We start from the raw sequence: 144,179 nt of genomic DNA on the forward strand, positions 1-144,179 counted from the left end.
GTAAGCAGAGTTAGAAACTGAGCCAGTTATCAGTGTTAAATAAACACAATCAGGATTTTCTGAGCCAAACCCTGGTGCTATTTTACATCATTCTTTCTCAATCTTTCAGTAAATAGTCCTCCTCCCCTCCTTTCTCTATAACACTTGTCCCTTTCTTTAAAGCCACTACACATAGTCTTTGTTTGAGCTGTACTTGGCGGTTCCTCCAGAGCTGCTGGATTTGGGTCTGCTGAAGCAGCAGAGCAGACCGCCAGCCAGAAGCAGTATCACACTGGCTCCCCAGCCCACATAGATGCATGCTCCCAGCTCCTTTCTATCGGCATTATTTAGCATGGGGTTGTTGAAGTCTCTCACAATGTTATGTGCAGACCAGCTGACTGGGATGATCGCCAGGAGACCAGCCAGCAGGAGGCCCACTGCGGCCACCAGGCTGATCTTCGGTTTAACATCTTCATTCTCCACACAGGTGGTGAAGTCAGCGCCGCAGAAGAGGATGAGGAGGCTGAGGCCGGAGAGCATGCAGCTGATGATGGTCAGGGCTCTGGCGGCCTGCAGGTCAGAAGTCAAAGCCAGCAGGGAGTCGTAGTTCTTGCACTGCTGCTGCCCAGTGCTCTGCACCACACACGACATCCACAGGCCCTCTTGAGTGGTCTACACACACACACACACAAAGAAACACACATTTCACATATCATTCATATATGGCGATGGAACTTATTATTGACTTGATTATAGTATCTTCATTCAGTGGTTTATTTGACTTTAGTATAAACTAGTGCACACAGTACTGCTTTATGCTAATGAATACAGAGTAGTTCTTCTGATGGCATGTTAATACAATCCGTCTATGTTCCATTGTTTCTTTCATTACCTGTGCTGTCACGATGTTAGCTCCAGTGAAGGACGACACCTTCCAGCGAGGAATAGTGCAGCAAATAATGACGCCAACGAGTCCAAGGACCCCTAAGGCCACACATACAATCTGAACTCCAGAAGATCCCATTCTGGAAAACCAAGCTGGGGAGAAAACCAGGAGAAATAAGAGTCAATTAAAGCATTTTTTATTATTATTATTATTATTATTAATAATAATAATAATAATAATAATAATAATAATAATAATAATAATAATAATACTTTTCTTGGATTTAGTTAAAACTGATTTACTGATTATTTTCTGAAATTTCTCTTTTCATGTCTCAAAGCATGTCTTTTCTTTATTCCTTTGTGTCAGACAAACACCAGTGCCGGCATGCATGTTGTCACAGAAACTGTGGCTTAGAGGCACATTTTTATAACTCCTGCCCAGACAGGCCCAAGCCTCCAGGTCCCCCACCCAGCACTGGATGAGCCTCACCCACATATCCTCCAGTTAGCTTTTCTTATTTTCTTTCCTTTTAGGGTTTGGATGCCAAATCTTTTATCACTATTCACAAACCAAAATTAAAGATACAGTCCACATTGGTTTAAAAAACGTATGTCAACCTGGTTCAGTAAGGTAAATTAAGTAAGAAACAAAAAACTTCTGTAAAAAACAAATAAATAAAAACAAAAAAAAGGTTCAGGCAAAATGTGATTTAAGTACTTAAAACGTGATAGAAACAAACAAACAAACAAAAAACGGAAATCAGTGGATTTTTAAAAAAAAAAAAAAACATTATAAATTAAATAATTATATTTTTATTAGTTTATTCTACTTTAACTCAAAGTTTAAAAGACTTTTTTCGGTGATCTTAAAGCCAGCAAACACAGAAAAAACAAGACTTTTTCAGTCATTAGGCCTTTGCTATTTCCCTTTGTGTTTGCTATATTTGTTAGAGCAGAAGGTAAACATTTAAGTTAAAAAAAACAAAACAAAAAAAAAAACCCACTGAAAATTGTGCCTACCTTTTTGAAAAATTTGTGAATTAATTGAAGAATGGAAGTTTCTCCTTTATTTAACCTTCCTTTAGGTTGTTCAAGGTGCTGTTTTGCGATGTACAAATGTGCAGTGTGTGATCAGATAGGGTATTTATAGAGGAATGTAAGGTTGAGGTGGGGCTCAGAAAAAACACAGCAACAAAGGAGGTAAAATGAACCTCAAACCAGAATGGGCTTGTCATAGACCTGCATTTTCCCACCTCTTCTTGCTCCACACCAACTTTCTGGGACGAAAAAAGGAACAAAATGCGTCATCGTCCGTGACGTGTCACAAGCAGGACTGATTTTAGGTGATGCTTTGGTTTTATCCATCACAAGTTGACCATTAGAAAAAAAAACAAAACAAACACAAACAAAGTGAGTCATGTGGAAAAAGTCTAAACAGATTCCAAAGTTACACATCCCAGCTCATCTCCATCACATCCACACCTACTTCTGTCGAAACTATGATGATGAAGGCAAGAATCCACAAATACCAGCAGAGACTGGGATTTTAGCAGGATCACAGTCACAGTTTCATGGAAAGAAAGGAGACAATTAAAGGGAAAACAGCCTCTGAGACACATTCATCGTTTTTTTTTTTTTTTGTTTGTTTTTTACATCATATCAGAATCTGTCTGAAAGAAGCAGTAGCAGAGTACAACTCAAAGAACAACCTATTAAAAATGCTTTTTCCTGCTCATGCTCACTGCAGATTAATAAATAAGCTTTTAGCAGAGCAGATATTCATGATCTAAGGTTTAAATTTGGAATAAGGCTCTTCTGTCCTAAACCTTTCAGAAGTTTGATTTTATACAGGTGACATGCCACATGTGTGGAAAACAAATTCAAGCCCCATCAGTCCTTTGAGTGAAACGCTGATTCATTTCCACAGAACATTAGAAAAAAAAACTTGTAAACTTAGCATTTAATGTGAGGAATCATTGTCTGACTTCTTGTAGGGATTGCAATTCCAATTATATGGAAAAAGGATAGAAAATAAGTGGCTGAAAATGGTAAAAGTACGTGAAACGTTTTTTTGTCATATGAGTGATGTTTGGAAGAGGCAGCAGTAGTGTGAAAGAGTCCCAGCAGTGCCAACAAAGGAGAAGCACTGTGGTCCCTTGAGCAAGGCCTTCAACACCCACAACTGTTCCAAGCTGCCAGAACATGGCAGCCTGGTTACCTGGTTTCCTTCAAACATTAAAGTCTTAATTCCAATGATTATTCATATGAGAGAAGCAAAGGGAGAATACCTTTCCACATACTCATTTTATTTGTGTAATATCAAGATCTATGTCTGGAGAAGGCAGCAACAGTATGTGTGTGTGTGTGTGTGTGTGTGTGTGTGTGTGTGTGTGTGTGTGTGTGTGTGTGTTTCTAGGATGATGTCAAAATGTGAGGAGGCCACACACACACTACTAAAATTCATTTTGAATTATCTTGAGGACTTTCCACAGAGACTGGGTCAGGCCATGAGCTAAACATTCCACTTTTATTGAGTGTGATTCTGAATCCAGACCAGAACTCTATGGGTGAACTATTTTATTTGATTGATTCTATTTATGCACTGCGATGGACTGGCGAGCTGTCCAGGGTGTACCCTGCCTGTCGCCCAAAGCCGGCTGGGATAGGCTCCAGCTTCCCCGCGACCCTGAATTGGAATAAGCGGTTCGGGAAATGAATGAATGAAGGATTCTATTTATTATTATTGTCTATTAATGCTATCTATTATTTATTATACTAATTTCTTCTCAAGACTTTCCACTATGTAATAAAGATTTATAGTTGACATATTTAATTCAATATCAAAGATGTGTAAATGTTCCTTTTATTATTCTGAGCAGCGCACAAAGGATATTTTGGGTCTTGATGTAATTCCAAATATAAACACTGGGTGGCGCAATGACTCGGTTCTCCATTGAAACCTTTTTAAATGGAGGAGGCTGACTAAGACAGACACGGGATTCATCCAATCATATGTGAACATTTGTTTGCTCATAACGTCACGGGACCAATCATCTCTCTAGAAACTCGTGCCTGCTCAGCTTGATTCCGCCTCCTGCGCTACCGTAGACGCCTGGTTGCAATGCCCCTCTGTTAAAGTTCCAGGAGGAAGAGCAGCGACCTGGACAAACCAGTAAAAAGGGCCAAGACTAAACTGAAAAATTAAACATTTATACATCTCTTCTACCTAGACAATTGGGATCAATTCGAAAAGAAGGTTTGAGAGCATTTAATTTGTTTATACCCTTTTTGTAAATATGCGTTTATTGATCTAACCAGCTGCGGTTCAGCTGTGCCGCTGCTACTTTGAATGTGTAGCTTATGCTACATGGTGGCTAGCTAAAGCTAAAGCTAGCTACCTGGCTAGCCTCATTAGCTCAACCTCGGAAAAGCTCATACATCATATCCTTTTAAACATACCGCCGGTGCTAAACATTCATTAGCTAAACGGTGTTAAATATGATATGCCACATAAATAATGCTTACTAACTAACTAATTTCTTTATTTTAAGGAACAACACGGAATACCAAGGTCTTTACTTCCCGATAACGTCAGAAAATAAAGAAAATGGCGGAGCCGGACAAATTAAACATCGACTCTATAATTCAGCGTCTCTTGGAAGGTGAGGAGAATAAAATCCGGTATGTCTTACAGTGATACAAATGGATGTTTTAAATTGACTGCTTGTGGGGAAATGTCTTTAACAAATGGCAGGTATGTCAGCTGAAGTTAAAGGCGTTTGCAGTGTGATATGATAAAGTAGCCTACTTATGATCACAGCTTCAATGGTTGGATTTCTCTTTTCTGATGGGATCAAGTTGCATGTATTCATTACTTTTTATTTATTATTGTTTTAAACACACATCATTTGGTGAGATTATTTTTTCATTGCCATTTCTCCTCGTGTGTTGTCACAGGGCATCACTGTGTGTAATTAAATCAGTATAATGTGCGATATTACAGAGATGTAATATCAAATGAATATGATCATAATGCTGCTTTTCCTGTGAGCGGGTCAAGAAAAAAATCTTAAATATAACGGAGAAACATTTAGTTTTATTTGCCATTATTATAATAAATTGGAGCATTTGTGGTTGTATTGAAAAGCCCTTCTTGAGCTCTTTGCATGCTGTGATGGGTTGTATTGTGATTTTCCTTATTTATATAAGTGGATTGCAAAGAATTACGATATGGCCCTGCTGATTCAGCAGCTGCACATCCTTGTCATGTGCTTTACATATCAACGAAATGAGTTGAAATAGTTAAAGCCTTAGTATCTTGTGAATGCACTGCAGAAATATTAATTATGCACATGACTAAGTTATTGAGAGAATGTTGAGAAATACTTTAGTCAGATGTGGGGTAATTGTATCCTTTGATTCTAAATCTGTGTAAAAGACAGAATATTTCTGAGTGGAAGAGCTTAAAGCCTAAATTCAAGCTGTATATGTTATGATTGGTTTTTTAGGAAGGATGTGAACATAAATGAGACAGGTTCTACCTGGAATTATAATTTGTACTTTGAGAACCTCAAAGACAACAAATTGTCATAAAAATATGTCTGACTCAGCTGCTGTTAAGCTCTTAAAGTAGTGATGAGGATCTTAAGACTATTCTTCCAAGAATCACTTTAAAGTCATTATGGATACACTGGATTAAAAATATATCTCCAATATAAATGTTTTGAAAAAAAGAAAAAAAAAAAGGTAAACATAGCCAGGGAACCATAATTGATTGACTAAATCGGTTTGGATTTTGCCCTTTTTGAAAACATTGACTGGTTTTCAGCAGAGTAGTGATTGTACAAAAGGCAGTAACATTTGCATAATTATATAATACAATAAGCTAGACTTCAGCCCCATTTGCAGCTACTGTTTTCTATTCTAACTTTAAACAATGACAATAAAAATAAATTATTTAACTCGTCATGACATTACATAGTAATCCGGTTACAGAATAAAATACAACAAACTAAATATTGCTTAAAAAATATATAATCTGCTGACAAATAAGTACAAAAACAAATTAAAAGTTTATCTTCCTTTTTTATGTATTTATTTTGTGTATTTAACAGATAAAACTATTATGTGCCAAATAAATAAATACAATTTGAAATTTAAAACATTTCAATAATTTAAAAGAATGTTTTTGTTCCATAATATTTGTTTGTTTGTTTGTTTGTTTGTTTTTTAAATTCTCTTTTAAACGAGTCTTCACCTCCATAATTTAACTTCTAATAGCCATGCCCCCAAAATATCCGAATTGTGTCTTAGATGCATCAGCATCTGGTTTTAACGGATCAAATTCTGTTTTTTAAAGCTGCCGTAAAAGTAGCGTTAGTCTGAACGTGCAACAGACCACGAAGGGGAAGAAGAAAGAAAAGTACTTGCAGTCATATGGTCTTTAATTACGTAGGTGCCTCTCTGATCTTTTTTTCAGATTTCATTCACCTACCTTAACTTGAGTCCGCTGCTCGTACCGCATTCTTTTTGTCGAGATGCTGCTGCGTGGAAGTTAGCGGGGTCTTAAGGTTGCTTCACTTGGTTTTAGCTTAAATTGATCCAACACTTGCTGCCACTTGATGTTTTTTCTTGCTGTCTTTCCGTTTTCTTCTGTATGTTGCTTTTCCACTTCCTCTGTTATTTCACTTTATGTTGTCAAACAAAGGAGCGCACTTCTCATTTAGCAACAGATGTTGCCGGAAGTAGGGGTCTGCAGAGCAGAAGTGAGTCTTTGAATGGGACATTTTAATTTTTTATATATTTTTCTATCATACAAAGTTTCCATTACCGTACTTTTCAGGCCACAAGGCACACTACTTTATAAGGTTAAATTGGGAAGTCTGTTTCTGTGCTTAAATCATGCGTGAGGCGCACCGCGTTATTGGGCGCATGCTAAAATAAAAGTAAAGCAAAACAGTGAGTTTGGTTGAACTTAAATCAACTACGATACATATTTAAAAATACACACGTTATTTTTTTATCCATCTGTTGTAACAAATCCATCAAAGTCCTCATCTTATGTATCTAAATTGAACAGCTGGACAATTTCTCCATCAAGCATAGCAGGTTGTCTCTTGTCATGGACGGAGTCAGACTCATTGCTGGGCGGCTGTTCAGCAATGATACCGGCTTTTGCGAAAGCTCAACAGTCGAAGAAGAAACCTTAGCCAGGCATCCACAATCCATTCACATACGATGGCGTAATTCGCCCAACGCTGCCAAACAGTCTTGGTAAAAGTGTGTTCACCATCTCTCATCCATCGATCCCATGATGCTCGCAACGTCACTTTTTACACCAATGTCCAGTAGTTCTTTTGTTAATCCTCCCTGAACAATGGCAAGCTCCGAATTAATTTGGTTCACTTGATTTTTCAAAGTAGGTTTAGGAACTCAATCGCATCAGGTTTAAAGGTGCACCGTCAATTTTTGAGACCATGAAAGGCTTTTAAGTGCGCCTTATGGTGCAGAAAATACTGTACTTAAAATGTAATTGATCTTGTTTTTTATCCATTTACTACGATCAATTGATTTAAGTTTTAGCATTTTACATAAAATGAATAAAGAGAAATCAAATCTCTTGTCTGACAGATCAAAAGACTCTCTGACCAGCAAGTTAGTTTAGCCTTAGTTTCTTTTCTTTTCCCCTTTTTGCAGGTGTTCCAACTGCATCTTTCATTTCGTAGCTTTCAGAAATAAACTTTTCATGAAGTTTGGCTCCCACAGGCTGCTTGTTTCTTTTAGAAGCCTTCAGCTGCAGGCGGGCAAATGAAAGCTGGGTGTAGGAACATGGAGCAATTACGAATGAAATAACTCATTTATAATCCCTGGAGAGAGATGATAAACATGCTTTGATTAAAAAAAAAAAAAAAAAAAGGTCAAATTGATTGTGAATCAATAAGACATCTATAGACATATGAATTCATTGAGGATAAAAGTACCATAGTACCAGTACTTTTATAATAAAGTATTGTGTTTGAAATGTAAAACTTAAATAAGTCCATGCAATAAATTGTCAATGGCAGGTACATAAACCTTCCCCTACACCAATCGATTTAATATATTTAACCTTAGTCTTCAGCTTGTTTACCTTCTTGTGTATAGGCCCAGCATGATCAGCCTTGACTGAGCTGGTGGTGGTGATTGGGATTATACACAAATAAGCACGTGCAGTCAAACAGCCTCCAGGGAGTTTGACTTTGACTGTGGGACATGCTGCGGTGTTTGTACATGAGCCTTGATAAGGTTGTCTTCTAAACGCAGGAAAAGACACAAGCCTGATAGTGGCTGTATTTATATCCTGTTATGTAACCCACTCCACTTTTTTTGTGCCACTTGTGGTTTTATTGCTCGGGATAACAGCCCATCAGTTTTTACTTTATTAGCCTTTTTCTCACTTTAAGACGGGACAACAGGAGTCCCAGAAGTAAATGTTCCACTGCCGATTGCTAAACTATCTTGTGCCATTTCAGTCGCAAATATAAACAACAGGGTCACCCTCCCGCTTGCTGACTGTGTTTTGAGACCAAACCAATTGAATGTGTTTGGATAATAGGCAGTTTCAATTGGATTACTTGCGTGTATGCAGAGCTAAGAGAAATCTGGGGGCGCCTTGCTACTGGCATGTCTGGAGAGCAGGACATCACACAAGCCAAACCAGATCACCTAGCATTGAGCCAGGAGTGCTGAAGCATACTGACTGTTGATTCCGCCACTCCTGACACCCCGACAGCTTTGCTGTTGCACTGGTCCAGCTCTTTGTTTTGGACCTCCTGATCAGTGTAATGGAAAGCCTTTTGTCTGTACTCCTCATGACGGGCTCGCTGTTGCCCACTGGCTATGAGGCTAACTTTGGAGTAAGCTCTGTCAGGGCTTAGCCTTCAGTAATCCAGGTTTAAAGCAACAAGCAGCACTGGGGTATTTATATCTACTTTTCCCTGCCTTTTGTCGTCCGCTCACAATAGTCCCATTATTGCATCTCCATTTGGTGATTCTCGTTTTCACCCTTACATTCATTATTCACTCTCAGGCTCTGTAAAAAGAAGTAAAAAGGGCTATTTGTTTCTAAAGTTAAAAGTAAAAATGGATCCTTGCATCTATCCTGTTACATGTTCAAGCAAATATTAATTTTATTGTGATCAACAGCAAGGTACCTGAAGCCCCTCTGAATGTAATTATTGGCTTATAAACTGATTTGCATTTCACTGAATATCCTGTTATTTGTACTTGTTATAAGTGTACACTAAGCTGTTTCTATATGTGTTCTTGATAACTGCTGTTCTACCACTGTAACCAGAAAGGAGTACTTTAAAAAAAAAAAATATATATATATAAACAGACCTAATTGACCCTGTGAGGTTAAAGTTGAGAAATGGAGTATCTTGCGCATTGAATGGACAAACGTTATCAATCGGCGTGACCTCTCCATCGAGCCTGCAACCATTGCATCAGTTGTAGCTGTGTAGTCCGAGGGGTGAGCTGGCGTGTGAACTTACCAGAAAGCGAGCTGTATTTACATTTGGCTTATAAGTTAACATGAACTGTCAACACTACAGGTTGTCTATTTGTTTTTATTAGTCTGAGTAAAAATAGATGGTAATAAGACTTCTGTGTGGAGGCTTGTTCTGTTTGTTGGGCATCAAACAGTACAGAGTGAAGCGTGATTGATTCTGTCACTGATACAAACAAACCCCACTCCCAGCAGCATCAGTAGCAGTTTTGCATGAGGGTGTGCTGCGAACACACACAGTAAAGAGCTGTAGTTTCCTTTCTTTTTATTTTCCCCTTGTTAAAGCCATGACCACACATTTGATTTATGGGTGACAAAGACAAAGAAGTTTCCAGGAAAATGTGTGTTTTCTTTCTCATGTGTGTCGTATTCTGTAAATGTGAAAGTGCAAGCTAAGCAGAAACTTATCAAACCCGATGAGTTCTTGACAAGAAGCGGAGAAGTTAAACCACATTGCATGCATCTTGATTGCATGATAAATGTTTCAATGTTTGGTTTTTTTTTTTTTTTGTTTTTTTTTTAATTTGTTACGGCCTCTTCTATCAGTAGACCTGAGGGTGTGTTATGTCTTGTTGCTTCCTAGCAGTGCATGCTATTTGGAGTATTTGTGTTGCTGCAGTATCATCTCAAAGAGGAAGTGGCTTTTACATAAACCATATTTCAAGAAAGAAAAGAAAACCTGCTTTTGATTCTGACAATGTCAAGCTAGTTTCCACTGATCACGTCTTCTTAGATGTTTCATATCAGTTGCGATATGCAAGCGGACAGTTCAGTATCGCCTCTAAATGATGTGAGTACCTGCTGAAATGGCTGTGACACTGAACTGCTAACAGAATTTGACAGCATTTGGCTGGTGGGAGGTGTTAACTTCCAAGCCTGGTGGTCTGGTGGAAAATCCAAACATTGCATTTCATTATTTTATGACAGTCTTGCTTCGTATTGCTTTGAGCGAAGGTTTGTTTTTCTTTTATGCTTTCATATCTATGTCTAAAATGTCTCCCATCTCTCTGTTTCCAGTCAAGGGGTCTCGGCCAGGGAAGAATGTTCAACTAACAGAGAACGAGATCCGAGGCCTGTGCCTCAAGTCCCGCGAAATCTTCCTGAGCCAGCCAATCCTGCTTGAACTCGAGGCCCCCTTAAAAATCTGTGGTGAGTTTTAGTGAACTGAGGGGTCAGTGAGTTCGGCTACAGGAGTGAAAAAAAGGAGTCCAAGAAGCTGCGCAGTTGAGTTTTCTTACATAAGAATATGCCCTTTTATGTGCGCTGCTTAAATTAGTCACCGCTCAGCTTTAATGTGGGGTTTACTCTGCTGATAGATGGTAATGTTGCATATAAAAGCAGCTGTACAGCTGTGTTGAAACTGTTCTTCTCTGCTGCCCCCTGCAGGTGATGTCCACGGTCAGTACTATGATCTGCTCCGACTCTTTGAATATGGAGGTTTTCCCCCAGAAAGCAACTACCTGTTCCTGGGTGATTATGTCGACAGAGGAAAGCAGTCGCTGGAAACCATCTGCTTGCTTCTTGCTTACAAGATCAAATATCCAGAGAACTTTTTCCTGCTGCGCGGCAACCATGAGTGCGCCTCTATTAATCGAATTTATGGCTTTTATGATGAGTGTAAGTACAAAACAACCCCTTAATGGTGGATGATAATGAAGCTTTATTGAGCAGGGTTCCATTTTTTTCTATCCTCTGTTTGCAGGTAAGCGACGATATAACATAAAGCTGTGGAAGACCTTCACAGACTGCTTCAATTGTTTACCTGTGGCTGCCATTGTAGATGAGAAAATATTCTGCTGTCATGGAGGTGAGTCACGTCCTTGGATGATTTTAAGAAGACCACATATTGAGAAATGGAGTAAAACAAGTGGTTCCTCTCTGCATCTCTGCCTCCAGGCCTCTCTCCTGATCTTCAGTCGATGGAGCAGATCCGCAGAGTAATGCGACCCACAGACGTGCCTGACCAGGGTTTGTTGTGCGACCTGCTGTGGGCTGATCCAGACAAAGATGTACTCGGCTGGGGTGAAAATGACCGTGGCGTCTCCTTCACATTCGGGGCAGATGTGGTGGCCAAATTTTTGCACAAACATGACATGGACCTAATATGCAGAGCGCATCAGGTAATGTTTACTCACTGCTGTGCATGTTGTGTGAGACTGGAGTATAAGTGTGCTTTAGTTGTATATAACAGCAAAAGGAGCTGAAAGACATTAAAAAATGCAGCGTGTTTCAGCTTGTTGAACAGATGGAGCAATGCAAGGGCTTTTTTGGCTTCCTCTTTGTAAAGATTTTGCCATATATAAGGATAGTTTTCCCTTAAGTGCTGCACCTAATAATGATAAAACCATCCATCCATCCATCCATCTTCTGCCGCTTATCCGGGGTCGGGTCGCGGGGGCAGCAGCCTAAGCAGGGAAGCCCAGACTTCCCTCTCCCCAGCCACATTTGCCAACTCTGCGGGGGGGATCCCGAGGCATTCCCAGGCCAGCCGAGAGATGTAATCCCTCCAGCGTGTCCTGGGTCTTCCCCGGGGTCTCCTCCCAGAGGGACGTGCCTGGAACACCTCACCAGGGAGGCGTCCAGGAGGCATCCTGACCAGATGCCCGAGCCACCTCAATTGGTTCCTCTCGATGCAAAGGAGCAGCGGCTCTACTCTGAGCCCCTCCCGGATGACCGAGCTCCTCACCCTATCTCTAAGGGAGAGCCCGGCCACCCTGTGGAGGAAACTCATTTCAGCCGCCTGTATACGAGATCTCGTTCTTTCGGTCACGGCCCACAGCTCATGACCATAGGTGAGGGTAGGAACGTAGATCGACTGGTAAATCGAGAGCTTCACCTTCTGGCTCAGCTCCTTCTTCACCACGACAGACCGGCGCAGAGCCCGCATTACTGCAGACGCCGCACCGATCCGTCTGTCGATCTCGCGCTCCATCCTTCCCTCACTCGTGAACAAGACCCCGAGATATTTAAACTCCTCCACTTGAGGCAGGACCTGACCCCCGACCTGGAGAGGGCAATCCACCCTATTCCGGCTGAGGACCATGGTCTCAGATTTTGAGGTGCTGATTCTCATCCCAGCTGCTTCACACTCGGCCGCGAATCGCTCAAGCGAGAGCTGGAGATCACGACCAGATGAAGCCAACAGGACCACATCATCCGCAAAAAGCAGGGACCCAATCCTGAGGCCACCAAGTCGGATCCCCTCAACCCCTCGGCTGCGCCTAGAAATTCTGTCCATATAAGTTATGAACAGAATCGGTGATAAAGGGCAGCCTTGGCGGAGTCCAATGATAAAACTTTAAGTCCAATTGTTCATATTTTATTTCTAATTCCATCATGATTATTCCTCTGAAAGGCAGATTATGTCAGATTCACCACTGCTCTGAACTGATGCTTTCATTTCTATCCGAAGGTGGTGGAAGACGGTTATGAGTTTTTCGCAAAGAGACAGCTCGTCACTCTGTTCTCAGCTCCCAACTATTGTGGTGAATTTGACAATGCTGGTGCCATGATGAGTGTGGATGAGACACTCATGTGCTCCTTCCAGGTACGTTGAAGCACAACTTTTCACTGCTGCATAAATAAATCTGTTTTAAGCTGTTATGGTACAACATGGCTGATTGTCATAGGTTGGCAGAAACTACAAGTTTTAAAAAAATTTTATTAATCTCTTGCTTTTAAATAAAATAAGAAATATCACATGAAAAGGAAAGTACACCCTCTTATACTCTTTAAGTCTTATGTATCAGGACAAATGGAAAAATAGTCTGGTCCTTACTAAACCTAAAATGTGGTAAATCCGTTCTCTAATGAATCATATTCAGACTGCCAAAGAGGAAAGAAATGAGTGTTATTATGGAGAAGCAACTGGGAAAGAGTTTTGTGTGATTTCTCTAAGCAAAGTCCATCATGCTGCCATGTGAAAGATTACTAACTAGTACAACGTATCCGCCAGGCCTGGTCTGGGCTTTTGCAGCGGCGGCTCCTTGGTTATGAAACGTGTTGCCACTGCATGCTCAACAACTCTCCTCACTGTCCATTTTTAATCTCTGATTAAAACCAGTTTATTCTCGCTGGCCTTTGACCCAGTGTGAGAGCGACTTTATTAATATTGTTTTAATTTTTATTTTATGGTTTTTAATATATTTAATTTTGTTTTTATTATTTCAATTGTCTTCTTTTATTTTATGTTTTTTATGTCTTTTAAAATATGTATGTGTTCCTGTTATTGTTACTGTTCAGCCCTTTGGTCAGTATTTGTTGTTTTAAAGTGTTTTTATAAATAGAGTAGGCTTGGCTTGGTATTTATAGGAATGGGTGTCCAAGGTCAAACAGTGTTGAGAGAAATGATAAAAATGAAATTGCTACATCTATGTCCCTGCAGGCCTCTGCTTGCCTGAGTCTGGCTAAAAGTCCATGACTGTGCAATTAGGAAAATACTGTTTAAAAAGAATATTGGGAAATGTTTTAGTACTAAACAAAACATGGCAGCTTAGGCTGCATCTAAAAAAAAAAAAAAAAGACATTTGGATCAGCCAAAGTGGAGATTTTTGGTTCATGTGCTGTGAAAACCTGGACACCTTGCAGTCATTGAGTTGACCCTAAACTTCTATTTATACCAAAATATTATTGAATGAAATGTGAGGCCATCTGACTGCAGCTAAATCTTGGCTGAAACTGGGTCATACAGCAGGACGGTGACCTCCAAACACAGCAGGAGATCGACAGCAGAATGCCGAAAAAGGAAAAAAATAAATAAAAATGGAGTGTTGCAACGGTGCAGTCAAAGTCCAGACCTGATTGAAATGTTGTGGGACCTTAAGAGAGCTGTGGATAAACAAATCACAGGAACGTCAACAAAGTTAAGCAACATTGGACAGAAGTGGACTGACACTTCAGTGATCCCTCACATCATTGGAAACCATTACATGGATACTTATTTCTGATGATGGTGTTTCTGCAAAATGCTGAATCTTTTAACTTTTTTTTTTTTTTTTTTTTTCACAGTTTGTGATAAGTAAAAAAAATAAAGGGGGTGGAAATATATCCAGGCCAGAGGAAATGATTGTATGTGTTATGTAACATCTTAGAGGGTGTACGTTTCCACCACTGAGCTGAATGAATTGGTACCAAAATAAAATAAAAAAACGTAAATGACTGCTTTCCATTAGAGTTCAGCTTTCAGACTAACGTTGAACTTTTGTGTCTCATAGATTCTGAAGCCAGCGGATAAGAAATTGTATCCTTACGGAGGAGGAGGAGGACTGGGATCCGGCAGGCCGGTCACCCCTCCGCGAAATTCAGCCAAGGCTGCTAAAGCCAAGAAATAACAGCCGCTGAGTCTCCATTCCTACGACTTGCCACCGCCGTTGGCCCAACAGTCTTTTTTTTTTTTCTCTCTACCTCCCAAACTTTTTTCCTCCATTGTCACCAAACGGCAACAAAAAAATAAATGTCCAGGGTTCATTCATGCTTTTTTTCCCCTCCCCTCTAAAAACTACTTTTATCTACTTGTTTGAATATTTGCGTACATTTTTTTTGTGTGTATGGTCTGAGGAAAAAAAAAAAAAGAAAAAAAAGTGAGTGACACAGGATGTTGCTGTATTCTGTATGTATGTTCACCCCCCTTCCCCTTCAGGCTCTCTGTTTTGTTTCTGCTGTCATTTTGTAGAGGTGGGTTCTTCCCGTTCATCATGTAAATTCAAGCCTGGCTGCAGAGAAGGGCGGGGCACAATGAGAGAGGGGAGCTTTGTCTGTTTGTGTTCAGGCCAGGCACTGTTTAATGCTTAACGCAAGCTTTTGTACATCATGTTTCAGAGGAGGTCTATGTATGCCTGTGTGAAAGGGGGGGGCATATGGGGATCAGGTTGCACGGTCAAATGGTAACGGCACGTACCACACACTGGGTGCACAGGATCGGTATATGTGTAAGTGAATTGTTAACTTGGGGGGATTCATGACATTTTTTTCTTTTCATCTTGAAAATCAATGATTTGAGATCACAATCATGAAACTGCATCATAGATGTTTAAACACATCTGCTCTTTTTTTTTTCTCTTTGTTTTTGTAGATACATAAAAACATCATGGTCTTATTTTGTTTTTAAAGTTTTCTTGCTTTTGTTTTTAGTTCAGTTGAAGATGAATAAACATTTATTCCAGGTATGCCATCATCACTTTGTTTGCTGTTTTGTCCTTTTATTTATTTATTTTTTTTACATTGTGGCTGATTTTATTGCATTCATTGATTCAACATCTTGAGATTTATGAATGAGACCTAAAATATATAACTGAATTCTGGCGACGGTTATATGCTGGTAGGAGCTTTTTTTATTTAGACAACTATGAGATATTTTGTCAGGAATAATCTGAATATATATATATATATATATATATATATATATATATACACACAGGTATTTTTTCTAGTCATTTGCATCTGAAGCATAAGAAGTTGATTTGCTCTGTCATTTAGCTTCTTTTGGATCGCAGATGTTTGGCAAATATTTTCAGCAACCCAGCATCATGCAGGTGCACAGATGGAGCTCTGATTCCATGCAGATGGATGTGTGCATATATATAGTCCTGAAGGAGAGTGTGTGTGTGTATATTTAACTAAAATCAAAAAGGAGGAATGTTAAACCACTGCTTCGACTTCCAGATCAAAGTGCTTCAAGATTTATTGTAAAAGCAAAAATTGGGCTAATTTGATTAAGCTTGCACTACAAGGGTTGCTGGCAAAGTATATATATATATTTCATGAGGAAAAAGTGTTGAAACCATTTCTGAACCTCATGGTGTGTATGGGAATGTGTGCAAATTATAGCTTCAAATAAGAAAAAGATATATATACTGAAGATAATCATGTACAGAAATTTTCCATTGAATCTAGCGTAAAGTTTAGAACCAGCTGCTGCTGTTTAGTCAGTAAATAATGTTTTATTCTCAGTAAAACATTTGCATATATATGTGGAAGTACTTGCAATGCTTGTGGCAGCATTTATTCTAAGCTTGTGGCCGCTTGCCATGGAAAAATGAGCCATAAACTAAATTAAATTTATGCTCTCAGATTATTCAAGTGAAAAAACTGTGACCACCCCCCCCCCCCCCCCCCCCCCCCCCCCCGCCCTTCTGATGCAGTTGTCAACTAAAACTGTAATCCCAAAAAAAAAGGTTAATGTTTCTTCTTTCTATACTTCTTTTTTGAATGGAAGCAATCTTTTTAATGCTCCAAATGGTCCACTTTGCATTTGTACCACTGTGCATTACGTTAGGCTGGCATACAGGGTGTTCCCAGTGAAGGCAGGCCACAGTTCAGCTCAGGCTGTTGCAACTGCTGAATAATACTTCACTGCAATGTTTCAGGGTCTCTCACTGCCCATTTCTTATAACCCACACACTCCGCCTGCCCTGTTACATAATTGGTGTGTCTGGTTTTATTTGTCTGCTGTCTGTCCTCGTTCTTTAGCCCTCTGTTTAGACATGAAAACATGCAGCCGTGTGGATTGCAAAGCCTTTTATTTACTGGCCAAAGTGAGAGCAGTTCACAAACACGTACTTAGGCGGAGGGCGTAAAAGCTGGAATTCAGCCATCACACTCCCCAATTTTGTTTTTCTTTTCTCTTTCTCAGCCAGAGCTCATTAACTCGCTATCAGAAGATAAAAATTATTTTATTAGGAGATATTTGTTAATATTTTCTATGTCTTTCTAACAATGAGGACAGCTGGCACAGAGGGTGTTCAGATAAACAAAATCATTGGTTCTCACTATGTGCTCATATTCTATTCACATCCAATAAGATCAACTCAGGAAGTGAAATTTAAATATTTAAAAAATGAAGTGCGATGCTATGATGCGCATTGAAAGAAAAATGTACATGTTTTAATAAAAAATAATTGCAGATTATGTGAGGCTACTTGCAAAGTTGACAATGTGAACGTTAAAATGTAATGGCATACTGAGATCATGACGGAGCAATGTTCAAATTAAGGTTGTTTTTATTTGTAAATGGCCCTTTTTGTGGAAAAACCTTAAATTGTTTAAATTTAATGGTCTGAAAGTTGACTATTATCTGTGTTGACTTTTTTGTTATTAATTAAAGGAAAGGAAACCTGATAAATGTACAGATATCACATTGTGAATAAATGATCCTTTAAAAGCTACTTTCACTCGTTTTCACAACCATACAAAACCTGTGCTTAGGAAATTTTTCCAGCTGCTTCTGAATGGATGTTTCCTCTGAACGTCTGCTCTCAAACCGCTAGTTTCCATTTTATTTCTACTGACAAATTTAACCTTAGATACAGCGAGCTTATTAATACCACTAGGAGTTTTATCAACCAGGGATGTTTTTCAACATGCACTGTCACTGGGTACAGATAAGATTATACAATAATAACAGTTAAGATTAAATAGACAGAAATGAGTGGATTTTTTTTTCTTTTTAATTTGTATTTTATTTGTTTTTGAGTCTGTTGGATGGTCTCTGTTCCAAGGTATAAATAAAAATAGACTTTTTAAAGTTGTGCCTGGTTTTTCTGTTGTGGTAAATGTAATAAAAAGCAAGAGTCTCAGTATATCACAAAACTCTGATCTTATCTCAAGGCTGCCTTTTTTTTCTTTGCTCTGTACACATATATATTCATCCGTTTGATGTCACATACCTCCGACACCACAATGAGACATAAAAAAGAATAAACAGCATGAATCGGTTATTTAGATGGGGTAAAATTACAACTGGTTTTTATATCCATGTCTTCTTTTCTTTTGTTTTAAATGCAAGAAGAGGCTGTACAGTATATTTAAAACCCTTTGGCTTAATTACTCTGCAATAAAAATGCAATATCTCATACCTGTAGTGATAAAGTTTCAATGTATATAAGAATACCTCCATCAAAACATGTAAAATCTTGACTTAAATGAACCTTATTCTACTGCTTTAAACTGTAATTGCAACATCTTGATTCTTCTAATTTTCCATCTGCTGGTGTGAAACATGTAAGTCTTTGTGCCATGAATCTTTCATTCTTTTTTGTTTTTCCAATATTTTGATTAATGACTTTTTTTCCTGGCAAATATTACACCAGCTGGATTATTTATGACCTTAAAAATGAGGTCAGCAGCAGTCAATTTATCCAACACCCAGCTGACTCAAGCATCAGACTTCAGCAGGAACTATGTAGCAGATTAAAGGATAATAATTAAAGGATGCGTAACTACATTTCAGGGCGTAACGGCTCCTCCAGGGAGGTAAATTACTTTTTTTTTTTGTATCAGTGTTTACAAACCGAACCATAATCTATAGAGTATGAATTCATTCAACCACATAAAGCACTTCAGCTGAGGTTTTGAGATTATAGATCCAACTGGGATTTCTGTTGCAGCTCAGAGGAGCTGAAATCCTTCAAGTGCTTTACAATATGTGGAAGCACTACACTGGATTGTTTTCCAGTTGAAACCTGTCCACACACTGGGAACATGCTTGGTGGGGGGAACGCGGTAAATCGAGTAAAGATATTTAATGGCAAACATACAGAAAAAAAGCAAACTGCATTCCCTCCTATAACAGACTAATCATTCGTTCAAGAATTAATTTAAAGTAAATGTTTACATTAATGATTGTAATAATGCGGTTTGAACCACTAAATGCTTGAGATTTCTTGCTGTATACATCATTGGCTTGAAAACACAGCAATAAAACCTGCTTTTTGGTGAAACACCCCGCGGGTGTGGTCCCTTTAAATTGAACATTGGGATTTGAATGGTGAATTCCTAATTACCACAGACTTAAAATAAGCCTCTAATTACAGTCTGTACATACAATACAAGCTGTCCTTTCAAAATTAATGGTGACTCTAAAAACACTCTACTATCGGAGTGAGTTACTCACTAATTACAATTCTAAGCAAATCACCGCAAATAATATCAGACTTAGACATCGTAATTACAGTACACAACTTGCGGAAGGTGTCTTTCGTGCCATTTTAGCCCTGCAGGTTACAGTGTAGCTCCTGATGGATGCAGCCTCTTCGTGTCCTGGTTAGCTGTTCGTGTGAGTAATTCTGTGAAATGATTCTGAAACCTCAATAGAGGCCACTGTATCAGATTAAATACTCGCCTCAGGCCATCATAGTAAATGTAGCGGCATCGATGGCTCCGCCCACTAAAAAAAAAACAAAAAACGACCAATCAAACTACTCAAAACACTGCACTAAGTTCAATTTGTAAAAATTGCCCTTGACCTCAACCAATAGCGCAATGCGTGGGCGTGGCTAATAATAGTTTGGTTGCACTGGATGTCGCTCATCAACTTTTGCTACTAAACGACTCTTGCAAAACAAGTTAGTGGTTACAAAAAACATTTAAAAAATTCAGCTCGTTTATTGTTAATTGCGGTGCATTTCTATCTCTCTTGACTTCAAACCGGGACTTACGACTGCCAGCAAATCGGCGAGTACCTGCAGTGACGAGGAGACTCCATTTTCGTATGCAGCTGATCGAGCTAGCAGGAAAGAGCTAGCTGCATGCTAAGCTAAGCTAGGCTAACTTTCCCTTGTAGGCGACGGAAACCAAAGCAGTTTGCCTTAAAACTCTCCACCTGACGATACTTTCGTTGATTACAAACGACTCCCAGGTACGTATGCTAGTTTAGATATATGTTGAAGTCTATTGCTCCACACATCAGCTCTTAAAACCGTGGCTTTATCTACGATTTATTGTATTTGTGTTGCGCTAGCTGAAGGCCCTTATTGCTAGCCTTCATATTTTAGCCTCCTCTCTCCTCAGCTGATAACAACATATTTCCTCTGTAAGCTTAAATGCTAAGCTAAGTGTGCTACGAATGCTAAATGGAGCACAGTCACATTAAAATAACGTTTATTATCCTCATTAATTTGACTATTCCGTTTGCATGATAGAGAAAATTCTGGAAAACATAATCGGATTGTGTGCTAACTTAAGCGCAGGATCCAGAAACCAGTGTTACATGAATGTGATGCCATTATGCGGAGTGGATGTGCAGAAATGCAAAACTCCTAGCTGTTTGTGGTTTGTTGTTGTGGGCTGTCATAGCGTTACTTTGACCCTTGTGATTGCAGCATGCTGATGGTGGGAGGCAATGGACGGGTACACTAGAATGAGTGTGAAGGAGCTGTGTGAGACCGATGATCTGGCCACCAGTTTGGTGCTGGACCCTCTTTTGGGCTTCAGCACCCACAAGATGAACATCAGGTAAGCTGATAGTCATGGAAATCAAAGCCAAGTCAAACAAAGTCACAGTAATTGAGTGTAATTAGATCCAAGTGATTGTGAGTAATTTCTGTTTGGCTTCCGCGTGAATACATTGTTATTCTGGTGTTTTCCCTGGATATGAGTGAGCATGCTGTGACATTGAAGCCTTTACTTAAGGTGTGGGCGAACATTATTATTAATATAGTTTGTGGGTTTTTTAGAATTATGTAGTACACATGGAATTGAATTGAATTACATCAGCTTATTGTTCTGTATTTGCTCTGTAGAAAATTCCTGCACTTTGTACACTCAGTGTACTGGAAATGATTGCTTTGCTCCACGAACAAAACATTAACTTGAGGAAAATAGTGGAAGTGCTTATGCAAACATTTAAATGATTGTTATTCTTGCATAGTCATTATTATACATATCTATATATATTATTATTGTCATTATAAAAACATGGGCTGGCTTCAAGTAATGCAACCATCTCCTATGGAGAGAAAAATGTATGTTTGATGGTTATTGTACATTATGTAATTTGAGTTAAAATAAATATTTTGTTTTCTCTTTTGTCACATTTTGTGTAGACGTTGGTGTAACTTGTATTTCTTGCTAGATATGGTATAGATAAGAGTTCACTGACAAAAGAGTAACAGGCAATGATAATTTTTTAACTATGTAACAACATATTAATGGATGTTGTTTAGTCCTAGTCTGGTGTCTATTTAACCGATCTCTGATTTACTAAAAATAATTTATTTTACTATGTTTAATAGAGACAAGCAATTTTATTGCACTTCGAGGTGTTATGTCTGAAAAAAGCTTTTAAATCAATCAGTGTGGATGTGTTTGGACTTCATCACGAAGCTTTGGCTCATTAGCTGTAATTTCTGTTTTAGTCCCCCACCAGAGATCCGGCGTTGGGGTAACCTCAAGGAGACTTTGTTGCGGTTTCAGCGCACGCATGATTTTAACGCCACCTTTGAGGCGCTGACCGTGGGAGAACTGGCTGGGGTCTTCTTCAATGCTTTGGGAAGCCATCGACAGGAGCTGCTGAGACAACATGTAGGCAGAAAACTAAAATACTGTTTCACGGTGCTTGAAAGATTCCTACTTTAACATGAGCAATAATCCGTCATTTTGATATTCTGTAGGTTTATCGCTACCTCAGTGCCTTCCTGCTGGATAGTGGTATCAAGATCGAGTCCTGTGACAGATACTCCTCAGAAACTAACGGAGCAAAGATTACATCAACAAGGCATTGGTAATCACACACACTTGTAACACTTTTTATTTTTAGATGAGCACTAAATGTTATCTGTTGCTGTTACAGCACTGCATTCAACTCTGGGAAGTTTAAACTATTCCTCTGTGATGGTTAAATTGTTGCTCTGCAGGTTCGTAGGTGAACGGGTCGAGGTCTTACTGGGTTGCATAGCAGAGCTGAGCCCAGCTGACAGCGCCGTGCTAAGGGCAGGGGTCAATGACTTTAGCGTGATGTATTCTACACGCAAACGCTGCGCCCAGCTCTGGCTCGGGCCGGCAGCTTTCATCAACCACGGTGAGTTTGTTTGCATTCACTTTTAATGTTCTCCCTCATGCATACAAATGTTCACCAATTCAAACCTAGTGTATCTGATTGAAGTGGTTTGTTGGCAAGTTTCATGAGTGGAGCACTTCAAACTGCAGTTACTATGAAAGCGGCCTGGATTGTATTACATGACGTCAAACTGTGCAGAGTTAACCTTATTTCACTTTACTTTGTCATCAGATATAAAGGTGTTGTAAGCAACAGTATCTTTTTTTTTTTTTTTTTGGTCCTTGAACATGTGATTAGAAGCTTGACTGGCATTAACAGCTTCTTGCTGTTCTCACTAATGTACACTGGATGGTTGTTGATCGTATCTGTTAAAATATCGCATAATAGGAACATTGTGTTCATGCTTTTATCAGAGTTCAGACGAAATGAGGATGCACAGTATTTTTGGGTTAGGTTTCACCACATGCACATTTCTACATCTCCGAATGATTTGTGTTTTTAGCAACATGCTGTGAAAGTAGTGCTCTTTGCTTTGGAAATACTTTGGCGTGTATCTCAAACTGTATCTTAGTCACACTCAGTGTTGGAAATCAGTCAGAGTGAGCTTCATGCTTTCTGTCATAACAAAGACAGCACAGCAGCTTCCTGTCAGTCTGAACTGAACTTTACACAAAAGTATGCTTAGATTTAAAGTAATTTAGGAGTCTATTTGTTGTAAAAATTAATTTTGAGTTAATCAGCTTTACCCTTGAGCTTTTGAAGAATTAATTCACCATCAACAAGTCTTTTTGTATGTTGCTGTGATCAAATAATGACTTGAAATATTTTCTCTTTTTTGTCCTCCTGGGCTGAAGACTGCAAACCAAACTGCAAGGTAATCTATACTGATAATTCATGCACTTTTAAAAACTTTCAAAGTTAAATATGATTGATTAATTTCTGTGTTAAATGCTTACCTGTTAATTTAGCATCTTGAAGGTTGTATGTTTCTCTTCTTCTTCTGTTCTGAACTGCTTTGTTGTTGCATCCCACGGGGAAAACCAACCTTTGTCTAACGCTGCTTCTTTTTTTTTTTTTTTTTTTTTTTTTGCACCTGCCCAGTTCGTCCCTGGTGAGAAAAATATAGCTTGCGTGGAAGTGATTCGACCCATATCGCCAGGGGAGGAGATCACATGTTACTATGGTGCCAGCTTTTTTGGCGAAGGAAACGAAATGTGTGAATGCTGCACCTGTGAGAGGTGTGTCCATCATTTTATCAGGCGTTGCCTCAAATAAAGTGATTTTGATGGGAAGGAAATCAACTGATTTTGTACATATCTGAGCCTGCGTTTATCTATTTTTTATTTTTTATTTTTTTTACTTCAGGAATGGAGAAGGTCATTTTAAACATAGAGGAAAACAGCCTGAATGCGAGGAAACAAAGGACCCTGTAGGCCAAAAGTACCGCCTCAGAGAGCGATATCTTCGTCATCACAGAGAGAAAAGTCACTTTGCTACAAGGCCAACAACACCAGGAATACACTCTGGACTCTTTAAAGGTAACAAGTTTAGGCTTTTCTGCTAGAAAATGATCCTGGAAGACTCATAAAAGCTTAAACACAGTTACTGGAATGGAGTCCTATAATTGGTAAATAGTGTTAAAATGAATACGGATTTTAACCAAAGTCAGAGGATGTGCTCTGCTCGCTTTGTTAATAAGTGACACACCTTCTTCATTAAAGTCGATTTAGCTTGTAATGATCAAAGAACTGATTTAAATTCAAGGTTAGAGTCAGTAAAGTGTCTCTAAACTTGGATTGTTCAGATGAGATAGAAGTGCAGAGCACACTTTGTTTTGCTGTAATTGACCAGAAACGGTATTAAATCTAATGCAATCATTTATGTGTCATCACCTACCTGTAATAACCCGAGTATAACTTCCACATAACCAGATTGCCTCAAATGGCATCAGTGTCTGCAAGCATGACAACTGAAACTGGTTTTCTGAGTAATACTGAAACACTTCAGTCATCTTTTTGTTTTACATCCATTTGGTTAGAAGTAGGATGTGTGTTCATGTGATTTTCACAGCAAAACAAAGGATTTACCATGGAGGATTTTACATCATTAGAGCCCATCTTCCTCTGGGACAGGCAGGGATCATTACAAACATCATGCAAGACAACTTACAAAGATAATAAAGCACATAATTAGAAAACGTGTATTAATTAAAAGTTATTGATGAATGCATAAATGATAACTGTCTGTTGGTAGTTTTGATTAGGTTGTGCGAGAGAGCACACCTGCTTTTTATGAGCTAACTTGACGATATGATGATGTGAAAGGAGAGGAGATTTATTGTTTCAAGCGCAAGAGTGGTTCCAGTGGAGCAGCTGTCGGATAATACATTAGCAGATGCATTAAGCAGCTTTGTCAGTGGGTTTTAAGCTTGAGAGGTGTTTAAGGCCATCTTTTAAAAGTACTACCCTTCCCCCGGCCTTTTTCCCCCCACTTAATTATTATTTAAAGTTTGCTAATGCATATTTCCCTCCTATTTATGAAATGACCCAGATGGTAAATGGAAATGGAAGAACAGTACCGTGTTTTTAAAAATATTTTCTGTTCTCTTGATGGATTATGTTTGTTAACTTCCTGGTCGAGAGTGAAAAATTTAAAACCCTGATGGCTTTGTTTGTTGTCTGTCATGTTTCATTCATAGCCATCCCCTCAAGGAACTCCTTCACCCAGCAGATGAGGAGAAACGCCTTGAAGAACAGAAAATTGAACGAAACAAAGAAGTGGAGACGAGAGAAGCAAAGACGGTCTGGCAGCCACCCCCTGAAGTCCTCCACTGTCAAACAGTGTAGGACAGTTCCACATTTATCCCAGGTTATTCTGAAAGACCTTAAGATCAGAGTGCGGCGCCACTCTGTGGATTTTTTACTGAACTGTAAAGATCCCAAAAGCAAAGAGAGGGCCTTGCTGCTCCAGCTGGAGGACAAGTCACAAGATAACGGACTGAGGCCTCTGAAATCAACCGGTGACGAAAATGACAGCAGCGCTGTCAATTTGAAGCCTTTTACTGTCAGTTCCTCCATGTCGGTGAACAATAAAAGCAGAGCTTCGTTAAGAAGTTCAGCTCTGAACAGGAATCCTGTTAAAGTGGTGGACGGGCCAGCGATTAATATGAAGACCTCTTCAGAAACAAAGAGCATGGTTCGCAACGCACAGCAGAAGGCGACAAAGTCCGTTGATGTGGACTCAGCAAACACTACAACTGTTTGTCACCCTGCTCAGGTTGGCAAAACATGCACTGCAATAACAAAAGGAAAGCTAGACAAAGCAATCACAGAAAGTCAAAGCAACAAATGCAGCAGCGTTGAGCCCCGCATCATCACCTCAGCTCCAAACAGGGCTGCAGAGCAAACTGATGTTTCGTCCTCGTCAGAGGTTTGTCAGAGCGTCACAGATGGATCGAAAAAGGCTGCAGACAATCCTGTAATATCTTTGAAGCAATACGTTACGGTTAACCTAATAAGGTTATCGTTGCCACAAAGTTCAAATCCAACCAAGCCCTGCAAAGACAGGAAAGGGAGGTTTGTGGCCAAAAGGACTGGCAAACCATCTCCTAAACCTGCACCCCTGGCAGCAAAACGAGCTTCCAGGTCAGACATCTGCACACTAGAAGGTTCCAGAGGAGTGAGGGAAGTGTTTTTCAAAGCCAAAGATAATGTAAGGACGCAGCTTTCAGCCGAGACAGGGGAGGATTTCTCCCACGACGAGAAGAAACAGGCAGACAAGGTCATCGAAATACAAATGGTTTCAGAGAAGGAGAAACTTTGCATACAGAAAGAGCATCAGGATCTTGTAAATGACAGAAGTAGAGGGCGGAGCGAAAGAAGAAATTCTGCCTTGGCTGCTGCAGAATGTAAAAAGGTTGTGGAAGTGAAAGAGCCTGAATGTGAAGTTGTGTCCAATGAGAAAAGCAACATCCAGTGTATTAAAAATCCAATCGAGGATGCATGTAAACAGGATGGAGTTCAGAAAGCGCCACAGCAAATGAAAAGGAGTTTACGTAAACAGCCAGCAAGCAGACAGGAAGAAGATGTCGTTATAAAACAGGCAAAGGTTTTGCTTTCTGATATTTTAAGGAAAGACGGATCCATCACAGACAAAAGATTGCAGGGAGATATTGTCGGGAAAATGTTTTGTACCGCAGTCTCGAAAGAAATGCAAAACGCCGAGGGGCAAATGGAAATAAATGGAGGCAGGTGCCATCGCTCGGCACAGAGGAGGAATATAGGAGGACGAAAGATGAGTCCTAGAGCAAAAAAAACGAAAGCAGACCATAAACTAAGTACCAAGGGATACTTGAACAAAGAACTTCCAGTTTCACTGAAGGCAGAATTAAGTGAGAACATTTTGCCGCTTCAGACTCAGCAGAGGCACAGTGATCCGCCGGCCACCTGCCTCAACCCACTACCTCACCGGTCACCAGTTTCTGTAAAAGCTTCAACTAATGTGCACGCAGACACTAATCCACAGCTGCACACACAGTCCAACATACCTCTGAAGAAACGTACATTTCGCAGTTCTGTGGAAATGGACTCAGAAAAAAGTCTGAATTCTGTTTCAGAGCAAGTTTCCAGAAAAGCCCCAGAGTTGAATTCCTGTGTAGCGCAAAGGCCGGATCTGACCACGTATTTAGGGGAGAATAACAAAGTGAAAAGGGAGAGTAAAGTCAGGGTTAAAACAGAACCTCAGACGACTCCCAAAAGGATCACCAAACAAACCTCTTTCAACCGGGTGCTCCGCTCCAGAGCGAACAAAGCTCAGCGAAGTCCCCTTTTGAGGAACATTCGAAAATGCAAATCAGAGAAGCAAGATGATGAGCTCATCAAGGAAGAGACACTACAAAGTGATGAGCCTGCAGGGGACAAACAAGCTGAAGATTCTGATAAAATCCAGAAAAGTTGTGCAAAAAGTCCAAATGAATCTCAAACTAAAGATCAGGCGGAAATTTTAACCCCTGAACAGAGCAGCTCAGAGGACACCAAGCCAAGCCTGGATTTTAAGTTTCGTCTAAAGAGGAGAAGAGGGAAGGTATGGGAGATGCACAATGAAAACTTGGCATTAAAAACAGAAAAGGGAGATGATTTGATGTGCGATCCTTTTAAAGCCATCATGGATTCTGTGTCAATTTTGAACATGGAGATGGAGGCAGCTCAGGCTCACGTGCAGGCTAGTAAGAAGTCAAAAAACAGGCTCCATCGTTTAAAACGAAGAGGTGAGAGGATGAATGAGAAGCAGGCCATGATCATCTCTGGTGCAGATAAAGTTATTAAAAAAGCTGAAACTGTATGCGAGGCAGATGAATCTACAAATGGAAAAGTGGAAACGAAAGAACAACTGGTGAAGGAGCATCTGGTCGGAGTCCAAAACCAGTCTGAAAAAAGTGAAGTTCAGAATGGTGCCAGTGAGAAACTGTCGATAATAAGGCCGGAAACAAAGACCGAAGATGGCTTTCGAAGCAACTGCTTGTTTGAAGGTGGATCGCAGCAAAAGCTGGAGCCGGAATTTGATTCAAATGGTTTTCCGCTACCAGTAATAAAGCTCCGGAGGAAGATGGAGGATATTTGGGAGGTGGACAGCAAAGAGGAGCTTGTACATCCTGAGCTAAAAATGGAACCCAGTATTAAAAAAGAGATGAAGGGTCATATTGTAGGGAAACAAAAGATGGCATGTAATGATATTAGCACACTCAAAGAAGAATGCCTTTCTTCTCAGAGACTTAACACCAATGCAGCTCCACTTAAAACAGAACCCCCGCCATTTTCTTTGTCTCTGTCACCACTGTCACTGTCTTCCCCTCTTAGTGAAAATAAAACTGAAGTGATATCCTCTGCTCTAGATAGAATCGCTGAAAGGTCAGAGATTAACAGTGGAGGAAGGAAACAGAGGCACAAAATGGACAGAACACGCAAGTGTGGGCCTGTGGAAACACCCACCACTTGCCTTAGTCACACACTCCAGCAAATTGATAACAGTCTCTCTCGGCTCTCTGAAGGCTTGTGTTCATCTCAGACTTTGGAGAAGCCCACAGCCTGTCCCACTGCTTCTAATTCTGTCATCCAGCCCCCATCCCAGTCTCCTCCGTTCGCAACTGCAGATAACATGCTCACTGGTGAGCCCAATTTCACCAACTGCTGTGACGATATTCTCGACTTTCAGTGTCTAAACTTTGAGGGTTACTATCAGCCACAAAACATACTGCCATCTTCTCCTTCAGATTTGTGTTCGCTTGATCCCCCCACAGATCCCTTCAGCAGCCCCCTCTCTCACAGCCCGTCTGACACCTGGACCACAGAAACACCGTACCTTGGCCCTCCCAGTCCAGGAAATAACTTCACCAGTGAGGATCTGCACTTTTTTCCAGGTTTAATTCCCTCCAAAAGTGACTCTGGTCCTCTAGATTGTGAAGCAAAGGATGCCCCCAAAGACAAAAACCCACCCAACCCTAGTTTTGCGTTTTCAGCTATGGGAAACCCTGACATGATGGCTAAGGACCGGATTACATGCAGAGTTCCAGGAGCAAGGCTATCCAAAGAAGACCTTAAAGCTCAGTCCTTTTCTGTAGCCAACAAGCCTCGATTGGTTGGAACATCGTCACCTGTTCCATCTCAAAACCCTGTTGCTTTAACCCTGCCCTCCATCAATACCAAGCCGAGCACCAGCCAAATGAAAATCCAGCCTAACCTCAAAACCCAGGGCCCCTTCCATCGTTTGACCACTGTAAATAAATCACAGTCGTTTCCAAGTAGTCAGGCAAACGTAGTTAGAGGAGTGCCGTCCCAAATGTCTAACAGATTCCCCTCTCCTCAACTCTTTTCAGCAAAACATCCAAATCCTCCTCCTGACAGTCCAATCAGCTTTCAAGAGAAACCCTCAACAGTTATCCACAGGGTTCTGAAGTTTCAGGGGGGGACCCAGACTCAGAACTTGTATAGTGCACCTTGTAAAGACGCCATGGCTGCTGGCAGCCCCGCCTCTATCACATCCAGGACACTTGGTGTGAAGACAGGTGCTATTGAAAGGACTCAGCAGAGTCAGAAATTTAGTATTAATACAGAAAGTCAAGAAAAAGGTAACATCTCTGTTAGTGGCTTTGGAAAGATTGTCAACCACCACGGTTCTTCCAGCAATCCCATCAGGTCCAACATTCATTTCAACAAACCCAATTCTTGCATTTCACAATCCTTTGCTGAAAGTAAGATGTCTGCCAAGCACGACGCTGATGAAACCAACATGGTGTACAAAAACTTCTCTGCGTTGCCAAGACCCTTCTTTTTCCCCAGCAAGAGCTCAGATGATTACGCATCTCCACTAGACAAGAGTCTGAAACTGGACAAATCTGGCCTGTCCGACAAACCCCAGCCTTGCTACACTCAGCAAGACCCTTTTGATTTCTCCTTTGGCTCATCTCTTTCGCCAATGTCTCAGCACAACAGCCCCCAAGTGGTCCACAGCACACCCCCTGGTACACCAGCACCAATGAACAAGAGTCAGTCCTCAACTTCAGCTTCTTTCCCTTATGGCTACCAAGGTCCTCCCTATGTCCTCAACTTCAGTGGAGACCATTCCTTGACCCTAGGTCTCAGAGACAGTGCTGAGGGCTACCCAGGATTAGGTTCAACAAACTACACCTACCACTGCCTCATGGAGCCTTCGGGCACTCAAGGGCGGCTGGTTCTTGAGCCCTGCGGACCACAGCTCTCTAACCCAACTTCGTTGGGTGGATTTTCAGGGCTCAAAGGTCAGGATGAACATTGCAGGAAGGACATGCAGCAACAGTGCCCACCAGGGGAACATCAGGGCACATCACACTATGGACCTGTTACATCATCACACTCCATGGGTCCCACTAAACCCAAAAGGGTGAGGTTAGTTGTGACAGATGGTACGGTAGACTTAGATCTTCAGTACTCCGATTAATTTTCATCAGTTTCCACTGGATCCGATGTATTGGTTTGTTCAAGCAATTATCCAATATCTGCTACAAAGTGTGTTTTTGTAAACCTTGCAGGTCAAAAAAGCTACCAGTTATTAAGTTCACCGATTTACATTTTTTATAAATATTTTAATGGAGTGTAAAACTGCAAATGAATTGTACAGAATTTTATGTAAAAAAAAAAGACTTTTCTGAGTGTTTTGATTTCTGATTTTAAAAAAAAAAAAAAAGAGGAAAAAAAACTCTACAATTTGCTTGAAATACCAAATTTCTAGTTAATAAAGAACAAAAAGCGTTAAAATTTACTAGCGTGACATGAAGTTTAAATGCTACCCTGAATCCCTCTGGCCGTACTGTAACATAGATGTATGAATTTTTCTATATCCTTGATGGTCGTAGAGACAGAAGCCACCATCCCTGTTTGCTGGTACTCATTTTGGTGGGGTTTAAAAAGGCAGCTTTGTGCCTCAGTCTTTGATATTCTTGTGACTTTTTGAAACACCTATTGAAATAATGTCAACCCTTTTGTTTTGTTTTATACTTTGTAACCCTTTTTCTCACATTTTCGTGTGTGTGCATGCATGGGCAGGTTTTTGGAGATTAAAATAAGTGTGTTGTTATACCTGATCACATGACCGTTGCTTTAACATTACTTATTGATGCATAAATGAAAGGCTCGTGCATGAAATGTGTACAGTAAATTGACTTCTTGACCTGAAACAATATACTCAAGGATGGCTTAACTGGACGAAGATGTGTTTGACGAACCGCAGCTTCGCACAGCTGTGCTCTTTGAGTACATATGTGGACCAGTAGGTTAGAAGAATAGCAATACATTTCTTTTCAAGCCGGTCGCGCTTCATGGAGTATGGAGTAATAGAAATGTTTGTGATGGAAGTTCTTCCTACTGGTAGACAGAGAATATTTTCAGTCAAACATGTTGCATAAAAATGTGACAATCTTCTCGCACAACTCAGTTCTCCCTTTCAGTTTGTTTGTTTTCCCCTCTATGACACAACAGAAGGATAAATTGTGCAGGTTTTGCAGTAGTTTTTAGACGTTTTCTTGCGCAACACCTTTACAGATGTTTATAGTGTAAGCGTTTATTTACTGTTGATTGTGGAGGTCACAGGAGCATTCCCCTCTTCTCATGATGTGCTGTATGTTGAACCCGTTTTGACATGACGTGGCCCGAGTGTCCAGTGATGCTGCACAGCCTTATATTACTACCATAAAGATGTACTGTCTTGATATGTAAAGGCCAATTATTTATTTTAATATCCTCACTCTTGAAAAGGTGCTTTGATGTAATTTATATTTCACATTGATTGTTCAGACTATAAAATGTTTTTGTTTTCATTATTTAATGGGACAAGATGATATTTACATTGAGTATTTAATTTTAGAGTCTTTGACATCTTATCCAGTTTTCTGATTGTTTCAGATAAAACTTACTCATTTTTTCTAATCGGGTGTTAGTCTTACTGGACGTCTGCTGTACAAATGTAGCCTATATCATTAAAGACACTTAATTCTTTTTTAATATCTTCGTCTCTGGGTATTTTCTTCAAGTAAGCAGCTTGAGCAGCCGTTTGGTACATTTTTCTGTGATAATAATCCATTTTAAGAATTAGAGGAAAATAAACCTTTCTGATCCATGTGTGTTTTATCTCTTTCCTATTTCAGGTTCTGAGCATTTAACTTGTTTCTATATGATCAACATTAATTATTATTCCTTTGCAAAGGCAAAAAAATTAAAGAAATATTTAGTTTAGTTTTTAGTTTTTTTTTTTTAAATATAAACATCTGTATCTGTGGATCTGGGATGAAGGGAGTAAAACAGCACAAATGTTTAATAAATTGTCATGTTATTTTTGTGTATATAAATAACATGACAATTTGTTTATTTGTGTATTGTTTATTAGACAAATATTTTCTGTTCTGTAGTGTGTCGGCTATTTTTTAATTCGGGGTCTTGTCATGTCTGTTTTATGGAGTTCAGATAAAAGCTTCACTTGGTTTTTTGCATTAAACAGCTTATCATTGTATCACGTATCCCATGATCTGATATTATTCTCCAAGGGGGTTTTAATAATCATTTTCAATCAAAAATATGGGAAACAGAAGCTTAAAACACACAAAAGAGAAGTTCCAACAGGACTAATTTATGTGTGCTTGTAAGAAGCAGAAAAGAAGGATACGTTGCTCTAAAACCAGCACGTACCTTTCAGCATCGATGGTGCAAGTTGCAAGTTGTTCGGTATTAACTCAGACGTTGTATTGGTTTCTATTCATCTGAATCACAGAACAGTTTTCAGGGTTTTTTTCAGTTTTTTTTTTTTTTTCAGAAAACGGCGCTGTGTCTGGATCGTCTCCACGCAGACTTCCCTAGCAACAATACTGTCTATAACACATCATATTACGTCAATGTCTCAACAACTTGTCGTGTGTTGGGTGTCATCTTGGTTTGATGATGTCAAAATATAAGCAGGATGATGAAGAAGGCTGTTTAAATACAAGCCGTCATTGATCTGGAACATTTAATCGGCGATTCATGGTTCAGACACTTCAGATTAAAGCGTTTGTGGTTGGCACAGCGTATTCTCTTCACAGTCATTGATTTCTGGAATCGTTCCTTCGCCCATGCAGGGATTTCCATGACATAATCGTCTCTATTTTCATTGTAGCACTGCCCAACAACCTGGAAATGATGGACAACCATGCAGTTGAATCTCTTGTGCAGATACCTCCAGATTCTCTGGATCTTCTGACATGATGCTCCATGCATGACGAAGTATTCACAGTGTAACGTTTATGGGAAATCTTCTACACTTGCTGCACAATTTTTTGATATACTATTTTGCAGATTGTTCCTCTTCTTTACTTTGCAGAGACTCTGCCTCTTTAGGGTGCTCTTTTTCGTCCCCAGCCATGCAGTAATTTAATGATTTCCAACTCGTTCCTCCAGCTGTTTCTTTTCCGTACATTTCTGTTTTCAGCTCTTTTGTTGCTCCATCCTGATTTAAAAAATGTTAGTGTCATTATATTCAAGAAGCTCTCATATTTCCCATGAAACAGTAAAATGTTTCATTTGATATTTGATGCATTTTCTTTGTTATATTGTAAATAAAATAATTATTTCCACTGAAGCTAAAAAGACATCACGTTGAATTGTTAACAGCTGGTTTACAATCAGGGGAAGATTAAATTACAATATGAAGTTGATATTTCTTGTTCTTTTTCCTTCATTTGCATGTTCACCCCCCTCCCTCTCTAAAATATTCATTTGGTTAATTTCAGCGCCCGGGGCTAGTGTTGATCCTCTTCGTTTGAGTGCTCCGTCTCTTTTTCCTCCACCTGTTCTTTCATCTTACAACCAGCGTTGTTCTTCTCAATCCTCTCTTCTCTTACAGCATATGACCCACTTCTGCCTTTCTTTTTAGCTCTCACTAGCAGCCAAGAAGCTATTTCTGTTGCCAAGTATAACATATTTCTCATAATGAGGACAGAAAGAGAGAGAAAGCGGGATTATATGTTACAGCAGTGAGGGAAATGGGGTTTTGGAGATGGTACAGTAGAAGGGATGGGGGGTGGGAGGAATGATGACAAATAGTAAAATGAAAATGTTTCTCAGCTGTCATAACAGGGAACACAGGCAGGCTTGTTCTGTGAATATTTAAACACCCATTAATTCAGCCAGGACTCCAGTTTGGTTGCAGCAAATGTTGAAAACATGAAGACAGGTTCTTAAGTGAGTCAATTGCTCAATTTTAGACATTTTATAACCCAGCACAGGATTATTAGGAGCAGATGTAATGACTCTGTTAATGTTTCCTGACTGATATTATAATGAAACAGTTCATGTTCATTCAACAACACGTATAAGGTCAACATTAAACTGCTTTATGGTTGTCATTTAGGTAAAAAGTTCAGTTATTAATGAGGTAAAAGTAAAAATAGGATCCACACAATTAGATGTTTGTCAAGGAAAACTAGTTATATTTGACAATTTTTTAAAATTTTGTGTATCATATGAGCAATCACAGCCTTAAAGGGGTCCTATTATGGTAATTTAAGTTTTCTGAGCTTTCTACAGTGTTACAGTGATGAGAATCCTCATCAGACATGTGAACGACACTGTTTTTTATCACCTAAACACATGTTTGAGTTTGAGTTCCAGCACTCTCTCCCTTCGGTTTCCATGGTGACGAAAAACGTTTTAGAGAGTTTTTTCTACTTGGAAATCCTTGTGACGTCCCGGGGGATAAGGTTCGGTGATTGGTTACCTTCTACTGGTTAACAAGGGCATGTACAAATACATCAGGCGGGTGGAAAACGTGGGATAAAGTTATTTCCAACGATGGCTGGTGAGTTTACCAAAGAGAGACATCCTGCTGCATTCGTTGCTGTGGGTTGCTGTTTTCCACTTCGTTTTCAGGGTCTGATTCAGGTTCCAACATGTAGGGCTGTATGCTATGTGTTGACATTGTATTTTGTTTTTTTCATTGAGTTCATATTAGCCTAATCCTTCTGTTTATGAGATGTTACAATGACAGCAAAAGCAGGAGCGGTGTGCGCTTCCGATGTAGCGCAGTGGCGGGAGGCGGGGCTTAATGTGGAAGAGTCTCAATCCTCTCGTTTTGCCCGCAGGCTGATTGGTCTGAAGTAAATAAAGCGATTTGTGACAATAACTCAATCAATCACAGCCCTTCTGGTCTCAGAAATAACAATAAATTAGCCTGAAATGCACATAATAGTTCCACTGTGTGTATAGTGTGTATAGTGGAGTAAAAACCGGCACCTGCCCTTCTGGAATATGCAAAGGGAAACGTAACCATAACCAGTTTGTAAAAGCCTTACCATTCAAGCAGATGCACTTTGTCACTTTTTTTTTTAGCTTAATATAAAACACATCCACTTCCAGTCTGTGGTTTAACAGAAATTTTTTCAACCATTTTTAAGCCTGACAGGTTTCCACATTTTCATTTATTCATTGCACCTTTCTGCTCTTGCTTGTGTACATCACAACTCCATCAATCCATACCGGCGGTGCACATGCAGCCACGTGACACCGTGCTCCTTCTGTTCAGGGGTCTGGGGATTATAATCTGTCATGGGATATGAGCTCTGCCAAAGCAGTTGTAGCCCTGCAAAATGGCTGACTGGGCTGAGTTGCTGCAGGATCTTTGGATGAGTGTAGAATACTGGCGGCAACATCATCATCATCATCATCATCACCATCATCAACAGCAGAACAGCAAGGAGACACAAATGGTTTCTGACCCTCAGAAACCATACAGAGGTGCACTAACGCTGCACATTATTTCCCAGGTGACGTGTGGCACAGGCCTGGAATGACTGGCTACTGGCTGGAGTGTCAGTGCATTAGTGTAAATTATGACTGTGGAAAAAACCAGAGGAGGCTGAATAAAAATGTCAGCCACACAAGATGGGATATTGCTCTTATCATTATTATGACCATCTTTCTTTATTAGGTCTGACTGCAAGCTATTAAGTCTACTCTGCTGCCTCCTTTTCGAGCTGTGAGCTGTTTTGATGAAACATTGAAGCCATTTTTAACTTACTGTAACCATTGTCCTACTCTAAGACAATGAATGCTTTTGGTCCAGTTTGATCCTGATCAACAGAGCCTCTTAAATGCTCCGTTTCATACAGATAGACAGAAGAAACCGAGCTCACAGGTCAGTACAAAGAATAGATGGGATTTGTTCTAGTGTGAAATACTGTGTGTTAGAGTTACCTCCATGTGTCACTAGGTGAGTGAAGAGGTGGACAGCACCCAGTTTGTGAGGATTCATTTATTTCACATCAAGTTCTAAATACATAGAGCTCACAGATGTAACGATAACGAGACGAAACACAGTGGAGACTTACATTTTAAAGACACGTTATGGTTTTTATTGTCAATGCAAGCTATGAGCAGACGGCCCCACCATGCCTGAGATATAATGCATTTATATTTGCATCCCTCATGTGAGCGTACAGCACGCATTTCTGTTCTATACTTAGGAGCAGGCTGCCAGATTCAATCAGAAATATAGCAGCAGACATGGAAATCAGCTGAATGCACTAAAGCTTGTGGAGCTTTACCAAAATTGAGAAATAAAAAGGCAGTTTTGCTTTAGTGGGATAAAACAACATCGTAGTGGAGTGGGTGTGGGGGTATTTCCTGACAAATGAAAGCCTATTGGAAATGTGATCCAAAATGTCAAACCGTTCAAGCTAACCAGTGAAAGAGATGTGTGTGTAATAAGGCTTTGCCATCGCTGGATTCTGAACCAGGCGTTTTATTTCACATTTAGAAGAGCGCTTGTCAGAGCAGACCCAGCGAGGATATTTCTGCAGTACATTTTCATTTCTCTTTTACTTTTTACCTGCAACTCTGGGGCTCTGATTCTGACGAGAATAACTGCGAGAGTTCCTCCACACATCAGGAGGAGACCTGACTACTGAGCAGCATTCGTTTGTCTCTGTGATCGCTCACCACTTCCAAACACAACCACTGTGACTCCCCTCCTCTCCCCCACTTCCAAACTATTAAAAGGGTGTTAGCTCATCAAAGTGAGTTTGACATGCCTCACTTGCTGCTGATTGGCATAATGGAGTTGATTTCTACTTGCTATTCAATTCAGCTCATCAGTAGAAAGCTCCTTCTCCACCCACAGTCTTTCTCCTTCATCCTCCTCTCTGTATGATAATAAGCGTTGCAGCAGTGGCTCCCCTCATCCTCTTATACACATCTCTCTCATTCCTTATTCATATTTCTGTGGGTGTGAGAATACACATGTTGGCTGCACCGCTGCAGAATGCAATGGATTTGAGGTACTCATTGCATTGCAGAAGCGTTCAGTAAAAGTGAGAATTCTTGCTGAAATTCATGTGTGTGTGTGTGTGTGTGTGTGTGTGTGTGTTGATACTGAATGCTAATCACTGGATTATCTTTTATGTATTTGTTCTGTGTGAACGTTTGGTGTGTGAATCCCTGCACTGTTGGGTGGATCCCTGTGTGTGCTTTGGTGAGAGGAGGGGAAATAAAGAAAAAAAAAACCCAACAGATTCTTTTCACAGCTAAGAGTCTAACTCCAAAACATCAAAGACAGAGAGAGAGGAGGAGAGAGAGAGAGAGAGAGAGAGAGAGATGGAGGGAGGGGTATGCCCTGTATCCGGGTAATGACAGAGGAGGAAGAGATGGAGGGAGACAGAAAGAAAAGCAACCAACCAGTATAAGGAGAAAGAGAGAGAGGGGCACTCTGAACAAGCTGAAGGGAGGGAGGGAGGGAGGAGGGGAGGACATCGAGCGAAGGATGGAGAGATTGCCGGACCGAAGAGATAGAAGTGTTACTACAGAGCTGCTGCTGCTGGAGGACAGTCTGGGAGCCGAGGATAATGCTCCATCCCTCAGCGCCCAGCAGCAAACTGGACTCCTTGTAATTTCTTGTGGTGGTCTCTGTAAAGGAGGAAGGTCTTTATTTTTGCAGCTGTAATTGTCTTTTTCTTCTTTTTCTTTTTTTTTTTTTTTTACCCCTTTCCATTACATCTTCCTGGTCGTCCCTACTCACTCCTTATTCCTCTGCAACTGGCAATCCCCCCTCCTCTCTTTTCTACTTCTGTCCCCTTTTCCAGTGGAGGGATTTCTGTATTTCATCAGGGATTGTAGAAGACAGTAAGAATGCTTTCTGTCATTTCTTTTTCCTTCCTGACATGCATGCAAACGGGGGAAGGGGGCATAGCAAAGGAGCAGAGAGTGGGATTTTATGCTCGTAGGGGGATAGCGCTGGAGTCAGTAGGGAGGTATATGTGCATGCAGCGGGAGGTGGGAGGAGGCTTTGCATGTTGAAGTTCACTGCATTGATGTGAAACATTAATTCCCCTGTCACATGGCTGACAGTGCATGCAAAAATCCCAGCTTTAAATGAAAATGCAGCTGCTGCAGAAAAAAACTAGGAAAGAAAAAAAGCCGCCTTACGAGGAGGGATTCACAGGAATGAGGAAGGAAAATAATCAATATCTAGCAGTGGATTACTCCTTGATTCAAGCACATGATTGCTCTTCCCAAGCTTTATGGAGATGCAGATGAGAGAAAAAGGATAAATAAAACAGAAAATGTTGGCAGCAGCAGATATTATAACTCAAGTACGGATGTAGGAGAAATGCTACTTGCTCTTTATCGTTGTGTTAAACTGATAATCCCACCCACATACATTTGCATGCTTGTCAAGAATTGCTGATGATGTGGTTCACTGCTCAGTGTTCACATTAAAAGGCTAAGCAGTGCATAAAACAAGCCAGTAAATCACACTTTGGCTCCCCTGACACGATGACTGTGGTGTACAAAAGCAGGGAATGCTTGAACGAACACGGACACATATCGCATTAAAAATGTGTGGACTTTATCACTCAAAGTGGTTTTTGTTTTTTTTTTATAATGCATTCAACTGAAGATGAATTTGATGATGGATGTTTAAAGTGCTGTCCTCTCACTTGAGTGGCTGCCTCTACAAGAGAAGGGTCACCCTCCTAGCATGGAACATGTGTTGGCTCCTCTCCTGTCATCATCTCTACCTCTGTTCTGTCTATCCATAGAAAGTCTTTGTCTCGCTGATGCTGAAAGGTCACTTTTACAGGGTGCACATAATTACACACGAGCTGTTTCTGCATGGCAAAGTGTTGCATGGGGCAGCGAGTGGGATTTCAGAAAACCAGAACAAGTCGGAGTTCAGTGTTTTGTTTTTTGCAAATAAAGCAGGGAAAATCAGCCACACAGTCGTTGTGATTCACACATGCTTTTCTCTTTTAATGTGATGCGTCTCAGAGCAGGAGAGTAACGATGGAGGAGCAGCTCATCAAGCAGGAGCTCAACTTTGAGTTCAGTTTGCAGCAGTGAGACTTTGAACCAAGCACCAGTCCACTGCTGGTGGGTTTAGTGTAAAAGCAGGGCTGTTGTCAGCGTGCTGTGCTGATCAGAGGACTCGTTGAACAAAGACGTTCAGACACTCTCCTCTAACTCATGCTGCCATAAATCCGTATCCATGGTGCCTCACTTGCTCATACAAAAGCAATAACTCTGAATCTGTCAAACTTATCACACTGAACATGTCAGATGAAAGCAATTAGTGTCAAATTTAATTGATTGGTCCGCAGCTTCTAAGGCAGGAATATGGATCATGTCTCTATATGGAGATCTGAAGTCACGACGTCATGTCTGGGTTGGATTCTTCTCCACTGGTCTTAAACTTGTTCACACTGTTTGGATCTAATATTTTGCAGCTTGGGAACTTCAATTTGGCCTGTGGAGATCAAGTTGATGTGTTTCAACTGGCTGAACCGTGCTGATAAACTGGCTGTCGAGCTGTTGTTGCTTTATACGTTGTTTGGCATAAATAGAGTCCATGTCCAGCAAACAGAGCCGACTTGCTGCCCGCTGAGTTGAATTAACATCCAGCTGAAGTTGGCGAGGTGGAAACACGGTTAATTCTGTCCTGTTATGTTTAGCTCCACTGTATGCAGGGGGTTCAGCACACAGTTGACATTTCCACCTGTGCAGATCTCTCTTTGGGGATCAAGGGACCACAAGCTCTCCTCAACACACATTCGGTTCATGTTGGATTTTTCTGTCCGCTGGAGCAAAGCTTACCTGACACACGATGAAGAACAGGCCTCAAATTTCCATTCATTGGAATTAATTTGGTTATTTCAAGCCAGATTTATTCAGAATCCTCTTTCATAGCAGTGTGGGAAGGAGGAAAAAGTTTCAGTTGCTTCAGCTCCGCATGATTGGTTTATTTGTTTAAGTGCACAGGAGTGGAGCGTAACTTTCTTTTCAATATTTGCTGCGCTGCTCAGGGGGTGATGTGGTTCATATCTCCAGATTTAGCCATCTCGTTTATTCTCTCTCTCCTCCTCCCTCTCTCACTCATTCCTTCTTCATTTCTTGCCGGCGGTAAATGGCTGAACTGGGACAGACAGGTCTCCCATGCGCTTTGTCCTACTTTGACATTGTCCTCTCTCTTCTAATTATTTCTTTTTTTTTTTTTAAACTTGTTTACCTTTATCCACCTGTCTTTCCGTGATTCACTCGCTCTCTTAGTGTTTTATCATGCTGGAGGGATGTTTCCGTCTGGCGTCGGGGTGCTTGGGAGGCAGAGATGTTGTCATTACTTTCCAGAACATTTTTCTCCACTTGGAATGATGTAGAAAATTGATGGTTGCCAATCATGAAACACCCCCCCAGTTTGATTTGAAGAGAGCTGATGGATAGAAGTGTAGCGCCAGAGAAAGAGAAAAAATCCCCCTTCAGTCTGGTGTGAATATCATATCTCTCAAAGTGTGCATAGTTTGGCCAACTGGTGATGAATTAATACTGTTTTATGACAAAAAGATGGCTATTTGTTTACACAATGACGTGGATGGAAAGTCTGATGGTTGAAGCCACCCATCTTCCCTGTCACACACATAAACCATGCAGTTACAGTGTTCGGTTATTGTGTCGTCATTATTCTGCATTATTTTGACATCATTTTGTCAGTCTGTGTCTCTCAGTGACTGTTTTATGTCTCTTTTTGTCATCTTGGCCATTTGTAGTCTATTTCTATGCACTTTCAGTTCACTTTGCATCCCTTTATAATCATTTTATGCCCCAGTTTGTGTCTTATTTTGATGGTTTTTCATATCTTTTTGTGAATTTACATCACAATTTTTGCATCCTTCAGTCTCTTTTCTTTGCAACTTTGGGCTTCTTTCCACTTGCGAGTGTGTTATTTTTCATTTCTGTGTTGCCATTTTGTCTTTTTGTGGCCATTTTACATCACATCTTCCAATTTTACTTTCTCATTCTGGGATTTGTATGATATTTTTCATGAAAAAAATGGGGGGAAAGTAAAAGAATAGCTAGGCAGCTACAGTTGTTTTCTATATTTAAAAGTGAAAGTAATTTAACAATGTTTGTGTTTTAATTGCTTTTGTTCAGCATTTAGGTCCTTGAAAACAGGCCATATTTATTTGTCGTTGTAACTGAACCTTAATAATGCCGTCATCTGGCGTGACAATGACTAAAATAGGTGAGGCGTTGTTGTGCTGCATTATTAATGTGTCAAACTGGCAGGAAACAAGTGCGTTAGTATTTAGTGAGTGTTATATGTCTAACTTACACTTTCACGAAGCAGAAGTGAACATTTAAAAAACACACATTTGTGGTAGATTAGCATGTTAGCATGCCCATATTAACAAAGCTGTAAATCAGCAGGTTTCCTTCTTACTTTTGGACTTTTCATGGAAACTTTTGATCTGCATTAAATGCCAAGTTAGATTAAAGAACTTTATAAAGTATTTTACAGACATTTTGCAATTCTTGGTCTCTTTGTATAGAAACCCCGTCTGTTCCATTGCAAAATGTTTGGGGGGGGGGGGGGGGGGGGGGGGGGGGGGGAGTTAAAAGGTGGAGGGCATTGGCAGGACTCCTCCATGTGCAATGAAATCCCTCTCAGTTTATTAGGGCTAATTGCGCCATCGAGAGGTCCAAGGGAGCTTTTCATTCCTCCCAACAATCACCGCTGCATCATCATCATCAAAGAGGGGTTGCTATTTTTAGCAGCAGCAGATGCATGGCAGCAGTGGAGCTGTGCCTGCCCAGGATGATGATCAGAGTGTCGGCTGGGGTGTAATTTGTGTGTGTGTGTTTGAGCACAACTGAAGGCAACAGCAGGATCTCATACTGCATTAAAGTCATGTGGGAAAGATGGGCCTCCTGCTTGCACTGTGTCAGCATGCAGGCTTTCCCAGCTGCACCAGTAAATAAACAGATACAACCATTTATTTAAAAACAGTCAGTTTTTTATTTCTACTTTTTACCAAAATGTCTTAGTGGATTTTCCATAAAGAAGCTTTTTAAGATTGCTCAAAGTATCCAACTGCAACAAGTGATTTAAGTTAATTTATCAGTGAGAAACTGATTTAAATTCAGAAGATTATTACAATTTTAGATATATTTATGAAGCTTATGTTTATATATTAGATTTAGTACAATTTTTAGCCCAGTTAGACCTTTTAGATTCTTACTAAGGATGCTGAGTGATGCTTTGTGGAAAATATTCCTGGTTTGCACCTTGTGATTGAAGGGTGTTGAGCTGCATCACCTTGTTTTATCACAGCATAACTCATGCCACACATGGGAAAGAAAGTGTATGTTTGCTCTGTTTTTTGACTCCTTATTCTTTGATGTAATGCAATGATTACCTTCCATATTACAAAAAGAAGGTTATTATTTCCTCTTTGTGTCCCTGCTACCAATTTAAACTGCAATTTGGTTCTGCCTCCCAGCAAAAAAAAAAAAAAAAAAAAGAGATAAGAATCTGATTCAATTAACCTCCAGTTCAGCAGCCTTCATCTTCCTCACTGCATTATAAGGCTGTAATGTTCTGTCATCAATATGCATTGTGTTATTTTTGGTTTTTATGCAGATTTTTTTCTTTGCTTTTTTTCTTCTTCCAACAAACTTGTCACAGAAAGAAATGTGTGTGTGTGTGTGTGTGTGTGTGTGTGTGTGTGTTTGTGTGTGTGAGTGTGTGCATGTTCCCTTTTCTGAGTGTTCATGTGTCTCAGTTTGCACCAGCAGCAGGCAGTAGTGGGTGTTTCTCAGCTAGTGGGAGATGATGAATCGGGGATGTTTCGGGCCAGGGGAGTTTGGGCATTTTGCTGCATTAATAATGGAAACACAGCTGGCAGTATTTATAGCAACAGTGGAAGGGAGCTGTGCAGCATGAATGGGACTTGATATATGAGATGCAGTGCATCCTGCCAGCTAGCCTGGACATCAGACAGTGTGTGTTGTCACATGGGCAGTGCTGAGCTTGCAGATGGGAGGGGACTGACACTTAAACCCACAAAAACAAGCCCTGGCTATCTGAGGTCACACACGCGTTGGCAAAAATCAAAACAAACCCTTATAAGACTTCAGCATTTGAGGTTTTTCATCAGCTGGTGCGAAGAAAGATGCAGAGTTTTTCAGTCCATTGGATTTATTTTAAAAGGATTAAATGTATTGGGATGTATAGATAGATATGATCTCTAAGAGTTAAGGAGCTGTTTGATGTGGAGTCATATTGATTGGCCTACATAGCAGACATATGATTCCTGTTTCCTCATGTGTTGGAGGTTCTGAGGTCTGTAAAGTCAAAGCAGGACTGATATACCTAACCGAGCATAATGTGTGATTATTGTCACTGATGCAGAGCAACCTACTGTTTTGGCCTAACCTCCTCACTGAACACATTCTCCGTCCTTACGTCCCAAAGCATCACTCCTTCTGCTCCTTACGTAGCAGTGATGTCACCAGCATGTTGCCAAGTAACAGTTATTTGTCAGACGCTGTCCTGTTTTTTTAATTAAAAAAAGAAAAGTGTGTTTTTGCTTGTTTAGGCTTTTTTTTTTTTTTAATTTAGCATTGCATTATTAACAAATCATAACTCAATTTATGTATGAATAAATAAATAAATAAATAAATAAAATTCAGCTACTTCCAGATGAGAATCAGTTGTAAAATTTTAAATGAAATTAATATTGTAATAAAATATAAGATAAAAATCTGAGCTATCAAGCTGACTTTATGGATTTTGTTTAGGTGTGTAGAATAATTTTATACACAGGGAAGCACTTACAGGTGATGTGGCCAATTTTTGCCCTTTTTTAAGGATGTATTCAGGTACAGTTTCTATTCAAAAGCCTTAAAATGTGACACCACAGACCCCTCCCCAGAGTAAACCTGACTCTGCCACTGCTAGACCACAAGGAGCCACAAACTCCCATTAAATCTGTGAACATTTTTTCAAACTGCAACAGATTTTTGACCCTCCGCTCGTCCTACTTCATTTGGAGTGTGCACAAGCGAATATGAATCACTCTTGTCCTGTCTCCTGATAAAATGTGTTGAAATCCACCCACTTTATAAAACCTGCCTTTAGATCCTTTCAGAGCTGCACGCTCATCACAACCCGGGCTTTGGTCAAGTCCCAGCGGGTCAGATCAAAACCTCCGCTCCTGCACAGGCCCTGCTGACGGTTGGCACATTCTGACAAGGCTTCAAAGGCCGCTGCTCTGAAAGGAGAAGCGAAGCAGAAATCCAGAAGGCTTTTCTCAATGTCATAGTGAGACATGTGAAGTTAGATGGGTCATTTGTGTTTTCTTGGCCTGTGAAAGAGCGAAAGCAGCAACCTGGAGGTCGCCACGTGGTCAGCTTCCACCGTTTTGGCGCCTGCAGCAGTGGAGCAGCATCCACCTTTAATATTTCACAGCTCGTCATATGTTCAGCCAGTCTCCTCTCCTGCAGCTACTCCCATTGTAGTTTACTTATTCATGACGTACGCGTGTGCTGCTGCCAGCTAGTCGCCCTAACTCGGCCTGCAGGGAAACTTTTGGTAGCCGCCATAGGGTCCTGCCGCCTTCAGCTCCTCCGCCAAGCAACAGAGATGAGTGTGTGTGATTTATATTACTCAGCTCTCTGAAACAGACAGCATACATCGCTGCAAGCAGAACACAGGAAGAGATTGTGTTCAGTCCCACAGCGGTTTAGTGGCAATGATGAATAAAGCTAATTAATTAGTAGGCTATTTGAATGTGATCTCAGCTCTCTGGCTCCCCAGCTGATTGACTTTCCTCTTCTCCTCTGTAGAGGGAAGCTTTAACAAACACATTGGCCTTATTCTAATGCATCAGATACTGTTCACACACAAGGCTTTATCATCCACCGATAATTAGTGCACTATCAAGAAAAATATTCATCAACTATTGTAGGAAACAATTCTTCCTATTTAAAGTAATGATGCTCAACATCCTGTTTGTATAAATAAATAAACATAACATGACGTAGACCTTCAGTTTTTCTTTACTTTGTGGCATTTTATAGGCAAGACGGCAAACTGGAGAAAAGGCAGGAACTTAATTTATTATCATGCAAATGTTTGTATTTGGTGTCCAAAGCGTTGAAGGATCAAAACCAAGCGGCAACCTCCGGCAGTTAAAAGTGAAGGCGATGCTGAAGTGCATAAAACTGCAGTTCCCCCTTCATCCACTAGGGGCTGCAAAACAGAGAAAATCCCCATAGACTCCCATGTTAAAAAGACCACCTTCACGGCAGAGATAAACATGTTTACAGCCTGGTTCAAAAATCCATTTGTAGGTTTATAGGTCAGGTTTACCTTCATGACAACTGTGGAGGGAGTGAATTTTTTTCTAACTCGCCCGTTTTAAAGTAATTTAATCTTGAAGTTTGGCATATTTAGGGGCGTGTCCTTTTGATTGACAGGGACCCGATCTCTGGCTTCAAGTAAGAAAAACGTAGAAAAACCACGGTTTTTAGCCGGTTAACAATGTGACTTAGCTTTAGCCCGCTTACCTCCGTTAGGTGGTTAGCTCCTGTTATCTCGGGGTTAGCTCGGTTAGCATTTATCTCGGAGTTCGCTCGACGTCAATCATCCGCCATGATGCTCGTGGCTCCCCTGTCAGCTCCACCTCTTTGTCCATATTTGTATTTTCCGGACGAGACGACGCGCATGACGCTGCCAACATGGCGACGGTAGGAACCGCCCACCGAGCTTCAATTCAGCTCTTCAGAAACCTACGGGTGACGTCACAGAGACTTCGTCCATCTCTTTGTATACAGTCTATGATGAAAACACACAAAAATAGCCATTAAAGTTGGTTTCAGCATCTCTGCATAAGAGCTGCAGCTGCAGTGGAAGCAGCTCCCAGTCTGACATTCATCAGCCGTCAGGACCTGACAAGTAAACAAACCGGTGTCAGTGTGATCAATAGGAGGCCAAATCGAGGAACTTGTAGCACACGAGACACTGACGATGTTGTTTTCATTTCTGTGCATGGATCATTATCACAGTTGACCTTTTAGATCTCCAACAGGAGGAGTGACAACCATCCATAAACCAGAGCAGACAGAAATAACTAGCTCTTGTCATTAGATTTCATCCTGACTTGGCTGCCCTTTACTTCCATTCAATATTCATGAGATTTATCTTAATAATCTTGAAGACACATTAAGCTTTGGCTGTAAAATAGCTTAAAAGTATTGCTAGAAGTAGAAACCCTTTGAAATCCCAGGGAAATAAGCTAACTCTAGTGGAGCCCACTCACACATCCACTATAAACAACTGCTGTCTTCATGATGACGCCCTCGAGGGGACGTTTTATTGCTTTTCTCCAACATGTCTCTAAATTTTCATCATCTGGTGCTTTTGATGTTGAAAAAGATGTGGAGATGGAGGGATGTCTTTGGGCTTCTTGTTGTTTTTCAAGTTTTTCTTTTTGTTTATTTCTTCTTAGCATGGATGTCGTGGCTATCGTTTGGTCTGATGTTAAAAGAAGGGTTGATGTTCGAGTATCATTTTATAAGACAGAATGTGAAAAGAGAAAGCTTTATGACGGTGGTTCCCAAACATACGCTGGTGTGGCTGACTTGCCTGTTAGAGCCCAGTCAAATTTATGGTATCTGATTAGCTCAATATGTTGGACATGTGTTTCAAAATGTCTAAAGCTTATTTTTATTTATGTTCTAATAAAGATTATTGATAACATGCATTTTGAAGCTGGACTTTTTACAAACATTACAATGCTTACAGTCATATCATCCAGGCCATGAAACACATCTTAATGCTCATATATAGTTATATATATGCTCATATGTATATATATATATATATATATATATATATATATATATATATATATGTATATATGAATGTTTATATATATATATATATATATATATATATATATATATATATATATATATATATATATATATATATATATATGTATTTGCATTGCACTTAAATGTGTTAAGTTTTCATCAGAATCTACGTGGCTGAAAAGTTGCAGTACTTCGCAGCTTTTTCAGTATTAACATTCTGATATAACATTATAGTCATGATAACTTTTAGAAAAAATGTGTATTTTGGGGAGTGCTGTAGGCTCTGCTGCTACAGTTTAAGCTTTGCTTTTAAACGGTATTTTTCACACTTGGATTACTTTTATTTTCATACTTTAGGTTTTTTTTTTTTTTTAAAATCCGTACTTTTACACTTTTACTGAAGTAAAAATTTGAGCTGGTACTTTTACTTCTAGAGAAGTCTTTTTAAACACGAGAATCTGTACTTCTACCTGAGTAAAGAATGTGAATACTTTTGATTCCACTGTTTATTACCAAGTGATATGTTGACATTTTTGTAGTGTAAGCTCTGCTTTCTGGTGTCCATTAAGGGGCAAAAGACAAAAAAAATGTTCTACATAAACAAAGCTTGTACCATAAAGTGATGTCAAATGTCTCAGAAGTGGTCACACTGGGTTCTTATGGGTTGATGTAAAGTATCCTTTTGCAGGCATGTTAAACTATGAAGGCCATCATGAAAACATTAGTCTTAATCTCTACTGTACCATGTAGACCAGGCCTCTTCAAATGGAGGCCCGCGGGCCACATGCGGCCCAGAACCAACTTTTATGTGGCCCAGCTTATGTAAAAGAATAAAGATATCAATCAAAAACATTCAGTCATTCCTACGCTGATTAGGTTGCCTACAATCCTACAGTTGTGCAGACCGTGAATGCAACACTTGGTTGCCAAGCAACATTAACCCCAGCGTGTGTTGTTATGTTTTGAAGTTGTAAGAGGAGCGCGCTAGCTAGCATGTCGCTCTCTGTGCCAAACAAAAACCGCAGATTTAACCCCGCCTGGACGGATAAGTATTTGTTTATTTTTCCGTCACATTCGAGCGCCAAACCGATGTGTTTAATATGCAGTGAGTGTGTGGCGGTGTTTAAAGATTATAATGTGAGAAGGCACCACATCGACAAGTTTGGTTTAATATGACCTTTTTATGTTAAAAGTTAGGAGAAAAATAGGCTCTGACTGGAATTTTCATTATTTTATTTTGTACATTTTCCCTTGCCATTTGGGACTGAATTTAAAATAGAAAAAAAATAATTAACTACTTATTTTTCAAAATGTAGATGTGTCTTTTTATTTTTATTTATTTATTTTTACTGATTTATATTCCCTATACTTTATTTACTGGCTCTGATCCTGTTTTTTTTTTTTTTTTTTTTTAAATCTGGCCCCACTGAACATATAATTGAGTAGCCCTGATGTAGACCCTCACAGTGTGGCAGTCACCTGAGAAAAATGTTGCCATAGGACATTTCTTGAAACCATGGATACAAGTCATATGAGTGTTTCTGAGTAAAACGTGTCTAATATTTTCATTCAGTTGTGTAGAGCACTTTGAAGAGTTATAATTTACACCAAGCCATCATTAAATTACAGATATGGTCGAGTTGTCTAGTTAAAATAAAGTCTGTTTGGTCTGAGAAGCTCTTTTCATGAAGCCTCTATCTTCACAGACACTTTCTAACCAAAGCAGAGTTACAGGAAAGTTTTTTTTAAGATGGAATAAAACGTTTAACCATAAATCAGCAAACATTTTGACTTTTATCTTTGCTATTTTTGGCTGCTAGCTTGCAGAGTTTATGCTCATCTTTGTAATCAACAGACTTTTTTTATGTGACACCTTGTTTGTGTGGTTTGCTTGAAGTGGAGAAAAAAGGCAGAGGCTCTAAAGAAGATGGTGCTGTGCTCATGTTTTTGTTTGCTTGCATTTAACTGCTTTGTATTTGAATGATTTTACTTTATTTAACCCTTATTTTACTAGGTAAAATCAGTTGAGAACAACTTCTCATTCACAATGATAACCTGGCAATGATAATTCAATGCCAGTGCTTTTTTTGCGGAGTTTTGCCTTGTAGTTTTTGCACGTTATATGTTAAGACAGGGGTCGGATTAATGGTAGTCCACATTTACAATGTGCCTTAGTTTTACAAATACCTTGACAAAGTGCTTTTTATCTACACAAATGCTCATACACTGCTTCTTATTGGACTAAAACCTGGGGATTGTACATTTGAGTAGAGCAGAAGAGTCACTTACACTCCTGTCCACTGGAAATATGCTGACGACGCGGCACAAAAAAACTTGATAATTATTTAATTTCTTTGGAACAACTGTATGTGGGATGGACTTCTTACCTGTTACTGTAAACCCTAAACTGGTGCATTATTATGGTGGGGGTCTGGTAACATGAGGCGTGCTGTCTGATTGTTGCTCCTTTCATACAGGTGATGGCTAATTACTGAACTCAAGGCATGAAGGCAAATGTCCACACACCTAAAGGGTGATGTGACTGTGGATTCAGCCATCCATCCATTCATACATTCATTGTCTTAACCTGCTTATTCCTGTACAGGGTCTGAGTTATATACAGTAGTAAGTATGATGACTGCCATTTTCTCCTTTGTATTAAAGCTGGGGTAGGTAATCCTACTCAGAGACATTCGATTTTTACTCTGAGTGAAGTGGTTCCTCGTCCTGATAGTAATCTGTACATTTTGTAATCATGACCAAGAAGAAAGCCCTGTGATGGACTGTCGAGCTGTCCAGGGTGTAACCCACCTTTTGCCCTAGGACTGCTTGGATAGGCTCCAGCTTCCCCGCGACCCTTAATCCGACTAAGCGGTTATGATGAATGAATGAATGATGAACAAGAAGAAATATAGTTAGACCCCTCAGTTTACTGGAAATCTGTAAAAACTGACCAATCAAAATGTTCAAGTTGTTCATTTCTAATATTTCGTAAGCTTCTTCATGGCTGAGAAAATGCAGGAAGGATTTCCCGACCCGGCTCAGTTTATTTGTCTCCTCCTGCTAAACAGCAGAGAAAGAGAAAAATGTTGGTGGAAAAATCTGCGAACTAGAAAAGCACTCAGAGAGCGCAAACCTCCGCCACGGCCTTTAAAAAATTCCTGGATTCAAACGGTGATCCGGATCACCACCAAAATTAAACCTGTTCTTCTTTTTCACATTTCCAACAACTCGCAAAATTTTAATTAAAATGCGTCCATAACTTTTCGAGTTATATTTAACACAAACAGATAAACGGCAGTAAAAACATAACCTTCTTGGCAGAGGTGAGAAATAAGCCTTGGATCAGGTAGGGAGCGAAACCAGAGGGGGAGGAGCCAAGACTGGGCGCCACTTTCACATCTTGCCAGCTCTTCAACATTACCTACCCCAGCTTTAACTATTTCTCTGCCTTCCATCCTTAAAACATGGCTTCTGCGCTGTGGGAATATTGTTTCTTTCCACCTCACAACCTCCTTCTCACTGATTTCCACACACGATTTGTCCTTAATTCATGTGATCAGTTATAGTTTATATAAAAACATTCATCGACTGCTGAAAGTTTCTCCACTCTCGTCACTGCCTTACAGGTCAAGAGGAGGGCGATGTATTCATGGATCTCCTGACAGCTCAAATGCAGCCTGTTCTGCTGATTATTTTTTTACTGCTCACACTTGTGTTTGTTGCCAGGGTGTTTGCTGGGAAAAGTTGGGATTAAATGTAGTCATGGTTTTCAGTTTTTTTTTACTGTAGCAACTGTGATGCACAGAGCCAGCAGCGTGGCAGTGAGTGGTGTAGATATGATGGACTGGATTAGTGTACTACACACTCCAGGGACATTCTGCACCAAATCTACGGATATTTCTTTTTCTATTTCATGACGGCTGAGCCTATTTTCAGTTAAATCTCTGTGATGACAACACCGGTGACGCTGTTGTACTTGCTTCCACCTCATTTCTCAAACCAGGTTCCTCCACCGGCACTTATTCTAGTTTAACAGCCAGGGGGATGGTTACATCACAATGTGCTCACTGATGCACATCACTTAGGCTCATCTGGGACCTTAACGGTTAATACAGGTACTTTATGAGATGTGCAGACCACCACATGAGTGCTTTAAGATGAATACATGTGTGTGCAGTTCATATATATCAGCTGTAATCTATGTGTATTCAGACTCCTGAGGGATCGCTGTTGTGTGTATGCGAGTCCTTGTTGCAAATGCATAACCAGACAGACTATTTGTGTCCATTTGTGTGAGTTTGGTGTGTCGATGTCAAACAAGGAGGGGAGGCAAATTGGCCGTTCCAGTTTAGTGGCAGGAAAGTGGGGCGATCTGTTCTTTGGAAGTTTCCCAGTGAAATTTCCTGGGGACCGAGACACTGAAAATATCTATCTATATACACACTATGTCCTACATAAAGGAGAGGGTGAACCAAAGAGACAGAGAGGGGGAGAGAGAAAGAGCATGCGAAGACAAGTGTGTGTTTGGGAGAGATAAAAAGACAGGGAGGGAGGAAGGTTGAATGTCACTGTGCTGGTGGGATATCAGGCTTTTTTTTTTTTTTGATGGCATCACACAGACTGCAGACTGATTGAAGCTTATTGGAAGCAGGTCGAGATTCTGGCAAGGCAGCAGCAAAGTTACCTCTCGCTTCGCCCATCACACAAATACCTCCCAAGTAGAACTCCAATAGCCGCCTGATAACCCCGATTTTGATTCTCATCAGCCGCAGCAGAGTTCAGCTACAGCGGAAGTGCATGATCATGCAGGATTAGCATGGATTACATTTACACCTGCTAGCTTCTTGCCAGCAAACAAAGCTCATATTTCTTTTTGCCAAAACACAGATTTTACACACGTTGGCTTCTCTTGCAAGCTTTGCATCACGTAAAAAGCAGAAGTTTGTGGCTCATCTTACTTCTGGGAATACCTTTGTAAATAAGCTTCCAAAAGTGTGCTTAATATGAGCATTTCAACTAAAATTACCATCTGGATTGAATATTACACAGGCCTAAAGCTTAATACTGAAGATGTTTAACAGATAAGCTCAGGATGGTTTTCAATGACACATATTTATCTTCCACAAGCTTAAAAACTGAACAAAATCTTTGTTCTATTTGCTGCAAAAGGCAGCAAGTAAAAGCATGACTCTAAGCGCAGCATAGTTATAAATCAGCTCATCATAAAACCAAGACTGACATCGACAGAGTGCGGTAATAACCACTGGTTCCCTGATATGAGACTTGACAGGAAACGCTTCTGAAAGTGACGCTGCTAACAGGATGGATAAACGTGGATCTGTCAGATCCAGAGAACAAATGAATCGGCAGGAAGAAGCAACAAAGCGGGGGCTCGTAAACACAACACAACACCACAAGCGGAAAAACAAATACTGTTTTCTACATGTTAATCTCAGGAGGTTCTATTGGTCTGAGCACCTTTAAGAATGAATCGACTGCATTTAAAGGAGCAGTTTTGACATTTTAGGTTTCTTGGCAAGACTTGGAGAAGAAGTTGATTCTACTCTCATGGTTTTGCAGTAAATATGAAGTTACTGCCTGATGTTGGCTAATTCAGCAGCGCACGGACAAAAAAAGTGGGTCAAAAATGGTAAAAGTCAAACGACTGGTGCCTCTGGAGCTCATGAAGTTTGCTGTCAGAGTTCCACAGGCTGACGGCAAAATGAAGAGGCCAGATTTAGGAAAACAGGTGAATAACAAGTGGTCACAAATCGAACATGCTACATGAACTAATTTTAATAATAATCAAAGTGTTCTACTGGGAGTCCAAACAAGCAAAACATGTTTCTTGTTGTTGAAACACATGAAGCTGATAATGGAATCAGTTCAATATTTCACATCCCATCTTCGGTTCAGATCAGGTCAGCTTTTATAAAGGCACCTCTGTGAGGGTCAGGAGTTAAGAATTTAAGAATAATGTGATTAAGAAATGGATATTTTCTGGTTAGTTCTTCTTCTGGTTTTCCAAACAAATTCATATGAATGTGGAATCCAGATAAATCTATGTGAATGGATAATCTCCTGGCGCTGAAGCAAACAGTTTAGACATGCTTTTTTTTTTCTTTTTTTTCTGCATTTTATAGCACCATAATTAATGAATCGCCAAAAGGGGCCAAAGCTTATTAAACCTCTGCATGAATCATTTACTTTCCTTACTAATTTTTTACATTATTCAGGGAAACTTGCATTAATACTGTACATGTGCAACATGGTAAACACTAAAGTGTAAACGTGCACAGGACTTTAATTTGTTCACTTCCTCTGTAATTCTTTATAAATCAGCCTTTAAAATGATTTTTTACCTTCAAAACATTACGCAAGCTGCAATTCATTACATAATGCTGTGAATTCAGGCAAAGCTGGGCATTTAAAATGCTGGTGAACATATTAGTCTGACTGATTTCAGACCAAGTTGGAGCTCTGCAACAGAACATATGTATGTGTACTTTCAAATCAACTCAAATGGGTTTGCAAACATCATAGGAGGTTAAAAGTTACATTTTGTTGCATGCAAGAATTAAAGCTTAATTTTTTTTCCTAACTGGGGAAGCTGGAGCCTATCCCAGCTATCACCAGGCGAAAGGCAGGGTACACCCTGGACAGGTCGCCAGTCCATCACAGGGACAAACAACCATTTACGCTCACACTCACTCAGTAAGCAACCTAACCTCAGTAACCTGAAGCATGATTGTATATGGACAAAGCTGACTTTCAAGCTGATTATTCATGTATTTTTCTGTCTAAATGAATAATGACTGAAAAGCAGCTTCATTATAATGACTTGCAGTCTCTTTTCACTGTCTGTGGACTCAAATAAAAGACAGACTTTATAATTTAGGTCATCTAAAAAAATCATCAGAAAGACGATGTCTGGGCAGGGAATTTGACTCCTAAATGCAGAGAAAGTTAGAAATGGGAAAAAGATTTTTCCACTTTTCCGCCCGGCACATGTAGACCCGGACAAGGACAGTGGTCCATTTAAATGCCCAGGCTGAGCTTTAAGTTCACCTTGAGTCCACTGAGTCCCCGTGTAGACAGTGGCCATGATGTTTATACTTGGGATTAAATCATGAGATCCCCACTAGGAGCACAAACCAATTCCTCTCTATTAAACCAACACGTTCTCACCTCTGCTGTCAGCCACATGACATCTTACTAAGTTAACTTTGGGGTTCACAAACCTTTTTATTTATAAGGTTTTGGCACCAAAACTACTTTGTTCAATACATTTAGCTGAGCCTGAAATGTGAAGACACACTTCTCCCTTCTGCCTTCAGCACTTTGCTAAGGTGAATTTAAAGTGTGGAAGAATAGTAAATCATAAAAATGACACCAAAGAGGTTGTAATAATGATTTAACAGTTTGGGATTGGCTCATCTTATTGTTCAAAAGATAACAATCTTGCAGGCTTCGGTTTTCTTTCCAGCTGAAGGAAAGTCATGCTCATCCAGCTGAGCTAAGTTCACATGCAGACCACATGCAGTCATCTTTTACATCTGTAGCTGCCTCAGCGCTGCTCAGATGGAGTCAGATAAGCTTGTTTTCAGGTCAGAAGCATCTGGCTGGAATTTTATGATGTTAAAGTTTTGCTAGATTTCAAACCAGTAGCTAAATGTAACCTAGTTCCCAGTTTCTTCAACACTCAGAACGGTAAATTTCCAGCAATGTTAAGTTGAACACAAAATAATGATCACTGCGGGGGGAGGGGGAGGGGGGGGGGTACTCCAGTGTCTTTGTGCTTGTATGTCGGATTTATTTAGTTTTCTATATTAATACATGTGCAAAAAAACGCCTTAAAACATATTTTGAGCTTTTCACAATGCAAACAAGATACAACACAAACAATACAAATAATAGAAAGCCAAAAGTTAACAAAGTAAAAACATTCTTGAGTGGTTTATTTTGCAGCTTGATGATTAGCACACCAACAGTTAATGGTAAACATGTGGATCCCGCTATCTTCAACAACATCTGGTTGTTTAGAAAGTAACGGGAAGTTGCGTTATGTTATTACGTATGTATGTCGTCTGAAAGAAATCTAATAATGTCTGGGAAAACAGATTCTTTTAAAATATATATCACATCTTAGAAATACACGTAGACACCTCAGATCAGAGAATCATAATGATGTTATTACTCCCAGATGAACACATCTGGATTTCTCCCCAGTACTGTGAAACCTGTGCATGTAGACCTTATAGATTTTATTTTATATTTCCTCCTAACTAACATAAAATGGAAGCAACACAACATTGTGCAAAACGTGTTGCTTCCATCTGCATAAAAGAAAATAGATGTTGCGTCATCCTAACGTGATTTAAACACAAAAGAAAAACAAGATGGCGTGCAAAAGCAGAGATGAAAGAAATCCAATGCAAAGCATTAAAGCAGCTTGTTAGCTCCCACATTAGCAGCTAATGCTAAGACTGTTATGTAATCACTATAAAAGTCACAATCACTATGAAAGAAGTGCGATAAATGATGCAGAAATGTGGACAAAGTTTGTCTGAAGTGCATGTAGATGTATCAAACCAGGTTATCAGAATTATCTGATCAGTCGATAGTCGTGTAAATGGCTGAATACTGCTTTCTTTATGATCTCTTACATCTCTGAGGCATTCGTCAGGAGGAAACCTGACTACATATCCGTTGCCAGTACTGGCTGAAGAACATCATACATGATTTGGAGTTTTGTATAAAAAGAAAACCCATGGTACATTCCAGCCTCAGCTAACCCCTGTGACGCCAACCTCTGACTGCTCAATGAGGCGAGGGTGAGCAGGGTTAACGTCATTTCAAGCTGGTGAACCCACTAAAAGAGTGACTGATCTGACCTGAAACTGAAGCAGCGGTGAGAGATAAAGATTTTTAACAGCTAGGTGTGAAGACGAGCAGATTATTATCACTCGTTGGCATCAAGCAACATCTGATCACTCCATCGTCCTCTTCATCATTACTCTGATAGACACACATAAGCTCTCAAACACATTCATTATGTGGGTCTTTAATGTGTGAGTCATGACTTTCCTCTCGGGACCTGATTATCACTTTCTCTCTCGTAATTTCCCATCCCTCCTGACCTGTTCCAGCTAAACTGACGATGAGTGATTCTCTCAAAAGTTGGTGCTTTTTAGTTTCACCTTCATTTTCTCTGCTCCCTCTCTTGGTGTCAGACTAATATCCATCATGAAAATAAGAATAAACAGCCAAGAATGACTGGCAGGCAGGTCTTTTTGTGCTATTTCCTTTCAGTTTGTCATTTGAGACGGCTGCGGTCGCCGTCTGGTGTGGGTGGCTTTATCAGGTTGTTAAAATCTGCAGTGAAATGTCTCCTTTAAGGAGGTCTTCTTGGTTAAATAAATATTATCACATCATGGAGCCGTTTAGCATTTCTGACATCGATGAAGTTCCACTGAAAGGCTGACTCTTTTCAATCATTTGACTTGGAAATGTGGGGAAAGTTCAGATCTAAAAACAGTGGATGTCAGGATTGACTCATGGTTTGGCAGCGTTGACCAAACACTCTTGGCAAAGGTTTGGTGATTCAAGTCCTCCCTCATGCTCTCAGCCTGCTACTGTTCTCTGCTCGCAGCCATCCAGTCCTGAGACTTTGTACCTCTGTTCCCGCCTTCGACTTCTTTCTTCCTTCAACATTTTTCTGCTAAAACACAAGCTCCCTTCCCTCTTTCCACCCTGTTTTTTTTCCTGATTTTCCCACTTTAAGTCAGCCACGTGTGTCATCTGATCTTTCCCTTTAACTAAAACTCATGGCTGTTTCGCTTGCAGCATCGTTTCAGGATTAGTTGCTTCTGATTTGTCTCTCAGATGTGTTGATAAAAATAAGATGGAATTAGTGAATTTTCATGCTGGCATTCATGGTTCCCAGAACATGAATCCTACAGTAATCTGAAGTCTGCAACAACATCAGTCCAGAGTTTTCTTCAGACTTGAATGAATACCTGCATCTTCTGCTCAGTGATTGCTTTTATCATCCACTGACTTCTTCTGGCTTCTCTAATTCTCACTTCCTGGCCTAACTCATAAGAACTCACCATGACACATATGATACATACAGTTTCTGAGACATTTGGCATCACTTTATGATACAAACGACGCACTAATGAACACCAGAGAGCCGAAGATTTTACCGTAAAGCGTTTGACATATCACATGGTAATAAATGGTAAATATCCCTAAAAATGTACATTTAGTTAAAGCGACAAATAAAGACCTCATTTTCAAATAATTGGACTTATCTGCTCATTTTTACACGAGTTGGGTCTTTATAGGTTGTTGATGTCTAACAAACATCCGAAATGTGTTAAACACAGTCTTTTAGAGACAAGACACGCTGGAGACACCAGTTTATGTGGAGAATTATTTCTTCTATCTGACTGATATCAGTCTGAGCTGACATGTGTAGATGGACTCTACATAGGGAGATCTGTGTTTACCTGCTGGTAAATTTAATGCAATGGGATTACAAGGAATAATGCAGAGCAGGGGTGTCCGATGTCAGTCCACAAGGGCTGCTGTCTTGCAGGTTTTCCATGTACCCCTGTTCCTACACAGTTTCCGACAATAATCCCCACCTCCATGCGGTCCAGAAGATGCACCGCAGAAACCATCAGAAAAAGGAACGAAACAAATGTCACAGAGGAGGTGCAGCTACAGAGATGCAGTTTGCTTCTACATGCAGACAAAGTGCTCGTAACAACTGTCCCAGTTTGTTCCCAGTTTGTTCAGATGGTCGTTTATTTTTAAGCTAAATCCTAATTCCTCTTCATTTTCACAGGAGATCAGACGTCTTTTCTTCAGGGGATCAAGGAGTAGTGGCCAGTTAGACCTCGCAAGCTGGGGGCACTGGGAGCCATTTGGTTGGCGAGATCCCTGATACCCCTTGACTCAAACCAAAAGAGAAGGACCACCTTATCTTTTCAGAAAGGAGGGGTCAAGTCGAGTACGGCCAAGGGGAGGAATTGGGATTGAGCCTTCTTTTCATTTTTCATTAACTCTGCCTTTTTTTTCCTGCTTTCATTCTGTCTCTCCTAACTCGCTGCTTCCCCGTCTAGCCCCTCTTATCTCTGATTACTCAGCGCTATGCAAAAAAATTCTGATTGTTCGCTTTCATTTGTTATCTTCTGCGTGCACCTTTCTCTGGTTGGTCAGTTTCTGACAAGTCTGCAGAAACCTCACTGCTCTCTTGTCTTCACTTTCTCTCTCCGCTGTTGTCTTTTTCATTCATTTAAATCCTCAAACAGTTTGGTTTCCAGCCGCCTTCTCCCTCTCCCGCCCCATCATCACCCCTTCTTTCTCTCCTTCCTGCTTTCTGCTTTATCTCTCCAGCTCCCTTTGAATTTATTTCGTCTTCTGCTGCGTCTTTGGAACAGCTTGATACGAGAGACCTCATTAATTTTAATCTACATTAAAGGGAGGCCTTTTTAACCTTTCCTGGAGATTTTAAATATGCAGAAGGCTTTAAAAACTAGAACAAGGTTATGTTTACATCTGCTTACATGTTGCCAGTTTGTGCATAATGTACACAGTATTTGCTTACTTCAGCTTCAGAAGCATGAGGTCTTCATCCTTTGCATTGCTTCTGCAGAGGATTTGGACTTTAGGTGCACTCCTGACTTTCTTTAAGCTGTTTAGCTTCAAATTCAGGCTAAAATCTGAGGTTTTTTTTCTTTTGTTCATATATCAGAGAAAATAATGTGGCAAAACTTCCAGCTTCTTTTAAAGTTTTCTTCTACTAGGCAGATACCTCTCCACCGGCACTGCAAAAAGAAATCATACCTGACTTGAGAAAACGTTCTGGCAGGTTATAATACTGAGAGGTGCAAAATTCTCCCTTCACTCGAACATTTTTAGTACTTGATAGCGTTGCAAATAACATCTTTAAAAGCATATTTTTTATACGTACGACCCTGTCATTCACTCCTCGACCTCAGTTCCCTCCGCCACCTCATATTTGGTGCTTCTGTTATGTTCCTTGTCTAGCTGGACAGCTGCTGTTATGAAGTCTCAGTCTCATGAGAAAAGCCTTGACATTATATGTCTAACACTTTTCTCCATCACAACGCGGCTTTGCATCCTCTCATGTCTCTTAGCTGCCTCGTGACTCATGCATACACACACACAGACACACAACAGAAGTCCATTTATAATTTAAAGTCTCCTGATTGTTCGTTTCTTCTTTTTTTTTTTCCCCCTGCAGTTAAATTTTCTGATGAGAAAACATTGTTTGCATTTTAGTTTTGCCAGGATTTGTCTTTGCTTGGTTTCCAGATCAACGATGAGAGATTTGCTCATCTGTATGTAAAATCTGATTCTGCTTAGTGACTCGTAATTTCAGTTGCTTGCATACATTTGTGTAATTATATCAGATTTGAGGTACTTTGGCCTTTTGTTGATGTAAATCTGCCAGCAGCGTCTTTCTCTGCTGATTGATCGCTACATAAACGAGTCCGCCTGCTGCTGGTTATTCAGCTGCTGGGAGCGGAGCTGTCCGGTGCTGAAAATCCGGCAACAGCACGCAGAGCCAAACAGATGCCTTCAGGGACAGATCTGTAATCGTAATCTGAAGTGGCTTTCTGACTCTATTATAGGGATGGCTAGAGCAAGAGTTCGTGTTTTTCGGATGAATTGCTGATGAGTATCTGAATGAAACACGCACAGATGTAAACAGAAGATGATGTTTGCATTTATTTTGCATTTCCTTGTATAATACATCTATTTCACTGTATCTTTTTTATACCTCTCTTTTCAAACAAGGCAGATGTTAAATTATTTAAAGATCCACACTGACTCACAGTTTCTAAAACTTGCAGTTCATCCAAAATGAAAAGAATTACAGTTTTGTTTTTGGTAAAACATGATTTTGCTCAAATTTTCCACAAATGCATTTTAACATTTCTTGTGAAAAAGGTGCCATTTTTTCCCCTGAAAGATGCACTAATTAGAGGTATTATTATTGAAATGCTTGGATCAAAGCTCCTTCGTGGCAAATACACTGTTTAATGTCTTTTATATCCACCAATGAGTGGTTTTTCTATCAGACTATCTTCTGTGTGTCGTGGTTTAAAGGTTCAGTCTCAGCACTGATTGCAAAACCAGCAGTTTTATGTTTTTGTTGTTGTTTACCATCTAGCTTCAAAAACAGATAAATAATAAATATGAGGATATCGTGCAGGGTTCACATGTCTAAATCTCAGGCTCAGATTGCTGCAGCACAGGAAGGGATTCTGCATGTTCTGCATGACGCTTCAAGGTGAAAATGAACAGGCCAAGTGGGTTCGTGTGTGCATGACTTGTGAATAAAATGCCATCATGATGTGAGACATCCTGCATGTCTGTTCCCATAGAGATCAGGCTTGATCAAACAATGATGTAGCTGCACCTTGAAGTGATAAAAGAAATTTAGCTTCTGATTATTGTCTTGTTTTAATCTTGTCATGCAGTGTCTCTCTGGGAATGATGGTGTTGCCAGCAGTACCGCCCTCCCTGTCGCAATGACGATGCCATTTAGCCCCCTGTCCAGCGACGAGGAACAACAGAGGATGCTGGGTAACAATAGACATCTCTATCCTGGGGCGGAGGACGAAGAAGAGGAGGAGGAAGAAGAGGAAGAAGAAATGGAAGACGATGAGCGTGATGAGGACAGGGAGGAAGAGGAAAATGGCGAGCTGGAGGGGGAGGAAGAGGATGATGAGGAGGAGTTGGTTGAAGAGGTCAGACGAGGGGGTCTGTCTCGGATGGGCAGAGGGGAGGCCCACAGGCAGTCTGGCAAAATGGCTGGTCGACCCGCCGGGGAACGCCAGAACCGGCCAGGGAACCCAGGACACACATCTAACCCCTATTCGTCCAATCCTGGACCCACACACCAAACGGCCAATCAGATACAGCAGCAGCAGAGGAGGCTGAAGGACCGCAGCGCCAGCACAGTGCCATCTGAGGACGCCCACATTGCCATGATGGTGTTTCGCATTGGGATCCCAGACATAAAGCAAACGGTCAGTTTGGCTACTTCTCAAGGGGGGTGGGGGGGTCTCAGTCCCTGGTTTGTTCTCAACTGTTCAAGTACATCAGTGTTGTTTTATTCTTCTCATGCTAACAAACCTCTGCTGCAAACTGGAGGTGAGGCTTTGGGAAGAGAGGTGGGGTACATATGTGGTGACCCCGACAGCTCCCTGCATTAACACTCCGAACACGTGCAAACTGTCCTTTCCAGCAGCGTTACAGCACACTCACTTCATGAAACAGCAAAACCACGAAATGCGCCTGACCTTGCTCTGGGACCCCATAAAGATGACAAGAGTGAATCGATAAATTGGGTGGATGAGTTTCCTGTTTACAAGCTAAAGTTGCAGAGCAGCAAAGAAAAGGGCTTTTATTGTTAATGGAAAGAAATATCGAAACCATTCAGTTGCATTTGTCTCAAATCTTCTGTAGATTATTCATGGCTCTGAACTGACTATATGCACGTAGAACATGGTTCCCAGGACTTTGCACAGGAGTTTAGGGTATAAGGGAGCCGTATGCTGCCTCTGTGCATTGAAACTAATTTTCTCACAACCCATCCATATGCGCATTACGATAAATGTGCTCAGTTCAGTCGCAAAGTGCAAAGTTCAGTGCAGTAAAAACACTGCGGATCCCAGAGGATCATTCGTTTGATTCTCTTACTGCATCATCAGTAAAAAATGAAATAAATAACTGAGAGAAACACGAACAGTCATCAGCACAGTTACTAATCAGAGAGAGAGACTTTCAAGGTGACCCAGCTTCCTTCAGGAAGAGCTGTGGAGTTTGAGATGCACAACGAAAATGCATGAAAGAGCCATGCACATGAAAGAATTTGATTCTTAAGCATTATGAGCAGGATAAGGCTTCAGAGAGAAACTCAAAAAGAGAGGAGCTGAAGTGCGGAGAGGAGGCAAACAGAAAGAGAAGCATAGCCACTTAGTTTATGTTGCCAGAAGAGCTTTTTATATGGTGCAATAAAGCAAGCAGTGAAAAGCCCTTTTCAGTGTGTCGGGTTTTTTGGAGGGCTTTCCTGAGTCATGATAGATCAATCTGCAATCTCTCTCTTTCCCAGATGTGGTCTTACATCATGGCAGTGTAAAAAGCCTCATTCAGAACTGCGTCTAAATGGGCTTCATGAATTGGAGCTGCAGCTGTCTCCATGTGTGTTGCACTCATAGAGATGAAGCAGCCACGTTCCACACAGCTTCTGGGATGAGTTATCTCAGAAAAGCTGATCATTAAATCACGATGAGCAGAAAATCATGGATGTTAAGCGCCGACAATGCACATAAGTGACATAAAAAAAAGACCAGCTTTTCCACATATTGCTCCTTTTTTTCTCACCATTCTGCAAAGCAATCAGATCACATCATGAGCAACACATAAAAAGTTCCAAATGAAATAAATATATTTCTTATTTCCCACGTTTATACGTCTTGATATGTTATATTTACCACCTAAGTGCACCATAAACGCCTCACTCGATATTTCTTCCTCCCTCTCGCTGCGGTGTGATTTATTATTGATCTATGCATGGGTGTTTTCAGCAGTATGTGGTTGTTGTGCATGCTCGTGTGCGCTCGATTTAATGTTTTTCTTTTCTAAAGGCATCCATAAATAATTCACCAGTATCTATTTATTCTAACAAATCGCCATCAAAGTTTAAGTGTTAAGAGATGGATGAACGAGAACAACTGGGAGGAGAACGCTTACTCATGCTTCAGGTCAAAATCTCAGCAACGAGATAAACCCTTCACACACTAACAGCGATACATGGAGGCAGACTGTGGTACCTAGAGGGGACACAGAAAGAGGTAAGCAAAACGTAAATGAAAGACCGAGATGAAGGTTGATGAAAGCAGACAAAGAGAGAGGAAGATCAGAGAAGATGGAGGGAAGCAGATGAGGGAGTAACTGGATGAATTCAGATGGATAAAGTGAAGCAGACAGATAGAAATAAAGCTGAATGAATAAAGTACAGAGACGTAAAACGGACACCACAGATGGGTTTTCTACCATCCTCAGTTTAACCAGTCTGCTCTAGTAGAGGTCTGTCTCCCACACGCTTCAAGAGACCAGCTAGTTTAGTCGTTTTCTCAGATGATTCTAAGTTATTGAGGCATAACTCACAATGACAAAAACCACATCTTCCAGCTCATCCAAGCGAGAACAGTGGCCACAACATGAAGCATGACTTTATGCTTCCGTTGTCGCCAGGATTTATCAAATATTTCACTTAATGGCCTCAGAGGCTTTAACCTTTTAAAATGTGTGAGAACAGATGGTGCCAAGCTGTGCCAAAATGGCCATCGTGGAGACTTCGCTTTAACTGTCTGGAATAAATTTCTTATCCTGCTTTGCTTTACTTTATTAAAGTTGGCTTTTGCAGAAATGATGTTCACACGTTCACACTGTGTGATGTAATGGCGGTTTAAAGCTGCAGCAGCGTCCTTCCACGGGAATATTCATCCTGAAAGGGTTTTGTTAAGGCAAGTTTTTAACTTTTTTCATTCATGCTACGTGCCATGTTGATTTGTTCTTTATGTTTTAACAAATCTCAGAAGTGTTCCCTGTATTCTGACCAAGCGGCAACCTCTGGCAGTTAAAAGTGTAGCCTATGTGGAAGTGCATAAAACTGCAGTTCCCCCTTCATCCACTAGGGGCTCCAAAACAGAGCAAATCCCCAGAGTCCCATGTTAAAAGACCAACTTCACAGCTGAAATAAACAGCCTGGTTCAAAAATCCATTTTAGGTTTAATAGGTCAGGTTTACCTTCATGACAACTGTGGGGGGGAGTGAATTTTTTTTCTAACTTGCCCGTTTTAAAGTAATTTAATCTCAAAGTTCGGCATATTTAGCGGCGTGTCCTTTTGATTGACAGGTACCCGATCTCCCGCTTCAAGTAAGAAGAACGTAGAACAACTGCGGTTTTTAGCCGGTTAACAATGTAACTTAGCTTTAGCCCGCTTACCTCCGTTAGCTGGTTAGCTCCTGTTATCTCCGGGTTAGCTCCGTTAGCTTTTAGCTACAGAAAGCTCAGAGTCATCCACCATGACGCTCACGGCTCCCCTCTCAGCTCCACCTCTTTGCCCATATTTGTATTTTCCGGGCGAGACGACATGCATGACGCTGCCAACATGGCGATGGTAGGAACCGCCCACCGAGCTTCAACGCAGGTCTTCAGAAACCTATGGGTGACATCACAGAGACTCCGTCCATCTCTTTGTATACAGTCTATGATTCTGACTCAGGAAGAATCCAATCAGACCCTGTGCTTGCAGAGATGGACTCATTTCATTATGGTATGGAATTTTCAAGCAGAGGCATAAAAAATAGGCACAGTGCTCAAAGGGTTAAATGCATTTGCCAAATTTCTCATTTACTCAAAAAAATCAAGGTCACCCTAGATTACCCCTGCACGCTTTTATTTACTTATTTTTTTAAAGCTATTTATCAGTCATTTTCTGCCTGTGAACCGATGCTCTCAGATGTTCAGACCGACATACAAATGAAAAAGCTAATCGGTGAGCGTACAGACTGGCTGCCAACATGTACAGACTCAGGACATATCGTCCTACTCCCTGCCATGATGGGAGTTCTAACTGTCCCATCACCGACATTTACTCTGTATCTGGCTGTTTTTCTCATCCTGTCTCGCTTCAACCTTTTCATGCCATTTTTTCCCCTCTTACGGCGTCTTTCTGTTCCTTCACAGTGAAAATCTGAGCTTCTCTTCTCTTTTGTTCAACTCGTGCTTCCTCCATCCTCCTCTTCCTCTCCCACATGTCTCTCTTCATACTCTCATTATATCAAGTCTGTTCTACATGTCAGCTAATTCACCCTCAATAAATTCTAATTGCTGTTTAATTGTGCTGTAATGAGACAAGGGATTGACTGTACTGCACATGTGCAGATGTTATGAATTGAGAGGGGAAGATGTGGAATGAGTACTGTACGTTTGTAGATACACAAATGAGTAATAATTCTATTTATTTTTGCCTAAATATACCTATAATATCTGATATTTACCAACCATTTGTGTTGTGTACATCTGAAACGATGCGTTTGATGACAGATTAACCTCAGCAAATCGACTGATATGAAAATGTATGTAAAGATTTAAGTGGTGCACATCACACTGCATTTAATCTTAAAACCGAGGGAATATTGTAAAGTATAGCCTGCCTTTGAGGGACCATTTCAGCTACTTTCTCATATTTTCAGAATCCGGAGAGGCTGTCAAATGTTTTTTTCTCGTTCTCAGGCGACAGCAAACCTGAAACTCAAACATCCGTTGGTGTTCTTACTGATAGTTTTGTCTGAAATGCAGGGTGTTTAATGGCACATGAAAACAGTCTCTTTTCTCGTTGGAAACATTTCCACAAAGTGTTCAGATAAAGCATCTGGGAACACAATCTCTTTCCCTACGAAGGCATTTACCTTTACTGCTTCAAAACGCCACTAATAAAGCTGAACAACCTGCTGTGGTGTCTCTCTCAGTAAAGACTCCACTGCTGGTGCACGAACACTCCCGGAGAGCGCTCTGCCAGTCTGCTGTTCAGGCTGTTTGGAGGGAATTTGAAGCATTACTAAATGTAGATTAAATCCTGGCTGTTTTGGGTGAAAGTGAAATGCAGAATTGTCTCATCTGTCATCTAATGGCAGAAAGAAGCAGGCATGTCCGGGTGTTATGACAGATTTTTTGTTGCACTGTGACACACAACTCTGTGTGATGGACACTTTCGTAGAGACAGGTGTGTGTAAGGGTCAAATCCCTACTAGCACATCAGACATGAAGTAAAGTATATATCCAGCCTTAAAAATAACCCACTTTCTTTCTTTCTTTATTTTTTTTATTTAGAATATTTCATATAGAGAATTGCACTGCATGAAATCTTGTCTTTTAAAGATACTTTTGAAGTCACTTCTGTCAAACGCATGAAGCACAGAGATGATGTTTTGCTCTGCCAACAACTGATGCAAGTTACAGTTTTGTCTTGCCAAAAGGAAGCAATCCTGTGAACATGGTGCGGAAATGTTGCCATCTTTACAGGCTAATCGAAGGTAAAATGGACTAATGGGTGAAGTAAGATCTAAACAGACAAATAAAAGCTTGATTCATTTATTTTAAACGCGGGCACAATATTTTTTGGACTAAAGAGAAAAGAGTCATTCTGGCTTGTTGTCACCATCCAGATGAAAAACTTGCATCTCTAATGGTATGGGGATGTATTAGTACCGTGAAACTGGAGAGTCTCCAGCGATATTTAAAGCCTCAAAAGGTACAATCCTGCAGGTTTTCCATGTATCCCTGCTGCAACACAGGTGACTCAAATGACTCAGTCATTGTGCAGAACTTAATCTCTGTTGGATCCATTTAATGTGAGCCAGATGTGTTGAAGCAGGGATACATGGAAACCTGCAGGACAGCGGCCCCCGAGGCCGGACTTTGGACACCCCTGGCAGAAAGGTACAGCTACAGAAGAGTCTTGCACATTAAAACAGAGCCATGCTAAGCTGCACACAGCATCTGTTACGTCTGCATGGCTTTATAGGAGAAGGTGTCATGTGACCTGCATGCAGTTCAGACTTTTCAACACTGAAAAGATTTGAGGCATCATGACAGTAAAAACATGACTCGAGCCTTTTGAGCAGTTATTATTGATTGTGCATGTTAATTTATGGATAAGATATTAGTTTATGAGACATACAACTATTTATTCAGTTTCAGAGACCTGATGCATCACTTTACGGTAAAAAAAAAAACCCCAAAATCTTAACCCTGTTGTACATAATCTAAAACTTATCTTCTGCCCCCTGGTGGAAACCAAATAAACTGCAGTGCACAAACACGCAAATCACTTCAGTTCATTTCTTTACTTTAATTTTTATTTTATTAAATAAGCTCTTCAGATATTGTTTTTTGGGTCAAACATTAAAGGATTTTAGGATTATTAAAGAGTATTCAATCTTTTTTTTTTTTTTGCCTATTTGCATGTTTTTTGTTTTTGTTTATTTTTGTTGTTGTCTTTATATTCTACACATTGTCTCTCTGATTTCCTCCAAGAAATGCTATTTGGCTAATTACCTAAAATAAATGTAGTACTGGTTCCCATTATCAGCCCCACTAAAATATCTTATTCAACTGTTTTTTCTTTATATTTTGATGCCATTGACAGCAGAATTATTACTTAGCATGGTATAATTAGCATAGCATAATCAACTATCGCATACTACTTCATGATTATCGAGGCTGCAGAAAACGTGTTTTTCATGGCTTATGTTGCACTAGATAAAGTCGTATTTCTGAAAGATTAATTTACAAACAAAAAAAATGATCTGTCCATCCACTATCTTTGCCTACTTATCCCAATACAGTGTTGAATATGTTTGATTTCATGAAAACTTGAAATTAAAACTTGCAATTTAACAACCAAATAAAATAGTTGGGATTGTAGTTAAAGGAGCCTTCACATCGCAGCTTGCAGGATCTTTTCATATTATTTTAATCTACTTTGTGAAACGGCCTGTATTTATATGGTGCTTTCATATTCACGTTGATCACTTCAAGTAGTTTGTCACAATGTCCAACAACAGACTCATACGGCGCTTCTGTTCACCTGATCACAGCCTGATAGACACATCCACAGGTAATGTTGGGGTCAGTGTCTGGGTCGAGCACACTTCAGCATGTGGTCAGGGGAAATGTGGAATAAATATACCGACTTTCTGGTTGGTAGACGGCTGCTTTTCCTCCTGAGCTACAGCTGCCCCAGTTTCTTTATAAAGCTTTCTACAACCCGGTTCATGCTCAGCAGTGTGAGAAAGACTCTAGGTCTGCATTCACGCTGCAGACAGATGTGATGTTACCCCCATATGTGACCCATATTTGGCTTTTTTATGATGGTCTGAATATCACAAATCAGACACTTTCAAACCAGACGCGGCCCTTTTTCATATCTGGATCTAAATTAGATCCACATCCAACGTCTTTCAGAGCAACCTGAACATTCATGTCACATTTCATCCGACTTCACGATGGATGCAAAGGCTAGCATGTGACGTCACTTCTTCTTCATACATGTGAGTTGCTTCAGGGCCGTAGACATGTCAAACTCAGGCCCGCGGGCCAATTTTGGCCCGCATTACAATTATATTCGGCCCGCGAGAGGATTTCAAATATGTATTAAGTCTTGCCCGCTGATCCATTATACAGCGCACGTACCACTAATACTACAAATCCCACAATGCTGTCTTGGTGCTAGACTCCGGACCGGAAAACGCCCTACTAAACTGGATAAATATGATTTTATTGACCGAAGGAATGGTCTGTTCAAAGTTGAAAGGGATAATGTTTTTTTTTTTTGTTTTTTGTTAGGTGTTGGCTTTGATGGTCTGTGATGAAAAGATTTAAGTTACAATTAAAAAGAATATAAAGTTCCAGATATAGAGGCCTTACATTTCAGGGTTTTTTTTCACAAAAAACAAAACAAAACAATGTTCTAGGTTCAGCGTTTAAGCATAAACAGGCCTAACTATTAGGGCTGTGACGATATGCTTCTGTCTCGATTTGATTCCAATTTGTTGGGTGCTGATTCGATTTAAATTGCGATTCTCACAATTCTTCGATATTGCTGATTTTTGTAGATTAAAAACAAAATAAATGGATGTTTTTGCTCGTCATTTTTCTTGATTTCAATTAGGAAAAACAACTCAGTCGCCAGACCATCATTCTGCTGCTATAATGCCCAAGAAAACGAGTAAAAAGATCAATAAAAACAATAAAAATGGCAAAAAATTTTATAATGGATCATTTTTATATATTTTTAAAAAATCGATTTTAAAATTGTGAAGCAAAAAAAATCCCGACTTTGGATTCGATTTTCCCACCCCTACTATTATTTAACATTTAAAAATGTTTAGAAAAATACTGTATCTCAAAGATAATAAAAACATGAATAATAGCTGTCCCTTTCTGAATAAAAAATGAGTTTGGCCCTCTACTTTGTTCCTCTTTTTAACTCTGGCCCTCTGTGAACTTGAGTTTGCCACCCCTGCTGTAGACGGTTCACACTGGAGTCTGAAATTTTAATATCAACAAGTGTGCAAAAACTCTGGAACTGGCATTAAGGCTTGCTGTATGAGCATTGTCTATAAGAGCTTGTCTTTCAACCCCGCCATCACTGCTCCCACCACTTAAGCCCAATAAAACACTGAAGCTCATGCACCACCCACATCTACTGGCTGTCACTTCAAGATCAGCGGGGATGTAGAGAGACTTCATGCCACTCTTTCAACTCATTTGCAGCAGGAAAGGCAGACAAGAAGCAACATTTTATTTGATGCATTTGTGGACTCAGATACCCTCTTAGCAACTGGTTACTGATTTAAAAAGCTCCACTTCCAGTAACCCACTTCTGTGCACAGTGACAGTCAGGTCGGAGCTTTTCGTAGCGTTCCCTCGCAGTGGGAGGTCAAGGCAATATTGTTTGCAGGTTTATTAGATTGTCAAATTCAGGTACATGAAGCGAAGCTGGCATTTGTCTGCTGAGCGCATTAAACAGTGTGAAACAAATGGGTTTTTCGATGCAGTTTGACTTGAGCTGATGTCTTGCAAACTGATGTGAAAGCAGCAGCCCTCAGGTGGGATTTAGCTTCAAAACACACTTCTAAACTAAAATGCTCAATGACAAACCTTAAAATATACTCTTGTACCTGCCAAGCACTCACACTGCAGGACACACACACACTCAACCTGGCCTCTAGACAACACTGCAGAGGTTGTATGTTAATATAATGAGTTGTCCCACAGGTCAATACGGGAACTGGGATAATAAAGAAGTGAGTATAGAGGAAGGGAGGAGGGAGAGAGCAGCATGTGAATATGAGGGTAAAGATGATGAAGATATAGGAGAAAAAAAAGACAGGAATACCTAAAATATCTATTTGTTCTTTATCCTAAGTGCTAGAGAGAAAATTGGTGGTTTGAGTAATTAATTAAGAGAAATATAGTTAGAAATTAGGAGAAACAAAGTTTAATGGTAAGATGTGTGTGTGTGTGTGTGTGTGTGTGTTCGGTGGGAGTTTATTTCCCCAAAGACCTCATTAAAGGCTCCATGTCCCCCTGCACTTGGCCTGCAGAAAAAGGCCAGAGGGGCCGAGATAGTCGGCGCTGAAGTGTGTGTGAGACAGCAGTTGCTCTTATTTCTGCATAGAGAACTGACAGAGCTGCTCCAGAAAGATGGAGGGAGAGGGAAGGAGGACGGAGGATAAGACAGAGATAGGTAGGGGAAGATAAAGAGCAGCATGGACAGAGTGAGTGGGTGTATGTGAGTGGGAAAGTGTGATCACAGCTTTAGGAGACAAGACAGACTATTTCATCTGAATAATAAAAGGGAAAAAAAGAGGCTTTAATGCATTTTACTGTAAAACTAGACATCATATGCAAGTTATGTACAAGCTGTCATGAGAAGTGACAACATTTCTAGTTCCGATTCAGTTTTTCAAGGACTTTTTTTTAAAAAATTTTATGGAAACTTTGTGTTATTTACATGCAAATGATAAGATTAAAACAGGCCAGCTGAAACAAGTACAACATGAAGATCCTGGAGAAAGTAAACACCTGATCAGATTTCATGATGGTTGCAAATGATGCCAGATGAAAGAGACGTATCCAGAAAACATGCAAGTGGAAAAAAAAGGCTCTTGTAATCAGAGACATGTAATCAGAGAAAAGTGAGAGTTTGTCCGTGTTTGTTTTGTATATTTACTTGTACTTTACTTTACCCTCTGCTGTGTGTATCTCTGGTGATGGATCATACTCTGTGCATGTGTGCTCATCTTACACATCCCTGCAAACAATCTGGATGATGTGCAAAGGACAGCAGGGCTTCATCGAGCAAGGTCACATCTGATGAACACTGTGTGCATTCACTGAAATCAACCACACACACGCAAATGAAGGCACATCTTGTCTTTGTTGGACTTTGCATTGTTACTCATCCCTGTATGTCTGCGCTGTAACAGGCACATAAATCATGAAATGCAAAACATCCACTCTCGCATGAACAGTGCAGCGGTTTCATGACCTGATGTGTGCAAAATTCACAACCACAACAGCCTCATCTGTTATACAAAAACACCACGAATGACAATTATATTTCAGCTGGAGTAATTTAATTGTTTTTAGATCAGCACTTTGAGCCTTGTGCCTGTTTTTAAGGCCTTTTGAGGGAAATTTTAAATGAGTATATTTCTGCAACACAACATATATGTTTGGAGTCAAAGTAAAGGGAACAGTTAAAATTAATTTAATTGTAATATCAGTCTGGCTGGTCCGAAAGCTGCAGCTGTAGCTCCAAGCGTCTATCAGATCATAAAACAATGCGAGAACATTATCTCTGCAAAGACACACTTTGATAATGTGGAGCAGAACAAGAGAGGTTTTAGTACAGACAGTTCAGACAAGGACTCCAAAATGGCCATTTTGGCACAGTTTGGCCATCTGTTCTCAAAATCCTACAATTTAAAACCCCTCAGGTTCCTAAAAAAATCAACAATATGATGATAAATGTTTATATTCTGTACTGATAAAGAATAATTCGTACTTTCATCAGTTTTGATAGTGCAACCTCCTCTAAAAGAAGTGTGTTCCTGGGTCTACTTTCTATCAGATATGGAGGTTGTGCATTGCCATTGACACAAAAGGGCTCCCAACTGTCATTGTTGCACAAATTTTAACTTGAGTGGGGGAACAATATCACACAGTGTGCATACAGGTTTTTTTTCCTCCCAGCAGAGGGCGCTCCACACACTCAGCTGCTGCATGAGTGGTGGGATTGTGCTGCAAGGCTGTCTATGTTCTCAGTAACACTACAGAAATGTCTGCAATGTGAGGAGAATCAGTGTGTGGAGGAAAAAAAATCCCATTTTCAGAATCCATTTGGAAGATTTGATAATGATGTTAAACACAACTTTGTCTAAACGTCCGAGACTCTGAAGCATCCAAGGCCAGAGACAGAATTCATGTGGTTTCAGTCTCACAGGGCGAAATCATCATCTTGTTGTGGTTGACTGTGGGAATTATTATCTGTATGACTGCTGAATCCTTTCCCTTTACTGTCTCCTGCTGAGACTGTGATTCATTTTCGAGTGCTTCCTTTGATGGTATTGTAAGTGCAGTGTGTAAGTGTGTGTGTGTGTGTATCTGTCGGTGTGTGTGACTTTGAGATTTCTAATCTAATACAAACAGACACACCTCTTTATATATGTGCTCTCCAGTACACAAAATTTCAAAGATTGCCCTCCCTTTTACTCTATTTTGCTACACTACTTATACTCACACACACACACAGACATGCACACACACGCACACACGCACACACACACACACACACACACACACACACAAACACACACACACTAAGGCTCATGCACACAGATGCACATGCTCACACACCAGCACAATCACAAGCAGAAGCACATTTTCCCAGTACCACATCTCCAAGGGAACACAGGGATGTCTCTATGGCAACAAGCAGCTTGCTCCACTAATGAACTGGTTTCCATGGTGACCGTGTTGGCTGTGGACAAACGGAGTCACTGAATAAAAGAGACAGAGAAAATGTGCTGTTACTCCTCTGCACAAAACCCTCAGTGCAGATCTCTCTGTATGACACACACACACACACACACACACACACACACACACACAGAGGCACACACAGAAATGTGTGTCAGAGTGTGTGAGTGAAGAGATTAAGATGAGTGACAATGAATGAATGAATGCTCCGAGAGAAAAGGAGTGCTGGCGAGAGAAGAGAGCTCGTGCAGTAATGCAGTGAGAGGCAGAGATCCCTGCAGCTGGCTGCTCTCTGCATGGGCCAATCATCCTGCTGCCGCCTCAAGGTCAGAAAGCAGCTCCACTCCACTCTGAGCGAGTGGAGCGAGCGAGGCAAAGAGAAGAGGAGATGGAGTGGAGTACAGCGCTGCCAAAAGCCGTCTATCAGCCATCTGTGTTGTGAGTTACGTTCCACTTTGCTGACTGGGCCTCTGGGCTGCTCTGCGTTTTGGCCATTCATGACCCTGCTGGAGACACTGAAAGCTGCACAAAACTGACATTCAAGCACTTTCTGCTGGCTGAGGCCACCAGGGTTCCTCACCCACTTTGCTCCGGTACTGTCTCCCCCGTCTGGCTCGAGCGGGGAACAGCTTCAGTGTACTGCAGTCAGACAGCAACCTCACTCATCAGCTTAATAAAAGTACTGGCTGAGTACACACACACTGACCTCTTTGGTAAAAACACATTTTAGATTTGTTTAATTGCATCAGCTGTATTTGGTTTAATAGAACTATAAGCTAAAATGTGATATATGTTATTTTATACCAAGTCAAAAACTGACATCTGGATTTTAAGACTTTGCAGAAGTGTAATTACAAAAGCATTTCTCGGATCTATCCGCAGATTCTTGCAGGGTTTGGAGGTCCATATGTGCTGAAGAGCTCAAACACTCCAAACACCCTGAACTCTGCTTTGCTCTCCTCACTGTTTGGTTTGTGTCGTTGTCATTCTCCAAGGTGAATTGCAGCTCTGATCTCAGGTCTCTGAGGTCTGCTGACGGTTTGCTTTGGTCTTCCTGTCTCTGCTGCTGAGAAGCAGCCCGCAGCATGATGTTACCAACGCCATGCAGATGACGATGAGTGCCTGGTGTTCAACACACCATTCAGTCTAAGTAAAGTCTGGCAAACTGAAAGCATGATGTCTCTTTGTAGCTGCCATATGGACCTGCTGACGTCGAGCTGTTCAGACGGCTCGTCTTCCAGGTCCTCTCATCTCTGTACCAGAGGTCTGAAGCTCCTTCACAGAGAGGAGTTTTGATCCTTGACCAAGTATCTACTTGCACAGCGACTGAGTATAGTTGGATGGGAAACTGTTAACCCAAATTCATAACAACTGAGCCCACATCCAAACTTTTGGGTCAGCTGCACCAAAGCTTTTGATGCAATCTCTCTTTGAAACTGCCATGCTGGTCTTCTTCTTCTGCTGCTGCTGGGTCTGTGCTGCCTGGTCTAGATTTTCTCATGGCAGATCCAGGTGCACACATTGTTGGTGCCCTGGGTTTCAGAGCTAGCTTTTAAGAAAAATTGGACAAAGATGCATGGTGCAGATGACAGAATGTAGGTCACAGGTATTGCTCATCTGTGGATGGGATAAACATCTGCTCAGCTGTCTGAGAAACCAGGTGGTTCCAGACATCTTTTCTCTTTTTTTGTTATTTAGGCCGAAGTATTGCAGGGACTAATCGAAGGCTTTGTAATAGTTTTATCTCCTTCACCTGTCTGTGGTTCACAAATATATTATTATAACCCTGATGAGTTCATGGAGCAAATTTATTTTTGACAACTAGATAAAATAATGACAATTTAATGAGTTTATGAGGGGGAAATCGTTCCAATTTATGCTAAAAATCACAGTTTTATTTGGGATTTTAAAGACAAGAATGCAGAAAGCTCCTGGTCTACTGGTCAGTGGATTGTTTCTTTTGTCGCCATCTACTGTTGTTCAGTGACGTTCAAAAGATCCAAGTTTTAGCTTCATTGCATGAGTTGCTGCTCATTTCAAAGCACAGATGGTCACAGAAAATATTCCAGATCGTTTCACCCCATATGAGGCAGGCTGCCGTTTCAGGTCCTCAGGCAAGATTCTCGTTTGGGAATATTTGTTGCTTTTTCACAGTTTTTGTATTCATAAAAAAGACATTACTCCTTTTGGAGTTTTCTTTTTAATGATAATTAAAAATAATCTTTTTTATTTATTTTTTTATTTTATATAAGTCCCTGATTAATCTGAATAATAAACACAGAGAAGCTGCATCTTTAGCATTCTAAAATCTTACTATTGTTGACATGCATACGACACCACATTTACTGTATTTTGTGCTACGCTGTGTCTGTGTGTTGGTGAGTCTCATTTACGTCTGTCTGTCCTGCAGAAATGTTTGCGGTTCAACCCAGATGCCACCGTGTGGAAGGCCAAACAGCAGGTGCTGTGCTCCCTGACCGAATCTCTGCGCGATGTCCTGAACTATGGTCTGTTCCAGCCTGCCACAGACGGTCATGACGCCAAGTTCCTGGAGGAGGAGCGGCTGCTCAAAGAGTACCCACAGTCCTTTGAAAAAGGGGTACCATACCTAGAGGTACTGCTCCAGTCTCATATTCACACAGTTGCATTCAATTCTGCACACAGTGTGTAATACCCTAAGTGTCCTCAAGATGTCGCTGTTTTTCTTCTGTACAACCAAGAAAAATCCCACGAGTATCCGTAAGAATCCTAAAATAATTGACTTAAACTCCAGTTTTATGAATGAGATGTTTGTTTATACACACTTCTTAGAGGTAAGACACCAAAATATCTTGTTTTCCCTGATCTGTTAAATGCCACACCAGCTGATCTCTCACCAGTCTGTACAGGCACTTTCTTTTCATGCCGCATTGTACCCAGCAGAGGCTCTAAACTGGTTTTAAACCGCTGTAATGCCAGAGTATTCCTTTCACATTTCTCGCCTTCTGTGATGTAGAAGACGAAGCTTGCGTAGCAAACCAGATAAAGCTTGTCTCTACAATAAATCTGCAGGCCCCATTTCATGGATCTAGGCCAAAAGCTGTGAGAATTGAGGACAAAAGCCCTCTGTGTTGGGATTAACTCCTTGTTTCCTTTCTCTGTTTCTGTCCCCGGTTTAGTTCCGTTATAAAACCAGGGTTTACAAGCAGACCAATTTGGATGAGAAGCAACTGGCCAAGCTGCACACAAAGGTATACAACCCATGCTCATGACCTGGAAGATGTATAATACATTCATGCAAATGTGGTGCAGTCTGAGGGGATTAAACAAGTACTGCAGGCTTTTTGCACTGGAATACATGTACTTATACGCCACCCATTGTCTTTTGTAATACCTTCTATCCATATGCAGGCCAGCCTCAAGAAATTCATGGATTACATCCAAACCAGCTCCGTAGACAAGATGGCCAAGTTCTTAGACAAAGGCTTGGATCCTAACTACCAGGATGCTGATACTGGTGGTAAGGAGAGCAAAACTGACACCATCAATCTTTTTTTCTCATAGTTTAGTTTCTGTATTGATTCAGTGATTATGGACTAATGAAGCTGTAAACACAGCTTACAAATGAACATATATAACAGATGAAGATGAAATCACTCCTTGCGTGATGAAGCTTCATAAAGGTCACTACAATGTGCCAAACACCATTTTCAATTAGACAGCCTCAAGTGATATAATCAGCAGTGGTTCCCAGCAGTTCGGTGATCTGTCGCCCTGCTGTTTAAATTTACCATGTAAACTCTCTGCGAACCCCACCCCTCCTCTGTTTTCTGCCCTCAGCTCTCCAACATCTCGGCCTCACACTTTGTGGAGAGTCTGAGCCAGTATTGTTCACGACTTGGTGGCTGTTTCCAGATCCTGTTAGTGATTAGCATGTGCAACAGACGGTTCATTTACAGTTTGGGGTGTTGCTCTGTGTCACTCCAGCCGTTCTGAGAGCAAGTGTCAAAACACCAAACACAGCCTGTGATCAGGGGTGTTAAACACTCTGCCTCTGCAGAACGCAGGGGGGCAACAGAGAGCTCGATGAGCCCCGTTACATAGCATGCAGTACTAACATACAGTATGACAGTGAAGGTGTTTAATGCTTTGTGTTTTTAACCCCAAACATTGTCGTGAAGGGCTGATAGCTGAAAGGAATTTGAAATGTTGAAACTGATTTTTGGACATTTATGCCTCTTTATGCCTCTTTTATTCATATAACTAAAAATGTTATTTTACAATGTTTTGCCAAGGTGTTCATGAACAAGTGAAGCATGTATCTATACTGAAGTGTGTGTTGTGTACCTCCACGTACATTTTAAATTTCAGCCCCCTGCTGCAAAACTTTCTAGGTTTTAAGAGAAAATTGTCTGCCAGGAAGTTCAGACCTTTTTAGATGAGAACTAATTTTTAATGAAGACATTTGAGTCTGACTTTAGACCTCATCCCAGAAATGGCTTTAAAAAGATTTTAAAGGCATGTTTTATACTACTTCTGGTCATGCTGCTATTTTCGTGCTTTTAGGTCTGAGGGCTTCCTTTGACACCGTGGACTGAGTTTATTTTCATATCTCATTTCAGTTTCATAACTGCGGTACTTGGAGGCTCAGTGACGGACTGGTTTAAGCCTTATTTGACTGGTAGAAGTATCTCAGTCAGCATCAGACATGGTGTTTCTGCCACAGCTTCTACATCATGTGGGGTTCCTCAAGGATCCATTCTTGTTCCTTGGCTGTTTTCATTGTATCTGCTTCACATGGAAGCTATTCTTTTAAAAAATATAACGTTTTATACCTTCCTTATACCTCATGCTAACAAAACAGTCAAATAATTCACTGAACTGAACACTGTCATACCTTGAGGATGTTAAAATCTGGATATCATTTTAGTTTTTAAAATTCAATCCTGAGAAGCTTGAGGTATTCGTTATTTGATGTTGTGACCATTTCCATGCCAATTCTCTCCATTTCTGGCTTTCAAGCACACAATGTGAACATGTTTTAGGAATCTGGAAGTGGTCTTTTATGAGATTCAAGCTTTAAAACACAGATTACCACCAGTGCTAAAACTATCTTTTTTACCATTGGAACTTTATCAGGGATAAAGTTTAAAAAAGAATAAAAAATTTAAGATGTCTCATGTGTCATTCATGCTTTTATTTTTTCCACTTGGACTTATGCAAAGACTGCATCCTCGATTGCCTCCATTTGATCCAGAATGGAGCCGCTCAGCTTTAGTTTAACTCCAATCCTTGCTTCCCGGCATTGGCTCCTTGTCAGGCTGTGGAGTCACTTTTAGACTTCATTATTAACCTCTAAATATTTTTCGCCTTTCATATTTGACCGGCTTTTTATGTCCCTATGTGTGTCAATGATCACTGAGGTTTTCTGACCAGGGACACTTTGTGGTAGGCTATATCCTAGGTGCCACGTCTTCCGCATATTTTTTGTGTTTTTATATGTTTAATTTTACTGTTGTTAAGGTTTATTGTGTTTTGGCAAACCTCTGGTGTGTAGATGTGCTTTATAAATAAACCTAATTTGAGTTGGCTATCTATGCACGCTTCCCACTGACTGTTTCTGATAGTGTTACATAATTCTGGTAGTTTCTGCTTGTTCCTGTCAGGAAGGTCTGTTTTGCATCAATGCCATCATAACATTGGACCTTCAGACCAGCAGTAGTTCAAACTGTGGTTTACAGAAGCTGATCAAAATCGCTCCCAGTTATTTTATTCTTTGCAAAAAAGAAAAGAAAAACTGGAAATATTCTAAATTATATAATTAATCATGGTACATTTGTTATTAAAATGGGTAAAATTTACTTTATTGTTGCTGGATTTGACGTCAGCTTAATGGCGAGGTGTAAGCGCGTTGGCAGGAAAATAATACCGCTTTTCGCAGGGTGGAACCGGTATCGAAAAATCTCCAAGGAAACTTTTTCCCCTCAAACATTTGGAAGAAATAAATATGAAAATAAGTCACATGACCTGCTTCACTACTGACCAGGCATCAGTCTGTGAAGCTTTTCATGCATCAATACACTTCACTGATATTTCTGATCAATTATCAGGTTCATTGATTCTAATCTGAACATACTGCAGTCAGAAAAAAATCAATAAGTTGAGCAGAGGGGAATCATTTTCAACTTACTGTCTGTTCCTGCACCATGTCTCAAATTGCCTGCTGAAAATAGTGGTCTAAAAGCAGCGGTCCATCAGCCGAATCCAGACCTTAACTGCTTGTTACTTTGGTCACATAACGCTGATTAGATATAACATTTAAACTGGACAAAACTCTCAATATTTGAAAAAGAAAACAAATTTCCTTCTTAACTTGATTTGTTTAACCTTTTAATGCTTATTTGTGTTATATTCTAGTAATAATAATAATAATAATAATAATAATAATAATAATAATAATAATGATGAGGAAATGAGATTACATGAAAATGAAAAATACTTTATTAATCCCCAAAGGGAAATTCAATAAATGATGACAATAATAATAATGATAATAATAATAATAATAATAATAATAATAATAATAATAATAACAATAAGAAGAATAAGAAGAGTTATTATTTGAAGAAATAGGTTAACTAAAAATAAGAAAAAAAAAATCATAAAGTAAGTGACCTTTTCTTTTTTTTTTTAAATTTAATGTTAAATAAGAAATCAGATCTTCTCCAAAAGCAAATCCAAACTAAGCGTGTTGGCTCCTGATGAGAATTACCTGCTCCACAGCAGTCCCTCTAATCATCAGAATGTGTGTTTGTCTGTGTGTGTGCTGTCTTCAGAGACTCCTTTGTCCCTGGCAGTGCAGTGTGAGCCAGGTGGAGGTGAGGCCATCCGGGTCCTGGTGGACGGAGGGGCACATATCGACTTCCGTGCCAAAGATGGACTCACACCGCTACACAAGGCTGTTCGAGGCCACCACCACACAGCCCTGCTGGTGAACACTCAGACATGTTTCTGTCCTTTTTATAGAAATGTTGTGATCTAACTTTGAAAAATAATGAGTTTTCATTTCTCATGCTGCAAAACGGAGAAAACTCCCAGCTACACAACTGTGTATACGTGCAAGATGGCTGTTTTCCTCGTGATTGACACACTGTTATACCGATTTGTGTTACCGCATAAGCAAACTGGCTGAAGACAGAATAAACAGACCCTCCAGTTTAGCGATCCACACGCACACACCCACCCACGCAGAAAATGCACACAAAGAACAAATTGCCTGCTTTTAAAGGCCTATGGCACATTTGCATTTTAGGCGTTTGTCCATATTTTAGGCTTCCGTGTCAATGAGAATACAGGTGACTCGTGGAGGGAAACTAATTCAGTAGAAGATAATTGTGGAAGCTGCATACTGCCAGGGTCCCGGTATTCCACAGAGCGAAGGAACTCAGCTGAACTGGAAGACAGATTACATCAGTCTCTGGATGAATACATGCATTTTTCCAGCCTGATGGGTTGACCGATCATGTTTTTGTCATTCTTTCTGCTCAGTTAAATCACCATTATGTTCAACTCACTAAATACTCCTCTTTGGTTTGAGGTCATGTTTAACGCTTGTCTCCTCCTGCAGGTCCTGCTGTCTTTGGGTGCATCTCCAGACTACAAGGATCGACGGGGGCTGACGCCACTCTACCACACTGTGCTGACAGGGGGCGACACCTCCTGCTGTGAAACTCTGCTGTACCACCGCGCCAAGCTGGGCATCAGGGACGAGAACGGCTGGGATGAGACACACCAGGTGAGTGTGTGTTTGCAACTGCATGATTAAGACCTTAAATGAGCACTGTGAGAGTCTTTCAGGGGATTGTTTAAGCTTTTGTGCCCAAATTAAGACTCTCTTAAAGAAAACCAATGAGAAGTTTGCACAAATCACTTCTGGGTATACTTTGTGTTCCAGTGTGTGTCTACGTCAAAAAACCCCATTCATGTCACGAAACACTACATCCCTCATCCTCCATCTTTCACATCTCGCTTCTGTGGCCTCATATAACAGATGTGAAGAGGACAGGCAAGGTTAAGAAGAAAAACCAAGGTACAGCTCAGTGTGATCACAAAACGTCATCCTTGTCTGCTTCTTCAACTATATTCGCCAGCCACCGTCCATCTCATAGTCTGTGTGTCTGTCTGTGTTGAGCTGAAACTGACTTGTAAGTTCAATAATGAGCAATTAATGCTTATAAGGGGACTTGGAGTCCAATATCAGACTCATAATGATTTATTATGACTTCTGAAGTATAATTTTTAAGCAGAACCTGAACAGGGACTTCACATTAATGATGAAACTCATGGGACTGAAAAAGAAAGCAAAAACATCCTCTGTGTTTAGTTTTGATGTCTAATCACAATGTGGCTGTATTTGTGTCCATATAATGAAGGTTCCAGTTGTTCTAACGCTCATTATTATTGCATCTCACTTGTGTTATCTCGCTGTTTCCTCGCCCTTTGAGTTTGGAGGTGGTGTTAATTAAAGCCAGTGTCATTTTATAACTCTCACCTTGTGTATCTCTCGGTGTCACTGTCTCTTCTTTATTCTTGTTTGCTTATCTCTTCTCTTTATTAAACATCCACATAAATCTTTCTACTTTCACATTTTGGTACGCCTTGTCTTTTCACTCATATTTCTTTTTCTTTCGGTGCATCCCCATGCCCTTTTTTTTCTCTCTTTCCACTTCTCCTCCACGTGGATGAACAGGCCTGCCAAAATGGAAATTCGCAGCATCTGGAGCATCTCCTTTTCTACGGGGCCGATTCCTCCTCCCAGAATGCCTCTGGAAACACTGCCTTGCATATCTGTGCTTTATACAACAAGGTATTTCATTCCAAGCAGTTCAGATGCTGTAACACATTTAATTTTCTGATATTTGGGTTTTATAAAAGCTTTATTAGCTTAAAACTTTAAGCCAAAAAAGTGTGCTTCAATATATTCAGTATCAATGCATAAATGCTTTATGAGCAAAAGAAAAAGATCTAGTTTAACAAGCGAGATAATTCTTCCATATTAACATTGTTTTTGCATGAACGTATGACATGAAATTGCATGTGATTTGTTAATACAATAGAGTTTATAAATATCTTTTTAACATCAAATATGTGTAATCAACATTGTTTGCTGCAGGAAAGCTGTGCACGAATTTTGCTTTACCGTGGAGCAAATAAAGACACAAAGAATAACAGTGGACAGACTCCTTTTCAGGTAAGGCTTAAATACCTGACTGGGTAATTAAACATGGTGATTCGCTCTTCTATTAAGTTAACCTACCAGAAAGTACGGCAATGCACACAGAGGCCCCAGGTGGCATGCAACCTCTAAATCTAGATGCATTCATTGTGTCTATTAGCCAACTGAGACAATTTGGTCTTTTTTTTTGTTTGTTTTTTTTTAATAAACATACATGCAAACAGACATACAAAGACAACACGGACACAGCATCAGGTTAACCAAATGGTGTATTGACCTGTATAAGGAGAAAGAAAACATGGTGAACATGTGGTAGAAATGTGTATTCACATGAGATACTGTGATATTTGCTTCTTTATTCTTTGTAAGAACAAATAAACATAGTTAATGTTTGACTTTATAGTCAAAGAAGTCATCTAAGTTAGAAAACATTGACAAAAAAGCAAAAGTATTAATTAGCATCGTTGTAATTGTGCCAGCATTAGCCAAATGGCTAATTGTGCATCTCTTGGCCAGCTGCCCACAATCCAATAGCCAATAAAATGAATAAAAAAAAAAACTAAACAAAGAGAAATTCAGCACAGGAAACACGTGAGAGAAGCTTTGAAGGCTGAACAGATAGAGAAGGCAGTTACGGCATCACATAAAATTATCATGATGACAGAGGAACACCAGATGGGACACAATCTGAGAAATTAAGACAAAAGAAAATTAGAGCTGACAGGGTAAGTGTGTAGCAGCAGACTGTGATGTCTGGTCTGGCTCCTTTTAAACCAGCATTATATATGGAAAAGGGTGGTGAAAGTCATTGCCTCGTGTGTTTAAAACAAGTTGTGAAGGGTACTGACACAGTGATTTCCTCTGTAGGAAAACAATTTCCCTCTTACATGCAGTTTTTAAATACTGTAGACCTACAAGACTTTTTTTTTTTTTTAATTAATAGGTTAAATCCTTTTTAAGCCAAAAATATGTAAACTCTCCAATGTGACCTCACAGATCAAACTTGATTTTGATTTGTTCTCCTGTGTCTGTTCTGCTTTTTTGTCAGGTGGCTGTAATGTCTGGCCATTTTGAACTGGGAGAAATAATTAAAAACCATCGGGATACAGATGTGGGTAAGCTCTGAACTCAGAAATATGTGAGGTTCTGTAAAGCGTGCTCATGATAAAGAAAACAATATATATATGAGGAATATTTACAACAAAGGCATGCGTTTCCAAGCTGGTATGCAAAAAAAGCTACTATGTAAATTTTTCAAAAAAGGGAATTCACAGTTTTTCTGTTTCTACTCACTCCCCAGTTCCCTTTGTGGAGTCTCCGAAGTACGCTCCCCAGAGGCGGGAGAGCACCCGGACTCTGACAGTACCTCACCCTCACCCCTTCCTTCGGGCCAACAGCGACAGCAGCATGAACCTTCCAGACTGGATGGCAGTGCCCAACGCACCAACCACCAACATTGTCTCTGTGCAGGTATGTGATCCGTTTCAGTTCTGATACTGACGAAGCTACACAGGTCATCATAGAAACAGTTGATGCTTTAACCAAATCACACAATGCTCATGATTCTCAGGTTAAAATGAACGAATTAAAATGAATCAAAGTGTTAAAGTTAAAATGAATTTACATTTATTTGCACAAAGAGACATTATAGATGGATTTCACCATTTGCTTTTCCACAAACAATCTGGTGATGGTTTCTCTCTAGCCTGCAGAGGTTTGCTGAGAGTGCTCTGCTTTTCTCCCAGAGCCCCCAAAGCTCTGCACTTTAGGCTAATTGGCAATTCAGAAGTGAACATAGGTATGGATCTGAGTGTGTTGGTTGTGTGTCCCTATGTGTAATCCTTGAGATGGGCTGGTAACCTGTTCAGGGTGTGCTGGCACCTTTCACCCAATGTCAGCTGGAATAGACTCAAATCGCCCATTACCTTAAACAGGATGAAGAAGATGGATTGGATGGATGGATGGATGGATGGATGGATTGGATGGATGGATGGATGGATGAATGGGCGTGCATATTTTATTAATAACTTGGAATGTAACAGGAAATAATTAAGAAGCAGTGGTAATTTGAACTTAAAAATAATAATAATAATAATAGTCTGTTGGTATTTTAGAGAAACTTAAGCTGTGCAAAGGCCCTTAATAGCACTGAAGTTATATCCAGTAATCAGAGTGGATATTAATAAAATACTAGGACTATTGCAAACATAAGTAGACTTGTACTGTACATTAAGTATATTTTCTCACCTTTCTTTTTCTTTTATTGACTGTCATAGGGTTATAAACACACAGGAGCCCTGAGGAGCTCTAGCAGTCCCAGAGGAGCAAGGACACGCTCCCCGTCCCGAGGGAGGATCGGAGACAAGGAGGACCGAAGCAGGCAGAGTCGGAGACAGGGGTAAGAGGAGAGCATGAGGACTCTCTTCCTCTTTAAAGAATATAGTTGGTTCATATGAGCAAGTTAAAGTTCTTATGAGACTGTCATCCTGGCGTATGCTCATCTTTAAACAGTGCTTAAAATGTTTCAAGGTGGATTATTGGAGTTAAAGTCTTATAGCTTTGATCAATTAGCAGAAATCTGAAGTCACATTATAAAGCTTCTTACAGTGGAAGTCTGCACGAACCAAATATTAAATGCATTCAGTTTCTACAATTTACAAATTCATAATATTTTATTTATTCATATGCGACCACCATCAGATAGTTTAGCAAAATAGGCTCTGTGCCCATCCACATGGCGAATTTACGTTTTTTTGCCAGGTAGTGACAAAGAAGCTTTACTCGCTCTATGAAATGAAACCAATGAAAGTCAGACTTTGCTTTTCAACCAGGCTTCAAGAGAATTATGTAAAAAAAAACAAAAAAAAAACAAAACTCATGAAACAGGCCTGGACAAATATAACGACCCCTATAAAAGGCTGAAAATAATGTTCACAAAGGGACACATTAATCCAAGATGTGTCGACTAATTAGCAGCACGCAGACATCTACAATCTTGTAATGAGTCATTGGGCCTACATGTCAGGCTACAAGTTGTCACTGTGCTGTTTGGTGACATGGTGTATACCACACTCAACATGGACCAGAGGAAGCAAAGGAAAGAGTTGTCTCATTAGATTAGAAAGAAAAATTGTAGACAAGCATGTTGAAGGAAAAGGCTATCAGACTATCTCCAAGCAGCCTGATGTTCCTGTGACTACAGCTGCACATATTACTCAGAAATCTAAGATCCTTGGGACTGTAGCTAACCTCCCTGGATGTGGCTGCAGGAGGAACATTGATGACAAATCAAAGAGACCGTCAATAGGAATGGTAACAAAAGTGCCCATAAAGACTTGTAAAGATATTAAAGGTGCACTTCAAGCTCAAGGAACATTAGTGTAGGATTGGACCATCCGTCGTTTTTTGAGCCAAAGTGGACTTAATGGGAGACAACCAAGGAGGACACCATTGTTTAAAACAAACCATAAAAAAAGCCAGATGGGAATTTGCTAAACTACGTGTTGACAAGCCACAAAGCTTGTGGGAGAACGTCCTGTGGACAGATGAGACCAAATTTGAACTTTTTGCCACATCAGCCAATGGAAAAATGAGCATATGAAGAAAAGAACACTGTCCCTACTGTACATGGAGTAGCCTCTGTCATGTTCTGGGGCTGCTTTGCTGCATCTGGCACAGAATGTCTTGTATCAGTGCAGGTGCAATGAAATCTCAAGACTATCATGGGACTCTAGAGAGAAATGTGTTGGCCAGTGTCAGAAAGCTTGGTCTCAGTTGAAAGGTCATGGGTCTTGCAACAGGAAAATGAGCCAAATCACACAGCTAAAAACACCCAAGAATGGCTAAGAGGAAATCATTGGACTATTCTAAAGGGGCCTCTATGAGCCCTGACCTAAATCCTACTGTGCATCTTTGGAAGGAGCTGAAACATGGCACCTGGAATAGGCTCCCTTCAAACTTGAGACAACTGGGGAAGTTTGCTCATAAGGAATGGGCCAAAATACCTGCTGAGAGGGGCAGAACTCTTACTGACAATTACAGAAAATGTTTGATAGCAGTGATTGCCTCAAAAGGTTGTGCAACAAAATATTAAGTTTAAGGGTACCAGAATTTTGTCTAGACCTGTTTCATGAGTTTATTTTTTATATAATTCTGTTGAAGCATGGTTGAAAAGCAATGTCTGATTGTCATTGGTTAAATATCATAGAATTTTTATTTATTAGTACTTTTGTCAGATTCAACTTCTTTCTGAGACCATTGTGAGTTTTTCTTTTATTGACTGAAGGGTACCAACAATTTTGTCCACATCTGTATGTAAGTTCTGAACAATTTTCTTTCATAGTGGGGCTTAAAGAGCAAAAGCTGACAATATCTATTTGTAATGCAGGCTGCAGAAAGTGTTGTTTTGTGCATTAAATTTCGTAGTAGGACTGATGATCAATCACATATAGGGAATTAAGAATCATAGTTTTACATCATCTAACCCCTCTATTTCTTCTTTCTTCCAGCCCTGCCACTGTCACCACCACTGTACAAACTGCAGGCCAGCGGAGACGCCTGTACAGCGCCGTCCCAGGACGAGTCTTTGTAGCTACTCGATCACACTCAGCACAGGGGGAGCGAGAAATTAGCTTCAATAAGGGAGACAGGGTCAAAGGTGACTATGAGTGTTTTCATGTCAAAGTCCCCAGCTTGCATTTGTGTGTGCTGAACATACACCGCATTTAGTCTTCCTGGCTAGGAGGTTGTAATTTTGTCTCTTTACATGGTATCAACATGGCTGTTAGTGAGGCTCTGCTCTCTTAACCAGAGGTGTGCAGAAAGATACTTGCAAAAAATGAAACAAGTTGTCTATAAATAGAGCATCTGACAAATTCATTCTCGTAAACGGACCGAATTCACACAGATATAAGATAACATATAACGCAAGGTTACATGTGCTGCAGCCAGTGTCTTGAGAGGGGTTTGGCATCACCCCAAAAAGTTCCTTATACAAGCTGCTGACTGCTGAGATTTAACAATTTCAGAGGTTTGATTAAATGAACAGCTTTTAAGCTAACACCATTTAGCTAACTGATAAGGTATTTTGGAAACAAAGCCAGATGCTGCAGCCTAATGGCATTTAGTTATCTACCTAGCATTAGCTAATACCTTGGCAAATATCCCACGACCACATATTAGCATTCGGCTTTGAACAATCGAGGTTTTGTATGTCAAACAAATGCTTGCTAATAAATAAAGAACACTGAGCATTCCACTTAAGTTTTACTCCTCACCATAAGATTGATTTAAGAGAAAAATTTCCTTTCTTTTAGCTCTGGAACACCTTCCAGTTTATTTTTAGTAATGAAAGTAGAATCAGTTCTGTTTGTGCAAGCCAACACCCCTCTTCCTATTCCACCACCCACCCCACAACCACAGATGGATGGACTGCTAGAGGCTAACATTTTAGCTATTCATCATCCAATGAGGACATAGTGACTTTATCAGGACTAATGGGAAGTCTGAACTGAAATGGTGAAGTATGTGTCACTCAGACACCAACCAGATCCAAGAGTCTTCACATGAGTTTGTAAAATGGCCATGCCCTAACACGAGTGTAAGGTCTCCACATATGTTTGTATTTGATGTCTGCAGGTATGAATATGTGTGTGTTTGTGAGTGAGTCTAAGGTGTCGCCAGGTATGTATGTCTTGGTGAGTATGTAGGAGGTTTGCATGTCTGTATGTGTGTGAGTGTGTGTATTTTTTTTCTGTCTTTAAATGTTGTCTTTTTGTGTGTGCGTGTGTTCATTTCTCATTGTTGTCTGTTTATGAGTGTGTTTGCGCATGTTGCGTTGCCTTTTCTTGATGCACTGCTGTTTCTTGCTTCCAACCTCTAGTGTTGAGTATTGGCGAGGGCGGGTACTGGGAGGGGACGGTCAGAGGTCGCACAGGTTGGTTCCCCTCTGACTGTGTGGAGGAAGTGGTGCTTCGAAGCCAAGACAACCGATCAGGTGATCACCACCAACCTCACACATAAGCATATGCACACACACTATGGTTTCATTCCATAAAACATCCTTATTGTAGAGTTTTGAATTACTGCTTTATTACATGTCTATTGTCCTCATTCTAGCCCTGGCAGTGAGATTTGATGCTGATGGTTTTATTTTGTGACCATGAATTTTGAAAAACCTTTTTATCTCAGCTAGGGGGGCAGTGATGGCTGGCTAGCTACCATCATTACACTAGTATTGTCAAAAATTAATATAAGTCATATGGTTTTCAGTACAGTAACCAGTGCTGAAGGAACATACATATTTTTATGACATAAGTTTTAATTCTGCTCTACAGATTTTCACAAACTGGTGCCTCCTAATAAAGGTTCATTCAACTTCTGATTTGTATTCTGCCTCTGAACTCCAGCTTCTAAAAGTCAGTCAGATTTTGACTTTTGTCTCATATTTTGCTCTTTTTCTTCCTAATTTAATTCAGCTATACAAATAAAGCTGAATTGAATTGAATCTTACTTTTCTTTGCTTGCTTGGATATTGTCTCAACAATGTTGCATATTAAATGACAATCGCTATGTTTACATGGGAGTTTTAATTTCTGTTTAATTCTGAAAAAAAAGGTTATTCCGCTTAAAACTGATGAAAAATGACCATGAAAACACTATTTCATTCATTCGTTCATTTTCCTAACTGCTTAGTCCAATGAAGGGTCGTGGGGAAGCTGGAGCCTAGCCCAGCAGTCTGTGGGCGTAAGGCAGGGTACACCCTGGACAGCTTAAACACTTAAATCCTAATTCAAATTTCTATTTGGAATTAAATTTAATTCCAATGTAAGTGGCTGGTTTATCGACATTTTAATTCTGAACCATTTAATTCCTCTGTCATGTAAACCTTAATTCCACTTTAAGTTAATTCCGGTTGTTCTACGCATGCTCGTTACCTTGTCCTGTCCCAATGACGTGCGTTGTTTTGCCTCCAGCGTTCGGTGGTCTATCTTTCTTCTTCTTCTTCTCAGTTGCTGCAAAAAGTGAAGTAGTATGCTCGTGTTGAGCAGGTACTTCTAAATTAAAATGAAAACAGCAGCGAAACTGGTAGGTGTTTTTTACAAGTTATGACAGAAAAGACGAGAAGCAGGGAGCCAACTTTTTTTATTTCCAGTATACGTCATACGTCACGTGCGCGTTCTGTCCAATCCAAACCCTTCCCAAGCCACTGCTCTAAAGAGGAATTAAGTGAGGACGTGTTTCATGTAAACCTCCATTTGTAATTATTATTTTCATGTAAACTCGTCAGAGAATACGTTAATTCCGGATTAAAAAAATGTCATGTAACCGTACCCAATGTGTTGATATCCAGTTGCTACCATGTGACACACTCCTTCAATGTAGCACTGTGAAACTTTCTGAGCTTAGAAGTGTGGTATTCTGACTTGTGTTGCTGGCACAGTGACATTTACAATGTATCTTCCAGATACTAAGAAACCACATTTCATGACCTTTGCTTCGTGGACGCTATATCACGTTACCACTGACTTTAGCTTCACACATTGTGTCACGTGCTCGCAAATAAATATAAACACACTGGTTGTTTTGAAAGCACATCATGACCAAGGATCAAAGAAATGCAAAAGGAAATTCACGGAGAAAAAGAAAGAGAGAAAGGGACAGAGCAAGAAACGCCACGAGTCTCATACTAACTTTTACTGGCTGGAGAGAGCTCAGAGTAAAGGTAGGATGTAAGACAGAGGGCATGTCACTCAGAAAATGTGCCAATAGTTCAGTAGAGATTCTTTAAAGCAAAATGCAACAGTTAAGTGATGTGCTGGACAGAAAAAGAAGTTATATACAGTTTCTTACACATGGGATGAAATAGGGGTACAACAGTCCCAGGAATGTGCATGAAGAATGTCAGCATACCATCCAAAGGACTCAGAAACAGAGCTTCAGGGAAGTCAAGGCAAGTTAATTTGTTGAGCACAATTCAACAACAGGATGATCCAAAGTGCTTTACAGAGACATTAAAATGTTAGAAACTAAGAAGCATAATTTAAAATTAAAAAGTAGAAAGGAAAAGGAAATAACATTGGGTAACATTCATTCAATTCAGCTTTATTTATATAGCGCCACTTCACAACAATGTTGTCACAGGGCACTTTACAAATGCATCATTTCAAGCCAATTCATACATACCCTATAATAGAAACCAACTGATTGCATCCAATCTTGACTTTGATCTAATCCCCCATCCTGAGCATGCATGAGGCGACAGTGGGAAGGAAAAAACCTCCAGCAGAACCTGGCTCTGGGAGGGCAGCCATCTGCCTCGACTGGTTGGGGTGGAGAGGACAGGAATTAAAAACATGATCATGTTTAAAAACTCCAGTTTAAAAGAAAAAGAGCAGATTTGGATTTTTAAATTAAACTTATTGAAATGAAGCTGAGAACATGTGGGTCTTGAAGCCAGTGAGTGTTTCAGCTGATCTGAGGCTTTATGGGAGTTAGTTCCAGACATGTGGAGCATAGAAACTTGAACTCAGTGGTCTCTGTGAGGACTTGAGCACTAGAGTTCTGAATGAGCTGCAGTCTAATAGATCTTTTAGGTTGACCTTTGAAGACCCTGTTACAGTAATCAAGCTAACTAAAGATGAAAGTATGGACTTGTTTTTCCGGGTCCGGCTGCACCATCAGATCTATTACCCTTCATATATTCTTAAAGTGATAGTAGTGTTTGTTTTTTAAAGTTGGAAATGTATGTAGAGCAGCTTTAAGTTACTGATGACCAGGAAAAAAGTCACTTGTTGAGCAAAGATGCTCGTGTCATAATAACTGCAGTGATGACATTAATGATACTGAACAGTACTAAACAGTCTGACCAAATTAACGTCTCTGTGTGTTTGTGTTTCAGAGAGTCGTGGAGAACGAGCCAAAAGGTTGTTTCGCCATTACACTGTGGGATCCTACGACAGCTTTGATGCTCCCAGGTAAAAGCGTCACTTAGCTGTGACCTAACTAATCAGACGTCACTCAACAGTCAGCTACGCAGGTTTCAGATACAGCTGCAGAGCTGTGTGTGAAAACTACCCATGGTACCCAATGACCCAATTCACAATGACTTCTCAGAGGACGAGTAGCAGAGGTTATTACAAAGTGGCACTTTACATGCCAGAGGTGCATTAAAGCTGAACACAAAAACACTTCTGGGCACTTGCACCGACTAAAGTAGCATCAGATAGCTACTTAGTGTAAGATGAGAGCCAGACTGATCTAACCTATCCTTGTTACAGTACTTGACGGTTTTACCGTGACCACTCCTGGTTTACATTATTCGTGTCTGAGCAGGTCTTGTCATGAGATCAGAGGTTAAGTACTTTATTGAAGTGGATGATGTGACTGGTGCGTCGTAGCAGCAGGAACTGGAACTCAAGCTGACAGCTTTTTCATTTTGACCCTGCTGCTTCACTGTTGGTACAGCAGCACATGCTGGCAGAGGATTTGTTTACACGATTACATACAGTATACTTCTCCCCAGATAAGATGATTCATAGGTTCCAGTGATACTTTGATTTGTGTGATGCTATGTGCTGCGAGTGATTCATCCAGAAGAACGACGATGTGTGAGGGTTCGCCGCCTGATATGCCTGCTTTTTATCGTGGAGTCATCCTCAAGGCAGAGGTTTAACAGCTTTGTTTTGACTAGTTGTTACTGTGAAGTTAAACTAAGCAGACAGGAGCCTTTTTGCCATATTGGATTTTGCATTGAGCTTCTTAGTTGTCTGTGTGCTTTTGGTCTCCAATGCTGCTTCGTTAAGTTATATTTAAGGGTGGAAGAAGCTGTTTTGGTCCTTTCAAACCACTTTGATGATTAAATCTGAAATGCCTCTGTGTTAACAGTGTTATAAAATCACCAGATGATCATAACTGACCTCAGTGACCAGGCAATCTTAGGTAATGCATATGTATTACTGTGCCGTGGGATCGGCCATAAATAATGCCTGAACAGCAGCTGAAATTATTGGTTCATTTTTAGTTATTACAGTTAGTCATCCACCCACTGCAACTTTATCAACATGCAGTCTTACACAGATATTCCTTCTTAAAGGGCAACTGGTTTTAACAAGCTTTCTGTCAGTATAAAATGGGGATATATAAAGTTTACTTGCTTTCCAGATATTGTACCTGTACAGACTACATACAGTATAAAAACAAAACCCTGATTGCTGTAGGATTCCCCTCCTTTAAGCTGTGGTCACTAACCCACTTTCTGCACACAAGAGTATTTTTAAAACCATATTTTAGATGTTTGTTGATCTATTATTTACATTTTAATGTCCTCTTTTATGTTATTTATTTTATGTAGTTTTAACTCCGCACATTGTGACACTTTTGTCAAATTTGTTGTTTGTAAAGTACAAGTTGTATATTATCCATATGCTGTCAGGGAAAGTCCTTTCAGAGGTTTGGTTCCTACTGATTTTTTGCAGTAGCGTTGTGTTGTGTACATAAAGCAAGACTTTTGGCTTTGGATTGTAGCATGATTTCTTTACTTTATTTTTTTTTTCCCAGTACGGTAGCCTAGCTGGTATGAATAGTTTATGTTTAGGCCTAAGGCCAGAAATGTGCTTGCTTTTTAACCTCATTTTCCAGTAAGCAACCGGCTCTGTTGTGAGCTTAATTGTTTACACACTTGCTTGTCTACTTTGCTTGTAACTGAAGAGAGCAGCCAAATGTTAGGGTGTAAACAACACGGTTGATATCGCCCGATATGGAGGTTAGCGTTTGATTACATTTTGTTGAGCCAGCTCCTGTGTCTAACAGCTGGTGGACAAAAACAACCTATCAACATAGTCTCAGGTCCATTCCTCCATCATCTTCCTATGTACAATGTAGTAACAGTCTCTGTTCACTTTTTATTTGCATCAGCTCTTATCATCAACTTCTCAAAGAGTTTTGCTCTCTTACCTGCTGTTGTGATAAGAATATGCATCACTGTGAAATGGCAATAATGCAACAATGTGGGCAACTATTTAAACTTTTAGTGAAAAGATCAATTCTTCTATAGTATTTTACAAAAAACAGACTAATTTAACAGATAGTAAGAAGAAAATTACCTTAAAGACAGTGTTTATGTGAAGACTAATATGCTGTTTAAAAGTACATCCTGGTTTAGATGTAAGAATCCAGATTTCTGACCATACACGTGCAGTTTTATCTCATTTGGAGTCATATTAGCTACACGGATCTTCATCAGATGAAAATACTCAGAAACTAGATTTGTTGTTTACATTTTACAGAATCATGGTTTCTGTAGGAGTTATTTATCTACCAAACAGCTAAGTTAAAACCAAGAAAAACAAGCCTGATCTACATGTTTGATACGAGGATACAAGGTGTATATGGGCAATAAATTCAACTCAACTCAACTAGACTCAACTCAACTCAACTCAACTCAACTCTACTCAGCTTTATTTATGAAGCCCTTTAAAACAACTAGAGTTGAAACAAAGTGCTGTACACAATCAGCCAAAATAACAACAGAATAAAACAGATAAAAGAGAAATAAATAACTTAATAAAACAACAGGTCAGACAAGGAATAAGAAATTAAATGAGCAGGAGATGATAAAATCTCAGATAATGTCTGGAGACACTTGTTTGCATAAGAGCGTTCATATATTCAGCTTTTTACAAGCTTTCATTGATTTTTCTTTATTAGTTTAAACTAATTTAGGTTCATTTTCTTCTAATGTGTTATTTTGCCTACGATGGACTGGCGACCTGTCTGGGGTGTACTCCACCTCTCGCCCAGTGATTGCTGGGATAGGCTCCAGTGTCCCTGCAACCTTTTAATTGGACCAAGCAGCGATGAAAATGGATGTTTTTTTGCTGAAGCAAAATAGACTGTTTTCACAGAAATAAAATAATTTCCAGTATCTTTTATTATTTCACCAAACTGCAGCTTTCTATCCATCTCTTTCCAGATTTTATCATTCTTGTAACCCTTCAGTTTAGACATTTTTTCTGTGTATACATATATATATATATATATATATATATATATATATATATATATATATATATATATATATATATATATATATATATATATATATATATATATGTATATATATATATATATATATATATATATATATATATATATATATATATGTTTTTTTTACTAATCACTGCCTCTGACTCTGCTCCTCTCACACTTATCCCCTCCGTATCATATATTATTAACATGCTTTTCATCAACAGTGACATTTCATGCAAGCAACACACTCAACCAGCTCACACACATATGCTTTTCCACACGCGGCAGCACATATCATCGATAATTAAAGCTGTGTTGCAGCGTAAATCGAGCTTGAGACTGTTTGTTTGGCCAGGCAGGCGGGCATGGCTGACTCAGAGCCGCCCTCACATGGGCCCACTTTCACAGCCTTTATCACTACATGTAATATCTCACCTATTCCTCCTTTCATCTCACTGTAATTGGCCAGATCTCTCAACCATCTCTGCATCCCTCCCTCGCTTTCTATTCATCACGGTATTGCGAACCCCCCTGTACTTTTTAATTTTCTTTCTATCACCCTCACTTCCCTGTGGTGTCTCCATCTGGAGGTCAGACAGTGAAGGGCACTCAAAAGGGTGAGGAGGATGGGAAAGAAGGATGAAGAGCATGAATGAAAGAAGGCATCCAGGGTTTAAAAACGGATGAAGATAGATGTATTCTTTTCTGCACTCAGCAGGAGGTGTCATCAGCTTAGAAAGTTGTTTACTTAGATAAACCCTGATGTCTGTATCCATATGAACCATTTACAGTAAAAACAACCATCAACTAGTTTTTTTTTTAATTAATTTAATCAAGAATAAGCCAGACTTCCCATGTGTTACTCATAATATAAGAAGCTTCTGAAACTGTAATGAGATCATAGCAAAAAGAAGTTACCAATTAGCTTAAAAAAAAAAAAAAAGAAAAAATCTCTGCACATGTGTGATGATTTCATAACATAAAGCAGACTAATAGTTTTTTATGCTTGATAAGATTAGGTTAAACTCAGAGAATAATTAACACTCCCTGAACATGTGGATTTTAAAGCTGTAACACAGTTTAAATGAGTTTTATGGAAACATAACCGTGTTGGGTTGTAAATGTTGTTTTTCCTGCTGTAGTTTACAGTAAGAAACAACCAACTATTGTTTAAATTGATTTAATCAACAAGAAGTCTGATTTGTTGACACTATTAAAACACAATAAGTCAGACTTCCCATGTGTTACTTATAATATGAGAAGTTTCAGAAACAGTAATGAGATCACAGCAAAAAGAAGTTATTAATCAGTAAAAAAAAAAAAAAAAAAAGTCTGCACATGCGTGATGATTTCATAGCATAAAGCAGACTTATAGATTTTTATGCTTAATGATGAAAGATTTGACAGATTAGGTTGAACTCCGAGAATAATTAACACAACCTGAACATGTGGATCTTAAAGCTATAACTCAGTTTAAATGAGTTTTATGGAAATACAACCGTGTTGGAGTGTAAACGTTGTTTTTCTTGCTGTAGTTTGATATTTTAACATGCTAGTTCGTAGATATTGACTGTTTTAGAGTCATCTTCAGACAGTTGGTAGAAAAAACAGCGATACTGACGATAAAACAGATAACTGATAATGTTCAATGTTCAGATATTCTTTCAAGCACCACTACTTACGTTTGACAGGTGTTCTTACTTTAGGACCCCTTAACAGGCTAATTCAACCTCCATTTTGCATCCTGTCTCATCTCTGGACTCTCTCTAGTCAGTAAAAGTTAGTCAGATATTGACTTTTGTCTCATCTATTGCTCTGTCTCTTTTATCAATTTATTGTCCTCTCTTGACCTGAATCAGCCATGCTGTGCTTTCAAAAGAGCCGATGCAATAATGTTCTACTGCCGGCCTGCGATGTGTGCCATAAGGTGAAATGCAGCTGTCATGTGACGCTCCAAGCAGGAAGAAAACCTCGTGAAGTATGCAGTATGCAATGATGGCTCCAAGAATTAGCATAAGGAATATTAGTTTGCCAGCAAAATGAGTATGAAATATTAAGTTTAAAAGTCAGAAACTTGTATAGTGTTGCTTTAAAGTAAATGTGATGGACAGGATCAGCACCCTCTTAAATTACTTCTCTTAAAAAGACAGCAAATAGGTGAATAAAATCCAAATCTCTTCACACATTTTAATAAAACTAACACAGGAGTTTTGTTGGATATGAATTAAAGAATTAATTTAGAAGACTAAATAATTATTTTGAAAAACTTTAAGCTTTGTTTCATCCCACCAACCTGATTTCTGAAGCTCAGAACAATAACAGCTAACTAATGTGTTTATATACATTTATTTCTTGAAAAACTGACTTGAATTATGAATGTAATGGCTCATTTCTTAAGATCAGAATGATTTTTTTCTGCCCTTCAAAGATCCCACCTCCTGTCCTACCTACCTAAAGAACGCCTTCTACTCATATTTTGAGTGACAGCTGTGTATTTATTCCGTACTCGTGTAGATCTTTGTAGATTGTTCATATTTGCTTGAGAGTTGTCATTTGCAGCCTGTGATGATGTATATACATCCATGTGCGTGTGTGTGTTGCAGTTTTATCAGATCTGTAAACGTGTTTGCAACAGTTTTTTATGCAACTATGCAAATATTAGTTTTATTTTTTTATTTTTTACTCATCAAGCTCTTTGTCTGTCCCTCATCCATTAAACATAAATTCACCAGAGTGAGACTTTGATGCACATCTTCCAGCTCATCTCCTGGTGACAACATCCAACCAAACACAGGATGTTGTTGTTTTCCCCCTGAAGGGGTCGCAACAGTAAATCATCAGCATCCAACCACCGAGCCGGTACGGAAATGTTTGGCACATGTTTTATGTGGATGCCCTTCCTGACACAACCCTCTGCATCTGTCTGGACTGGGGACCGGCCAACAGAGGACAGTTGTGTCCCCCTCTGGGCTGCAGTGTCCCTGGACAACCAACTTTACCACCTGGGCCACTGCAACCCCCCCAAACAGCCAAACAAGGATAATATTGGTAATTATATAAAGCAGTGTTTGAGAGAGGCAAGTTTAAAATAACTCTCATCCTAAGAGAGATGAAAAGCTTAAACTAACCTGGAACATAACCAGCTCGGTCTGTACGTGCTGCTCTTCTGCCAGCCCAGCTGTGGGTCAAACCCAGATGGATGAGCACAAAGTTCAGAAGAGAGCTGAGGCATTAATCTCTCACATTAGCAGCATTAGAATGATTAATTTGTTCATGTTTCCTCCATGTTTTCCTTATTGTTTAAATTTCCAACGAGAAAGGTGAGCGTGCACGTCCAGATCAGTCTGCAGTGATGCATACAGAACGGCGCACATTTGGCGAACATGCAGATAAACATAAACACATGATCATGTGGACCTTCTGTCAACATTTGCTCCACCCAGCCCAGCTCTCTCTCAGTCACAGCACGAGTGTATGCACACACACACACACACACACACACACACACACACACACACACACACACAATCAGGGTGGTGTAGCCTGACATGCGGGGAGGAAAACAAAAAGGCAAAGACATGAGAAGAGCGAGGACGAGAGCTGTGATCGTTCTCGAAGACAGGAGGGATTTAAGAGGATGACAGAAAGCGAGAGGGAGGGGGGGCAAGTCGACGGAGGACAATTTCAACATACGTGGATCGAGGCTCTGACTGGGAGATGATGTGAGTGCCTTTTCAGGAGAATCTGTTCCCCTCCCTCTCTCTCTCTCCTTCTGTGTCCACCTCCTCTCTCTCTTTCCACCACTCATCTGCCAGCTGTTTCTCAGTCAACTCTCCTCTTCCTGTCTGCATCCATGCGCCCCCCACCCCCGCCCTCCTCCTTTCCATTGCTCTAGCCTCTCATTCATGCTTTGTTTACAGCAAATGAGAGAGTGAAGCATGCATGATGTGTCTGTGTGTCACATGTTAGAGGCTGGAGGGAACAGAAGAACAAAAATGGGGTGGATGGGATTAGTTAAGCTGTGCTTTAAAGGCACATGGGGTCAGTTACAGCAGAGTCTCCACGGGGATCTTCGCTGTCAGGTTTATTCATCACTCCCAAATTACAACCCGTTCTTGTTTTCAGGATGCCAGTACAGCTGTTTTACTGAAGCTGGCTCTAAAACAACACAGTGCTGTAACACAACTGATGCGACGGCGAGCGCTAACACCGACGTTTTAACAAGCAGCAAAGTCTGTATTATGAGTTAGGAGAGGTGCAGTGTCATTGGACTAGTTTTTGTCGACTCAAGTCTTTTTTAGATTAATTTTTCTCTACACACACACATTTAGGCTAAAACCTTTTATTTGTGTTTGGTTTAAGTAATGATGACTGCCAACAACAAGTCAACACAACGGCTTAACAGACCTGTTCAGCACTTCTAACTTGCCCATAGTGTCTCTGCCTGCTTCCAGTTGCTGGGGGAGATGGGGGGCTACGGACAAGCATGCATGCATACGGACATCATGGATGGCAGGGTGGGATGATTAGATGGAACTGGGTCTCTTTAAGGTCCGCTGTGCTCTTGTTTGTAAGCTGATTGGTCAAAAAATGGCAGGGAAAGAGGAAGCTGCTTATTCCTTTTTTTTTAAGCATGCCAACTAGCCAATAGGCAGGCATTATGCAAATGTTACATGGTGTTGTCATTATGTGAAGGGTAGAAAGGCTACAGTGCCCGTGAGGTGTTTGAGCTTTGTCTTCTGTAACAGAAAATAACTCTTTTTGAAGTGGACATTGGGTTTTGCTACTTTTTATGCACCCATGAAGCATATATGTCCATTAATGCCACTTTTTGCAACATAATTAGTACATGTTTAATTCTTTTTTTTGTTTAATTAAGATTAATTCACTAACAAAAGATGAGTGTGTAAACTGATGCCATATTTCAATCAAGTCCTCCAATCAGCCACACTGGTTGGTTGTTCATTCCCTTCAATACAATGTTGAGGCCATTTCTGAACCTCTGCAGGGGTCATCTGTGCATCAGAGAAAATGTCCTTCTAGTGTTTCTTCTCCAAAAAGTCTTTTTAAGCAAGAATCTTTACAAACACAGATTTCCTGTTATGTTCACTCAGTAACATCATGCTTTACATAAAACTATGCTAAAATACTTTTTTAACTTCCTGATTGTTTAGGATATACCATCATATGATTAGAGTAGGAAAGCAAAACTACTTGGTTAGACTTGTGGTGGACCAACAATATTACTGGACTACTTTTACCTGAGACTTTCCTGATGTAACAGAAGTGTTTTTATTGTAGAATTCTCTGCTACTGCTGTATTACATTCACATCTGGTCTGAGATAAGTGTTTACTGAAGCTATAGTTATGATTATAGCCTGGAATGGTATACATCATTCAGATCTCAAGAAACCTGGCTTTCTAGTTATAGCTAGAAATAGTTATAGCTTTCTATAAGATGTGTAGGTACTTGGAATGAAGACAGAGTGAAATTCATATTTATTTGTCATGTCCGCCCACAGGATGTCTACCGAAGAGTTTAAAACATTGTGATTTGCAAATATGCACTAAAGTCCATTGCTTTTACTCTGCTACCATCACTTTAAAGGGATAGTCTATGCAAAATTATATTTTTGGGATATAACTTTGTTTTTCATGCTCAAACTAGATCCAGAAACAACCATCTGGGACTCTCTTACATCACTAATGTATGCTGACATCAAACATGGATTCAGTATGAGCAAAGTGTTGTAATGTTTCTCCCATTCTCACCCTCGCGCATTCATGACCTGCCTAGAATTCCAGACCCGCTCGAGTCCACACAAGCAGTCCCAGCACCAACAAACCCCTTAGACCACATCCACACAGAGAGTTTTTGTAAAGTTGTCCTGGGAAAATTCTAGAATAAAATGCTGTGGGATCAATATGAGGCCTTTTAAAGCCACTGCAATGCTGACACAGAAAGGTACCGAAAACCTGAGAACAAGACATGGAGCATGCGCAGATTCAGACCACTGGTATTAAAGAAGGGGCTTTCGGGTGAACCAGCCTGCTTTCACACAAGTTCAACCAGAACCAAAGCGGGAGGTAAACATCAGCAGCCTGTAGATTTTGTCCTGAACGTTGATGGTTAAGTTGCCCGGCTCCGTTGTGATCGACAGTTTCCTAAAAATCTTCAACAAGCTTTATTCAGACAACTGAGTGAATTTCATAAGATGTTATGCCTGCCTTTCATCTGCTAATGGCTGGGATGGCTCCAGCTTCCCTCCAACCCTGAGCTGGACTAAGCAATGTGGAAAATGAACATACGATCATGAAGTTGGTACTTGGTGAACTACTTCAGCTACAGCGACTGTAGGGGTTGTAGTTGGAAAGAAGGACATGTAACACCATGTCCAGCTCCGCTTTTGTCTTTTTTCAGTCTCAGTGTTTCTTTACTTTCTGAAGCGTACTGATTATTCATTCTTTTTTAAACTTTACTGAAACATGAAAAGCAAAATAGCACTTGTGTAAACATCTAAAGCCAGTCTTGTAAAAGGACTCTGATGCGATTTAGTCGTATGATTGTAGAGAAAAAATAAATGTTTAGTTTGTTCACATGTAACGTAGAAAGACGACGCTGGCAGAGTTTGGAACCGTTTTGGAGGAGGAACGGCGGTTCTGGACTCCCGCAACATGACTTCTGTGTGCATTAAATACTCAAATGATGAACATATGAAGCAGAATCACTTAAACTAGTCCCTGTGTGGAAAGAGCCTCATCCTCTTGTGTTTCTTAAAGTCACCCAGTGGGTGGACTTGCACAAAAAGCAAGGGGTGTATTTTCATTTTGATGGATTTTTTCTTTGGCCACCAGATGTCGAAGGGAATTATTTATTTGCTGAAATCCTCACAGAGAAAGTTGGTCAGTCAAGGTGTGGTTTTAATACTTATAAGAGGCTCCATTTACAGTTGTAGCTCTACATGTTTGGGCAACATTTGATGTCCCTCGGGGTTGACATTTACACCTCTGCATGAACTGATATATACTAATACTGATGTATACTCCTTAAACACAAGTCTGAAAGATAGCTACCTACTGCTAATGAAAACAAAACATATATTAATGGTTGTATCAGTCTTTTTCATCAGTAGTAAAAGCACTTTGATGTTCTTCCATATCCCTGAGAACCCAAACACAACTGAACAAGCAGATCTATCTTGGTTACCGCCATCATGTTTGATGGGAGATCATGACAGCATGGAAAAGGCAGAGTGAAAACACACCAATCAGTCGTCACAGTTTAGGCTCCAGCTAATATTAGGTAGCTCCCTCCCTCATGCTGATCAGTCAGCACATAAACATCCAGAAGTGTCCCGAAGTGTCCACTGGGACGTTTGCAATACTTCCTTTTGGTCCTGTAGCTTTGTGAGTTGGGCTTGCTTCCCAGTGATGCAATCAGATCCCATCATACAGGTGTCTGGGGAGGCTGGATGAACATCTCAGGTTTAACTTTGCTCTTTGAGCTCATCTCGTAGTTTTCTGGGGAAGGCTGCTACCATAGGGGGGTGACTGCTCTCCATGTGCATGCCAGGAAGCAGGTTTTCCAGGTGTTAGAACGCAATGAGCAGAATTACTCACTAACCTGTCGGTGGTTTTAATGTTACGGCTGACTGGTGTGTATATATATATATATATATATATATATATATATATAGATATATAGATATATATCTATATAGATATATATAAGCTTTGGGAAGTGAAGTTACACTAAAAGCGTGAGGAAGAGGAGGAGGTTAAAGAAAGATTCAGATAAAGCGCACATGCATTGATTGCATGACTGCTGCATGTCTGGACTGCACGAGTGTGTTTGTGCATAAAAACCTCCTGTGAACAAACTCAATCACCTCTCACTCTCGTTCTTCTTTAAGCCACCCTTTCCCCCTTGCTCTTCCTCTCTTCCTCCTCCTCTTCTCTCTCTCTCTCTTTCTCTCTGTGTCGCAGTCACAGCTAACCATCTCAATCCCTCACTCTCTCCCATTCCTCCTCCTCGCTGTCTTAAGTATGAAGGGGCTGGGAGAGCTCGGCCCTCTCCCTTTCCCTTCTTCCATCTCTCTCTCCTCGTCTTCCTCCTCTCCTCCTCCTCCTCCTCTCTCGCGGCTCACGCTCACTACTATCTCGCTGGAAAAGGAGAAGGAGCAGGAGAAGGAGGAGGAGGAGAGGGAGGGGAGGAAATGGCGATGGGAGCATGCGGCGAGGAGGATCTCTCCCTCTCCCTCTCCCTCTCTTCTTCTTGGCCGTCGCTGGGCCCTGTGAATAGGAGCGTCTGGTTCATTTACAGGTACCTGCCATGGCTTTTTATACCCCACACAACCTTCCTCTTCCTCTCTCTGTCACCCCCTCTTCCTCCAGCTGAGGTGGGGGGAGAAACGAGGGGCAGACGGAGGGATGCATGCATGTGGACATCATGGATGGCAGGGCAGAATTGATTAGATAGATTGACAGATGTTGCAAAGCATGCTTGCAGACAGATGTGTATGGTTCAGTGTGTGTGCGCGTGTGTGTGTGTGCGATGCATGTGAAGGCAATCGAGAGTCGCTGCTGCTGCACAGCCCCGGCGTATGAGCAGTGCAGTCGTTCCGTGTTTCGCTGTACGAACATGTGTGAGTGTGTGTCGTTTTCCCTTTCCCCCATGCTTTGAGTCACTCTCTGAACAAACGTCCTCTAGCAATGCTGCACTGGCAGAAAATGATGCTTGCTGGTTTTACTGATGTGCAGTCTGATTGCGTGTTTGTTTGTCTGCATAAACATGCCAAAGTGTGTGTGTGTGTGAGTGTATGCATGTGTGTGTTTTCTGTGGATTGATGGTGTGTTTGCTGTTGTCCATCAAAAACACGGTAAGCACATTTCTCCACCTCTGTTGGCTGGATGATGTATGTGCCTCCAGTTTGATGTGTGGCATGTTTCAGTGTGTTTACCAGCGTGTGTGAGAGTAATAGAGAGAGAGAGAGAAGGGGAGGCTGCCGACACAGAAAGGAAACAGCGCATGGTGAGGGAGTTTTAACGATGCAGCGTGCATGACAAGTTCCAGCTTCTTGTTTGACACCTCTATTGAAGTCTGCTACGCCAAACTGGTTTGATGCCTTGGCGTTTTTAAGATATGCAGGATGAGGTGCACCATCCAACTCTGTCCAGCGCAACTGCTTTTTGGCCACGCTGTAGCAGAGGCTAGGGAATGATGTAGACCAGAGAGCTGGACCTGAAGACCTGAACATGACGTGAAAACATTGGCAAAAATGCAGAAAAGTTGCTTAACATGTAAGCTCTGGTATAATTAAGAATATTACTGATTTGCATGATTTGCACCCTTGTTTTTTCTCTAGTTTATCCCTGCTCATTAGTTTTAAAAGACAAGCACAGCTAAAACAAGCACGGCATCCAGACTTCACATGTCTAGGATTTCCTGTGAAACAGCTGAACCACCTTTACAGATATGAAAACAAAGCGTGCTTCAAACGATTGTGACTAAAAGCCAGCTGTATCTCTTCCTCGTTGGCATGTGCAGGGTCACTCCTCGTGATTCACTGCTGATGTGTTTAGTTTAGAAAGGTGGACTTCAGAGGAGACAACCAGCAAACTGAGACACAGTTAAAGCTGACGACATCCTGCGAGGCTGCAGAGCCTGACTCACAGTTACGCTGTTTGGATGCATTGCAACAACTAAACACAGATGCACACAGACGCCCTGAGTGAGTTTAGGATGCATATGACAACTATGGTCTGACACAGCGTCCTGAACTCCTAACTCCTCTTTCAAAGCTGTTCCCTTGGTGATTTCTCTTTCTCTTGACTCAGTTGGTGTCACTTTGTTGTCACTGATAGCTGGCAATGCAAACAGCTACGAATATATTTATACAGTGGTCCTCAAACGCTGCATTTTTCATCTGTTTTCCATTTTGCATAATTCTACATGGTCCTGATGCATTACTTTAGAGCTTATCAGTTATAGTAATAATGGATGCAATTGTTTTACAAGAACGGCTTTTAGATCATTTTAAATGTACTCCCTTAACTTATAATTAAAAATAAGAAACACCTTTTTTAAGGAAATAAGAAGTGCAAAACATTTAACATTTTGGTATTTAGTTGTGATGAAGTTCCTCAAACCTTGTCAGCTGAATGGTCAGCTCAGGAAATGAAAGTCCAGTGACTTGTTGCATGTTTTGCCTGCAGAGATACAGCAGGCTAACACCTCCAGGGAAAACATGAGTGTCTACATTTATCAGTGTGTATACTAAACATCCTGCTATTTCACCTTCTAGTAAAGTAAATGTGTTACCATGCAGTGCACCGTGTGTTAATTAGTTCACTGTGCCTCTCAGAGTCGAAGATCTGAGCTGTGCAGCATAAATGGACAAAAAGACTAGCAGAATAACAAAGCGACAGTCTTGGCAGAGACAGAATCACACACTTAATAGACTGAATGAAAAAAGATCACAAGGGGGAAATGGGATTAGAAAAAAAACTTACTGTATGATCAGGAAGAAAATCAGGGCAGAAAGAAGAGAGCAGTCAGGAAAAGTCTTCAAAATGGGAAAATGTAAAAAAAAGAAAAAAAAAAAAAAAAAGCCATTGAAGAGAGAACGAGAGGGGATGAACAGATGGAGTGGGCTGGGACTATTTTGGTGCACGATGGGATTATCAGCATGTGGTTACAGTATGTTACAGCTGATACCATATATATACGTCTCTGACTCACTGCCTGACTGAATGGCTTTTTGTTCAGGCATTTTCATTCATAACAGGACAAGCATACTTAATGTGTTATAGAGATGGTGACATTCTCATCCCCATGGTCCACAGCGGTTTAAACCCACCGTGTAATGTGGATAAAATGTCTGAGCTCTAAGAAAAGCCTGTCATTGTGGACTGATGTTGAACAACTATTTGTTTTAGATGAGCTCCATCTCAAGCCCACTTGACGGACTGTGGCAAAATGCATTTTGATATGAATTGTGCACTGTAATGTGGCGGATGTATTATTCATATTGTCTGCATTAAATAACAACTTTGACAAACACTGACTTAAAAGAAGGGTTCATATTCAAAATCCATTAAGTATCAGCAGAAAAACAAAGTGTTTTCTGTTCTCTTTCACATTTTTATACAGTTTGTATCAAGTTAAACAGAATTTGGGATCTCTTTAAACAGATGCATGACTAATCTGGGGATTGTGAGATAATTAATGAGGGAATAAGATGGAAAAGAAAAGATCTTGAATTATTCTAACATTTACTTATTTGTGAGTCGTTGGACGATATTACTCCTACAGGTTTTGAACAGTTACTTAAATAAAAGAATTTCAGAAGTTCAGAGGGGAAATGCTCACACTCTTTTGCAACCCAACCCAGCCAGGTGAAGCTTTTACAGCTGCTCACAACGCAAAATGGCCTGGACTGCTGTTTTAACTGGAACATTTTCAGACATAAGAAATATGTAGAGAACCTTAATATTCCTTTCTGACAGTAGGATGATTTGGATAAAGCTCCTTTTAATGACTTTAGCATGGTACTAGTATATATATATATATATATATATATATATATATATATATATATATGCACATTTTACTAACAGGCACTTATTTCCCACCTGTTTGTGTCACAGAAAGAGAAAATGTGCTGCGAGCTCCACCTGTGAGCATGCAGCGCCTGTTCTCTGCTGTCAGTGACTAATGGTTCACCATTACATAGCTTGGCTCTGCTTGTGGACCTACCCAAGTTTCCTTGTGTCCAGTCTGAGCTGTTGCTGAGGCAACAAGCAGCCCCATCGTACTGTATATAGCATCTCTTACCAAGGTTCTGGTAAAAAACTGGCTCTGGGCTCGCTGTCAAACACGTAAAGGAATGTGAGCGCAGTAAAACTTTTTTTTTAAATTTCATTATTGGTAGTTATGTTGAAATGAAATGTTAATGATCAGTGGTAGTTTTCAGATGAATCATCAGTAGTTTAGTTAAAGTATATAATGCAACTGCAACAATAAACCTTTAAAAATATATTCTTCAAATAAAACAACAATGAAACTTTGTTATTTCATAAAAAAACATTTTTTATATTGCTTTTTTTTTGTCAGATTTGTAAAAATTGCAATAAAAAGAATGATAGAAATAATAGATGATAAAAATTAATGTTGTAATTAATCATTCTTTGGTTTTATTTTCCACTGAAGTAAAGGAAAATTGATTGAAAAAGCTGTAGGAGGTCATTTTTTTGTAATATTTGACACCTACCCATCAATCCAAACCAGAACAGAAAGTTTCTGCCTGCTATTGGTGTCTTATTGGTGATGTAATCAGACGAGGACACAGGAAGCTGGAGGCAGACAGCAGAGGAGTTGGAGTCTTGTAAACGGGTACGAGTTTGTGTGATTTATTGATTTTCCCACCGTCATCTCCATTGATTATTGCAGAGGGTGATTGTGCAGGGATGTAAGCACATGTCCTCCTTGTCTACTTTTCAAAAAATCTGTCTTAGATTTTTTAGCCTCTGGTAGTCTCGACCTATCAGTGGAGACAAAACAAAAAGTGTTCCAAGAGAGGAGAATGACCGACAGTAAAAGACCACAGCTCAGGACTTTCAGCCTTTGTCCTCTTCATTTGTGTTTGTGTCCTTTGTAACTCTCTGTCTCACCTTTGTCTGCTTTCTGCCAGTGACTATATCATCAAGGAGAAGACGGTGCTTTTACAGAAAAAAGACAGTGAGGGATTTGGCTTCGTGCTAAGAGGGGCCAAAGGTAAGCACAAAAATATCACCTGAAACTTGTTCATTCAGATATGATCATCAGGCAGTTCCAGCATGTTCTGTTTCACACGCAGTGCTGATATAATCTCCTACTTTCATGCTTTCTCCAGCTCAGACTCCCATTGAAGAGTTTACTCCTACTCCAGCCTTCCCAGCCCTGCAGTATTTGGAGTCGGTGGATGAGGGAGGCGTAGCCTGGAGAGCCGGTCTCAGGATGGGGGATTTTCTCATAGAGGTATTACCTTAAACTTAAACTGGGGTTGAGGTGGTTCGGGCATCTGGTTAGGATGTTCTCCCAGGAGAATTCAGTTTTTTCTGGAAAGGTCCCACTGGGAGGAGGCTTGAAGGGACAGACCTGGGGTGACTGCCTGGGAACCCCTCAGTGTCCCTGCTGAAGAGCTTAAGGAGGTGGCTGGGGTGTGAAAAAGGTTTGGGGATTCCTGTACAGACTGCTGCTTCTGTCAGCAAACCACAAATAAGCAGCAGACTTTCTCACTGACAATCAAAATGCAGTTGGGAAGAAGTTGCCAAGATCTTCTTATTGAATGCAGGAATATCCCGTTTGTGTCTCTGTCCAAGGTCAACGGTCAGAATGTTGTGAAGGTTGGTCACCGGCAGGTCGTCAACATGATCCGACAGGGTGGCAACAGCCTCATGGTCAAGGTTGTCATGGTGACCCGCAACCCTGACATGGAAGACGGTGCTAGGAAGAAAAGTGAGCGTTTGATTGCTGGTGGGAGCTGAGTCTTACTCTTGAACCCGTTGACTAACAACTGCTTTTGTTTTTTCCTTATATTTCAGTCCCGCAGCAGAGCAAGAGGCTGAGTACTCCTGCCATCGCCCTTCGCTCCAAGTCAATGACTTCAGAGCTGGAGGAGATGGGTAAGACACAGGCTTGAATGAACTTTTTGGAGGATGAAACAAGAAGGATTACAAAGAGAGAAGAAACATCCTTCTAGGGAGATTCAGACACCGAAGGAGGGTGCGTTGCTGGTTAGGAACTGACAGAGGTGATGAGGAATGATAGAGGCAGTGTTGGGGGTTGTTAAAGATTCTCAGAGTGTGACGAGAACTTGAGCTAGAGCTAAATTTAGACAGCAAGAAAGCAGAGAAGAGATATTGTAGTTATTTAGTGACAGAAACAAGAATAAAAATTAAAAAAAAAAAAAGAAAAGAAAAAGAATTGGCTGCAGCTGTGGATGACAGTCTCAATGCATTTCACTGTTTTTTCAGAGGTTCCACACTGTCACTTCCAGCACCCCCACTACAGGTAACCCCACCCAGAAAGAGTGTTGCCTTCCTCCTGTGATTCCTCTCTCACTGCCCGCTTCTCTTACCTTACACCCCCCTGCACCTCCTTCTCCTCCCTGGCCCACCCACAGCTTTACAGCTCAGCCTACCAACCCCTCTGCTCAACACACAAATACTGACATTTGGCACGTGTATGTTGCAAAGAAAACACTTCAGGGGACTTGGGTGTCACCTACAGAAGAGCATCCACGTGTCACAGACATCATAAAGTGTCTGGATATGTACTCAGACTGGAAAAAAGAAAAAGGTTTGATTCCTTTGGAACAAATCGCACCAAGGATAAAACTGTTGAGATGAGTAATTTTTAAGAAAAAACACACACACACACACACACACACACACACACACACACACACACACACACACACACACACACACACAAAAACAACTTTATTCCAGGTCTGTTGCTACGGTAACAGCATTATGTGTGGCTGTGCGCATGCCATCTCTATTTGAGGCAAAATAGTGGGAGGAGAGTGCATGGCGAGGGTCAACGCCCCCATTTGCAGATCAGAAAGTTGCACAGTATTTTATTGGTGATTGGCTAATACCTTCTGAACATTTCTGGCGCTCGTTGCTACGGCCGTCTGGTTCTGAACAAACCCAGCGAGCAGCTTGATGATATATGAAAGATGATGACACATAGAGCTGCTGCTCTCTGTTTTGGTTTGAATGATCAACATTTCTGTAAGGAAAAAAAACATTTACAGTGAGTCATGTTTGCTGCCACAAGTCAGGATATTGTTAACATTTATCATGAGTATTGATATCGACCTTTTGCCTCATGCCCCCCCTCTCTCTTTCTTTACCTGCTGTATCTCTGTGGTGTGACCTCACCTAGTCACGTAAAGCATGAACACCTAGTCTGACACACAGTTTCTGGTTTTCTAAATCCATAAAACCTGCCCTCCAACGGCCACAGTCCCCACTATCCACTCACTAAACTTACCAGCAGCAGATATGGATGAGACTGTATAAATGATCTGATGCATACAGTTTCAGTCCAAACCAACAAAGCTGATACATGGTGCATACATTCATCAATAACCACATAAATGTAGACATGCATCCTTTTTTTGCGAGAGCATTGACTTTTGGGGAGAAAGTGGTCATTAATTTGAGCGGGAAACATCAGTATCCATGTTGATGATTTGAAATTCTGTGGCCTAATTACTTCATCATCTTTATGCCAAGAAATCAAAATGAATTGAATTGTGATGTAAAAGCCTGAAAGTGCCACGGTCCTGCTGCTAAATCTTGTCATAGCTTTTTGCAGATTTATTTATATGAATGTACAGCAGTCAGTAAGACTTAGGACATTTTTGCATTGAACTGTCAAGCTAGTAAGAGCTAGGCATTTAGGCTATACGTAGCATTTGATATGGAGTAAAAGGTGCATTTATCAGTAAATATCCTGGATTGTTTTAGCTTCATTTGCAGTGATGGAGCTATTAACTACAGTTTCCTTTTGCTTGCAGCTTTCTGATCAAGGTGAGAGGAGTACAATGTGTGATAAAGTCATGTCAGCTGCAGCCATATGCTTATTCTAATGCATTTGAATTTACTTAGCTGTGACGGCTGTTAAACTTTCTCACCTCTGTGATTGGTGCAGTATCTCAGTTCACCTAGAAGTCATGCTGCAAGTAACAAGGACATTAACATGGAAATGATCCTGCAGGACATTTAAGGCCACAAACTGTTATTTTCCTGGTTGTAAGTTCTTTAGTCATGAGTGTCAGTAAAACAATGTTTGAAAGGTTTTCCATATATATGCAGAAAGAAAGACTCTAAGTACCACATTACGTTAAAATGTATACATCATGCTCGATAAATCACCCATAAAAACATCATAGCTTAAGTGTGAGTATTGCAGATAAGCCCACACACAAACTCACGTACACCAGTGGATGCAAAAGGTCACCTTTATTTCCTCCTCTTCACTCCTTTTCGGACTTGTCCGTTCTCTGGGTTAACCACTAACTCTGCCTTTCCTTTGTCTTCTTTTGTCCTCACTACACTGCTGACGGGATGTTAACCATTTAACAGTGGAGCGAGGTGGGAGTCAGCTTTAGACTAATTCCACATTTGTATGTGTTCAGATGAGAGTAACAGGAATCAGTGCATGTGTGTGCAGTGTATTTACTGTAACATGAGTGTGCATGCCTCAGCTGTGCGATGCGTTGGTGTGAAAGTGCGTTCTTTCATATCGGAGATCGAAAAGCCTGACGAGGTGACTCAGTTTGTCAGACTCTGGGGAATATGATTAGTATTCACTGTAACAACGCTATCGCACTTTCACTCCTGCCAAAACTTAAGTCTCCTTTTGTCCTCCTTCCAGCTGCTACCCCTTGGAAAAAAAAATCAGGTATGCTCTGGTGCACTCCTGCTTAAGGCTTTGTATTTATGTCTATCCAAAATGACTTGGCACCCACCCTTCACTCTTTTACTGGCCTTATGTCTTGTCTTTTAGAATTCGAATCCTCACAAGTTGCAGAGAAGAAGAGGACAGTCTATCAGATGGCTTTGAGTAAGGAAGCTAATGTTTGTCGTAATTTTTTTTCTGAATGTCTCCCCTTCTTTCCCTCCCCTCCTATCCAGGCTCATCAAGTGTGTCCCTTTCCACACAGTTTTCCTTGTTTTGTAGCTGTCTATTTTTCTGTTTCATTGTCAAATGTCTCTCTCTCTCTTTCTCTTTCTCCCTGTCTTCTTCTTTATTCCCTTTTTCTCTCAGATAAACTAGATGAAATTCTTGCAGCAGCTCAGCAGACAATCAGCACCAATGAGGCGCCAGGGACACGGGGACAGGGGCCAAAGAGAGACAGGGGGAGAAGTTTCTATGGCAATGAGGTGTGTATCATGAAGCAGATTTATGTGTGTCCTGAGATATGTGTGTGCTCCTATAATGACTACTTTTATGGTCAGACTGTGTCTGTCTGCTATAACAATAGTTGCAGAAGAGCAGCAGATATAAATTTTAAGGATTTGAAAACAGTACAAGATGCCACTACTGTAGTTGTTTAAATCCAAATATTTTCATATGCAGACTTTTGTCACTTGACTTGTGCCCACGACATCTGTCCTCTTAAGTGCAACAAATTTCCCATTTCATTTCAGCCGAACTACGGAGATCAATCTGGAATGGGGATGATTTCATCAGGGTTAGGCCTCGGCTATGACCGTGGGCAATACACCTCAGGTCACGCCCCACAGCACGGTATGCTGCGGCAGAAATCCATCGGTGAGGCTGTCTGTTTTTTCCGTCTGCCCCCTCGTCTGCCTGTATGTCTGTCCTCTGGACCAGTAGAGGTCTACTCTGTGCTGACCTGTTTGTCTGTAGCCAAAAATGTTTTGTCTGTGGCCACACATGTTTATCTGTATCTGATTGTATGCTGTATTAATCCTCACTAAGTCTCCATAAGATTTGCTTGTCTTGTATTTACTCCTGTCGCCACTAATCTTCTTGGGTTTGTCTGCGTTGTTGGTTACAAGGGCTTTGCTAACTTTCCCCTGGAAATAGTTGTAGACTCTCCTGTGAGCAATAAAACAAATGCTGCTATGTAATGCTGTCTAGTTGCCACTTGTTTGTGAAATATAAAGCACTAACTGACTCACATACTAACAAACATAAGAACTGAGGACAGACTTGCCGGCAGGTTCTTGGGCAGGCAGATTTAGACAGACACTCTCTTCAATCACCTTCTTTGCCCCAAAGTGTGTCTTTTTTCTTGTTCTCAGTTTTTAACCACTGCATTTGCTATTTTTCTGCTTGTGAACGCTGTATTGCAGGTGTACCTGAGGAAGAGAAGCAGTTACTGCATCCTCCCACCATGAAGTTTGCCCGAAGTCTGTCAGTGCCCGGCCCTGATGACATCCCTCCTCCTCCCACTACAGCGCCACCAGATCCTCCGTTCTCCTCTGCTCCGCCACTTGGTTGGAGAGCAAAGTCATCCCAGCAGCCTTCTGTTTCTGTGTCCCAGTCCACATCCACCTCTGCGCACTACCAACCCTACTCCCAGTCAGTGCACTTTGCCCACAGTGGCAGGGAGAGGGCAGGTGGTCCCAGTGGTGGACCCAGTGTGGGAGCAGCAGATCACACCTCATACGTACATGCAGCTGCACACACTGCTCAAAGCAGGACTGCTTCGAGAAAGGTTGCCCATACTGGGGAGCCTGTTGGAGCTGGAATGGGGGCGGCTACAGGAGCTAAGGCAGCAGGTCTGAGGAGAGGCTACAGCGCGGCTGTACCCCCGTCAAGCATTGCAACTGTAATGCCCCAGCAACAACAGACTGCCCAGAGTCAACCGCAGCGTGCAGACCGCAGTGCAACTGCAGCAGCTGGTCCTAAAGGAGGGGCCAGGAGAGGTAAAGGCCCCCTGGTAAAGCAATCTAAGGTAGAGGACCTGCGCATAGGCCAGGGCACATTGGGGAGCAAAGACTCTGTGGAGAAAAGCTCCATCCCCATCCCCACCATTATCGTCAAAGCCCCTTCAACCAGCAGCAGTGGACGAAGCAGCCAGGGTAGCAGCGTGGAGGCTGATGTTCCTGCATCAGGGGAGGCAGATGAAACAAAAACACCCCATGGTCCTCCACCCTCCACTCCTGCTCCTCAGCCCCCAGCTCCACCATCTATCCCAGCACCACCGCCTCCTTCCTTGCCTTCTATTCGAGCCCAGGATAATCTGGACTTTACCAGCCAGTTTGGGGCTGCAATCGTTGGTGCAGCTCGCAGAGACAGGGAGAGATTTCATGAAGCACGCCGAAAGAGTGCCTCCTTGTTCATGTCTGCTGAGGAAGACGTGAGTCTTGGGGGAGTAGGTGATGGACTGGGAGGGGTAACAAGGACTCAGGTGTCACAGCAACAGCTTAATACACAGGCTGAAAGTTCATCTACACGACTACGGCCCTCCAAGTCCATTGATGAGGGCATGTTCTCTGGGGACACCTTCATCCATCACACCCGGAGTATGCCTCCAGCCTTTGGACTACCTGAGTACTCCTCATCTGCTCTGGACTATCAGCCCAAGTCTGTTCCTGCTGATTTGTACACTGCAGCAGGCAGACAGCCAGCCCCTTCCTCCAACACCACCTTCATTCACCCTCTAACAGGGAAGGCACTTGATCCCACATCTCCACTTGGCCTCGCCCTGGCTGCTAGAGAACGTGCTCTGCGGGATGACACTAGGTTGAGGAGGGGAACAGAGCACCACTTTGCCCGACAGATGTCAAGCGTGGTGTTTCCGTCATCTACTGTCACCTCTCAGCCAGTGTCATCTGCTGTGCAGTCCTCAAGCTCTTATCTGGTCACATCATCTTCTTTGGCAGCAACAACGTCTACTATTGGTCGTCCACCCTCACCCAGAATCCTCAGAGGAGTTGGTAGTGTGTGGGGTGAGGAAAGTGGTGGAGGGGAGAGGGAGCGGGAAGGTGGAGGGGCTCGTGAGGGGCTGAGAGTTCGATTCTCGGAGGACAAAACTATCCACACGCACCACTATCAGTCTCAGCCATATCAGCCATCTTACAAGGAGAGGGAGCGGGAGAGGTCAAGGGAACGGGAAAGAGAGCTGTCAAGAGAAAGGGAGAGGGACAAAGAGAGAGAAGGTTACATTAGGAGGGCAGAGCAGGCTGCCGCTCATGCGGCAGCTGCTGATAGTGCCGCTCAGCAGGTGTCTCAACAGCCCCGGAGGCCTTCTTTTCTCAGGATGGAAAGTCAAGCTGATTCATATATATTGTCCCTCACGCCTCCCTCTCCTCCTCCGACCGGTACTCAGCACCCAGCAAGCGCTACTGGAACCACTGGAACAGGCTTGATGGTTCTTCCTCCCCCCGCCCCTTCAGTTGATGCAGATGATGAGTTTGTCTACGCAGACCCCCTCCCACCACCGTTAGAGTTTGCTAACAGCTTTGACAGGGGGTACTCAAAACATGTGATGCTCTCAAACAGTCGGACCCCTCGCCAGCAGCAGGTACCACCCCCTCCACCACCTCCTCCCCCTCCTCCCCCACCACCACCCCCTCCACCTCCTCAAAAAGAACAGTTTGTAAGCGGGTTTCCTGCTCATACACCTCTGCCCTCCCCTCAGGCAGGAGACTCCACTGCTTCCAGCCTCACATCTTACGACAGTGAGGTGGCAAACCTGACTCAGTCTGCTCCCTCCCCTTCACAGACGTCACCCAATCCACAACCCCCTCCCTCACCATCAACCTTGCAGCCAACCATGGGCCCTCCACCTCCTCCCGCTGTCTCACCACCACCTGGATCCTATCACAGACCTTTCTCTATGTCTCATCAGCTTTACAACAGCACTCACATTCCTGGGCGTTCTTCCCCCACACCTCCTCCACACACAATTGCGCCTCCGCCAGCCTACCGTGGTCCTTCAGCTCCTTCTTCCACCTCTGTCCCCCACAGGGGCACTGCCTCCCATGCCACGACCGCTAGCTGTGCTGCTACAACCACCGCTGCTGCCACCTCGACCAGCACCTCCACTAAGCTCTATCAGGAACGAACGCACACTGCGCATACTACATCCTCCACTATCATCACAGGCAGTCGCAGGACAAGCGAACACCAACGTCCTGCCCCCGTCACCAAAAAAGGAGAGTCCCAGGAGACCGTGGTTGACTCTGGGATTGAAGAACTGGATAGCCGAAGCAGCAGTGACCATCATCTGGATAGCATCCTGGCTCTAAGCAGTGCTGGTGTCCGGGGAGACAGCAGCTCTGCTGGACTCCGGGGATTAGGAGTTGGTGCTGGAGGACGAATAGGAGGAGGGGGAGCAGGTGAAACAGAAAGAGCGGGAGATTTTCTTGAATCTTACATGAGCTACCTTGATGGACAAACTTTTGAGATGCAGAATGCTACAGCAGCCGCCTCCACCTATCCAAAAACCAGCAGGTTCAGAGAAGGTGGCCGCGCTGGAGATCTACACAGACAAACCAGCACTGCTCCCGCATCCTTTCACTCACATAGGCGACGAGATGAGCAAGATGAGGACGAGATCGAGGAGGGAGTGGCAGAGGATGAAAGCGGCCAGGATGGATATGGTCTAAGAGACATGCAGAATTTGGGACGTCCGACTTCACCATATTTTGACCGCCCACGCACTCCGGAGATGAAGCCTCTCTGGGGAGAAGGCCAGATGAGTGGTGATGGTGGCGGCCAGTCAGGGGGACTTTTAGAGGGGAAGAAGATTTACCCTCCTGCATCGAGTATGAAGCCAAGCATCATTAATGAGCTGAGCAGCAAACTGCAGCAGAGAACCAAGGACAGCTGGAGCAGCCAGAGACCACTGAGCAGACACAGGTACAAATTAGTGAAAACTTGAGTCCAATAATTTACTTCTGTCACAGCATGAACTACTTTTTGTTGTTGTTGTCATAGTGTCAATGAGAAAACATCGGTGTGAAAACTTTCCAAACTGATATTCAAGCCCGCTGTGAAAAACCATGTATTGTCTTTGTCTTTTGTAAGTGTTGTGTCGGCACTCTGTAAATGTGTGTTTTATTTCTCTGGCTCTTTCCATGTGTTTCTCCCAGAAGCAGAAACAGGTAACAGAGTCACCGCCGCACTATTTTTCCTTCTGTCCGGAACATAATGAAATCTTAACTTTACCTGCTTCAGTTTACAGCTTGTTGTGAGACTACGGAAGAAGATACCACATAAAACTTAAAAAAACTCATTTTGTTCATCAAAATATTGGAAATGTAAAGTAACTTAATTCCAAAGATATCTAGATATGTTTTTGTAAGTGTGTGCACGGTTTTCCTTTAACTATGTTTATTTTATTTCTGTCATGGCTGTTTGTTGTTTTCATCTCCGTTCTTTTTGCAGATTTTCAGAAGATTCAGCCTCAGCTCTGAGCCCTCCTTCAGCTCGATCCCAGTCACCATCTCCAATCTCACTATCACAACCATCGCTATCGCCATCCCCAACACCTGCCTCCCAGTACCCGAACTGGGGCCGATCCCCATCTCCACAGCCTCCAGCAGCCTCTCAGCCTCCACGTTCACATTCTCCTCTGTCCCCGACATCTTATTCCCCTTACCCCACGTCCCCTAAGCACAGACCTGTCTACCGGACCAAAGCCCTGGAATTCCAGTTCATCCCTAGCCGTGAGTCCCGTAAAGCAGAATCGCATATACTCCAGCGCAGGCGAGCTCCCAGCCCTCTCATCTCCCCATCAGAGAGACCCAAGATGGACCCACCACGTCCATCATCCCTCCCGCTTCTGCCTACCACACCCCTGTACAGTGCCATCTACGATCTCCGCGGTTCAATCACTCCACCGTCACCTGGGAACCCTCTGGGAGATCCGTACTTCTCACCCTCGCCTCCTTTATTTGCTCCCTCTGGTGCACCCCCACCTCCAAACTCCACCCTAGTTGTCTCTCGTTCTCTTTCTCCAACTCATTTCCTGTCTGGAACATCTTCTCCACCTCTACACCCTCTCCCTCCGCCTACTTGCCTGAGTTACCCCCATTTACCACCGCCCTCTCCGACAAAGCCTTTTGCTTCCAAGCCGCTGCCCTACTGGACCAAGTATGATGTTGCAGACTGGCTGGGTTACCTAAATCTGGGAGAGCACAGAGAACGCTTCCTGGACAATGAGATTGATGGCACTCACTTACCCTCTTTGACCAAGGAAGACTATCTGGATTTGGGTGTGACACGAGTAGGCCATCGTATGAATATAGAACGAGCCCTAAGGACTGTAATGGACAGGTAAGACCGCTGTCAGACATGTTTATACTTTATCGATTAAAAAGTCACAACAGAAATCACTCTTGTACATTTAAGCCTGATGATTTGCAAGCCATTTAATCCCCAAAGACATCTGAAAATGGTTAAAAGACAACTCATCAGCGGCTTCCTCATCAACTTTATTCTGTATTTGGGAATTGCGGAGTCCAGTAGTTAAAGTTTTAAAAGCAAAATTTGTTTTATCCTCCTTAAGCTGCTCATAGTTCAGGTCAACCTTCCCAATTAAATCACTTCATAACCTCTTTAATCTTTTCAGTTATAATCTGAAAAAAATTATAATCTGAAAAAAGGATACATTTTATGTTTTATATAAAGATATTGTATTTGTGAAATATTTTGTCCATACAATCACACAGAAATACTCTACTTTTATAGGATTACTTTTTAATACCTGAACATTCTGTTGACCTGAAAACAATGATCAAACCAAACCCATTTTCAGAAATCTGAGTTTTATCAAATTCATACTAAACCAAAAATTGAATATGTTTGAACACATAATTTTACAGACACAATTACAAATCAATTATTTCCAGCATATTTACAGTTTTACTTTGTCTTAGAAACTATAAAATGTATAAGACACGGCCAGAAGCATGTTTGAACTCATAAAAGTATTTCTGTTATCACTCAGATCAGCTTTTAGTTTTTACTTTTGAGAATTTTGCATTTTAATTTCTTGATGTATCTTTGCTGTGTAATAGTCTTAGGTTGTCATTTGATTCTATTCTTTACGGTGCCCCAGCTTTTTCCAATAATACACAAATCTGCAATGTGGGCAAGGTCAGATACACACACACTGTGTGTATGCTGCAATGCGTCTAAAGTTGTACAACGCTACACAACACAAATTCCTTACATATGTTAAGCTTACTCTGGACATACACACCTCCATACCTCTTATGGAGGGCTGCTTAAGGGCTCAAATGCCACAGTCAGCTGTGGTCTTTGGTAATTTCATGCTGAAATTTCTGCTGACTGGATGTTTTCTCAGTATTCTACACTGTTGATGATTAAATCAATTTGCAGTTTTGCATTGAGAAAGATTCTTTTACAGGTGATTGTTGGTTGTTAAAGTGGTGAGTTATGACCCATCATTGCTTGGAAAGACTAACTGTTTGGTGATGCTGTTTTATACCTAATCTTGACACCCTCACCTGTCACCAATACATTTTTGAACCCATTTATTGCCTCTTTCCTAGTTACTTCTGGGGGTGTTGCAGCATCAAAGTTTAGATTCCATAAGACACTCACATCATTTGCTTTGTTCATTTCTCTGTTAAAATATTTAACTTAAAAAAAACGATATCTCTAAATGAGTTTTTGTTGCATTTTAGAAACGAACATTAAGTCTCAAGTTTGTGGTGAGAAATGTTCCACTAAATGTTTTTTCAAACCTAACACAACTTCAAAAGTTTTGGTTGCTCTAATTTTGCTGACATCGCTCCTCAAAGTTAGCATGTGGTTTTTATGCAAAGAAGAAAATCCTTTTTAATCAAACATCACTACTTTTTAAGACATGTGGTTGTGCATTGCTTTCATGTGTGCATTACAGCCTGCATTTATGTGTCACATTGTTCTTTTAGATTCAGTTTCACAGATAAACAGCTCCCTCTTCCTGTTGAGTACTTTAATGTGTCCCAGCAGTTTTCATCACATATAGTTAAAATTGTCAGTGATAACTTAATAAAATAATACTAGTGCAGTATTGTGTGTTTTGACCAAAGTTTTTCTGCTTTTTTAGTTATATATTGTGACACAAGTACAAGAATCATTGTAGATTATTTTGACAAATGATCCCCTATCATTGGAAAAAACAGAAGAGAAATAGTGCTAGTTATTCGAGCAACTCACAGCTAGGTCACAAAGCACCCAACAACTTGTGTCCTGTGTTTGTTGTTTTGTCTTCAGGCTGTCCAGCAGCCCATTTCCCATTTCGGTTCTCTCACCTCGGGATGGACAGACTGAGAGGAGGAGGGATGATGGGAGTCGAAGCTGAGGCTGCAAATGCGGACAGTAAGCGAGGCACAGAAGAGTAAGAAGGAGGGGTTGAAGTCAATGAGGGAGGAAGGCTGCAACTGCTGCAATCCACGGTGGATTCACACAACAAATGAGAGGCAAACACATTTCACACAGAGCGCAACACAAAGAGGGAGTCAAGCCACACGGACAAAGATGGAAACACAGGGATGGAAGAACGGCTGACGATCCATGAAGGCACCGGCTGGCTGGTCCCCCAGTTGCAGCAGGCTGGCTTACACAAATACACTCCCCACGTGCATGCTCACAACATTCAACACAAATCACACAATTCCCCTCTTATCCCAAACAATGTTTGAAGACTCCATGACTGCAGCAGAGGTTGAGAGTGAAGAAAAGCGATGAAGCTGAAGCAAAGAACAATTGCAAGCCAATTAGTTTTGATAAAATAAAAAAATATCTGAGCATAAGAATATCACATTTTTAGGTCATTTTCTCAAAGGTTCCACTATTCTTCAAGTTTATGAATGGAAAATTGATAACTAGATCACCGACCACTTCTTGTGAGAAAGCAGGCTTGAAAACATGTCTGAGCATCGTCGGGGAGGAGAATCTGAGGGTGAATGGTGATGAATGTGTCCGGCGGCGAGGCTTTATTTGTTTGCATGGTTGAACGTAGGACAAAGCCGTATATCTCTGACAGATTCCGCGTCTTCCGTGAGGTGACGAGGGAGCTGACGGATGACTTGTGTCCTTGGTTCCAGCCAAGGAGGCTCGCAGTGTGATTGGCTTTGATTGGTCACGTCTTGTTTTTACCTCATCACCGGTAGGGCTTCGTCCGTCCTCACTTGCAGATCCTGTGATCAGGATCACGTATGTTTCTCTGTGACTCTTTATCATCTCAATTTTTATAGCGACTTATATACAGACTGGTCACTGTATCACAAATTTGTAGCAAAAGTAAGTGCCCAGACCAACAACATAAATAACAACATATATACATATATATATCTATATATCTATATATCTATATATATATATATATATATATATATATATATATATATATATATATATATATATATCTATATATCTATATATCTATATATATATATATATATAGATATATATATATATAGATATATAGATATATATCTATATAGATATATATATATATATAGATATATATATATATATATATATATATATATATATATATATATATATATATAGATATATATATATAGATATATATATATAGATATATATCTATATATATATATATATAGATATATATATATATATGTAGATATACCTATATACATATATATATATATATATATATATATATATATATATATATATATATATATATATATATCGATATCGATATATATGTACACATAATGATAAAGATTTATCTATATATATATATATATATATATATATATATATATATATATATATATATATATATATATGTAGATATATCTATATACATATATATATATATATATATATATATATATATATATATATATATGTATATATATCGATATCGATATATATGTACACATAATGATAAAGATTTATCTATATATATATATATATATATATATATATATATATATATATGTATATATATATATTTATATATATATATGTATATATATATATGTATATATATATATATATATTAGAGTTATATGCACACAGGCACACAAGTCACTACTATTCATGCCTGCATGCATTAACATACACCAACATGTAGACACATGAACACAAGCACTTTCCAGTGTTTATGGCAGAATTTATGAGTGTATGTATGTATATGTAAAATATATATATATACATATATATGAAGAAAGAGAGAGAGAAACACTCCGTGTGTGGATCATTGAAGTAAGAGACAGACTGTGCTTTCAACTGTTAGATGGATTTATGACAATGTGAAGAGAAATCTTCCAAAGGATTTTATTTACAGCGAAAGACTCCTTCGGCATCGTGGAAGATGCTGCACACTCATTCAGACCTTCTGCATATGAGGGAGACTGACAAGGAGAGGGGAGGGGGAAGAGTAAAAAACAAAAACTGCCATTTTCTTGTTCTTTCCCACCCAATCCCCCCTGCTCCTTCCAGGAGTGGCCTTTCTCCATATGAAGAAAGTCCCGGAGGGAACAAGCAGCCGCCTGGCTGAGGGATCCGAGAAGAAATGCTTATATCGAGTTTTAATACTATGATTATTCTTACAGTTTTTAAATTTAAATGGGAACACTGGAGTACTGATATTGACATGAAGAGATTTATTGTTGCTACTCATCATTTCTACCATCGTCCTTACTGCTATTTTAGCCTTGGAAAAGCCACGGTTTCTGCCTTGGAGGGTTCAGATGAAGCTCCTGTGCAGCTGGTTAGTGCTCTGACTGCATACAAGAGATAATCATGTTAGTATTACATATGAACAGAGATGTATATGGGGGTATTTTTGGAACTGACAGAAGCATATTGTATTATTTGGTGCACTGCAATGAAATGTGAAGCGCTTTTTAAGATGTTTTCCTTCCTCTTTATATTTTTGTCAGAATTAAGCTTTAAACGTTACACATTCACTTTAAAAGCCTCAAAATACAATTTTCTCTCATAAAAAAAAAAAAGGTTTTTTGCCACTTTATGTTATGCAGATGCTGTAAAAATGTAGCAGCTGTTCTAACATTTGATATTTTAATTCCGCACGACAGCTGGCCCCTCTTCACACATCACATACACCAGTTTAACTCCTTTGTAATCTTCTGATTTTTTTTTCCCATAAGGCTTACCATAACCCAAGTCCTGACTGTCTTACCTTTGCAGAGATTGAATATAAGGGCTCTCTCATGACTTCTCTACCTTGAACAACGCTTCACCTCTCTTGCTGCTTTTTTTTTTTCTTTAAGTCTGTGAACGCAACATGCATTAAATGTGCATACATACATCTTGTCGCAACAAGTGCACATCCACGCTGGTTGTTAATGTGAATTTAGAGACATCTGCTGTGTCCTGATGGTTAACAAGAGATTATATTGGACTAGCAGGGAAATAGCAATAAGGACGATGAGATTAATTGTCATCTAATTACAGTTTAAGATGTAAAAAAAAGACGTCTCAAAAGTTCTAAAGAATCTCTGTCTTCCAAATAATGTTTAACATGAAAAGATGAAAAATGTATTTATTTAACTGTTCTGCTTTCTATCCAGTTTGACCAGTTCTCTGCATCTGTTATTGATCTGAGCCCAACTCGTTCGTCTTGCCAACATCTGCTAACAGCTCAGCGTTTGTAACCAGCATAATATGCAAAGACCCTCTTATCATTACCAAGTGTGACTTTTCACATTTCCCTCGAGGTTTTAAAGTCATTTTCAGCCCAGAAAAATCATAGGATGAACAAGCAGATTGTGGCTCCGGGTCCAAACTTATTCCAGAGCCAGATTCTGCGTTTCTATCAGGTGTGTAAAAACTGGTACTGCTGGTGTAAATATGGCCACATAGGAACCATGTAAAGTCATGTTGCTGATACAATGAGCCTCATTTAGTGACTGGGAAACAACTTTTATTCTTTTGCATTCAGTAAGTGGTTAATAATTCACAGATGCTGTCAGGATAAAACTGCTGAGGGAATTGGTCGGACTCAATAGAAAGCATTTATTTTCCTTTAAAGGATCTTTAAAAGAAAAAAAAAAAAAGAGCTGATGAAAGGTAACTTACAGAATATATATGTATATGTGATCTGCATATACACACGTTCATATAAATATATATGAATTTCAAATGTTTTAAGAGATAATAAATTGTTAGAATTATAATAAAGAAACAGAAACAAAGTTGTAATTTATGGTTAAATGTTTTTATTTTCCACCCGAATGCTGATTTTTGCCACGAGACGATCCTGCTCCTCTGCAGGTCAGAGTCCGGCTTTGCAGCTCAAGGTATGTCTGGAAATAACTGCCAGGATGAAGAATAAAAATGTCCAAACGAGCAAATTACCACCTTTAACTTCAGGTTATGTAAATCCAAACTGGATTTCTCAGTTGTAACTACAGTCTTGCATTTCCAGCATCAGGAAGGCCGTGCTGAGTCAGCAAATAGCAACGTCTACATCCAAGGAGTCTGGAAAAGGTTGCCAGGCTTAAACGTTCAACAATGAAAAATGAAAACAGACATTTAAAATTTAAAGTTTTATTTGAACAATCTGAGTTATGACAAGGTAGGATTGCAGAAAAACTAAAACAGGAAACCGTGAATACAGAGGAAGAGATATCTGCAGGCAGATCAGCACCTGGAAGAGGAAAAACACATCCATCAGGCATCTGAACAGCATCTTCATGATCTTACAGATAAAACATCTTTTTGGCTGTTGTCTCATCAGACTCTACCATGTCAAGAGCAGAGCTGCACTTTTGTCACCACTGATTTTCTGAGCCCAGTGCAACACATCACAAGAGACCAGTGTTCCCAGTGCTGTTAAAGACAACTGTTGCTTTTACACACCTGGTTTTAGGCCCAGCTTGTGTCATTACTTTATTATCGACCTGAAAAGACGAACAGATTAGTTTGTTGTCATGCTCATTTTCTCTACTATTATTCAAGTCATTTTCTCCTCAGAGACTCTGGCTTGTCAGGGCCAAAGATGCACGGCTGTCTCCATACTGGTTCAGAGCCCAGTGCAAGTCATCAGGGGGAGAAGCACTCAAACAACTCGATTATATTAGGTAAAATCACAAACAAATATAATTTAAGTGATCTAAAATGTGGATTATTTAAATATCTGTCATTTTCTGTCTCATCGCTGTATGTTTTAGCTAACATGCTAGCTGTCTTTCCACGTGGTGGTGAAACACGAGGCCCTTTGCTTCATAAATAAAATCATAAGTGATGTTGTAACTACATCTTAACATGTTCAATCCTAAAATGACACCAATTAAAACATATTAAAACCTACAAACAAAAACATACTTTCACAAACAGTTCATGTTGATTTGAAGAAAATGATCTTTTATCACAGTTTATAACCTCAGTGAGAAATGGCTTATCAATAACAAACTGGAGTGTTGGACTATGATACTTCAGATTTAATCGCTTAAATTAATTCATATTTAATAACTAAATTAACGTGTAAATGTGATGAAGATCTCTCACCAGCTCGTCAGCTCCGATCTGCAAAAAATTATGTGGTCTTCTCCCGCTGCCTCGTCTTTTATTGTTGCTTGCAGTGTTGGAAGTGTGTTAGCGCCCCCTTGTGGACCGGAGGGGAATGCAACCAGGTAAAGTAGCATTAGCATAGCATCGTTATCGCCTTCTTACCGAATACCTTAGCTGCCTTCAGTAATATCATTGTTTTCCAAATAAAATAATATATTGATTATCATGATGGCTAAATGTTTTCAATATTACACTAAATAAAAATGAATTTACAACCTTCGTGTCTTACGTGTAAAACACCGGAAATATAAATGTTCTTTACTTTAAAAAAAAAAAAAAAAAAAAAAAATCAAAATACATTTATGTATACAATGCCGACATTTAAATGTCAGCATTGTATGATCTTACCTTAAAATAAATCATTTAAAGTGCGGAAAAACTGACTAATATGATGTGTTGTGTATGTTCAAATTGTAACATTAGGTCATTTTATGTTTTATTTTGATTCAAACAGGAAGTTTGTATTGTCACATTACTGCTAGCTTTACTGATCCTGTTCAGTTGCAGCTTCCAGCTTTCACCACTAGAGGGCAGAAAAGAGACGCTGCAGATCTTTTTTTTTTTTTTTTTTTTTAAAGTAAATTTTATTTCTGGATAAAGAGAATGAAAGCATTGATTTGTGAACATGGACTTTTATCCTTCTCTTAAAAAGAAGATTTGACAGAAAAATAGCCAGAATGGACAAAAAAAAAAAAAAAGTGCTTGTTGTACACACCTGATGACTCATTTTCTACACCCTCTACCTTAAATACAGTAGATGTAGTTATTGTCTCTTAGCAAAACAGATCAGACAAAAACACAAGAATGCAAAACAGCTCCTTTTCTCATGCTAATTGGAAACATAGCGTTTGCTGTGTTTCTGATTAAAGTCTTGAGCATGCTTCCTGTAAAGTCACTTTAAATAGAATGTTGTTTTTGAAAATACAATTTAAAAATAGTCATTACACATTGCATGAAACAGATTTGCACACACCAATAAGACACTTTTAACTGTCCTTAAATAGCTTCAAGTTGCCTGCAATAACTAAAAGCAGAGCTGTAAAGTTTTTTCTTGAATGTTCATTTAACAAAACTTGATCAAACAGCAGTGAGTCCAACTTAAATGATATTGTTCTCTAAAGGAAGACTATTCCCATATTGTTTAACTCAATTGCAGTAATTTTCATTTAGTTATCCTTCAGCTGTTTTTATTAGTGACCCGTCTGGACTGCAGACAGATCATTTTACAATCTGCTATCTTTTACCAGGGAGCCATGCTGCTGCACGGTGTACAGAATACAGTTTGTCTTCCTGTAATAAGCAAAACCTTCTCTAAAAGAGGTCTGGCAGGATTACTAGTAAATGTTTGAAAATTTGGCCATCATAGTCATCCTCATCTTTACTCCTAAAGTCAGACTCAGATGTTCAACTGCATGCTTTTTCAGTGTTACACAACTTTTTCATTGACTTGTTTCCCCTCTGTTCAAACTTGCTGAAAACTTTCATGTTTATCTTTTTCTGTTTAATAAAGGATGAACATGATTTATAGCTCACTTCATTCCTGTTATAAACGATTTCCCAACTTCCAGAATAACCTTAAAATCCATAAATTTACAGAAAAATGCACAATGACTAATTTTAAATGTGAGTAGATTAGTGTGTTTCCAACACTGAAAGTCTGAAGCTGTTCTGAAACTTTACTTGGATCTTCTATTCAGTGTGGTTGCATTGTCTGTCTCTGTTATCATTTTAATGACAGGATCTGTGTTGTTGTTGTATCTGCCAACCGTCCTTCCAGATCTGATTATAGGATCACTAACTCGGTTCTGTAAGAGCAGCTTGCAGATGCATGCACTTATTGCAACGCACAACCGTCTAGCTGCTCAGACGACATGTTCTGGCAAGGCTAAGTTCCACATACGTTACGTATTATGTCATGAGGGCTGAGAAGTGTGTGTTCGAGGGGGTCTTTGACTTTAAAGGCAGCTCTGCTTTTAACACACACCGGATGTTTCCTCCAGCTGTGGAGGCAGGACCTTTGACCCCGAGGGAATGCAGAGGGGAGTGAAAAGAAGCTGAGAGAGATGACGCTTCCTTTATCTGGTGATCCTGATTTCAGCTCCTTTGTAGAAAAAGTAAGCAGAAGATAATTATCAGACTGATTAACACACACAAGGAGCATAAACTAACCCTGGTTGGATGATTCAGTGATCATCAGACAAGAACACACACTGAAATGCCAAAAATCTGTGTCATGACACACTTCATTAACACCACTTTGATGGAGATGAGGAAAGAAAGAACAGAAAATCTCCAACAAGTGGTGAGGTGCAGTAAGTTTCCTGCAGCTGCGTTGTGAGAGAGGAGGAGAAAGACTTTTTTTGGGGGGAGGGAGGGTGAAAAGGAGGGAGAGAAAAAAAAAGAAGCCAACTCATCTGACACAAACAGTGGGCCAAAGAAAAGGGAAGAGCAGGAGCAGCGCTGTCAGGAACGAATGGAAAATCAGAGGCGGAGAGGGCGAGGAAGAGTGTGAAGAAGACGACACAGAGAGGAGACGACTCTGAGAGGCAGGAGAGGGGGGAGAAAAGTTTCAAACGGCGAAAGAAAAGAAGAGAAAAGGGAATCAGAAGAGTGTCGAACTTTGAAAGAGGTGAGGAACTTTGTTAGATTGCAGTGGCTGAATGCTTCATTTCAGAGATCTGATGGAGGGACGGAGCTCCTGTTTCTGCCCTCCGTCCATTTCTCACCATGTCCTCTATGCAATGTGTGTGTGGTGAGTTATGTGTGACAGATGAAACGGGGACAGAGGGTGGAGAGAGTGTGTCTGCCCGAGTGTGTGCAGGATACAAGGGGGGGGGGGGGGGCTGACTGCAGCTCCAGATGGACCCTTAGAACTCCAATAAACTCCAGTTTTAGTTGGCTGTTTTTCAAAGGATAAAGTTTAGCTACAAGTTACTGATATTCAATGGACTTTTGAGATCTGGGGGAGGGGGGTGCAAAAACACATGGTGGATACTGATCTGCTCTTTTCGGTGGTACGTTATGCTCTTGGCTGCACTTACAGGACAGAAAACAGAAATATTTTGACTTCCTAAACACCATTTGAAGACTACAAGCGTGCATTATTAATGTGAAAAGAACAGGGGGGGGAAAGTGGGTCAATCCCACCCACTTAGAGGATGTTTAACTTGATTATAAAAGCTATGAAATCATATTTGAAAGGCCTCTGAAGCTGACAAATTTATTCCAGTTGACAGATTTCTCCCAGACTGAAGCATAATTCATGTAAAGTGCATGAAAGCTTATGTCAGAGACACGCATGTAGATAACAGCAAATATAGATTAGAGGCTCATATGAGATCCATTGGTGATGCACGTGGCACTGGTTTGACACCAGTCATTTAGCTGTAACCATACGAGCAGATATGTGCAGCAAACGTTGCAGAAGACGGACAACAGGAAGCAACAGCAGAGCTCGCTCACCCCAACGTTCCTTTAAAAAGCCAGTCATAGCCCGAGGAGAACCAGTCAGCAAGGGGACGGGATTCAGGAAATAAAGGTCAGGGGTTAAAAGGGAGCTGATTCATTATTTCTGTGACTTAATGTAGATGTCAACCTTGTTTAATCTGCTGCAAGACCTCTGAACGGAGCAAGGAAGAGGAAGATTCAGGCCTGGTAGAGGATTGACAGGACGCTCATGGTGCAGCATGTGATACCCCGTGAACAGCAGGATGCGGAGGGAAATCATAGAATCTAATTGTGCGCCTGAAGGGGGGCATTGAGGAAAGATGGTTGCAGGAACGAAAACATTCAAGAAATGAAGGCTCTGTCTGGCCAGAGTTCAGCTTCTGATGCCACAGAAGACTGGAAGGCAAAACTGGTGTGTGCATAAAGCAAAACAGGATAAGTTTCGTTTTATTTTTTATTTTTCCTGAAACTGGAACCACATGAGCTCTTCGTAATGCTCACAGTAACACACTGTGAGGCTTGTTGACTCGCTGACTTCTCATCACAAGAACAGTTCCTCTGGATCGTCTGCAGGAAGAGGAGAGCTGATGCACGGCACAGAGGGAACCTTTAAACTATCCTGCAGCTTTTAGATGCATCCTTTCTCCAACATGACCGAATCAGAAGTCTGAATTCCCTCATCTGTGTGACATCCAGCTCTGTAGAGGCCCAGTAACAAGACGTTTAATTCATGATGCAGGTGATTTGGAGAAAGGATGCATCAAAACGTTGCAGGATGGTCGATCGCTGCTTTCAACTAGATTCAATCACGTTTTCAAGCTAAGCAAGTTGGAACTGAAGCATCAGAAATGATTTTCCTCTGCCCAGTGGCTGCACACACCCACCCCAGGATCGGGTGAGGAGCTCAGCCATCCAGGAGGGGCCCATAGAGGAGCCACTGCTTCTTTACATCAAAAGCTGAGCTCAGTGGCAGAGCTGGACGTTTATATGATGAGGCCATATGGTGGGGAAGGCTTTATGAGGGGGCAATATAGCAACAAAGGAAATGATTGTGTTCCTCTCTTTAGCACACACTCACACATACTCATGTGATAACTCTGGTCGCATAAGAGATAAAATATCTGTACATTAATAATCTGGATCAAGTGGAAATATTTGCAACAAGTTATAACAAAAAGCTCTACAGAAAAGTAAATTGGTTGTTTAGTGGTGCAACATGTGGAGTGTGGTTTGGTACCAGTGGCTTCTTCCTCTACCAGTTCTGGTTTATTGTCTGGTGGTGGTGGTGCTAGACAGGATTCTTGTGTCTGACCACAATGATTTAGTGGCTAGCTAACATCTGGCTCTGTGTCAGCCTGAATGTCTCCTTTTTTTTTTTTCTTTTTTTTTTACCAACAAACTCAGAAATATCTCCATTTCTCTTCAATATTACATCTTCCTCAATAAAAATAAGTCTGGTTCAGTAAACAAGAAGCCCTGCTAGCCTAGCTTACAACAGACTGGCTCATGTAGCTGTAGCTTAGCAGCTGGATGCTATTTAAGCATCTTTATGCTGTAAAAAACTTTTTAAAAATCTTGATTAATTTGATGTGTTGTCCCTTAATACACCAAATGAAAACTAAACATGACATGTTGTCCTGATGTCATATAAAAACTAATCTAGTGCGACTGATTAGCAATGCTAATGTAGCTTCATGCTAACATCAGATTAGCCTTTATAACATTAACAGCAGACAAAACTTCTAGAAATGTGCGGTCAAATGTCAGTATTTTTAAAAAGATGACTAACTGGGAGGCTACTTTCACATTTACATCAAGCTGGTGTAGTGATGCTGGTAATCTGTGCCAAGATGGGACTGTCTTCCTCCTCCAGTGACCTGTCAGTCACCTGATGTGGCATCTGGGGTTTCAGGGTCGGGGAGTGCCACCCTGCCGCCCATTTCACCTCTTCTCCTGGTAGAGGTGCTTCAGTTTACTGGTTCATGCTTTCAGGGCACTTTAAAGGTTCCCTCCAGGGAGGAGGCCTCGGGGCATGCAGGAGGTGCCTGCAGGAGGAAAGCCTCTCTCAGATCAGCTGAATTGAGAAGGCTTCTTCCCCCCCCCCTCTATCCCACTGATGAGATGGAAGAAAGAAGAGGAGAGAGGAAGGCCTGAGGATCTCTGGCTTCAGCTAAACACCAGAAAATGGAAGGAGAGACAAATCCACCATCATGGGAAATAAGTAAATGCAGATGACAGGATGTGTTGACCCTTAACTGTGGTGTATTTTAAGACAGCTCATGTTGCAACGCTGGGAATGCTGGGAGAGTACAGCCCATGCTTGCTGGTGCTGTCAGAGTTCAGAATTAGTATCCACTGTACTTCTGCTGGTTCAAGTTTACTCTTCAAATCAACTTCCAGAGCTAATTCCAGCTCTTTCATGGGCATACAGAGACTCCATGACATGATTATTATATGACCTGTGAAGCGTGCTACACCTGCCGCATTTCCTCATGTTTGTCCTGACAAGTCCGTTCTCTGAGGTGGGCTCTCATGATATTGAGCCTGAAACACATTACTGATTCTCAAGTCACATGGGAATCAGAATATTGTATCCAAACATGACAGATTCTGAAAGTTTTAGCAGAAGAGAAATCGACTGATATGAAAAATGCTGCCTTTTACGCTCATTATGATCAATATATTGATGAGTTTATTCTGCATATGGATGAATGAAGTGAATGTCAGTGTGCAGATGAGCAGCCATAAACTAACCGCATGTCCTCTACTTTCTCAGAGAGCACAATGTCGACGCTGTCATCTGAAAGCAGCCCCGAGGACGTGAACAATCGCAGCTTCTGGATGGTATGTGCGCCACACGTGTGTATGTGTGTGTGTTCTGATGGAAAGAGTCTGAGTGGCCTTCTAGTCAAAACACACCAAATAGTTTTGTCCTTCAGGTTGCGAGACTCTGTGAACAGAGCCGTGTTTTCATATTTTAAAGGGTCTTTGTGATAGTCTTCAGCTCATTGGCTGTTTTATTGTTGGTATTTGCTTGACAAAGTGGATTGAGGTCACCTCTCTTGGGATGAGTTATAATTCCATTTTTACTGCAGCAGAGCTGCGGTACAGACAGAAACACTAACCTCTAGTTTAGATTGAACAGTATAGGTTAAAGTCTGAAATGAATCTGATGAATCTGATGTTATCAGATTCCAGAAACTCAGAATAGCTTGAGTTGACGCCTGTTTATTTGAGTTTGCTGCAGCTTTAACACCGGCTTTGTCTCCTGTTGGCCTTGATCGGCTGCCCCACTTTCATCTCTCCCCTCATGTAATTTTGGAAGCCTCCTGTTGTGTTGATGTGTTTCCAGGCCAGTTCCTGTCTGTGTCATCCTGCCGTTAATGCTCAAGGCATGTCTGTCATTATACTGCAAACTTCGGCTCTTTGCAAAGTTATCATCAGACTACAAAGGTTAGCGATTGTGTCTGCAGAGTTTAAGCCCAGTTTGTTTAAGCTAGTGCCACATTTTCGACACTTTCTCTATTCGAGCACCATTTTCATCCTCAGTATCAGACTTTTAATGTGTTTTAAAGTAGGTCATCGCCTTCTCATTAAGTTATCCAAAACAGACATGTTTTTTTTTGGCTTTTTAAAGTTTAAAACAACATGTTTCAGTGTTTTTAATCTGCAACAGACTGAATATCAGACTGGGTTAGCAAAGATCCAAAACTGTCTGCTTATTATTGTTTATACAAACAGACGGATTTGCAGCTCGCAGACGGTTCCCATCGCATCAGGAAAACTGATCATCAGCTGATTCAACTGAACAATTTAATAAAGAGGAGACTGTCTGCATGTGATTTCCCGGCAGTCTTCCCCTGCTTGTAGTTTTAATTATGTATAGTTTACACTATTAGGAATTCTGTCCAAATTGTGAAAACGGGCTGTTTCAGCAGACTTCCACAACCATTTCTCTTCAGCGCTTCTTTGTGTTGCCTGAACAGATTCTCTAGTAGCAGATTTTCATCTGCCTCTGAGATTGGCCAACTGGGTCTTTGCAGCTTTGCCGCTGGCCTCAAACTGGATTCCTCAGCTGTTTCTGCTTAATTCGCAGACGAGAGAGGAGAGTCAGTGCAAACCACAACACAGGCAGAGAAGAAGAAAGGAAGGAGGGAGATGGAAACAAGTAGGGCACCGATGTGAGACGCCCCAGCTGATTCTGAATGAAGTATTAAAGAGTACAGTGTTTTCATTAAGAGCTGTGATTTCTGGGACTGGAGGCTGTTAGTATGATGATAAATCACCTTTACAGTCTCTGTGGATATTTTATACATACTCTACCTGAACTTCAATCCACCATGGCAGCCAAGTTGTCCTTGAAGTGTACAGAAAAGTGGGGAAAAGGGCTTTTTTTTTTTTTTTTTTTTTTTTTTTTTTTTTTTTTTTTACAGTTAAGCAGATCCAGATGTGGCAAAAAATGACAAAATACAGAGGGTTAGTGAGAAAACGGAGAAATGTTGGATGTTTTCTGTTGAAGATGCTTCATGTTGACTCATCTACAACTCATTATATTTAACTGTTTGACCTTTCTGATGTGCTTGCATTGAATCAACCAGTGATTAAGACGTGTTTGAGTGTAATACTTGTTTAGGAGAACAAAGATTTAAGTGTTTTAAGTGTGTGAATCATCTGGTGAATTCAAGTCGGTGTTGGAAAGAGGTGATCTGATAACGTTACAGAGTCGGATAGCTATTACAATTTACATTGGAAGGTATAAATCAGGCATGAAATATTTACAGTTGCAGCATAAATGAAATGATTAGATGTGCCGTCTGTTTAAAGTTTAATGTCATCCTGTAGAAGTCGATCAAATTGTCCCAGAACCTGTTTCATAGATGGAACTTTACAAAACGTCAGCCTTGAGAAGCTCCTGTTCTCGTCAGTGCTTTCTGCACGACGTGCATTGCCTCCAATGATTTAACAAAGCGTGACAACACAGTATGCGGTGTCTTTGGACCAGCTGTCCACACGTGTCAGTGACTAACAGATCTGACAGAAAGCGAAAAGGAGAGTAGGAGTGAGCTCGGAGCAGCAGCTGACGGCAGCTGCCAGGAAAATTGCAGACATTTCCAAAGTCCACATCTACAAACAACACACTTGCTGCAAATATGTTATTACGCTCAGGCCGAGCCCCTGCTGCCCTCTTGTCTTCCCTCTCCGTCTGGCGTTGGTGGCGAGGCCTTGTTCCTCGTGTCTGCCGGCCACACCCACGTTGCCGCTGCCAGTTAGCAAGTTGCCACAGGAAACCTGATCCCAGTAAAGTGTTGGCCTGAGACGACTGCAGCAGTGTCACAGCTATGAACCGATTAACTGCTTTCATTTTATGTCTGCAAGTTGCAGCTGAAAGTTTGTGCATTTGGAAGATTTACTGTGACTCAGACTGTTGCAGAACAGTCAGTAACAGAGAAGTTTGACATTAGAAGAAACAAAAGTTCCCTTTCTTTCCCAGTTCCATGGAAACTCATCGCAGAGTCACACTTTGTTAGCTTAGCTTAGCTTGGTGGGAAGAACAGTTAGTTGCCTGGCAACCTCTGTGAAGTTGTGATTCCTGGCCAAGACATGCTCTGGCAAACACCCCATAAAAATTAATAATCGTTTTACACTTTGATCTTCGTGGTGCCTCAGAGGCGCTGGCAGGTGGGTGAAGTTAGCTTCAGACAAAGCCTGGCCAAACTTTCACAGCTACTGGCCGTGTGATCTGTTTCTGCACACATCACAGCCACTTTTGTCACTGTTGGCCAGCCAGATATCAGCTGGGAGGTGCATGTGAATGGGGTTGTTCAGAGAAGCAGCGGTGTGGCGGTGGTTCAGCAGAAGACCAAACTCACCATTTTCATGTCAAGTTTGCAGCTGCTTCCAAATTCTGGGACTTAAGATAATGAGTTGTGATTTGGCTCGGCTGCAGGTCAGGCATGTGTTGTACAGGGATATGTGGGTTTAAAATAATCTGTTGAATCTTAAATTTTAAGTAGAAATTTATTCAGTTTATTTTAATCAGCAGCATCAAAGAAAACTGGAAGAAAATGGCAACAAATGAAAAGAAGTTCATACTTATGAGAACAAACTAAAAAAAAGAGAAAAAAAACTAAAATAATAAAGTTGTCTGTCAGTTAGCCGTCGGTCATATGATAAATATGAAGAGGCATGAGACTGCTTTATAATCCAACAAGGAGTATGACTCTTTATTTCGATGTACTTTCCAACCAATATCACATTCCACACAGCTACAGCAGGCTTTTATACTCTCTTGCTGTCAACCTTAAGAGAATCAGCCCATTAAGGTGGGGCTACAATTACCAACCACAAAATACTAACACCTATTTAAAAGCATTAAACACAACAAAGCATAAATATTTACATATACACATCTCTTTTTATATATACCCATCAGTCAGTGACTATCAAACCTTTTTACATACATAAAACTATTTAATCTTTAAACTACATCCCCCTCCTCGTTAATATGGTCCATTCCTGCAGCTCTTAAGCAGGTAGTTGAGCCTACTTCCCTCTTTTAGCTCCTGCGCTTCTCCAAGACCACAAGAGGTAAGTAGTAACTTTAGTTGTTAAAAAAAATAACAAAACAAATGTATAGGAAGTTTTCTAATCAAGCAACGCTAACTAAAACTCTCTTCACAGAGGAAGGATGGCCAGTCCCCCTCCACAAATACCTATCAACGTTTTAAACATTTTCAATAAACAATTGATCAGTGTGCTTACTCATTGTCATCACATACCTTTTGCATCAACTATAAAGCAGTACTTGGTGATGGAGTCACACATCTCCATCACATTGTCCATACTTCCCCCCCCTTTTCCTGTATTTTTTTGTTTGTACGTTTCATTATGAGCAAATACTCAAGCGTCACACAAACATATGGCAAGCTAAATAAAAGCTGCATCCATGTAGGAACAATAATGATTCATTCTTGCACATTATTGTTTGTCCAACACCAAACAGTACAAATGGGAACCTCCATGAGTTTCACATTCTTTATTTGCCCTCTTTATTATTTTCATCCATGGATTTTAGGACAGTGAGGCTTTGAGTTTGCGTTTTTTTTTCCTGTTTTTTTTTTTTTTTTTTTACTTAATCCTTGAAACATATTTGCTTTCCCTGCCCTGAAATGTGCTGTTTCAGGGTCAAATAAATCTTTGACTTTAGGTGCTTTAAGTATAATGACGAGCTGGTTGGTTCTTACTGCGTTTTTCTGAATGAAGTTGTATCTGTGTTTGTTTCCTGTCTTCTCTCCTGCTCCTACACAGCAGCTCATGCACGGTAGGAACAGAACAAGTTGAACAGTGCTGCTTGATTCAGGAGGTTCTGGATCTATGAAACACTCCAGTTGATTAAAAAACTAGCTTGATACCATTTATATATGATTTCCAATTTAAGTTATTGTCTAGCCGCCCAACTTTTCAATTGCTCTGTTTTGCATGATGTAGTAAATAAGACTAATCTTCAACTATTATGTAGTTTCTGTTTAATTCACATATATGTATGTGTAAATTAAACAGAAATGGCCCTGACACTGACCCCTGGGGGACCCCCACAGGCAACATGCTGTTTATTAGATTCTAAATGTTGTAATTGCAAATATTGTTTTGTGTCTTTTTAAATAATTGCTTATCCAGTTGCAGTTCCTCTAATTCCCTGTAATTTTATCATCACAAACCATAATCTACAGTATCCAAAACTAATAAAAATGTTTCTCTTACACATCAGAAGAAGAGAAAAAAATCTGTTGATTTTATTCATTATACAAAGGTTTTCCCCCATTAATGCTGTCATAGAAATAAACAAAATAAATGTTTCTAGTTTAACACACTTTACGTTTACCCAGAAAGCATTTGGAACCTTGTTTTAACACTTGACTTTAATTTTGTTTAATTTTTCATTTGTTGCTTTCTTTTGTTGTTGTTGGCTGTGTGGTTGGGTTAAATACAACTTATTTAGGTTTCTACAAAAGATATCTGTAAAAAGTGACTGTTTCATCAGGCAAGGCACCTTTTATGCACAAGACAGTTCAAAGTGTCTTACATAAAACATTAAAAACATTCCAGGTGGTGAAAAGAATCAACAAACAGCAAAAATCAGAATAAAATCAGAAATAAAATTATGCCTGCACTCCTTAAAAAAAAACAAAACAAAACTGACCAACAAATAATGATGCATACATCATGATACCTCAGTTTTAACTATAGTTTTAGTCTCTATTTAGCAAACTGTCTGCAGTGAAATAATTCATATGACTATCACCGTCTTTGTCATAATATTCTGTTGTATTATTAATGAATTACGTAGAAGCTGCAGTAAGAAAGTCTGGAAGCCAAGAAAATAACTGGAAAAGAAACTAAAACTCATACATTTAATATAAAAAAAAAAGACAATAGAGAAACTCTGCTGACCTCTTGTGACTTCAGCAAACCAAACATTTAAAGAAAATCTAAACCAGTTTGACCTCTCTCCTCACCCCGTGTTTATTCTCACCCCTCCTCCCCCTCGCTTTGTGTCCGGGTAGCCTGGGAACTATCAGCGCACAGTGAAGCGCACAGAGGATGCTTTCCAGGCCTGTAATGACATTGTGGCGTGTTTCCAAGAGAGAGCCCGCGTGGAGAGGCAGTACGCTCAGCAGCTCAGTGAATGGAGCAACAAGTGGAAACCAGTAGTGGACTCCAGTAAGTCGAGCACAAAACCAGTGGTGATTACAGAAGTGTTTGTTTCATGTAAATCCTGATTGGTCATCAGGATTTCTTGTCGCCTCCCTCCCTCAGGTCCTTTGTATGGCTCTCTTCTGAAGGCTTGGCAGTGTTTTCTGTCCTCCGCTGACCGGCTGGCCTCCTTACACGCCTCCATCTGTCGCTCCCTGGTGTCGGAAGACGGAGACCGGGTCAGGACCTGGCAGAAGGACACCTTCCACAAGAAATTATTTGGAGGCTTTAAAGAGTCCCAGGACATCGAGACAGGCTTTGCACGTGCTCAGAAGCCATGGGCAAAACGACTTAAAAAGGTCAGGTTAGATAGTGCTCGTCGTCTTTCCACCTTTTTACCACATTTTTATGACTCTTTTTGCTCCTTTATGCAGCTTAAAGTTTCTCAACAGAGATGCTTGGATTCAGTTTCTACTTTTGTAACCACAGAAGTTGGAAATGATGTTTATCGACTGCTTCATTAATCGGTTTTTACCTTTTCTTATTAACATCAGAACGAGCACATCCTTTTGTATGCACACTGAAAATTATGGTTATTAATAGGGATGTTTGATTTGAGCTTTTTTTTTTTACCACTAACCTAAAAACGGATTTTGTGCAACTCTTAGTTTTTGATGCCATGAATATATTTTAGCAGCGAGTTGTGCCAAAACACACAAAAATATCAGAAAAATTTATGTGACACCTCTTGTATTTTGTCATTTGAGTTAGAGGAGACTTGGTTGAAGAGTTTCATGTATAAAATGTGCATGTTGTGTAAAAGTTGTGCAATTAAAAAAGTAAAAACCGATACCGATAATTTCCGATTATGCACTTTATCGTCGATATCGGCCGATAATATCAGTATGCCGATAACATCGGACACCTCTAGTTATCAAAATGTGGTAATAAACCTGTTTCTTTAGAAATATAAGCCAAGTCCAAGTCTTAAAAGGGAAAACTCAGGTTTTCTCTTCATCTGTTTTATATTTTACCAGTCAGTTTATGTGATCAGCTGTTTACTGAACTGTGAGCCTTGCTACCCTCAAATTATGTAGTTTGTTTCTTTCAGTAATGTTTACTCTGGATGTCGTCTAAATTAAGTTAAATACTTTCCTTCAAACCTGTATTTTCTATCTCTGACTCACCTTAATCCACTTTCACACATCCCATCGCGCAAAATCACAGTCATCTACTGCAAACATGAAAATTAGAGTTTGTTCCTGAGTGTTTCCTGCCGTATTCCCAACGCGCATTATCCCCTCTGATCTAAGATGTCTCCACTGATTAGAGACCTTCAGGCCAGCTGCTTCTCCAGAGTTTTTCCTAAGCATTCGAAGCAATGAGTCACTTGAATTTGTTCTATATAAACCTGAGGCACAATTATAGTTTTAAAAAAACATAAAAGCCGCTAGAAGAAATGTGTCATTGCCTGCACATTAGAAGTGACTAGCATCACAAATAAATGGTCCTGAATTAAAGCCTGTATGCAGAAAACAGGAGCCAAATAAATGAGTTTAATCTGCAGGATGTTTTTGAAAGGACTGTGTGCCTGCTGTTGTCTGATGCAGTTCCACCTGGATGCTTTCTGATTTCATTTAGCATACAACCTCTTGTAAGTAAAAATATGTTGCGCTTTGTCTCCAGCTGGACAAAGCCAGGAGGGCATATCACAAGGTGAGTCGCAAGGAGCAGGCCGCCAGGGAGCGAGAGGCACACGCTCAGGGAAACCCAGACGTCGCCATTGACAAGCAGAAAAAGATCCAGGAGGAGAGGGAGCTGGTGCAGCAGGAAGCTGACAAGGTGCAGATGTGCAGATATTTACCAAGTTTCAACGAGCTGTTCAATGTCTGTTGACCAGTATATGTGCAAGTTTAAGGTCCTCAAAGCCAAAATATTTCATATAGCTGTGTGTATTTTATCACTTCAGTAAATGATGAAAATCTAATATAATCAGCGCTGGAGATCCTGGAAGATCATTTCTATGTGACTGGTGTTCAAGAAGAACCGCAGGCTCTCCATTAAAAGCACTCAGTGCTTCAATCAGCGGCACACATTGAACATCAAAATTGTTCCTGATGGCTGGGCCGGTGCTTTGACATTGTCAGGCATAAATGGCTGAGTAAGAGGCCACTTATAAAGCCCCTTGTCTGGTATAATGCTAAGGTACAATAAAGGGGAGTTTGTGCACTTTAATGGAGGATGGTTTGATATTTCCCCTCCTTTCTAAGCTACAGGATCTAACAATATCAAAGATCTTTTATAAAAAACATTATAAAAAAAAGGGGGGGGGGTAAATAACAGATAAACAGAATAAGGACAACTTAAAAAAAAAAAAAAAAAAGTTCAGACATCTAAAAACAATTAAAAATAAAAAATAAAAAAAAAGCAATCAAATTAAAACAATCGAAATAAAATCAGATCTAAAAAGTCAACTTATTGTGCGGAAGAGCAGCTTAAAGAAATGGGTCTTCAGTACAGATGTTCAATGCTTTCTCCTCAACATGAGAGATACATGCAGTCTGCTGCACAGGAGCTCATATGAAACCCCAACATGGCTTCTTGTTGTCAGTGATTGTTCCTTTAAACTTGAACCTTGTAAATACAACAAAGCAGGGTTTGGATAAATCTGAAGAAATCATGAAGCTTCTAGAAACGAGGAATGACGACAGATTTTCTACTTTGCTGGACTGAAACTGTGAAAACATGATCTTTCCCCTTCAGGAAAGGTGATTTCGTTCATTTCAGGCGAAATCTAAAACTTAGATCACTTATTTGTGTTTGTCTGTAATCCTGATTTGCGACGTGCACAGGTCCGTGCCCGCTATGAGAAAGTCCTGGAGGAGGTGAACCGCTACGCTCCTCGCTACATGGAGGAGATGGAATCCATCTTTGACCAATCGCAGGACGAGGAGCGCAAGAGGATCGTGTTTCTCAAGCAGGCCTTCCTCTCCATCCACAAACACCTGGACATAACCAACGATGAAAGGTGAACCGCTGCTAGCATGCAGGTGTTGCTGCCTCGGCTAAGCAGACGATCAGTTTGTGCTTGAACAGGTTTTATCTGTAATCTCTGCAGCCGCATGACTTGCTATGTAGAGTTAAGTGTCCTAAAAATCAATGATTTGATTTAATTCAACTTTAATTAAAGGTTGTTTCACAACATATTAGCACCCTAAGTATTTCTCAGTGACTCCTTCTGCTCTAATGAAGGAAATAATAGATAAGACGTCATCTTAATTACTTTATAAAATCTACTGGCGCCACCAGAGGCTATAGAGTAAATGAGAAAAATCATAAACAATACTAAACTGATTTATTTGGGAATGAGGCAGATGAGTTCCCAATTTTCTGCAGTAATCACCCAGACGTCACATGAAACGTGGATATTTCTCCTTTTCATGCTCATCTTACTGGATTTATGACCCATAATGAAGCTTATATTGAATATTAAAGATTTCTTTTATGTTCAGCTGTAAGAAATTTGGCTCCATCGTTTTGCCCGAATGCAGAAAAGAGACGTTTTTGGTTCTGGCTCAGATCTTACTGCGCTCGACTCGTCTGAAATGAATTCTTCCAGCATCTCTTCACTGTTGCCAAGTCAGATAAATCCTCCGAGTCTCAATAATGGAAAGCAAATTCAGATCTAATTTTCATTCATTATTTGTCACTTAGCGTGAGGGCTGTGTACAGTGAGCTCCACAACACGCTGATGGCCATTGATGAGCAGGAGGATCTTCGCTGGTGGAAAAACACCCACGGGCCCGGCATGCCCACTGACTGGCCTCACTTCCAGGTATTTACTTTGATTTTCATTATTTTTAAGGTTAAAATTTAAATGTAATTTGATGGATTTAAACGTTATGGTTTTGCGATGGTTCTCAGGAATGGACGCCTGAAAAGAAAAATAAGAAAGGGAACAAAGGAGAGGAAAAGAAAGAAACAATAGAGAAGAGGTGAGTGGATTTCTTTCAGATGTGCATCATACTTTAGCCTGTGACTTTAAAACTCCTCCTCCTACTACTACTTGTCTCCTCTCTTTATCCTCGGCCTCTAAGCCTGAAATGGTTCTTGAAAAAAACGTGTTGAGGGTTGAATGTGTGACACCTGATCTGACTTCTCCGTTTGGCTGTGTAGAGAGGAGCCAGTGAGTCAGCTTGTCACTGGAAAGAGGAATAACTTTTCACTTTGTACAAACAAGGTCTCATGTCATAAAACGCCTATTCCACTGATTCCTCCCCACTTCCCTCTCCATCTACAGTCGCACAAGTCCTGCACATGTGCATGTTTTAGCACTTTGCTGTCACTTGGGGGCAGTCACAGAAATGGTTGAAGCAATCTGAGCTGTTGGCTGCTCTTGGTTGTGTGTTTGTGCACTGTTGGTGGTACCTTCAGCTGTAGGACAAGATGGTGGTCATGAAGGTCAGAGACCTGCCTGTGGGGAAACTACTCTACTACTAACTAATAATCAGCCAGCATGCAGCTTAGACGTAGCGTCACGCCTGAGGACTGTGCACTGCTAGGTCTGTGAAGAACTCTGTGGAAGTAGTCAGTGTTCATCAAACACCTCAGATCCTTCTCTGTGTGTGTGATGGGAGCCGCGAAGGCAGGTAACTCCATGTTGTTCAAGCTGTAGAAAGTCAGAAGAGGAGAAGAGGAGAAGAGGGGGGGGGGGAGTGTTGCATGAGAGGGGACTGATGGGAAAATTCTGACTCAGTTTGAACAAAGTTTTATCTGTTTCCACTCCCAGTGCAGAAAAAAGAAAAGGTTTCATAGTTGCTGAAAAATAGCCACCATCATGTAATTCCTTAGTTTTCTGGTTTATGGTTAATCCAACCGGTTTATTTATCTTTTTCTGTTTAGCTTTAGCTTCTGCTGGTAATAATGACTCTTTATGACAACCTAACTGCACAAGCTCTGTTGCCTATTTAAGTTTTTGTAAACATGACAATGGAGCTCAGCCTTCTGCCCATTTTCTATTCACAATTCAGGAATTCAGCCTCCATCTTGCATCCTGTCTCTCCTCTGAGCTCTCTGCAGGCAGTAAAAGTCAGTCTGATGTTGACACTTGGCTTTTCTCTGATATCTTGCTTACTTTTTTCCCCTCTCTTCCTCCCATAATGTCCTCTTGGGTTTCTTTGATGAATCAGTCATGGAGCATATTTAAAACAACCAATGAGTGATGCGCTACTGCAGTTGTGACATGATGGCCAATGTCAGAAAAAAAACACAAGTGAAGTGCATTTTTCCAGCGTCAGAATGCTGGAGAGCAACTACAGCTCCAGGACTGTACACAATAAATGTCACTGTAACATCAAAATGAGCCAGAAGGACAGTATTTTAAGGTCAGAAAGTTTTGTAGTTTTGCTTTAAGATCACCTCACAAGTAAAATACAACTAACGCTCATTGATTCCAGCATTGTAGATATCTTGTGCACTGGTCGTGGTTTGAATGCAGATGTGTTTTAAAAGCGAAAGCTAATGTGATGTTTACACAACAGCAAATCTTGTCAATTGGCTAAATACTCTGTTGGAAGATTAGAAGCTGTGTAGCTGATCAAACCCCCATCTGTGTCTGCCTCCTGTCTTTCTTTCTGTTTGGTCCTCCAGTGTGATGATCGGTGGAGTGAAAGTAAGAGCTCTGTATGATTATGTGGGCCAGGAAACAGATGAGCTGTCCTTTAAAGCAGGTAAACACTGAATCAAGCAGCATTAATTAGAAGCAACACGCAGTGTTATCAACATTAAAATGTGAAAATGTATTTCACACTCGACAAATCACTAGAAGACTGATCAAACAGCGACTTTTCAGACTAAACAACTTGAAGAAGAAGAAGAAGCTGAAATTGCTTTCTTGCTGTCTTCCTGCCTGCAGGTGAGGAGTTTTTGAAGATTGAGGATGAAGATGACCAGGGCTGGTGTCGGGGGATGAAGGATGAAGGGTGGGAGGGGCTTTACCCTGCCAACTATGTGGAGGTGGTATAGTTACTGTCTGGAGACTGAAAATGAAAAACCTTGATGCGTCGTCCAGCAGCTCGACTGAACATCAGAAACATCAAAGCAGCGCTGTAAAAAAATTGCCACCATGTCGCTGTTAGCCAAAAACAAGCGTCCCATCCCACTTTGGTGGCTAGTTTGGCTCATAGAGAGGTTTAAGAACCAAGCAGGTTGTAATCCCTTGAAGGATTTTTTTTCTCAAATGTTTTAATATATACTGTCGTTATAGACCATTTGTATCAGAAACACATGTAAACAATGCTTTAACATAAGTAAAACAACTATATGCTGGAATCTACAGGTACACTAACACATATGGTGCGGAAGTTATGGTATTTTTTTGAGTTTTCTAAGATGTTTTCATCCCAACACCTTGCTGTTTAAATGCACGGAAAGCTGCAGCACAACGTGTGAAGAAGGTAATGACACTTCGTCTGGAGCAGCCGTACGATTGGACTCACCGAGGAAGATTTCTCTTCTATTTCTGTGGCTTAAAGGAAAAGCTTGAAGTCATGAGGAATGGTTTTGTTTGTGTCTGAGGCTGCGCTTTGATAAAAACCGACTGATAACAGTTTTGTCTGTGTGTTGTGACCCCAGGAGGAACTGCAAACAGCAGCATCAGTAAATGTCCATGCGCCTCTAGCGCTGTTTTAGTTCCTGCCTTTTTGCATTTGCACAAATGCTTTAAACCAACAGTTTATCACTTGACTGGTATCTGAAAAAAAGACAGTAATAGAAAATTGATGTCCAACGCTGGGGTTAACGTATTCTATTTGTTTTTGTTTTCTCAGCTCATGTTTAAATGTACGATGAGAAGAAATGAAGGCATAAGTTTGCCTCAAATGAAAAACAGCTAACAGGTAAACAAAAGCCCTTGTACTCATAAGACCATAGAAGCTGAAGCATTTGCTGCTCCTGTCTTTGTTGTTTACATGCTGACAAAAACAGTGGAGGTTGATAAGTGTACCCTGCTTCGCGGCACACTTCTTTCATTCAGGTGTAAAATGTACCGAGCATATTGTCATTTAAATAATATATGTGAAGCACAGGTGGATTTCAATTAAACTGACGTTTAATTGTTTGGTGAATGGCTCACAGCGAATGTCTGTTGCGTTGGTTCTCCACAGCTGTCATGTTTAATGCTTCATGGATTGAATAAGAAGCTCATTATAAAACCGTTTTTGTCTTTTAAAGATGCAACAAAAGTCATGTCTGTTTCTCATTCATGTTTTGTCTTTCCCGTTGTCCAATGCCAACGGGTCAAGATGATTTTGATTGTAGGATTTAGATCATGGTCTGTCTGCGTTGGTACTGGGATGGACTGGCCACCTGTCCAGGGTCTACCCAGTGATTGCTGGGATAGGCTCCAGCTTCCTGCGACCCTGAATTGGACTGAGCGGTTGGGAAAACGGATGGATGGATTTAGATCAGGGATGTTGTAGAAAAAAACAACCCAGGTCAGAACATTGTTTAAGATCCACTCCCATCTCTGTGCTCCATGTTTGAAGATGAAACTGATACAACTCGTCTTTACCGGGACCGTCACAGTGTTGCATCAAGATAAGACTGGCTTTTTTTTTTACCTGCATTATCTCACTGTGTGTCACTAGGTTGTGTGAATGATACCCGAAAAGAAAGTATCTTTACCAAAGTATAAAAACAGCTGCATTTGTCTTGTTCTAAGCCTTCTCTATATGCCATCTGTCCTATTACTTTATTTCTTATGTAAAAAACAAACTATGAAATCACAAATTTCTTGTATTTTGGAAATAAAATTTGAAGCTCACAACTCAAATGAAGTAATGCCAGGTTTTGTGAGTCGTCGTGTGAATGTGTGTAGGTGGGTTTCGGCAGGATACTGACATCGGCACATGGTCATCATCCAAGCTATGTAGTCTCCCTCCTTACTGTGCAGAACAATGTTTATGTGGAAGGACAATAGGATACACACAGTGTGCAAACATGCAGGAACACTGTCGGCATCAGATCAAGGAGAAGAGAAGGCAGGAATGTCTGTTTCCAGGGAGGAGATGGAGATGATGATTTCAGCCTGGAAAAATGTCCACACCTGATGACAGTTGTGCTGCTTTTAGCAGACGGCTGCAGCTCAGCTCTGTCCCTCTGCTGCTTGCA

General features: G+C 40.6%; 5 protein-coding genes across 5 annotated transcripts; 4 read left to right on the top strand and 1 right to left on the bottom strand.

Annotated features, from left to right (window-relative positions):
• Positions 1 to 165: 165 nt before the first annotated feature.
• LOC306765645 (claudin-4-like) lies at positions 166 to 1,003 on the bottom strand (the record flags this gene model as incomplete). The annotated part of the gene is made up of 2 exons (XM_079253130.1): positions 166 to 651; positions 872 to 1,003. The coding sequence occupies 2 exons, from the start codon at positions 1,001 to 1,003 to the stop codon at positions 166 to 168; spliced, it is 618 nt and encodes a 205-aa protein (XP_079109256.1).
• A 2,984-nt stretch (positions 1,004 to 3,987) lies between these two features.
• On the top strand, positions 3,988 to 14,881 carry ppp1caa (protein phosphatase 1, catalytic subunit, alpha isozyme a). The gene is made up of 8 exons (XM_079253479.1): positions 3,988 to 4,123; positions 4,419 to 4,529; positions 10,433 to 10,564; positions 10,802 to 11,032; positions 11,118 to 11,222; positions 11,312 to 11,535; positions 12,828 to 12,962; positions 14,629 to 14,881. The coding sequence occupies exons 2-8, from the start codon at positions 4,475 to 4,477 to the stop codon at positions 14,743 to 14,745; spliced, it is 999 nt and encodes a 332-aa protein (XP_079109605.1). The 5' UTR covers positions 3,988 to 4,123; positions 4,419 to 4,474; the 3' UTR covers positions 14,746 to 14,881.
• Positions 14,882 to 19,799: 4,918 nt separating this feature from the next.
• kmt5c (lysine methyltransferase 5C) lies at positions 19,800 to 31,626 on the top strand. The gene is made up of 9 exons (XM_079252465.1): positions 19,800 to 20,048; positions 20,512 to 20,644; positions 21,547 to 21,712; positions 21,802 to 21,911; positions 22,045 to 22,208; positions 23,042 to 23,061; positions 23,289 to 23,425; positions 23,553 to 23,725; positions 24,886 to 31,626. The coding sequence occupies exons 2-9, from the start codon at positions 20,532 to 20,534 to the stop codon at positions 30,156 to 30,158; spliced, it is 6,156 nt and encodes a 2,051-aa protein (XP_079108591.1). The 5' UTR covers positions 19,800 to 20,048; positions 20,512 to 20,531; the 3' UTR covers positions 30,159 to 31,626.
• A 28,836-nt stretch (positions 31,627 to 60,462) lies between these two features.
• Positions 60,463 to 118,653, top strand: shank1 (SH3 and multiple ankyrin repeat domains 1; the record flags this gene model as incomplete). The annotated part of the gene is made up of 25 exons (XM_079253199.1): positions 60,463 to 60,963; positions 74,968 to 75,171; positions 75,716 to 75,787; positions 75,948 to 76,056; positions 79,373 to 79,527; positions 80,164 to 80,331; positions 81,286 to 81,402; positions 81,709 to 81,786; positions 82,820 to 82,886; positions 83,072 to 83,241; positions 84,048 to 84,169; positions 86,280 to 86,428; positions 87,653 to 87,766; positions 90,671 to 90,746; positions 106,492 to 106,574; positions 106,693 to 106,817; positions 107,162 to 107,297; positions 107,384 to 107,464; positions 110,232 to 110,258; positions 110,364 to 110,420; positions 110,625 to 110,740; positions 111,008 to 111,131; positions 111,680 to 115,196; positions 115,725 to 116,615; positions 118,566 to 118,653. 25 exons carry the CDS (start codon positions 60,463 to 60,465, stop codon positions 118,651 to 118,653), a joined length of 7,347 nt encoding a protein of 2,448 aa, XP_079109325.1.
• Positions 118,654 to 126,307: 7,654 nt separating this feature from the next.
• Positions 126,308 to 143,841, top strand: LOC306765182 (protein kinase C and casein kinase substrate in neurons protein 3). Its single transcript, XM_079252566.1, has 10 exons — positions 126,308 to 126,498; positions 130,093 to 130,160; positions 135,881 to 136,037; positions 136,134 to 136,369; positions 137,697 to 137,852; positions 138,863 to 139,038; positions 139,725 to 139,845; positions 139,935 to 140,005; positions 141,660 to 141,739; positions 141,925 to 143,841. The coding sequence occupies exons 2-10, from the start codon at positions 130,101 to 130,103 to the stop codon at positions 142,032 to 142,034; spliced, it is 1,167 nt and encodes a 388-aa protein (XP_079108692.1). The 5' UTR covers positions 126,308 to 126,498; positions 130,093 to 130,100; the 3' UTR covers positions 142,035 to 143,841.
• The last annotated feature ends 338 nt before the right edge of the window (positions 143,842 to 144,179 follow it).

Source organism: Telmatherina bonti, assembly GCF_933228915.1.
Source record: "Telmatherina bonti genome assembly, chromosome: 14".
NCBI lineage: Eukaryota > Metazoa > Chordata > Actinopteri > Atheriniformes > Telmatherinidae > Telmatherina > Telmatherina bonti.

Coding starts and splice junctions, on each gene's coding strand:
- ppp1caa (XM_079253479.1), top strand. CDS start 4,475: ATGGCGGAGCCGGACAAATTAAACATCGACTCTATAATTCAGCGTCTC. Junction 4,530..10,432: donor AATTCAGCGTCTCTTGGAAG/GTGAGGAGAATA, acceptor CTCTGTTTCCAG/TCAAGGGGTCTCGGCCAGGG. Junction 11,536..12,827: donor TAATATGCAGAGCGCATCAG/GTAATGTTTACT, acceptor TTCTATCCGAAG/GTGGTGGAAGACGGTTATGA.
- kmt5c (XM_079252465.1), top strand. CDS start 20,532: ATGGACGGGTACACTAGAATGAGTGTGAAGGAGCTGTGTGAGACCGAT. Junction 20,645..21,546: donor ACCCACAAGATGAACATCAG/GTAAGCTGATAG, acceptor TTTCTGTTTTAG/TCCCCCACCAGAGATCCGGC. Junction 23,426..23,552: donor GAATGCTGCACCTGTGAGAG/GTGTGTCCATCA, acceptor TTTTTACTTCAG/GAATGGAGAAGGTCATTTTA.
- LOC306765182 (XM_079252566.1), top strand. CDS start 130,101: ATGTCGACGCTGTCATCTGAAAGCAGCCCCGAGGACGTGAACAATCGC. Junction 130,161..135,880: donor ACAATCGCAGCTTCTGGATG/GTATGTGCGCCA, acceptor GTGTCCGGGTAG/CCTGGGAACTATCAGCGCAC. Junction 139,039..139,724: donor GACATAACCAACGATGAAAG/GTGAACCGCTGC, acceptor TTTGTCACTTAG/CGTGAGGGCTGTGTACAGTG.